The 144,179-nt window shown below is 38.4% G+C and overlaps 1 long non-coding RNA gene across 1 annotated transcript; it reads left to right on the top strand.

Moving 5' to 3' along the window:
- The first annotated feature begins 37,134 nt into the window (after window positions 1–37,134).
- Window positions 37,135–103,753, top strand: LOC129035447 (uncharacterized). Its single transcript, XR_008502194.1, has 3 exons — window positions 37,135–37,327; window positions 96,619–96,712; window positions 102,791–103,753. It is a non-coding gene; the product is annotated as an uncharacterized LOC129035447 (long non-coding RNA).
- Window positions 103,754–144,179: the final 40,426 nt, after the last annotated feature.

Genomic DNA, 144,179 nt, shown 5'->3' on the forward strand with positions numbered 1-144,179 from the left:
TCTTTGTTAAGCAAGCGTCCAGGGTCTGCAACAGTAAATGCTGTGGGGTCCTTGGTGATAAAAGCTACAGGAAGTACACAGTAGCCATGACAGCAGTTGAGATCCTCAGCAGAGAAAGCTGCTTGAGTCCTGTGCAGAGGAGGCCATTGGGAACTGTGGTGACTCCCATTGTGTGGGTGACACTAATAAACCCCCTTTCCTTCTTTGTTTCTACCTGTCTCCAGACATCTTAGCTATGCCAGTCTTCCTAGTAATCTGGGAGGGGTAAAAATAAAGCTGGCCTTTTTTTTTTTAGAGATAGGGTCTCACTCTGTCATGTCATATAGGCATGTGGGGCAATCATAGCTCACTGCAACTTTGACCTCCCGGATTCAAGTGATCTTCCCACCTCTGCTTCCCAAGTAGATACAATTACAAGTGTGTGCCACCATACTCAGCTAATTTTTAAATTTTTTGTAGGGGTCTCATTATGTTGGCCAGGCTGGTCTTGAACTTCTGGTCTCAAGTGATTCTCCCACCTTGGCCTCCCAAAGTGCTGAGATTACAAGTGTCAGGCACCACGCCTGGCCTAAAGCTGGTCACTTGAAGTGTTTCAAAAGGCTGAACAAACTGGTTGTTCACCCACTCTTCTTTTCTCTGAGAAGGGGACTTGTGAACCAGAGAATTCTTTCTCCACACTTAGCAATGCTGACCTGGGAGAGGGGGAGATGCAGGTAAAATAAAACTGTTGTAATTACGCATTTGTGTGGTTATTCTCAGGTTTCTTTTCTCCCACTGTATAGCTGTCACTTCTCAAGTGGACTCTTGAATTTTTTTCAGTTATTTTTGTTAGCATAGTGGTACAGTATTTGTTCTTTGTTGCGGGGTCCAAGGCTGGGATCTCCTAGTTTACTATCTCATTGACATTTCTAAAAGTTCTTTTTTTTTTTTTCAGTTGCAAGATTTAATAGAGTGAAAACAGAACTCCCATAAAATTGGACAGGACCCAAAGGGGGTTGCTGCTCCCTGCTCAAATGCCTAGGTTTATATCCCGATCATTGTCCCTCCCTCTGTGCTCTCAGGTGATATAGGATTTGACTATTTCTTTACCTCATGCTTTAGCATAATTTGTATTTTAGTGAGCCCTCTTTACTACCTGATTGGTTGGGTGTGAGCTGAGTTACAAGGTGGGTGTGGTCACCTTTCCCAGCTAGGCTTAGGAATTCTTAGTCAGCCTAGGAAATCCAGCTAGTCCTGTCTCTCAGTCCCCCCTCTCAACAGAAAAACCCAAGAGCTGTTGGGGAAGTTGGCCGATGACTGCTCTTAACAGCTTCCTGCTGAATTGGGGCATAGTAGGGGTCGTGCAGTTGAGATTTCCTCAAGAGGAGTGCCTTCAATGTCATTAACATTGGAGCATAGGCTAGCAGGCTGGTCCAGGCGTCTGCAGTAGATCTTAGTCATGGACTGCATCTGGGGGTCCATTTGAAGAAAGATTTGTAGTTTTACAGCTTCGATTCTGGAAGAGACAAACTTAACAAGGAGGTTAAAGATACAGGGATTGAAATGTATGGCCTGAAGTGCAGGGGCATGTGGGTGTGGGCGGTGAAAGTGGGGTTTCCTTTAGAAAAACTCCTATACGATGGTGCATCAATATTTCTGGGAAGCCACATTCTCCATAGAAGATCTTGGTAAGGGGAGCTACTGGTACTACAGCAGCATGGAGGAGGTGCAGTGAGAGTGAAAGGTTTGGTGAAGGGTTTTAAGTAATTTCCATTGGTTAGCTGCAGGCAAAAGTAGTTTTCCCTCTTCGGTGGCTAGCCATCCTGAGGGGAGGAAACTATGTCCTTGTGAGGTTCCCCATTCTATTTCTTCTGCTGAGTACTGGGGCTTGGTTTCCCAGAGGGGATTACTGCATACTAGGGGTCCTTCTATAAGTTTTTCTAATGGAGGGTCCCACCTTGTGGCTCTTTTGGCTTCAACATCCACTTGGCATTTTCCTTCTATTTTCCTTTCCTTTCCTTTCTGATGACCCTAGCAGTGTAAGACTGCCACCTCTTTAGGTTTCTGTACAACCAAGAATAATCTTCTAATGGCCTCCTGATGTTTGGTAGGTGTTCTCTTGGAAGTTAGGAATTCCCTTTCTCTCCATATTGCTGCATGGACATGGAGGACTAGGTAAGCATACTTAGAGTTTGTATATATGTTTACCCTTTTTTCTTTTCCTAATTCTAGTGTCCAAGTGAGGGCTATTAGTTCTGCCAACTGAGCGCTAGTTCCTGGAGTAAGGGGATTACTTTCAAGTATTCCATTATTACTGACCACTGCATACCCCACTTTTCAAAGTCCTTTTTCTACAAAGAAACTTCTATTAGTATACAAGTTGAGGTGGGGATCAGTCAAGGGAACCTCTAGAAGATCCCCTCGAGTGGTGTAGGTTTAAGCAATCACCTGTTGACAGTTATGTTCTGTCTTTATTGTTTGGAAGAAATGTGGCTGGGTTAAGAGTTGCACAAGTGCGCAGTTGCAGCACAGGCCCTTTAAGTAATAGAACCTGATATTTAAGCAAATGGTTGTCTGATAGCCACAAGTCTCCTTTAGCAGTGAGTATGCCATTTACATCAGGAGATGTCCACACAGTAAGATCTCTTCCCTGTATTATTTTAACTGCTTCAGATACTAAGAATGCTACTGCCGCCACTAACCATAAGCAATGAGGCCAACCCTTTGCCACTACATCAATTTCCTTATTTAGATATGCCATGGGTTGCGAGCTTGTTCCTTGAACCTCTGTAAGGACTCCTAGAGTTTTCCTGTTTTGTCTGTGACATATAAAGAAAAGTCTTGCCCCGTTGGCAAGCTTAATACTGGGGCTTGGGTTAGGGTCTTCTTTAGGGCCTGACTTCTGCTTCAGGTGTCCATATTACTAAATGGGTATTGGCTTTATGAGTTTCCTTAATTAGTGTATCTAATGGCCTGGTTATTTCACCGTACCTGGGAATCCATATTTGGCAGAAGCCTGTTATGCCAAAGAACCCTCTTAGTTGCTTTAGGGTTTTGGAATGAGGATAAGCCAGTATAGGCTGGATACATTTCTTACTGAGGGCTCTGGTGCCTTTGGATAATTTTAGCCCTAAGTATTTAACCTGCTGTGAGCAGAGCTGAGGCTTTGGTTTGGAAACCTTGTAGCCACAGGTGGGGAGGAAATTTAAGAGCGCTTGGGTGGCTTGATGGCACAAGGTTTCTGAACGGGTGGCTAAAAACAAATCATCCATGTACCAAAGGACAAGAGTGTCCAGATATGAGAACTGGCTCAAGTCTTGGGCTAATGCCTGGCCAAGTAGTTGGGGGCTATCCCTGAACCCTTGGGGTAAAACAGTCCAGGTGAGTTGAGATGTTGGGTTCGAAGGATCTTCAAAGGCAAACAAGAATTGAGAGTCAGGATGTACAGGAATGCAGAAAAAGGCATCCTTAAGGTCCAGGACTGTAAACCACTCTGCTTCCTCTGGTATTTGGGAAAGCAGAGTATAAAAGTTAGGTACAGCTGGGTATGGAGGGACAATGGACTCATAGACAATCTTGAGATCTTGCACTAACCTCCACTGTCCATTGGGTTTCTGTACTCCTAAAATTGGAGTATCGCAAGGGCTATTGCATGGTTTTACTAGCCCTTAGGCTTTTAGGTCCTTAACAATCTTTTGGAGTCCTTGTTGGGCCTTGGGTCTAAGGGGGTACTGCCTTTGGTAGGGAAAGGAGGCAGAATCCTTTAGTTTAACTTGAACAGGATGGGCATTCTTTGCTCATCCATATTGTCCTTCTGTTGTCCAGACTTCAGGATTAATTCCTTCCTCAAGCAGGGGACAACAAACAGGTGTTGCTTCTCCTATGTTCAGGTGTATAACGGCCCCTGCTTTTGCTAGAATGTCTCTCCCTAACAAGGGATTGGGGCTTTCAGGCATAATTAGAAAAGCATGTGAAAAGAGTAAAGTTCTGCAGTCACAACTTAGTGGCTGGGAGAAGTATCTAGTGACTGGCTGTCCTAGGATCCCTTGGATAGTGACAGATTGGGAGGACAGTTGTCTGGGACAGGAGAGTAAGACTGAGAAGGCTGAGCCAGTGTCCAGGAGACAGTTAACCTCCTGGCCCTCAATAGTCAAGCATACCTGGCTCTCTGTGAGGGTGGTGGCATGGGCTGGCACTTACCCTGGGCACACTCAGTCCTGCTGCTGGATCATCTGGTTAGTGGCTTCTGACTCAGAGGACCTTCATCCCCTGGGGAAGTGGGCCTCTAACTGATTCCCTTGACATAAGGGGCATGGACAAGACGGTGGCTTATTGCTATTTGAACAATCTTTTTAAAAGTGTCCTTGTAGACTGCACTGGAAGCAAGCCCTTAAGCATTCAATTTGCTCAGCCTTTCCATGTTCCAGAGCCTCCAAAGTCTGCTTGCCTGAGGGCCATGACTAAAGCGGTGGGCTTTTTTCTTATCTCGTTTTCCTGTTCCACCTGCTCCTCCTGATCTCTATTATAAAAAACCGAGGTTGCCAAGTTCAATAGGGTTTTTAAGTTTTGCTCCAGGCCTAAGGTGCACTTTTGAAGTTTTTTTAAATGTCTGCAGCTGACTGAGTGATAAATGTATCCTTTACAATTAGTTGGCCTTCAATAGAGTCAGGTGACAGAGAGGTATGCTTCCTTAATGCCTCCCTTAGTCTCTCCAGAAAGGCAGTAGAATTTTCTTCCTTTCCCTTTGTTATAGTGGACATCATCGAATAATTCACAGGCTTCTTCCTAGTTTTTCTTAGTCCTTCTAGCACGCAAGTTAACAAATGTCTGTGGCACCAATCTCCATGTTCTGATTCTGCGTTCCAATGAGGGTTTACACTGGGAACTGCCTGCGGGCCTGTGGGGAATTGTTCTCTTTCCTCTGTTGTCATCCTATCATTGACCTTACTGAGCTACCAGAGATCGCCAAACTCTCAGGCTGCAGTTATGGTGGCACTTCTCTCATTTGGGGTTAGTGTCTGATCTAGCAGTAACATTATATCTCTCCATGTCAGATTCAAGGATTGTCCTAACTCTTGTAAAACATCAATATAGCCATCAGGGTTGTTTGAGAATTTACCTAGGTATATTTTAATTTGCTATAAGTCTGACAGGGAAAAAGGTACATGCACTCTGCCTGGGCCGAATTCTCCAGAATACATCTTAGGGGCATTTTTGCTACAGGGGGAATGTTTACCATCTGAAAAAAAAAAAAACACAGGGATGCCAACACCCCTAGTCATTTTCCAATGAGCATTAGTCCTAGAGCATCCTCTATGGTCCTAATGCTTATTTCTTTCCAGGGTGCATAACCACCCATGGACCTCTGCTTATTGGATTACTTACACTCACCAATGTAGCAGTCCTGCACATGTTTTCCCACCTTTCTGGACCACAAAGAAAGGGGTCTAGGCTGCTGGATTCTAGTGGTCCTTTACCAGCTTGCCCAACAGTGCCTTTGCACTCAGGGGTGAGTTCTAGAGCTGCTGGGTTCCTGAGTATTTCATAACAACCCAGCTGCCCTATCAGTACGCATTCCCATAAACAACAGTTCTTATGCAAATTTGTTTCAGAGAGGGTGTAGTAAGGATTTTGAGTAAGGATTGAGATAGAGTTTTTTGATTCTGTAAGTACTTTAAGGCTTGGCTGAGTGCAAAGAGCTTGCATGTTTGAGCAGACCAATTATTAGGCAATTTTCCTAACTTTGCTTCCACAAGAGTCTCCCTATCAATTACTGAATACCCATTGTGGTTTTTTTTCTCAATCACTGGGAGGAGCCATGTATCTTCCTGTCCTGAAGGGAGTTCCTCCTAGGTCTGGTCATACCTTTGTATGGTAATTAAGATTTAAATCCCCTGTTAGGAAATCTGCTAGGTTAAGGGATTTTTCAGCGGTTAATGTAAAATCACCTTTTTCTAACAGAATAGCCCCATACTTTAAGATTTTTGAGTTAGTAAGCTACCTTTTTCCTTTTTTGACTTAGAATAATTTTGAACTGGTGAGGTGTGCTCACAATGAGGTTTCCTCTAAAAGTTACTTTCTACTTTCTTCCTTTAGCAAAGCAGTTGCCACTACAGATTGAATGCATCTGGGCCATCTGCAGGTTCCTGGGTTAAGGATTTTTGATAGGAAGGCTACTGGTTGTTGGTGGTCTCAGTGTTTTCAGGCTATGCCCTTGTTTACACTGACAAGGTAGTATTGGAGTGTTACAGGGTCATGGAGACAACCTTCAATTATCAATTATAGGTTTTAAATTTACCCTGGCTTTTAAAGGAATAGGGCACACTGTTTTTTCTTTACTACTTCTATCTCTCTTTTTCTCTCTCTCCTTCTCTTTTCTCTCTCTGTTTCTCTCTCTCTCTGTCTCTTCTCTCCTTGACTTACTGAATTCACTTTCATCCTGATCTATTGTGTTTTCATAGACCCATTTCCAGTTGTTAAAGTACTGGGTCATCAGTTCTAAGGCCCTGGGAAAGGAGCCAAGGCTTGGAGATTGTATTGCTGAGGGGTAATCTGGGTAGAAATCAGGGGAGGAGAGTATCTTACACAATGGGAGAGCAATCCTCTTAGCCATTTACAAACTTGGGGCCCTGGCAAAGGTGGTGGGGAACAGGTCCCACATAACTGCACATGTCGAGAGCTGCATGCCTAAATTGGGAGAGACACCAGGGACAAGACTCCCTGGGTTCATAGCCTAGATGCCTAGGGACTCAGCATACAGGTTCCTTAGATCCCTTTGGAGATACAACTTGCTCTAATACTTAGGAGAAGAAATGAAAGTCTGAATCATTAGTACCTGGGAGGCAGGGATCAGAGGAAGTAGATTCAGAGGTAAGGAGAATTTTGGGGCTACACTTTCAAAAATGTCATGGTTGGGACCCAGGAGGTTGGGAAAGGAGCATATGCATGGGCAACTGTTGAATAGAGACTTCTGGTTGTGCCATGATCTCAACCAGCTAATGGGGGTAGTTTGGGATGACACCTTTGTGCCTCTAGTCAGCCCTCAGCTTCCCCAAGAAAATTTAAAGTGGAAGCTGGTTCCAGGCAGACCAACGCTCCCAACCCAGAAGGGTTGGGGGTTGTTAGAAAGCCCTTACCCAGAAAACCTCACACCTGAGTCTTAAGTCTGGTGGCCACACTAATTGTTTTTAACCAGCTGACAGGTGCCATATTTTCCTCCAATTCTAAGGAAGGGTAGGACAGAATAGCAAGTGAAAGTGGTCCCATATTACCCACTGCTTTGGAGGTCCCTTTGTGGTCACCAAAATGTTACCGGGGCGGGGGGTGGTCCTTGTTCTTAGAGCTCCCAAGATGGTGGTGGGCCACTTCCAAGATGGCGGCTAGCCCCTTGTTCTCTGACCTGGAGTTCTTGGCCTGACGGATTCCAAGGAATGGAATTTTGGGCCATGCAGTGAGTGCTATAGCTCTATTAGAAGCTGTGGGTCACAGAAGAGATCCATGGAACCCAGTGACTAGTATTCAGCTTGATTAGGATGAACCAATTAGGATGAACCAGGGCACTTAGCCATGCAGGAACAATGGTGAACCTTTAGCCAGGATGGGAGCGGCAATGGGCTCCTCACTGGATCAGGAGCACAGCGGACACCCTGCCAGATCTGGAGGGTGGAAGTCAGCGGCGGGTCTGCGACAGTGGCAAACAGCAGTGTTGGTTGGTGAGCAAAAGCTCAGCTTGAGCTGTAACAAACACGGACCAGAAGAGTGTGCAGTTGCAAGATTTAATAGAGTGAAAACAGAGCTCCCATAAAATGGGAGGGCACCCAAAGTGGGTTGCCTGACATTTCTAAAAGTTCCTGTTTCAACACAATAGGTGACAAACTGCAGCTGCCTGTTTCTGTAAATTTGTTTTATTGGAACAGAGCCACACCCATTTGTTGATATTGTCAGTAGTGACTTTCATGCTACCCTGGCAATTTAGTAGTTGTGACTATATTGTCTGGAAAGCCAAAGATAGTTACTGTCTGGACCTTTAAGAAAAATTTTTCTGATCCCTATTGGAAGTACTCAGACTTTACCTACGTTTATTTACCTGGACTCTTCTAAAAATAAATAATCTCACACTGGAATTTTTCAGAGCTAATGTTACTTTAATAACTTTCCTTGTAATCATATTTTTAAATAGTTTAAAGTATTTTGAATAAGGAAACTAGGAATAAAATACACACAGTTTATTGATTTCCTCTTGCCACAAATTTGCTACTATATGCTTCCAAATAATAATTCTCTTTCACATAAGCTCATCTGCTCCCAATTTTAAACAAAATTTTTGAAGAGGGTATAGTGTACAAAAATGTGATACCTGGCAACATGGAATGAGATGAAATTTAGTCTGTGGGTTTCTATTAATATTCTATAAATCCTTCATATCCTTTGCCTCTTTGTCCCAGTATACAGTTTTTTTGTTTGTTTTGTTTATTTTTTTGAGGCAGATCTCAGTCTGTCACCCAAGCTGAAGTGCAATGGTGCCATCACAGCTCACTGCAACTTTGACTTCCCTGGGCTCAGGTGATCCTCCTGCCTCAGTCTCCTGAGTAGCTGGGAGTCACAGGCATGCACTATCATGTCCCACTAATTTTTGTAGTTTTTTTTTTGTTTCACCATGTTGCTCAGTCTTGTCTTGTACTTCTGGGCTCAAGCAATCCATCTGCCTCAGCCTCCAGAATTGATGGGATTACAGGCGTTAGCCATCATGTCCAACTCTATAGAGTCTTAAGATGTTAATTTTTCTCTGTATTTACCCCATTATATTTCAGTTTTGCCAATTTTCTGAATTTAACACTCCTGTCACTATTATTTGCAAATGGTGACAAAGGAAAATCCTGTTGTGGAAATGATTGAGAATTTTAATAAGCTCAAGTTTTGACTCCTTGATACTTGAGTAACAGACAATTCCTAGAGTAATGTGAAAGACAATGAACTCCATCAAGTCTTTTAGATTTCTTGGTAGTAGAAGTCAGTGGAAAATCAACATATTTGATACATATAAACAAAGGAAACTTAGGGTTGTTTTCTAGCAGAAACAATATTTAAACATTTAAAATCATGTTTTAAATTCCTCATGTCTACCTTTATTTTTTTAAGCCACAGAATGATATGATTGCTAAAAGGGCACTTTACAAAGCTGGAGAAATTTCTTGTCTAGTAATGTCAGTATTAATATAACAAGAACATCATGGAGAGGTTCAGAAATCTGTTTTAAGATGAAACCTCATATGGTAGGAGGAAAGAAACCACAATCTGGAGAATTTAATTGGAACAAGTATCTAGTTTTAATTACAGTTTTGCAAATGTGCAGATATAATAACTACATTATCTTGATGTATATTTTCATAAGGAATCCATAAAATAAATTCAAAGGCAAGCAGATTGCTATCACTAATAGCATCATTTCTCCTTAGAAACAATACAATTTCTGAATATTGTTTTGTGAAAAACAGATTAATGGCCCCATCTGAAGGCACTATACAACATTTAAGTATTTTCTACATTTCCTGTTTAAAATGTCTTTCCTTATGGCTTTTATCAAAGGGTTAGAAAAAGTAAACCCATAAAGATACTTGATTAGCTTGGTTAATTTCAGTATCTCTAGTCTTCTCTAGATGGCAGTCATGCTACAGGGATTTAAAAACTGTTCTTGTTGAAATCCACATTAAGAATGCTCCAGAATTTCTGTACCAGGGTTTTTTTTTGTTTGTCACAGTCCTCAAATAATGCTGATGACAGTGTTAAGCCTAGGAAAATGAGAGAACTGTGATAAAATAGAGTGGATATAGTGAATGATGCACATCTTAGGGCTTTACATTGGGACATGAAAACAAGGGGCATAAAGAGTACATAGAGAATGAAGGAAAATAAAATCCACAGACTAAAATTTGATCCTATTCTATGTTGCCAGCTATCACATATTTTGTACATTGTTTCCTCTTTGAAGACTTCAAACTTAAAAAATGAAGCCAGTTGTTGTTATGTGAATGAGAATGACTATTTGGAAGTGTATGAATTTGAATTGGGGGCAAGAGAAAATCCAATCATATTTTATGTATCTTCTGCATTCCATTCCTAGTCTTCTATATCCAGAGGACTTCCAGTCACTAAAAAACACAATTAAAACAGTGTCATTAATGTAACATCGGTTTTTGAGAAGCTCTAGTGCAATGTGAGGATTGAGTCCAGGTAAACTTGGATGAAATTTGTGCTCCTTAAGAGCAAAAGTTATTGTTTTTAAAAGCTGGAGGTATCATGCTACCTGACTTCAAACTATACTACAGGGCTCCAGTAACCAAAACAGCATGGTACTGGTACAAGAACAGACACATAGACCAAAGGAACAGGATAGAGGACCCAGAAATAAGACTGCACACATGCAACTATCTGATCTTTGACAAATATGGCAAAAAAAAAACAATAGGGAAAGGATTCCCTATTCAATAAATGATGCTGGGATAACTGGCTAGTGATATGCAGAAGATTGAGACTGAATCCCTTGTTTATGCCGTATACAAAAATTACCACAAGATGGATTAAAGACCTAAATGTAAAGCCCCAAATTATAAAAACCCTGGAAGATAACCTCAGCAATACCATTCAGGACATAGGCATGGGCAAAGATTTCATGACAAAGATGCCAAAAGCAATTGCAACAAAAACAAAAATTGACAAATGGGATTGAATAAACTTAAGAACTTCTGTAAAAAGCAACTATCAACAGAGTAAACAGACAACCTATAGAATAGGAGAATATTTTTGCAAACCATGCATCCAACAAAGGTCTAATATCCAGCATCTATAAGAAACTTAAACAAATTTACAAGAAAAAAAGAACCAAACAATTTTATACAAAAGTGAGCAAGGGACATGAACACTTTTCAAAAGAAGGTATGCATACGGCCAACAATCATATGAACAAAAGTTCAACATCACTGATTATTAGAGAAATGCAAATCAAAACCACAGTGAGATACCATCTAACACCAGTCAGAATGGCTACTATTAAAAAGTCAAAAAATAACAGATGCTGCTGAGGTTTTGGAGAAAAAGGAATGTTTATACACTCTTAATGAGAGTGTAAATTAGTTCAGCCATTGTAGTAGACAGTGTGGTGATTCTTCAAAGACCTAAACCCAGAAATACCATTTGACCCAACAATCCCATTACTGAGTATGTACCCAAAGAAATAGAAATCATTCTATTACAAAGACACATGCTGTATATGTTCATTGCAGTACTATTCAAAGTAGCAAAGACATGGAATCAACATAAATGTCCATCAATGATAGACTGGATAAAGAAAATGTAGTACATACAAACCATGGAATACTATGCAGCCATAAAAAAGAGTGAGATCATGTCCTTTGTGGGGACATGAAAGGAGCTGGAGGCCATTATCCTTAGTAAACTAACACAAGAAGAGAAAGCCAAATACCACATGTTTTCATTTGTAAGTGGGAGGTAAATGATGAGAAGACAAGACATGGACACACAGAGAACAATGCACACTGGGTTTTTTTCAGAGGGCTGAGGGTGTGAGGAGGGACAGAATCAGGAAAAACAATAACAGGTACTAGGCTGGCTTAATACCTAGGTGATGAAATAATCTGTACAAAAAACCCCATGACACAAGTTTATCTATGTAACAAACCTGCATTTGTACCCCGAATTTAAAAGTTAAAAAAGTTATTGTTTTATGATAATAATCTTTAACTTGCCCATTTTAAGTGACTTTTTGAATGTGAACCTTGAGGAAAATTTATCATGTAGCATACATTCAACATATAACAAGTATTTTTTGACTGCTTATTAGGCAGCAAACACTGTGCCTAGAAACAGCCCAATAGCCTGATGAATGTATGCTCTGCCAGAACAGGTAAACTCTAAGTCAAATAGGACTCTTTTTTTGTTGTTTTGTGGTTACAGCAATAAACGGAGAGGAACTGAGTAGATCTAATTCGATTTTTCCACCATGGTGTCTATCTAGGACTGGGATTTAATAAAATAATGATAATATCAACAAAACCACATTAAGTAATTTATTGTATATGTAAATGGGCTACATGATTCAAATATATTACCTATGCTTATTATATGAATTCAGAAATGTGAATATTAATATCATTATAGATAATGAAACTTATAGTAAAATGGCTTTCCCAGGAGCACAAAACAGAAAACCACTTTCAGTTGGAATTTTTATAACTATAAGGCTTATGTTCTTCTCACCACACCATGTTGCTTCCTATTCAGAGCTGCCTTATTGTGTTCATTAAAAAAAATCTGAGAACATCAGATTGACTCTTTCATGCAGAGGTGTTGGGATAATACGTATGTCCTTTCACAAGTTGATTTGTATTTAAGAACATTGGGAAGATCAGTGATTAACTTAATAGGCTTTCTTGCTGATGATGAACTGTTGCAGAATCGTAAGAGATGTGTTGCCATCAAAAATATTTTCCTCATCCCTTATATGAAGTATGCTAGTGACTCTTACCTCACTGGTTCTGATGTAACTTAAAATGTGACACAAAGGAAAAATAAAAAATTACCCATTGCTGAACAAGTAAATCCCAGTGCCAGGCCAGCCCCTGCAGTCCCAGGAACAAGTCTTGCACCTGTGAACTGTGACTCCAGGCCAGAGCTTGTGCAACAAGAACCCAAGTCCACCCTTGCAGACTCATGCTTCAAGATAGCCCAGTGTTAGGCCAGTCCCTACAGTCTTTAGCTTCAGGTTGGCCCACACAGCCCCAAGCACTAACTTGGCACCTGTGAACCCAGAACCCAGGTCCACATCCATGAACTGAGACTCTAAAGTTCACCCACATGGATCCAGGCACCAGCCCAGCCTGTCCAAGGACTCCAGCAGCAAGCTAGGCAGTGGACCTCAATGGCCAGCCCACCTGGAATGCTTGGATACACTGATTAGTAAATAGCTTTTCCTGCCAAATCTAGTGGATAAAGACTGAAAGAAGTGTCTACTTTTTCAAATGTATAGACACCAATGCAAGGCCTCAAAGATTATGAATAAGCAAGGAAACCATGACACCACCAAAAGAACAAAACAAAGAATCACAAACTGACTCTATAGAAATGGAGAGCTATGAAATGTGAGGTAAAGAACTCAAAACAGGTATTATTAAAAACTCAATGAGCTATAACAGAATGCAGATAGACAAGAAAATGAAGTCAAGGAAACAATATGTGAATAAAATGAGAAGTTTTGTAAAGTGAGAAACCATAAAAAACAACCAAATAGAAATTTGGAGCTAAAAAACACAAGGACTCAGTTGAAACATTTCATGGAGAGCTTCAACAGTGACTTGATCAAGTAGAAGAAACAATCAGCAAATCTCAGAGACAGCTCATTTGATATTATCCAGGGATATGGTTTGGCTGTGTCCCCACCCAAATCTCATATTCAATTGTAATCCCCAGTGTTGGGGAGGAACCTGGTGGGAGGTGATGGATTGCATCATGGGAGTGGATTTCCTCCTTGCTGTTTTCATAATAGTGAGTGAATTTGCACAATATCTGGTTGTGTAAAAGTGTATGGCACTTCCCTTTTCTCTCTCTTTCTTTGCTTTGTCCATGTGATCATATGCCTTGCTTCCTCTTTGCCCTCCGCCATGATTGTAAATTTTATGAGGGCTCCCCAGCCATGTGGAACTGTGAGTCAATTAAACCTTTCTTCTTCTTATGTTACCCAGTCTCATGTAGTTCTTTATAGCAGTGTGAAAATGGGCTAATACACCCAGGTGGAGAGAAAGAAAAAGGAATAAAGAAGAGTCAAGAAAAGCTATGGGACTTACTGAGACAACATCAAGTGAACTGATATGCACATCAGGAAATCCTGGATGGAGCAAAGAAAGAGAAGAGACAGAAAGCTTATTCAAAATAATGACAGAAAACTTACCCAAAGCTTATTCAAAGTAATAAAGACAGAAAACTTCCCCAAACTGTAGATGGAAATGAACATTGAGATCCTTGAGAACTTCAAGTGCACTAAGCATAAAGAGATCTTCACCAAGATACATTATAATCAAACTCTCAAAAATGAAAAAGATAACTTTGAAAGTAGCCAGAGAAAAATGACTCATTATATACAAGGGAACATGATACACTACATTAACAGAATAAAGAACAGCAGTCGCATAATTATCTCAATAGATGCAGAAAAAGCATCTGCCAAAATTCGAGACTATTTTATGATAAAAATTCTCAAAAAACTTAGTATAGAAGAAATGTAAATCAATACAATGAAGGCCATATATGAGAAATTCACAGCTGACACCATTCTTTTTTTCCCCCCTTTTTTACTTTAAGTTCTGGGATACATGTGCAGAATGTGCAGGTTTCTTGCATAGGTATACACGTGTCATGGTGGTTTGCTGCACCTATCAACCCATCATCTAGGTTTTAAGCCCCACATGCATTAAGTATTTGTCCTGATGCTCTCCTTCCCCTTTCCCACCACTGCCTGACAGGCCCTGGTGTGTCAATGTTCCACTCCCTGTGTCCATATCTTCTCATTGTTCAACTCTCACTTATGAGTGAGAACAGGTGGTGTTTGGTTTTCTGTTCCTGTGTTAGTTTGCTGGGAATGGTGGCATCCAGTTTCATCCATGTCTCTGCAAAGGACATGAACTCATTCTTTTTTATGGCTGCATAGTATTCCATGGTGTATGTGTGTCACATTTTCTTTATCCAGCCTGTCATTGATGGGCATTTGGGTTGGTTCCAAGTCTTTGCTATAGATAACATTCTTAATGGTGGAAAGTTGAAAGTTTTTCTTCTAAGATCAGGAGCAAGATCAAAATTCCTGTTGTCACCACTTATATTTAATGTAAGACTGAAAGTCTTAGCCAGAGCAATTAATAAGAAACTGAAATAAAAGGCATCCAAATAAAAAAGTTTTCTCTGTTTCCAGATGACACGATCTTAAACATAGTAAACCCTGAAGACTTCACCAAAAACTGTTAGAACTAATAAACAAATCTAGCACAGTTGTAGGATACAAAATCAACATACAAAAATCAGTTGTGTTTCTGGAAACTAACCACAAATTATCTGAAAAAGAAATTAAGAAACTATATTATTTGCAACAGCATAAAAAATACTTAGGAATAAGACTGGGTGCAGTGGCTCATGCCTGTACTCCCAGTACTTTGAGATGCTGAGGTTGGAGAATTGCTTGAGCCCAGGAGTTTGAGACCAGCCTGAGCAACGTGGCCAGACCGAATCACTACAAAAAATAAAAAAAAATTAGCCAAGTGTTGTGAAGTGCACCTGTGGTTTCAGTTACTTGGGAGGCTGAGGTGGGAGGATCACTTGAGCTCAGGAGGTTGAGGCTGAAGTGAGCTGTGTTTGTGCCACTGTACTCCAGCTGGGTGACAGAGTGAGACCCTGTCTCAAAACAAACAAGCAAATCAAAACTTAGAAATGAACTTTACTAAGGATGTTAAAGATCTGTACACTGAAAACCACCAAACAATGGTGGAAAAAATTGAAGAAGAAACCAGCAAATGGAAAAATCTCCTGAGTGTGTGGATTGAAAGAATTAATACCGTTAAATGTCCATACTATGCAAAGTTATCCATAGATTCATGCACACCTTATCAAAATTCCAATGACACTTTTTATAGAAATAGAAAAAAATCCTACATATATATGGAACCACAAAAGACCTCAAATAGTGAAAGCAATCTTGAGCAGAAAGAGCAAAGTTGGAGGCATCGCACTGCCTAATTTCAAAGTAGACTAGAAAGCTATAGCATACAAACAGTATGGCTCTGGCATAAAAACAGACACACAGATCAGTGGAACTGCAGAAAAATTTTAGGAATAAATCCACACATTTATGGTCAAGTGACTTGTGAAAAAGGTGCCAAGAACACACTGTGGGGGAAAGGAGAGTCTTTTCCATTAATGTTGTTGAGAAAACTGGATATTTGCATGTGGAAGAATGAAATTGCACCATTATATCACACTGTATAAAAAAATCAAGTTGAGGCCAGAAGTGATGGCTCATGCCTGTAATCCCAGCACTTTGGGAAGCCAACATGGGTGGATCACTGGATGTCAGGAGTTCGAGACCAGCTTGGCCAACATGGTGAAACCCAATCTTTACTAAAAATACAATAATTAGCTGGGCATTGTGGTGGGTGCCTGTAATCCCAGCTACTTGGGAGGCTGAGGCAGGAGAATTGCTTGAACACAGGAGGCGGAGCTTGCAGGAGCCAAGATCACACCATTGCACTCCAGCCTGGGTGACAATAATGAAACTCCATAAAAAAATCAACTCCAAAGAAAGTAAAGACTTAAATATAAGACCTGACATTGTGAAACTACTAGAAGAAAACAGGAAAAAATCTGGACATAGGTCTAGGCAATGATGTTTTGAGTATGACTTCCAAAGCACAGGCAACAAAAGTAAACAAGAGGGACGACATAAAACTAAACAGCTTCTTCCCAGCAAGGAAACAATCAACTCAGTGAAGAGTCAACCTATGGAATAGAAGAAAGCATTTGCAAATCACTTATTTAATAAAGAGTTTATATTTAAAATGTAAAAAGAACTCAACTCAATAGCCAGAAAACAATCTGAGTAAAAAAAAAGGGGCAAATGATATGGATACATATTTCTTAGAAGAAGAAATAGACTGTCCAAAAGGCATATGAAAAAAAGTTGAACATGAATAATCACTGGGAAAATACAAGTTAAAAACCATATATCTGGCATGGATTAATATCCAAAATATATAAGAAACTCATTCAGCTTTATCAAAGGAAAATAAATAACTCCAATTTAAAAATGACAAAAGGACCTGAATAGAACTTTCTGCAAAGAAGATACACAAATTGCCAACACATATATGAAAAGGTGTTTAATATCACTAATCATCAAGAAAATGCAAACCAAAACCACAATAAGATATCATCTCACACTCGTTAGAATGCCTAGTATGTAAATGATAAGGTATAACAAGTGTTGGCAAGGACATGGAGAAAAGAGAACCCTTATATACTGTTGGTAGGAATGTAAATTGGTGCAGTCATTATGGAAAATAGTATGAGGGTTCCTCAAAAATTAAAAACAGAAATACCACGTTATCCAGCAATCCTACTTCTGGGTGTACATACAAAAAAAATCAGTATGTTGAATGGATATCTACACTCCCATGTTCATTGCAGCATTTTTCACAATAGGCAAGATATGGAAACAATCAAAGTGTTCATTGATAGATGAAAGGAAAAAGAAAATGTGGTATACATATAAGGCAGGATCAGAAAAACAAATATTGCATGATCTCATTATGGAATCCAAAAAAGTTGAACTAAAAGAAGCAGAGTAGAGAGAGGATTGCCAGGTTGTGTATGGGGTGTGGGAGAATGGGGAGGTTTGGTGAAAGGATAGACAGTTTCAGTTAGACAGGATGAATAAGTTCTGGAAATCCATTGTGCAGCATGGTGACTACAGTTAATGGTATTGTATTGTATACTTGAAAATTGCTAAGGGAGTAGATCTTAAATGTTTTCATCACACACACACACACACACACACACAAAACTATGTGAGATGATAGATGCATTAATTAGCTTCACAGTGGTAGTCATTTCTCAATATATATGTATATCAAAATATCACATTGTACATTTTAATATATAGAATTTTTATTTGTCAGTTATATCTCAGTGAAACTGGGAAAACAAAGAAACAAAAATTTTCCTTCATACTTCTAGGTTTGTGAAATTTAGTGAATGAGTGTGCAGTTATGGAGACAATATTGAAGACATTAAGTGGTATTTCTGCAACTTCTCTTGCTATAAAACATCATAGGAGGAGGTTCCAAGATGACCAAATAGGAACAGCTCCAGTCTACAGCTCCTAGCATGAGTGATGCAGAAGATGTGTGATTTCTGCATTTCCAATTGAGGTACCAGGTTCATCTCACTGGGGCTTGTCAGACAGTGGGTGCAGCCCACAAAGTGTGAGCCAAAGCTGGGCGGGTCATTGCCTCATGTGGGAAGCACAAGGGATTGGGGAATTCCCTTTGCTAGCCAAGGGAAGCCATGACAGACAGTACCTAGAAAATCAGGACACTCCCACCCTAATACTGCACTTTTCCAGTGGTCTTAGCAAATGGTACACCAGGAGATTATATCCCACATCTGGCTCAGAGGGTCCCACACCCACGGAGCCTCACTCACTGCTAGCACAGCAGTCAGAGATAGAACTGCAAGGTGGCAGCAAGGCTGGGGGAGGAGCATCTGCAATTGCTGAGGCTTGAGTAGGTAAACAAAACAGCCAGGATGCTCAAACTGGGTGGAGCCCACCACAGCTCAAGGAGGCCTGCCTGCCTCTGTAGACTCCACCTCTAGGGGCAGGGCATAGCCAAACAAAAGGCAGCAGAAACTTCTGCAGATTTAAAGTCCCTGTCTGACAGCTTTGAAGAGAGTAGTGGTTCTCCCAGCATGAAGTTTGAGACTGGAGAACAGACAGACTGCCTCCTTAAGTGGGTCCCTGAACCCCAAGTAGCCTAACTGGGAGGCATCTCCCAGTAGGGGCTGACTGATGCCTCATACAGCCAGGTGCCTCTCTGAGATGAAGCTTCCAGAGGAAGGATCAGGCAGCAACATTTGCCATTCTGCAATATTTGCTGTTCTGCAAGCTCCACTGGTGATACCCAGGCAAACAGGATCTGGAGTGGCCCTCCAGCAAACTCCAACAGATTTGCAGTGGAAGGTCCTGACTGTTAGAAGAAAAACTAACAAACAGAAAGAACATCCACACCAAAACCCCATCTGTACGTCACTATCATCAAAGACCAAAGGTAGATAAAACCACAAAGATGGGGAGAAACCAGAGCAGAAAAGTTGAAAACTCTAAAAATCAGAGTGAGCTCCTCTTCTCCTCCAAAGGAATGCAGCTCCTCACCAGCAATGGAACAAACCTGGACAGAGAATGACTTTGATGAATTGACTGAAGAAGGCTTCATATGATCAGTAATAACAAACTTCTCCAAGCTAAACGAGGATGTTTGAACCTATCACAAAGAAGCTAAAAAGCTTGAAAAAAGATTAGATGAATGGCTAACTAGAATAAACAGTGTAAAGAAGACTTTAAATGACCTTAAATGGAGTGGAAAACCTTGGCATGAGAACTGCGTGACACATGCATAAGCTTCAGTAGCCGATTTGATCAAGTGGAAGAAAGGGTATCAGTGATTGAAGATCAAATGAATGAAATGAAGTGAGAAGAGAAGTTTAGAGAAAAAAGAGAGTAAAAAGAAATGAACAAAGCCTCCAAGAAATATGGGACTATGTGAAAAGACCAAATCTATGTCTGATTGGTGTACTTGAAAGTGATGGGGAGAATGGAACAAAGTTGGAAAACACTGTTCAGTATGTTATCCAGAACTTCCCCAATCTAGCAAGGCAGGCCAACATTCAAATTCAGGAAATACAGACAGTGCCACAAAGATACTCCTCGAGAAGAGCAACTCCAAACAGATAATTGTCAGATTCACCAAAGTTGAGATGAAGGAAAAAATGTTAAGGGCAGTCAAAGAGAAAGGTTGGGTTACCCACAAAGGGGAGCCCATCAGACTAACAGCGGATCTCTTGGCAGAAACTCTACAAGCCAGAAGAGAGTGGGGGCCAATATCAACATTCTTAAAGAAAATAATTTTCAACCCAGAATTTCATATCCAGCCAAACTAAGCTTCATAAGTGAAGGAGAAATAAAATCCTTTACAGACAAGCAAATGCTGAGAGATTTTGTCACCATCAGGCCTGCTTTACAAGAGCTCCTGAAGGAAGCACTAAACATGGAAAGGAACAACAAGTACCAGCCACTGCAAAAACATGCCAAATTTTAAAGATCATTGATACTAGGAAGAAACTGCATCAACTAACGAGCAAAATAACCAGCTAACATCATAATGACAGGATCAAATTCACACATAACAATATTAACCTTAAATGTAAATGGGCTAAATTCTCCAATTAAAAGACACAGACTGGCAAATTGGATAAAGAGTCAAGACCCATCAGTGTGCTGTATTCAGGAGACCCATCTCACATGCAGAGACACACATAGGCTCAAAATAAAGGGATGGATGAAGATCTACCGAGCAAATGGAAAACAAAACAAAACAAAAAAGCAGGGGTTGCAATCCTAGTCTCTGATAAAATGGACTTGAAACCAACAAAGATCAAAAGAGACAAAGAAGGCTATTACATAATGGTAAAGGGATCAATTCAACAAGAAGAGCTAACTATCCTAAATATATATGCACCCAATACAGGAGCACCCAGATTCATAAAGCAAGTCCTTAGGGACCTACAAAGGGATTTAGATTCCCACACAATAATAATGGGAGACTTCAACACCCCACTGTCAATATTGGACAGATCAACAAGACAGAAAGTTAACAAGGATATGCAGGACTTGAACTCAGCTCTGCACCAAGTGGACCTAATAGACATCTACAGAGCTCTCCACCCCAAATCAACAGAATATACATTCTTCTCAGCACCACATCACACTTATTCCAAAATTGACCACATAGTTGGAAGTAAAGCACTCCTCAGCAAATGTAAAAGAATAGAAATTATAACTGTCTCTCAGACCACAGTGCAATCAAACTAGAACTCAGGATTAAGAAACTCACTCAAAACCGCTCAACTACATGGAAAATGAACAACCTGCTCCTGAATGACTACTGGGTACATAACAAAATGAAGGCAGAAATAAAGATGTTCTTTGAAACCAATGAGAACAAAGACACAACATACCAGAATCTCTGGGACACATTTAAAGCAGTGTGTAGAGGGAAATTTATAGCACTAAATGCCCACAAGATAAAGCAGGAAAGATCTAAAATTGACACCCTAACATCACAACTGAAAGAACTAGAGAAGCAAGAGAAAACACTTTCATAAGCTAGCAGAAGGTGAGAAATAACTAAGATCAGAGCAGAACTGAAGGAGATAGAGACACAAAAAACCCTTCAAAAGAACAATGAATCCAGGAGCTTGTTTTTTGAAAAGATCAACAAAATTGATAGACCGCTAGCGAGACTAATAAGGAAGAAAAGACAGAAGAATCAAATAGACACATTAAAAACTGATAAAGGGGATATCACCACCAATCCCACAGAAACACAAACTACCATCAGAGAATACTATAAACACCTCTACACAAATACACTAGAAAATCTAGAAGAAATGGATAAATTCCTGGACACATACACCCTCCCAAGTCTAAACCAGGAAGAAGTTGAATCCCTGAATAGTCCAATAACAGGCTCTGAAATTGAGGCAATAATTAATAGCCTACCAACCAAAAAAAGTCTAGGACCAGATGGATTCACAGCCGAATTGTACCAGAGGTACAAGGAGGAGCTGGTACCATTCCTTCTGAAACTATTCCAATCAATAGAAAAAGAGGGAATCCTCCCTAACTCATTTCAGGTGGCCAACGTCATCCTGATAGCAAAGCCTGGCAGAGACACAACATAAAGAGAATTTTAGACCAATATCCCTGATGAACATTGATGTAAAAATCCTCAATAAAATACTGGCAAACTGAATCCAGCAGCACATCAAAAAGCTTATCCACCACTATCAAGTTGGCTTCATCCCTGGGATGCAAGGCTGGTTCAACATATGCAAATCAATAAACATAATCCATCATATAAACAGAACCAAAGACAAAAATCACATGATTATCTCAATAGATACAGAAAAGGCTTTTGACAAAATTCAACAGTGCTTCATGCTAAAAACTCTCAATAAACTAGGTATTTATGGGACATATCTCAAAATAATAAGAGCTATTTATGACCAACCTACAGCTAATATCATACTGAATGGGCAAAAACTGGAAGCATTCCCTTTGAAAACTGGCACAAAACAGTGATGCCCTCTCTCACTACTCCTATTCAACACAGTGTTCGAAGTTCTGGCCAGGGCAATCAGGCAGGAGAAAGAAATAAAGTGTATTCAATTAGGAAAAGAGGAAGTCAAATTGTCCCTGTTTGCAGATGACATTATTGTATATTTAGAAGACCCCATCATCTCAGCCCAAAATCTCTTTAAGCTGATAAGCAACTACAGCAAAGTCTCAGGATACAAAATCAATGTGCAAAAATCACAAGCATTCCTATACATCAATAACAGACAAACAGAGAGCCAAATCATGAGTGAACTCCTATTCACAATTGCTTCAAAGAGAATAAAATACCTAGGCATCCAACTTATAAGGGATGTGAAGGACCTCTTCAGGGAGAACTACAAACAACTGCTCAATGAAATAAAAGAGGACACAAACAAATGGAAGAACATTCCATGCTCATGGGTAGGAAGAATCAGTATTGTGAAAATGGCCATACTGCCCAAGGTAATTTATAGATTCAATGCCATCCCAATCAAACTACCAATGGCTTTCTTCACAGAATTGGAAAAAAACTACTTTAAAGTTCATATGGAACCAAAAAGAGCCCACATTGCCGAGACAATCCTAAGCCAAAAGAACAAAGCTGGAGGCATCATGCTACCTGACCTTAAACTATACTACAAGGCTACAGTAACCAAAACAGCATGATTCCGGTACCAAAACAGAGATATAGATCAATGGAACAGAACAGAGCCCTCAGAAATAATACCACACATCTACAACCATCTGATCTTTGACAAACAAACCTGACAAAAAGAAGAAATGGGGAAAGGATTCCCTATTTAACAAATGGTTCTGGGAAAACTAGCTAGCCATATGTAGAAAGCTGAAACTGGATCCCTTCCTACACCTTATACAAAAATTAATTCAAGATTGATTAAAGACTTAAATGTTAGACCTAAAACCATAAAAACCCTAGAAAAAAACCTAGGCATTACCATTCAGGACATAGGCATGGGCAAGGACTTCATGTCTAAAACACCAAAAGCAATGGCAACAAAAGCCAAAATTGACAAATGGGATCTAATTGAACTAAAGAGCTTCTGCACAGCAAAAGAAACTACCATCAGAGTGAACAGGCAACCTACAGAATGGGAGAAAATTTTTACAATCTACCCATTTGACAAAGGGCTAATATCCAGAATCTAGAAAGAACTTAAACTAATTTACAAGAAAAAAACAACCCCATCAAAAAGTGGGTGAGGGATATGAACAGACACTTCTCAAAAGAAGACATTTTTGCAGCCAACAGACACATGAAAAAATGCTCACCATCACTGGCCATCAGAGAAATGCAAATCAAAACCACAGTGAGATACCATCTTGTGCCAGTTAGAATGACAATCATTAAAAAGTCAGGAAACAACAGGTGGTGGAGAGAATGTGGAGAAATAGGGACAATTTTACACTGTTGGTGGGACTGTAAACTAGTGCAACCATTATGGAAGACAGTGTGGTGATTCCTCAAGGATCTAGTACTAGAAATACCATTTGATCTAGCCATTCCATTACTGGGTATATACCCAAAGGATTACAAATCATGCTGCTATAAAGACACATGCACACATGTGTTTATTGCGGCACTATTCACAATAGCAAAGACTTGGAACCACCCCAAATGTCCATCAATGATAGACTGGATTAAGAAAATGTGGCACATATACACCATGGACTACTATGCAGCCATAAAATAGGATGAGTTTATGTCCTTTGTAGGGACATGGATGAAGATGGCAACCATCATTCTGAGCAAACTATTGCAAGGACAGAAAACCAAACACCACATGTTCTCACTCATAGGTGGGAATTGAACAATGAGGACACTTGGACACAGGGTGGGGAATATCACACACTGGGGCCTGTCATGGGGTGGGGGGAAGGGGGAGGGATAGTATTAGGAGATATACTTAATGTAAATGATCAGTTAATGGGTGCAGCACACCAACATGGCACATGTATACATATGTAACAAACCTGCTCATTGTGCACATGTACCCTAGAACTTAAAGTATAATTTAAAAAATATTTAGAAACAAACAAACAAACAAAAATCATAGTATTCTACTCAGAAGCAGTTACTTAGTAGGTTTTGTGATTTTGTCCCCCAGAACTCAGTATGGATGATGTGGTAAGAATTGATATTTTCTGAGAGTGTTTATGTTAGTTTCTTAGGGCTACCATAACAAAGTGCCACAAACTGAGTGGCTTAAAACAACAGAAATTTTAGTATCTCACAAGTCTGGAATTAAGTGATTGGTAGATTCAATCTCCCTCTGGAACCTGTAGGGTAGACCTTCTTTCTTCTTTCTAGCTTCTGCTCTTTTGCTTCAATCTTTAGTGTATTTTGGTTTACAGATGATTAACTCCAATTTCTGCCTCCATCTTCACATGGTGTTCTCCCTTTATATCTTCATGTCTTTACATTGCTGTCTTCTTATAAAGATAATAGCCATAGTGGATTAGGGGCTTAACCCACTCCAGTATGGCCTCATCTTAATGAATTGCATCTGCAATGATCCTCTTGCCAAATAAGTTCACCTTCTTAGGTACTGGAGAGCTGGGACTTCAACATATCTTTTCGGTGCAAACTTTCATTCATAACTGTGAGTCATTAAGCAAAGATTCTAGTACCAACTCATCATTAGCTGTGTAACTAGCATTAACACCTGATATGGTTTGGCTCTATGTCCCCACCCACATCTCATCTTGTAGCTCTCGTAATTCCCATGTGTGGTGGGAGGGACCTGGTGGGAGATGATTGAATCATGGGGGTGGGTCTTTCCCATGCTGTTCTTGTCATAGTGAATGGGTCTCGTGAAATCTGATGGTTTTCAAAAGTGGGAATTTCCATATAAAAGCTCTCTTTGCTAGCTGCCATCCATGTAAGACGTGACTTGCTCCTTCTTGCCTTCTGCCATGATTGTGAGGCCTCTCCAGCCATGTGGAACTGTAAGTCCAATGAAATATCTTTTTTTTTTTTTTTTTGTAAATTGACCAGTCTCTGGTATGTCTTTATCAGCAGCATGAAAACAGACTAATACAGTAAATTGGTACCAGGAGTGAGGTGCTGCTGGAAAGATGCCTGAAAATGTGGAAGAGACTTTGGAACTGGGTAACAGGCAGAGGCTGAAACAGTTTGGAGGACTCAGAAGAAGACAGGAAAATGTGGGTAAGTTTGAAACTTCCTAGAGACTTGTTTAATGGCCTTGCTCAAAATGTTGATGGTGATATGGACAATAAAGTCCAGGCTGATGTGGTCTCAGATGGAAATGAGGAACTTATTGGGAACTGGAGCAAAGGTGACTCTTGTTATGTTTTAGTAAAGAGACTGGTGGCATTTTGCCCCTGCCCTAGATATTTGTGGAACTTTGAACTGGAGAGAGATGATTTAGGGTATCTGGCAGAAGAAATTTCTAAGCAGCAAAGCATTTAAGAGGTGACTTGGGTGCTGTTAAAGGCATTCAGTTTTATAAGGGAAGCAGAACATAAAAGTTTGAAAAATTTGCAGGCTGACAATGTGATAGAAAAGAAAATCCCATTATCTGAGCACAAATTCAAGCTGGCTGTGGAAATTTGCATAAGTAACAAATACCCAAGACAATGGAGAAAATGTCTACAGGGCATGTCAGAGGTCTTCATGGCAGCCCCTTCCATCATAGGCCTGGAGGACTAGGAGAAAAATTTGGTTTTGTGGGCCAGACTCAGGGTCCCTGTGCTGTGTGCAGCCTTGGGACTTGGTGCCCTGCATCCCAGCCACTACAGCCATGGCTGAAAGGGGCCAACATAGAGCTTATACTGTGGCTTCAGAGGGCGAAAGCCTCAAGTCTTGGCAGCTTCAACATGGTGTTGAGCCTGCAAGTGCACAGAAGTCAAGAATTGAAGTTTGGAAACCTTGGCTTAGATTTCAGAGAATGTATGGAAATGCCTGGATCTCCAGGCAGAAGTTTGCTGCAGGAGCAGGGCTCTCATAGAGAACCTTTGCTAGGGCAGTGCAGAAGGGAAATGTGGGGTCAGAGCCCCCACAGAGTCCCTACTGGGGCACTGACTAGTGGAGCTGTGAGAAGAGGGCCACTGTCCTCCAGAGACAGAATGGTAGATCCACTGATAGCTTGCAGTATGCACCCGGAGAAGCCACAGACATTCAACGCCAACCCACGAAGGCAGCTGGGAGGGAGGTTGTATCCTGCAAAGTCACAGGGGCAGAGCTGTCCAAGACCATGGGAACCCACCTGTTGCATCAGTGTGACCTGGATGTGAGACATGGAGTCAAAGGAGGTCATTTTGGGACGTTAAGGTTGAACTTCCCCGCTGGATTTTGGACTTGCATGGGGCCTGTAGCCCCTTTGTTTTGGCCAATTTCTCCCATTTGGAATGGCTGTATTTACCCAATGCCTGTTATCCCATGGTATTTATAGGAAGTAACTAACTTGCTTTTGATTTTACAGGCTCATAGGTGAAAGGGACTTGCCTTGTTTTGGATGAGACTTTGGACTGTGGACTTTTGAGTTAATGCTGAAATGAGTTGGGACTTTCAGGGACTGTTGGGAAGGCATGACTGGTTTTGAATTTTGAAGATATAAGATTTGGGAGTGGCCAGGGTGGAATGATATGGTTTGGTTCTGTGTCCCCATCCAAATCTCATCTTATAGCTGCCATAATTCCCACGTGTTGTGGGAGAGATGTGGTGGGGATGACTGAATCATGGGGGCAGGTCTTTTCTGTCCTGTTCTCATGATAGTGAAAGGGTCTCATGAGATCTGATGGTTTTTTAAAATGGGAATTTTCATACACAAGCTCTCTTTGCCTGCTGCCATCCATGTAAAACCTGACTTGCTCCTCTTTGCCTTCTGCCATGATTGTGAGGCATCCCCAGCCATGTGGAACTGTAAGTCCAATTAAATCTCTTTCTTTTGTAAATTGCCCAGTCTTGGATATATCTTTACCAGCAGCATGAAAATGGACTAATATACACCTCTCCTGACTTTAGTTTCCTCATCTATAAAATGTGGGGGTTGGAAAATTTACTTCTAAGGGCCTCTTCTAATAACTTGAGAATGATAACCATGACCTCTTGTCACATACCTGGGTCCCATGAACATTTCTGTTAGGACAGGGTGTGGCTCATGAGGACAGAAATGGTGAAACACCTTTGTTTCTCCCAAGCCCCAATCTCCTTCTTTAGTTAGTTGTTAGGTTTTGAGAATCCTCAGGATCTGCAATTTTATGATGCAACAAAGAAAAAGGCATAAGAATGGAAGACCTGACATATAAACAAGACACAATAGATGTAAAGAGAAAAACCAACAAAAATGACTAAAGCTCCAATAGGTTAACAGTGATTGACTTTACTCTGGCAGAAAAACTTCCTGGGCTGGCAAGAATTGAGACAAGCTGCAAGCACTGAGACAAACTGTCATTTTAAACTACCACCCTTTCCCCTAAGCCAGCATAATGTCATTCACAAAGAATTTCCCTAGACATACAGTTTCTGAGGTGAGAAGAGGGAATTGGAGGTTAACGTTTGGTCTCCATACCAGTCTTGGAATCTTGTGGGAAATCCCATTCTGGTCCTATCTCACAGGACCCTGGAAAGTGCCAGGAGAGATTAAAAACTTGGGGCGAATTGAGGATAGAGCAGAGTGCTGATCACAGCTGTTGGCACATGAATCTTAATAGCTACTCAGTATTTTGATCAGTGAAGATGCCACATAGAAGAGACTAGCTGGTGTCATAGCACTTCAGGTAGCACAGTTCATGGGAAAGTCCAAATCCCTGGCCATATTTTTCAGAAAGCTTTCCCACAAAGCACTTCCAGGTGCTTGTGTGGAGCCTTCTTTTGGCTTGGAAAGAACTAAATGGTCAGACTGAGCACAGTGGCTCACGCCTGTAACCCCAACACTTTGGGAGGCTGAAGTAAGCTGATAATTTGAGGTCAGGAGTTCAAGATCACCCTGGCCAACATGTTGAAACACCATCTCTACTGAAAATACAAAAAATTAGCTAGGGAACCTGCACACCTGTAATCTCAGTCACTTGGGAGACTGAGGCAGGAGAATCACTTGAATCCAGGAGACAGAAGTTTCAGTGAGCCAAGATTGTGCCTCTGCACTCCAGCTTGGGTGAAAGGTGAGACTCTGTCTCAAAAAGAAAAAAAAGGAACTAAAGGGTCAGGATTAAGTTTTGGTGCTCACTTAAGTTTTTCCAAACCAGAGAACAATGCAGGGTAGCAATACAGGTCTGAGGCAATGGGCAAGATTTCAGGGCTCACTATAAGTCTTTTCCAGACCAGAAAGCAATGGCAGGGCAGTGATTTAGTTCCAGAGTAGGGTTTAAGTTCAGGTGTTTACTACAAGTTATCCCCAGAATAGGAAGCACTAACAAGCCAGTGTTTAAGTTTTGATACTGAGGAGTAAAGGTCTAACACTACCAAGGAACATCTGCAAATAATGGAAGAGGTGGCCCAAATGTGTGAGCATCAATGTAAAGATATAAGTAATTGTAAAAACTCAGAGAAATATGATACCACCAAAAGAAGCCAACAAAGCTCCAGCAATAGAGCAAGAATAATTGAAGATCTAGAAAATATTTCAAAAAGAATTAATAACAATCCTCTTAAAGAAGTTCAGGGAATCACAAGAAATAGGAAATTAATACAATTTGGAAAATAACCCAGGAAAAAAAGGATATATATATATTTTTTTTGAGATGGAGTCTTGCTCTGTGCCCAGGCTGGAGTGCAGTGGTGCAATCTTGGCTCACTGAAAGCTCCACCTCCTGGGTTCACACCATTTTCCTGCCTCAGCCTCCTGAGTAGCTGGGACTACAGCGCCTGCCACCACACCCGGCTAATTTTTTGTATTTTTAGAGAGACGAGGTTTCACCATGTTAGCTAGTATGGTCTCAATCTCCTGACCTCGTAATCCACCCACATCGGCCCCCCAAGGTGCTGGGATTACAGACATGAGCCACTGTGCCTGGCTGCAAAGTGAGAAATTTTAAAAATCAAAACAAAACAATTAAAAAAATAGAAATCCTAGAAGTAAAGAGCACAATAACTGAACTGAAAAACTAATTGGAAAGCTTCAATGGGAGAATTGAGTAAACAGAGGGAAGACTTAGAAATCTTGAAGGCAGAACATATGAAATTACACAGAGGAGTAAAATAAAAAAGTAATAAAAAAGTGATGAAGGCCTATGAAAATTATGGGACACCAACAAGCAATCAAATCTTCATATAATATAATTTCCTGAAAGAGATGAGACAGGAAAAGGCTGTGAAAGCATGTTAAACTATTGTCTGAAACTTTCCTAAATCTGGAGAAAGATGACAGTCTTCAGGTACTGGAAGTTCAAAGGTCATCAATAAAATTCAACCCAAAGAGGAATTCCCCAATGGCTATTATAATCAAATTACAAAAAAATCAAGGACAAAGAAAAAAATACTTAAAGCAGCAAGAGAGAAAAATATTACACTCAATGGAGCCCCAATATATGTTTCAGTAATTTTTTCAGCAGGAGCCTTCCTGGGCAGGAGAGAGTGAGATGCTATATTCAAAGTGCTGAAAGAAAAAATCTGCCAAGCAAGGATACTGTGCACAGCAAAACAACTCTTCAAACATAAAGGAGAAATAAAAACTTTCCCAGACAAACAAATGCTGAGGGAATTCATCAGAATTTCAGATCAGATTTATCTTGTAAGAAATGCTAAAGAGAATCTTCAACTGGAAAGAACTAGATGCTAATGTGTAACCAGAAAAATGTCCGCAAGTAGAAAACTCACTGATTGAAGAAAACAGACAAATCAGTAAAATCAATAAAATACTGTTACTGGGGTAAGTAAACCACTTATATCTTCATTGTGAAGACTACAAGATGAAACTATTAAAAACAATAACTATGACAATTGATTAACAGACATGCAATATAAAAGTTTTAAATGAAAACATTAAAAAGTCAAAATGTGGGAGGAGAATGGTGTTACAGTGTTGTTTGTTTTTGTTACTTTTCTTTTTTTGGTGATCAAAGTTAAGTTGTTATCAATTTATAATCACCTGCTATAACTATAAAACTGTAAGATGGGCCAGGTGCGGTGGCTCATACCTGTAATCTCAGCACTTTGGGAGGCCAAGGCGGTTGGATCACCTGAGGTCAGGAATTTGAGACCAGCCTGACCAACATGGAGAAGCCCCATTTCTACTAAAAATGCAAAATTAGCTGGGCATGTTGGCGCCTCCCTGTAATCCCAGCTACTCAGGAGGCTGAGGCAGGAGAATTGCTTGAACCCGGGAAGTCAAGTTTGTGGTAAGCTGAGATCCTGCCATTGCACTCCAGCCTGGGCAATAAGAGCAAAACTCCATCTCAAAAACAAACAAACAAACAAACAAAAAAACCCCACAAAAAACTGTAAGATATTTTCTGTAACCACAAAGCAAAAATTTATAATTGACACACTAACAATAAATGGCATGGAATCAAAGCGTATTACTAATGGAAATCACTTAATCACAAAGGAAGATGGTGAGAGAGGAAAAAAGAAGAAAGAATCTACAAAACAACCAGAAAACAAGTAACACAATGGGAGTAATATTCTCTTATCTATCAGTAATAATCCTGAATGTAAATGAATTCAATTCCCCAATTAAAAAGCAGAGTGACTAAATGTATAAAAAAGGCAATGACACAAATATGTATACTGTCTAAAATAAACTCACTTCACCTATAAAGACTCTTACAGACTGAAAGGGAGGGATGGAAAAAGATATTCCACGCAAATGGAAACCAAAAAAGAGAAAGAGTAGCTATACTATATAAGATAAAGTATACTTTAAGTCAGAATGGTAAATAAAAGACAAAGAAGGTCATTATATCATGATAAAGGAGTCAAAACAGCAAGAGAATATAAAAATTGTGAATACATATGTACCCAACACTGGAGCACCCAAATATATAACAAATATTAAGACTGCGATACAATAATAGCAGGAGGCTTCAACAACTTATTTTTGCAATGGAAAGCCCATCCGGATAGAAAATTAAAAAAGGAACATCAGAGTTAAGCTGCACTCTAGCCCAAGTGGACCTAACAGATATTTACAGAATATTCCATTCAATTCTTAAGAGCACATGGAACATTCTCCAGAATAGTCTATATGTTATGTCATAAAACAAGTCTTAATAAGCTAACAAAAAGTAGAAATTGTATCAAGTATTTCTAACCACAATAGAATGAAACTAAAAATCAGTAACAGAAAGAATATTGGAAAGTATACAAATATACATAAATTAAACAACAGGCTTCTGAACAACGAATTGGCCAATGAAGAAATTGAAAATGAAGTTAAAAAATTTGTTAGGACAAATGAAAATGGAAACACAACATAGCAGAATCTATGAGATACAGCAAAAGCAATGCTAAGAGGGAAGTTTATAGCATTAAATGCCTATGTTAAAAAAGTTGAAAGACTTCGAATAAATAACCTAATGACTCACATCAAGGAACTAGAAGCACAAGAAATAGCCCAACCCAAAATTAGTGGAAAAAAAGAAATAATAAAGATAAGAGCAGAAATAAAGAAAATGGATATTTGAAAAAGTACAAAAGATCAACCAAACAAAAAATTGTTTTCTTGAAAAGATAAACAAAATCGACACTTTATGTAGACTAATGAAAAAAGAGAAAATCCAAATAAATAAAATCAGAGATAAAAAAGGAGTCATTACAACTGATATCGCAGGAATTCAGAGAATCCTTAGAGACTGTCATCAATACCAACAAATTGGAAAACCTAGAAGAAATAGACATATTCATGAACACATGAAACCTATCAAGAATGTACCATGAAGAAATAAAAGAGATGAATAACAAGTAACAAGATTGAGTCTGTAATAAGTCTCCAATTAAAAAAAAAGACCCAGTCATGATGGCTTAACTGCTGAATTCTACCACTTAAAGAAGAACAAGTACCAAGTCTTCTTAAATTATTCCAAAAAAATCGAAGAGAAGGTAATACTTATGCTATAGTATGGGTATTTGTGCCTTCAAACTCATGTTGAAATTTGATCCCCAATGTTAAAGATGGGGCCTAAGGGAAAGTACTTGGGTTTTGCAGTTAGATCCCTCATGAATTGCTTGGTGCTGTCCTTGGGGTAATGAGTGAATTCTTGGTTTATTAGTTCCCATGAGAGTTCCTCCAATAGTTGATCCTTAGAAGGGGCCTGGAACCTTCCTTCCTTTCTTGCTTTCTCTCTCTTGCCATTGATCTCTGCACATGCTTCCTATGCTTGCCTTCCACCATGTGTGGAAGCAGCCTGAAGCCCTCACCAGAAGTAGATGCTGGTACCACACTTTTTGTACAATCTACAGAACCATCAGCCAAATGAACTCCTTTTTCTGTATAAATTACCTAGCCTCAGGTATTCCTTTATAACAGCACAAAAATGAACTAAGACAACTTCCAAACTTGTTCTAAGAGGCCAGAATTACCCTAATACCCAAACCAGGACAGAACACAACAACAACAAAACTCTACAGACTAATATCCCTGAAGAACATATTATTGTTAAAATGTCCATAATACCCAAAGCTACCTACAGTTTCAATGCAATCCTTATCAAAACACCAATGACATTCTTTATGGAAATGGAAAAAAAAGTCTTAACATTTGTATTGAATCAGAGAAGACCCTGAATAGTCATAGCACTCCTGAGCAAGGAGAACAAAGCTGGAGGAATCACACTACCTCACTTCAAATATACTACAAAACTATAGTAATCAAAACTGCATGCTACTGGTATATAAAAACTGACATATGGACCAATGAAACAGAATAGAGAACCCAAAAATAAATTCACACATCTACAGTGAACTTATTTTTAACAAAGCTTACAAGAACCCACGCTAGGGAAAGGACAGTCTTTTCAATAAATTGTGACGAGAAAACTTGTTATCCACATGTGGAAGAATGAAACTAGATCCCTACCATTCACCATATACAGAAATCGAATAAAATGGATTAAAGACTAAAATATAAGACCCAAAACTATGAATTTACTAGAAAAAACCTGGGGAAATACTTCGGGATATTGGTCTGGGCAAAGATTTTTTTTCTTAAAAAACAAGACCTCGAAAGCACAGGCAACAAAAGGAAAAATCGACAAATGGGATTTCATCAATTTAAAAAGCTTCAGCATAGCAAAGTAAGCAATTAGCAGAATGTAGAAAACCTACAAAATGGGAGAAAATATTTGCAAACTATTCATCTGACAAAGGACTAATACCACAATATGTAATGAACACAAATGACTCAATAGGAAAAATAAGCAAATAATCCAATTAAAAAATAGGCAAATGATCTGAACAGACATTTCCCAAAAGAAGATATACAAATGACTAACAGGTGTGTGTGTGTGTGTGTGTGTGTGTGTATGTGTATTTGAGTCAGAGTTTCACTCTGTCGCCCAGGCTGGAGTGGTGCCATCCTGGATCACTGCAGTCTCGACCTCCCAGGCCCAAGTGATTCTCCCACCTCAACGTTCTAAGTAGCTGGGACCATGGGTGCATACCACCATGCTTGGCTAATTTTTAAATATTCTGTAGAGACTGGGACTCACTATGTTGCCTCGGCTGGTCTCAAACTCCTGGGCTCAAGTGATCTTCCCATTTTGGCTTCCCAAAGCGCTGGAATTACAAGAGTGAGCCAATGTGGCCAACCCCAAAAGGTGTATGAAAAAATACTCAACATCACTAATCATCAGTTAGATGCAAGTTAAAACCACAATGAGATATCATCTCACCCCAATGAAAATGGCTTGTGTCAAAAAGAAAGGCAATAACAGATGCTGGTGAGGATATAGAGAAAGGAGAACTCTTGTATACTGTTTGTCAGAATGTAAATTAGTATGGCCACTATGGAAAATGGTGCACTGGCTCCTTAGAAAACTAAAAACAGATCTACAAATATGATCCAGTGATCCCACTGTTGGGTATATATACCCAAAATAAAGGAAATCAGTATATCAAAGAGCTATCAATTGCAGCACTGTTTACGATAGTGAAAATATGGAATCAACATATGTGAACATCAGTGGATGAATGAATAAAGATAATGTGGTATATATGCACAATTAAATATTATTCAGCCATAAAAATAATAAAATGCTGTCATTTGTAGCAACATGAATGAAACTGGAGGACGTTAAGTGAAATAAGCCAAGTTCAGGAAGACAAATATTGAATGTTCTCATTCATATGTGAAGCTAAAAACATTGATTCCATGGAGGTAGAGAGTAGAATGAGGGTTACCAGAATGGTAAGGTGGGGAGGAGATGACGAGAGGTTGGTTAATGGGTACAAAAATACAATTATATAAAAGGAATAAGTTTTAGTGTCTGATAGCACTGCAGGTGACTACAGTTAATAATAAGTCATTGTAAATTTAAAAATAGTTAGAAGAAAAGATTTGAATGTTGCTAACACAAAAAATGATAAATGTTTGAGGTGATAGAAATCCCTGTTACCCTGATTTGAGTATTGTACACTGTATGAGTGTATCAAAATATTATGTGCATCCCATAAACATGTACAACTATTATGTATCAACAAAAGTCAGTAGAATTTTAGCATATCAATAGTGAGTATACTTTTATTTTTCCCAAGTAATTATGTATATTAAAGCATGATTCTACAAACAAATTTTAAAAGAATATTTAAAAAAGCAACCACCCATCATCTTTTTAAAATGGCTTTATTGAGATACATTTCACAAACCATAAAATTCACTCATTTAAAGTGTACAGTTCAATAGTTTTTAGTATATTCACAATAGATCACATTCATATTTATAGTAGATAACACAGTGGATTCACATTATTTAACCATCACTATAATCTAATTTTAGAAAATTTTATCAACTACAAAAGAAACTATGTAGCCACTAGCAGTAGTTTCTATTTCTTCTAATTCCTTTAGCCCTTGGCAATCATGAATCTACTTTCTAACTCTATATTTTTGCATATTCTAGACATTACATATAAATGAAATCATGTACATACATGAATTATTGAGGTTGAGAAGTCCCATGATTTGTCACCTGCAAACTGGAGATCCAAGAATGCTGGTGGTGTAATTTTGGTCTGAGTCTGAAGGCCTTAGAACTGATGGTATAACTCCAAGTCCAAAGGCATGAGAAGGCCAATGTCACAGCTCAACCTGGTAGGTAGTAAGGGAAATAATTTTTAATTTCCCTCATTTTGTTCTATTCAGGCTCTTAATAGACTGAAAAACGCCCACCCACATTGTGGAGTTAACTTTACTTTACTGAGTTAACCAGTTCAAATACTAATCTCATCTGAAAACACCTTTATAGACCAAAACAGAAAAATGTGTAATCTGGGCACCCAATAGCCCAGTCAAGTTCACACTCAAAATGAACAATTACATGAGTGATCACCACCTTTTGACTTGTACACACGGGGCATGATAATCAAAGAAGTAGTTTCTATATTTTCAGAATTTAGTGGTGAAAAGATGTCAAATTAAATTAAGAAATGAGATACAAAGAGACTCAAATGCTGGGCATTTGAAAAAGAGCTATTTCTTATTTAAAATTTTGTTGTAAATTTCTTTATAAAGAAGAGTAATAACAAGTTCAAAGAAGAAATTAAATGATAATGAGTGTTTTCCATGAGGATTGTTATAGGTTGGGTTAGAAATTCTGTGAGGAACAAAAAAGGAAAACAAGAAATTCCACACTGCTAATATAGGTGTGATGTTTCAGATAGTAAAAATCACCATTTTTGATACTAAGAAGAGAAATACCAAATGACTGCAAATGATCATAATATTTACTTTTATTTCTATAATTTAAAAAACAAAGATTGAGTAAGAAAGATAGAACATAGTTTTGATACCTGTGTCCCTCAGGTGGTATCACTAGGAACTAACAAGACAGATGATTTTTTCCAGAATTTTCTCTGTAGAGCTGGTAGTAGGATCTTTGTGTGAGGCACTGGTTCCAGGAAAGGTGAGATTAGCCGATATCTTTCATTATAACTATACCTTTATGTCAAAGCTGGCTAAATGAAACTATACACTAAAGTTAAAAGTTTAAAAATACTATGATTATAATTGAAGGACTATTTATAACCACCTTTAAAGAATAGTTTTGTGGCTGGGTACAGTGGCTCATGCCTGTCATCCTAGCACTTTGAGAGGCTAAGGCAAGAGGATTGCTTGAGCCCAGGAGTATGGACAATGTAATGAGACCCTGCCTCTATGAAAAAAAATGTAAATAAATAAAGAGTAATTTTGAATTGATATTAACTCTGGGGACTCACAACACTGCTTAATACAGATTAGAAAATATTATCAGGCAACGTTTTATAACAGTAAGTATTATTGCAGAGAAAACATTTTGGGAAAGGTGAACACCAGTGAGAAAGAAAAAGGTAGTTGGGTTATATGAGCACAAGTCTATAGATTTTGGAACAGAATTATGCTGTATTATTATCTAATTACATATGCAAATCATCACGGTCAAGTAAAAGAAGAAATTCAGCTATAGGGAGAGGAGGTGGCAATATGGGGTTTTAAACAAAATCTCTATCTCTACTCTTATCTATCTTATGCTAATGAGAGGCACAGGGTCGAGTTATCCTAGATCTTAACTTAATGAGAGTCCTGGAGGGGAAATGGGAGCCCAGTGGAAGGAGGTAGAGGTGAAATCTTGGATTTTCAGGGCCCTGCAGACACACAAACCAGAAGAGAGTGCATGATCCTTATTAAGGGGTCTGCAGAAATGAAGGAATTTCTTAAGAACCCCTACATGTACCAGGTGCCAGAAATAATAAGTTCCTTTTCTAAGCTTCCTTGGTTTTTCTTGCTCTGTACACAGCCCTTCCTGCTTAATCTGTAATGAGCACTTGTTTCTCCGCTTAATCTGTAACTAGCAAACCTCTTACTCTGTAAACAACCCTTCCTACCTAGTTGGTAAGGGACAGCCTCTGCCTTTTCCCCTAATTGGCCTTACTCAATTTCAAACACTAGCCAATTGGGTCAGCTTAGACTGTGTGGTCTGATTCCAGCCAATGGGGAAAGGACACAGAACAGGAACTGTGTTAGGGATAAAAACCCCTGCCCTACCTGGCTTGGTGTGCTCTTGTGATTGTGACTGACACAAGCAGCACCCTTCTGCAGAAGTAGATGTGCCTTGCTGAGAAATTTTCTGCCTAAGTTCTGGTTTTCTTTGCAGCACCCAGCATTTGTTTCTAACACAGGGAAAGAGTGAGCTGTAAAAACCTCTCAAATTCAAGAAAGCGTAAAGCAAATTGAACAATACTGGTGAGGTAAGAACTTGACTTTCCTAAGTTTTTCCCCTCTACCACCCTCCTCCTAAAATAATTACAGGATGTAGAAGCCAAGATGAGTAGGCTAAGGAAAAAATTGGTAGGAAAGAAAGAAGATGCCAGAAGATGTCAAAGGTTTTTGCTTCCAGCAGACTCTAACTAAATAAATGTTAAATTAATGTAAAAATAGATATGGGCTTTTGATTGTTATATGGAATGAGATCATTTAATTTTAACTGATTGGAGTTTAAAATTGTAATTACTTAAGATTGACCCCTAAGTTTTAAGACTTCCAAAGTCTTTATTCCAGGTAAGTGGGAAGATAGAACATTTTAGAGAATATCTTCACTTTAATCAGGTTGAACCTTATATAGCTAACATTTTCTTTTGTCTCAAAATTATGGGAAAGGAAAATGTCATATGAACTCAGAAAAGTAATAAGGATCTAAATTTGAACAAGTAAAAAAATCATGATTTTTCAATTCTCTCATGTATATAAATTACTTAGACCAATCTTTAGCAAAAATAAAATGAGAACTGTTTTATAAACAGTAAAGCATCTACAGATTATTCAAGAAAAAAACCTTATTTGTGAGTCCTTTGAGAACAAAAACATTTTATGACGGCTGTGAACTAATTAACGTCATTAGGTATTAAAAGGCAAGAACAACAAAAAACAGTGAGCAGAACATATAAAGAAGTTAGAGGACTGCAAAGAAATTAGGCATAGTGTAAAGTTTAAGAATGATAAAAACAAAATATCATTTGCATTGAACAAAAGGCGTTTGAAAATGATGAGTTGTGTTTTTTGTTTGTTTGCTTGTTTATATTTTTCTTTTGGTAACTTTTCTTCCCCCTCCCCAAAAGCTGTTAAGTGCTTCATTAGTAAACAACATGATGGACAGAAAATAGATAGGAACACATTATGAATAGTTTTGGCTTAGAATTATGTGTTAGTTTATAATCTAATAGCATGTCTAAAAGTTTTCAGTTGTATGTAAAATGCTTAAGAATTTTTAATAAAAAATCCCAGTGTGTTGTGCTATCTCTTGATCTAAAATAGCTAACACCTGAATTTTATGATTTCATGCAACAATTTTATTTCATTCATGATTTCGTGGGTCAGGAGTTCTGGAAGGGCCAGGCTGGGTGATTCATCTTTGCTCAAGTTGGCAGCAGTAGAAGCTGTGGGATACACTCAAGATGGCTTCTCCACCCCCGTATCTGGTGCCATGGTGCTCCCTGGCCTCTCTTTCTTTCCATACAGCATTTCCAGGGCCTCTCCAATGTGGCCTGGGCTTCTCACATACAATGGTTTCAGGATAGTAGCTCAGGGCTCTGGAAGATCGAGAAAGAGACACTAGTTCTCCAACAGGCTGAGTCTGGAACTGGAGTGGAATAATCTCTGATGCTCTCTATTGTCAAAGCGTAGTCCACCAGTTTAGATTCAAGAGAGAGAAATAGATTCCACCTCGGCATGGAAGGAGGGTCAGAAGTTTTTCAGCTTTCTTAACCCTCCACACATAGTTTATCAACCTTTGAGTTTATCAAGCCTTCTGAGACTCTGATGAAAAATATGGGAAAATGCACTTTCATCACATTTGTATGCAATTTTGGTGGAAACACTTACCCTGAAGACTTAATGTCTAAAATAAGTTGCTTGATGAATGGAATTATAGAAACAGTATATAATCCTTACCTTGATGTCAGATCCATGGTCTGTTCACTAAATCCCTATCTTCTTTGTCCTCTTCATTCTTCTTTAAACACTCTTGATTTTTGTCTCCTCTAACCTTAACCTTGTCTTCCTTTCCTCTTGAGGTCTGTCTTTGAAAGGATCTTGGTTGTAGTTCAGCAGTTATAATTTCACAAGGTTCATTTCTCTCAGGGTAGTAATAAACTTTTAAAGTATGACTAGGTCAATATTTCTCTAAATGAACTCCTTTGTCCATAATTTATACCCAGTAGCAAACACTCTGTTACTAGAAAGACAGAAAGGAAATAATACCTTGGGACAATATTTTAATAGCCAGATGTCATTGCCACTAACCAACGTATAGGGTGTATACAAGTATAACCTTGCCGACTGATTTCCAACTCTTACCAAAACTGTCTGCCTGGATTTTGTTTCTTATCAGCCACCGCAAATACAAAGGTTGTTTCTCAATTTTGTTCTGTAAACATATGATTGCTGCATCCTGCAGGAATTGAAATTAAGCATCCCAGCTTTGGGAATTTTTTTCAGAAGCAATAAAAGACTTCTTTGGCTTTGTCTTTTTATGAGGTTGCTTTGCATCCTGCTCACATGACTTGTAATGTAATCTCAAGACACAGCTGTTGTTTCAGAGAGTTCATTCATGTCAGCAGCAATTAAAAAGTCCTTTGTTTTCCAAACATGCTTCCCAGCTTGCCTTGAGGAGCTTTGAAAACAATGACTCCTACAGTTTGAGGAAAGGAATCTTTATTGTGTGTGGCAGAAAGGGTGCGCCATGCTCATTTTCAGTCTTGTTCCATGATTTACCACAGATACACCTGTGCATCTTCTTGACAGTGAAGTTTTAAATATAGAAAATTCTCAGTCATCACTTTGCCACCTTGAGATATGACCCCTTGTAGCAATGAGTTAGAGCATACTTATAAGATGGGATGAAAATCAAACTGCTCCTTTAATATCACTGTGTTTCCCTGCTTATATTTTCATTTTATATATCGAAATGGATGTATCCTGGAGACTTGAGCTTCAGTAGCTTGATCTTGCTTTGCTTTCAGGTGAGATGTGTACTATAGGACAGTATCTCAAGGGCTCCCTGTGCATACTTTGTGTTTCAGGTTATGGGCACCTGGAGAATGAAGAATTGAAAGAGAGACACGTGATATGATTTCAGAGCCTCAAAAAGGCAGGTTCTTTCTCTATTGGTCCTGTTTTCCTTTCTCAAAACTGAATGAGTACATTCCTTGCAGAAGATTAGAGAAAGTATACATGGCCTTGTTTTATCTAGCCTTTTCACCTGTAGAGTCAGGTCTCATGTGTGTTAAGATAAATGACTGCTATGAGCATTTACAAATATTAGTATCATGAATACATTTGCATACCTTTCAGATTGCTACACATAGACTATGTCTTATTTTAATGATTTGTGTGTGTTTGTGTGTGGTGGTGGTAGGAGTAGGGGTAACTAGACCAGTACTCAACACATCCTTTCTGTTTTTGGTCAGTTTGTAGACTTCTTTTTGCTTTGGAACAAGAGGATGGGATGAAGGTGGGAGCAGGGAACTAAGGAAACTGCTAACTTATAAGGAGCTGAAACACACAGCTGGGGTACATGTTTTCCCTTCACCTTTTAAATAATCAGAATGAGCATGTGACATCTCAAATGAAATATTCATTCACCTAATTGACAATGGGTTTTATATTTTAGCAAATATACAAAAAAGTATAGAATCTGTAGTCTAGGGAATACATAAAAATGTTATAGAACAGGACAAATATTTCCAACTCAAGTTCCATAAGTCTATAGATTCTTTAAAGTCTGCTGACATTAAATAAGGAGCAATCAGGTATATATTAAAGTAGATTTCAAAAACGTGACGCTTTTGAGTATTTTGCAAGCCTGTTGGTGAACACACATCTGGACTCTGAGCCATGCGATTAACGTGAGCTCAAGCTTTTCTCAGCTGGGAATCTGCCCTTAGCAATAGCATATCCTTCACTCACAATGTCTGAGAATCCTAGTAAAAGGCAGGCAAAGTAATATGTAACTAAAAAGTGTTTTTCTTATTCTGCCTTTATGAAAGTGTTGTAACCAAGCGAGTTATAGAAAAACACCACACTCTTGAGATGAATTCAGGATTCCTTTATTAGCTGGTGACCGAGAGACGGCTAGCGCTCAAAATTCTCTTGGCCCCAAAGAAGGGGCTAGATTTTTTTTATACTTTGGTTTAGAAAGGGGAGGGGGGGAGTCTAGTTAAAACAGTCTTACAGAGGTAAAGCAGGCAAAAAGTTAAAAGGATAAATGGTTACAGGAAAGCAAACAGTTCCAGGTGCAGGGGCTTTAGATTTATCACAAGGTGATAGACGTGGGGCTTTGGGCGTTATCAACCGGACACAAACATGGGGGCTCTGGGTGCTGTTAACCGGGCGAATTGCTGGGAACTGTGGATATAGCTTGCCACAGTAACTTATAAGTTTAATTGCATTCTTGGATGTGCTGGGAGTCAGCTTGCACAAGTTAAGTCCTTGAGGAAGGAGAGTGGGTAAGGAGCTGCAAGTGAACGAGCCAAGGTGGAGTTTGTCTGGCCCTTTTAGCTAAGGGAGAGTCAATTCAGGTTAAGACAAGGTAGGGTATCACAAAAGAAGAGATCCAAATAATACTAGTTCATAGAGTGAGAACTGATCTTAAATCAGCTAGTGGAAACTTTGTTTGTGTAAAAGGAGGAAGCAGCAACAGTAACAGCAGAGAGATAAGTGATTGCTTACACACTCCTCAGTCAGCCAGGATCTGAATCTAGGTCTTTTGACTAAGCCAGTCCTGAATATCAAATTAGAAAGCCTGAGAGAAGTGTACTAGGTACTTTGTTTTTACATCTTTATTGAGATAATTCACCCATTTAATATGTACAGAACTGGGCTGTTTTTTAGTGTTGCTGTTGTTTGGATTTGTATCCCCACCCAAATCTCATGTCAAATTGTAGTCCTCAGTGTTGGAGGAGGGGCCTGGAGGGAGGTGATTGGATCATGGGGGCTGATTCTCCCTTGCTGCTCTCCTGATAGTGAGTGAGTTCTCATGAGATCTGGTTGTTTAAAAGTGTGTAACACTTCCCCTTTTGGTCTCTTCCTCCTGCTCCAGTCATGTAGGATGTGTTTGCTTCCCCTTTGCCTTCCACCATGATGGTAAGTTTCTTGAGACCTCCTCAGCCATGCTTCCTGCACAGCCTATGGAACTGTGAGACAATTAAACCTATTTTCTTTATAAATTACCCAGTCTCAGGTACTTCATTATAGTAATGCGAGAACGAACTAGTACAAACCTATTCACAGAGTTTTGGAGTTATCACCACATTTTAGAACATGTCAAAACTCCCAAAAGAAAACCTTTCTCCTCTAGCAGTCACTTCCTATTCACACCTAAAGGCCTGCCTCCACACTCGTCCTAGGCAAGCACTGGTCTACTGTCTGTCCTGATGGATTTTCCTATTCTGGACATTTCATACAAATGGAATCATTCGATATGTGGTCTTTTGTGAGTAGCTTCCTTCACATGGCATAATGTTGTAATACTTCCATGTTAAAATGATAATCCATATTTCATTTTTTTATTGCCAAATAGTATTTTATTGTACAAATACTCCATATTTTGTTAATCTGTTAATGAGTTGAAAATCATATAGGCTGTTTTCATTTTTTGGCTATTATGAATAGTGCTATTATAAATATTGTGTGAAAGTTTTTGTGTGCACTGCACATATATTTTAATTTCTCATGGGTATATACTTGGAAGTGAAATTATTGGATCATATGGTAAACCTATGTTCAATATTTTGAAGAACTGCCAAACTATTTTTTCCTTGTTTGCTTTTAAAACAATGTCACAATATTATACTAACAACTCCCATGAATCAGGGCGATGTTCAGCTGATTTTCAAAGTATATAACCATCCATGTGGAAAAGTTGGTGTATATTAATACATAGTTAAAAATCATGAAGAGGCACAAGAAAGTCCTCATCATTAAAATAAGACTATGAAAAGTGATAATCATGCTTTCTACACTGTGAATAATTTGCATAGTCTACATTTAAACCAGCCAGTATATAACAGGCTTTTCGTTGGCAGTAATAAGGATTTGGCCAAGTTAATGCTAATATACTCTTTCACTTTGCATTTCTAGATATAGAAAATGGCAACAGGTTTTTGATAAAGATGTTAAGATATTGAAAAAATAAAACTAAAAATATCAGCAGGAGAGAAGAACAGCACCATTAAAGGAAGGGACTGGTCTTAGTACTAAAGTTCTCTGAATACCAACTGCATCAGGGGTTTGGCAGCAGTATCATGCACACACTGAAGAAAGCTTTTTTGCTGCCTTTTGAAGCTGCCTTTTGTAGGTCTTATGTATAAACAAACCAGAATGAGGCTATTCAATTTTTTATCTGTATTTCTCTTAAGACATTTTGCCGGCAATTTTTTTTAACCGTATACCCAGTAATATAGCTGGAATGTCTAACTTTAGGTCCAAGACCCATTTTTTTTCTGAGCTCCCCGACAATCCATGGGACATTACTTTGTATCCTGGAACCCCACCTTCACCTGTGGAACAGGAATAATTATCCACCTGTGCACCTAAGGAGATGGGGATATGAGACAAAAAATGAGCTATGTAGCACACAGTACTCTGTGAACTGTTTATTTGTTTATTTATTTTGAGACAGAGTCTTGCTCTGTTACCCAGGCTGGAGTGCAGTGGCGCAATCTTGGCTCACTGCAATCTCTGCCGTCCGGGTTCAGAGATTCTCCTGCCTCAGCCTCCTGAGTAGCTGGGATTACAGGTGCGTGCCACCACACCTGGCTAATTCTTGTATTTGTAGTAGAGACAGGGTTTCAGCATCTTGGCCAGGCTGGTCTTGAATTCCTGACCTTGTGATCCACCCACCTTGGCTTCCCGAAGTGCTAGGATTACAGGTGTGAGCCACCGCACCTGGCCCTGTACTCTGTAAATTATCAAGCCCTAAAAGGTAAGGCATTTCTATGGGCCAAGTATAACTGTGCTTATTATAAATGTTTGAAGGGATATTTTAAATGTTCAGAGCACTTATACTTACTTTTTTCACACCTACCTAAAATTAATGATCAGCACTATATAAAGCATTTAAAGGCACATTTTTAAACTAATAGGCACAAATAAAAATATAAAATTAGGAAGAATTGAAACATTTGCTTAGCTACCACATCTAACATGAAACACTCACTCCAAAAGGCTTTCTTGGAAGATATTGGAAGGAGCATGGAGCACATACATTACAGAGAAACTGAATGTATTTTGCGTAATTTCAGGTTGCAGATTGCTCAGTTCTTTCCTTATTTCCCAGAAACACTCGAAGCTCACCCCATTCTTAACTCCATCTCTTGAAGCTGATTTTATATTTTTGCAGGCAAAAATAAGAGGTAAAGGGATAGGTGAACTGTGGCTATTTAAAGTAAAACATATATAACACATTTCCTTTGCTCTCTTCTTGTGACACCAATACCATAACACGCCTTTTTTTTTTTATTATACTTTAAGTTTTAGGGTACATGTGTACAACATGCAGGTTTGTTACATATAAAGAGTTTTTCAAGTTCCATTTAAAGAAGAAGGAAGAACAAAATAAAGAGCTATTACTAAAATTCACATCAATTGGCAAGTTAAAAGCAATGCTTGGAATATGATCCCGAAGAGCCATTTCTTTTTTGCTTCTACTCACTTATCAATATAATTATAGTTTCATTAAATGCATTTGGGATTGAAAGTGTTTTTGAAGTAAACATTTACTTTAAAACAATGTATTAAAAGCTTAGAAAGATGGGAGTATATATATCTGTTCATATAAAAGTACATCTCTCTATATATACTTACATATTTTATTATATATAATTTATATGTAATTATATATACTTGTATAATAATTAGTATATATTTATATATGCAAACAGTATATACATACTATATATAAAGTATACATATATAAAGTTTATATATAAAAAAGTATATATATACTTTATGTATAAAAAGTATATATATACTTTATGTATAAAAAGTATATATATACTTTATGTATAAAAAGTATACTTTATAAAAAGTATATATTAAAAAGTATATATATATGTTTTCATGATGAAAGATTGCAAATATAAAATAAGACAATAGGAAATTTTAGTAAGAATATATCAACAGAAAATATAATTAGCAGCTTGTCGAGAACATTAAATTTTGCTACTGTCGAATTTTATGAGAGTAGTAGCTGCTCTGCCACTTACTACCTAAGCATCAATATCTTAAGACAACACAGAGCCTTAGTTTTTATTATTTTTTTCTACCTGAAAAAAAACCAGACAGGGAATTCAGCAGGTGCTATTTCTGGAGAAAAATGACTAGCCTTATGAACATCTTCAATTATTTGCCTCGCTTCATATAACTTCCTCTTTCCTCCCTCCAAGTTCTCATTATTCAAAAATCATTTACCACTAAATTATAGAAAAAATAGTTTCTCCTAAAGCAGAAGTGAAGTGGAGCTGGGTATGAGTCAATAAACAATTATGAGGCTCTCAAATCATCAAAAAGATGCCACCTATGACATATGGCCTATGCTGGTCTCGGCAACCCGTTTATGAAGAGACTAGAAGGGGTAATATTTTTTCTTCTGTGGAACTGATGGTCCCTGTCATCTCAACTTGAGGGAAGGTTTGTCTTTGAACCAAAACATATTCGTTTTTGGAGGATATACATATGAGCATCTTTTCCTAAGAAAATATGTCCGAAACGCTCATCATTATCTCGGCAAACAGAGCCTGAGATCAGTGGCTTGCAAGCCTCAGTAGCCTGGCTCATTGTTTTCTTCTAGGTATGGTAGGATCAGTGAGTGCATGGCTCAGAGGGAGGCTGCGGAGCCAGGCAAGCCTCAGTTCGGACTTGGCTGCTCAGGAACAGTGTGACCTTGGCAAATTATGGGGTTTCTTAAAGCCTGTTTCTTCATTTATAAGTTTAAGTATATGCATCATTTTTTAAAAAAAGGTTTAAAAGTATATATATAATACTTTGCACATGTTATGCACAGCAGAAGCTGCTGGGTTTCCTTACTCTTTCCTTGCCCATAGAATCCTGAGGATATTTGAGTCACAGAGTACCCAGGGCCAGGGGATTTGTCCTGACTGCTTTTGTACCATTGTGGCAATCTCATTTTCCATTGCCAAGACTGATTTTGAAATATGAAATTCAGTTATGGCCAATGATATGTAGCAGGGAGACCTCTGGGGCTTCTAGGAGAGGTTTTTCACCTTGAAAAGACAGAGGGGTTGGAGGAAAAGTTCTATTTGGTGTTGGACTTTGTTATGTGAGAACTTGAGGCCTGGTGCTGCAGTAGCCAACTGACTGAGACAAAACTGAGTATGAGAAGCTGAGCTTGAGTTTGAATGTGGGTCCCCAGGTCATTATGGAGCAACCATGAGACAGCCTCTTCCAGCCTTTTGTTAAACACAGTAAATATCCTGTGTTTAAAGCACTCTGGGTAGTATTTTCCATTATTTGTAACCAAAAGCATCCGTGTTAATCAGTATATTTTGAAAGGGCAAATTGGTATTTATTAAAATCTATATCCTTGAATTAATAGAAAATAATCCCCAACTGAATTCCAACTGCAATTCTATAATACTTTTTCTTTTTAGAATTTTGGAAATTTAAAAATCTTAAAAAACCATTTTTTTCTATTTCAAGGGAGATCTAATAAAATTTACTTGAATTCAATCAGTTATGTTCATTTTAAAAGCAAAGCAGAATGCCATAGACTTATACTTTGGAAGGGAATTTAATAATAATTATTTATATCTAAAATTTAAATTCCCTTCCTGCCTCTAATTAAAGAGCACCTAAAAACCATCTCAAGAGATAGAACTGGGGTTTTTAAATGAATTTTTAAAAACCAACCTATTAAATAGCAGCATTTTAGGTTAGGTTTATGTAGTACACAGATTCGTGTTAGAATCCATAATTATGGATCACATCCAGTTTGGGTGATACATGAAAAATAACTCTTCCTTCATGCCATAATTTACATAAAAGAAGGTATTTCTTGTTCCTTCTTTTAATTACATGGGTAATACTCGCTGCAGAGGAGAATCCTAATTTCTGTTATATTTTTATTCCTCTATTGGAGATCTTTCTCTTCCCTTTCTTCTGCTTATCTCTGACAGACTATAAAGCTAAAGGAAATTAAGAATGTATAAACATAGCAATCCCGGAAATTTGAAATCTTTTTGGATTTTATTAGACCCTGTGATACCAACCAGAAATTTGAAACTTCTTTTGTCTTGGAAGCTGCAGACAGGCTGTCATATTCTTTAAAAAAAATTAATGAGAAATGGTACATACAGATCAGGTAAGGACCTAGATCTAGATCTGATTTTTTAAAAAGTACCAGCAATTGGCCAGGCTCAGTGGCTCATGCCTGTAATCCCAGCACTTTGGGAGGCCGAGGCGGGCAGATCACGAGGTCAGGAGATTGAGACCATCCTGACTAACACGGTGAAATCCTCTCTCTACTAACAATACAAAAAATTAGCTGGGTGTGGTGGCACGCGCCTGTAGTCCCAGCTAATTGGGAGGCTGAGGCAGGAGAATTGCTTGAACCCGGGAGGCGGAGGTTGCAGTGAGCCCAGATAGAGCCACTGCACTCCAGACTCCGTCTCAAAAAAAAAAAAAAGTAACAGTAACCCAGTAACTATAACAGTAGGTTGTTTGAGCCAGTTCAATAGAGAGTACAGGTTGTTGTATATGAAAGTAAAATGTGTAAATGTCTTCTTTGATGTAAAAGGTTATACATTCATCATTTGTCATTAAAAAATAATTATTGCATCTCTACTATGTTCCAGGCCATTTTACATTCAAACTTATAAATACCCTGGAGGCCCTGGACCCTATTGCATAGTAAAAATGCCTCAGAAGCTCCTGTAATTCCCTTGGCCATACTACTGATATTCCAAATTATGTTACTATGTGAGCATAAGTGTGTGGCTAGAAAAAAGCAGTCAAGAATGATGGACTGGATGCAGGCAGGAGTGTGCCTCGTACTCACCTCAGGGTCGGTGAACTGGACTTGTGGTTTATGAACTTGTTGCAGGTGGTCGATGGGAACTGTCTGTGGTTTGGGTTGTCAGGGGGCATCAAACAATGTAACTGCCCCCTCATCAGCATGTCAAATTGTATTAATTCTCATCTCATGTAAATTCTCTGATGAACATTCTTATTTTCTGCAAGATTATTTGAGATAAAACTGAGAGTTAAAATATAAGTAATTTGAAATGGATTTCCATGATTACTAACAAGAAATCCTTGTGAACCAATTTCTTTGTCCATGGACCACCAAGGGGAGTGCAGAGAGAACTGCAGTTCCATGTGATCAATTTCCTGTGTAATTATGCATTTTACACTAATAAATTTTAAAACATGATTTTTGAGGACTCAGACTTCCACAAACTGCCTGAAAGTTCTGTGAGCCAAGAAAGTTTAAGAGTAATGTAGAAAGTAAATATAAGCATTTGTGCAACAGTGGTGAAAGGAATACAGAAATTAGATAATAGAAGCAAGACCACTAATAAAGTTTATCACTAATAAAGTTTAGGTCAGTCCTATCTTCCTCTAGCACATGAAATTGGGGCTGGAGCTGGCATCGCAACATCACTGAAGTCTCTGCATTGTTGGGAACCTTCACACCTCCTCATGAGGAAGGGAATAAGCACAGCAGTGTGTGATTCTGTGGACAATCATCTTGGAGCTGTTGGATTTAGCAGTGGCTAAAATGGCCACATATTTTGAAAAGGAAGCAAGTCCTAGAGTTTGTTAGGTTGAAACTGGCAAGCAATCACAACTTTTTTGTCTGACTACATTTTACTTTCATTGCTTAGTAAAAATATACCCCAAACATCGGTAATGTCTAAGTACTTCCAGTAAATGGTTTTATTTAAAAAGTGAGTAAGACATTTCCTCATATCACCATATCCTGTGATATGTTTTTCAGTTTGCAAATTGGAAAGCAGGCCCAGAGACTGGTGTGTCTTGGGTGGCCTTTCATGGCCCAAACTAGTTATAATCGCCTATTTCCAATTTTCTCCTCTCTTTCTTTCTCCATTGCAGGATTAATGCAGACTCAGGTATATGGACCCATTGCAGGATTAATGAAGACTCAGGTATATGGACATATTTTCAGAACCATGTTAATCATAGTGCAAGGAACTCGTAAATATATATAGACTGTTTTTTTAAAGTTATGTCACACATTTGCTTTTTATTATTTATTTACTTTGTGTAATTTCAGCTTGTATTTTAGATTCAGGGGGTACATGTGCAGGTTTGTTGCTTGGGTATATTGTATGAGGCTGAGGTTTGGTGTATGATTGATCCTGTCACCCAGGTAGTAAGCAGAGTATGCAACAGTTAGTTTTTCAACTAACTGTTTTCAACCTGCCCTCCCTCTCCCTCCCACCTCTAGTAGTCCCCAGTGTCTATTCTTACTTTTATGTCTATAAGTACTCAATGTTTAGCTCTTACTTATGAGCAAGAACATGTGATATTTGGTTTTCTGTTCCTGTATTAATTTGCTTAGGATAATGGCTTCCAGCTGCATCTATGTTGCTACAAAGGATATGATTCATTCTTTTATATGACTGCATAGTATTCCATATACCAGACTATTTTAAAATAAAGGCAGTTTTTTTCTTAATGAGAGAAATGCAAATAATGAAAATGTGTTCAAAAGTTATTTAAATCAAAACAAGCTAAGGGTCTTTATCCATTTTGTGCTGCTATAACTGAATATCCAAGACTGAGATATTTATAAAGAACAGAGACTTATTTCTTAGAGCTGGGAAGTCCAAGGTTGAGGGTGTGGCATCTGGTGAGGGCTTTCTTGCTGCATCATCCCATGGTGGAAGGTGGAAGGGCAACAGAGCATGCACAACAGAGAGGGCTGAACTCATCCTTTTATCGGGAACCTACTCCTTCAATAACAGCATGAATCCAGTCATAAGGGCTCTACCCTCATGAGTTAATTACCTCTAGAGCATCCAACTTCCCAACACTGTTACACTGGGGATTAAGTCTCCAACACATAAACTTTGGTGAACACACTTAAACCATAGCACTAAGTTAGTTATACTGAATGAGAACATGCTCGAAGTGTTACTATTTGCAGTTCAAATTCTATTAAAAACTGTTGAGGCATAACTTTTAGCAGGTTCAAAATGCCTTTCTTTTTATGTTTCAGGGTAAGAATGGAGAAGGAAACAGGCTTAATATGGCCAAAAACCTTGCATATTCTAATGTGGCCACTCAAACATTTTTTCTGTCTCTCTCTGGAGTTTAAAGGCAGGGTAAAAATATCTCTGATTTGGAACTCAGAATTGATTTCCATTTTTACAGATGTGAAGCTGAAAACCTTGGAATCTTCCTTGGACCTTCTTTTTCTCTTGCACCTCACATACGGTTTGTCAGCAAATGTTGTCACCTTTACCTTCAGAATGTATTCATCATACTCCATCACTTCTCACTACCTTCTCTGTGAGCATCCATGTCATGGCCACCATCTCTCTCCTGGATGACTCTACTGGTCTTCAAACTGGTCTTTCTGTTTCCCTCCTTGCTCCTGTTAGATTCTTTTTTTAACACCTTAGACAGAGGTCTGTTAAAATGTTAAGTCAGATCATGTTACCCCTCCACTCAAAACCCTGTGATCGTTTTCCATCTTACTCAGCGTTCCAGTCATGGCCCTTCCAGTGGCCAACCAGGCCTTACATTCTGTTCATGTTAGCTCTCTCGTCTCATTTCCTCACTTTCCCCGCTCACTCTACTTCAGCCACACTGACCCATTGCTTTCCCTTATCTTCAAACCCTGGAATAGTGGCTGTCACATAGTAGGTACTCAGAAAATTTTGGATAGATGAATGGTAACTCAAGTATCTTCTGTGCTTATACTGTGATCTGAAATTCAAAGAAAAATGGACTAAGTCCCCCTTGTAAGTTCCTGGGGGACCTTAAATATCTTTTTATTTTTCTTTCTTTATTATTATTATTATTTTTTTGAGATGGAATCTCACCCTGTCGCCAGGCTGGAATGCAGTGGTGTGATCTCGGCTCACTGCAACCTTCACCTCCTGGGTTCAAGTGATTCTCCTGCCTCAGCCTCCTGAGTAGCTGGGACTACAGGCGCCCGCCGCCACTCCCAGCTAATTTTTGTATTTTTGGAAGAGACGGGATTTCACCATGTTGGCCAGGATTGTCTCGATCTCTTGACCTTGTGATCCACCCGCCTTTGTCTCCCAAAGTGTTGGGATTACAGGCGTGAACCACTGTGCACGGCCTTCTTTTTAGTTTTCAAAAGCCCTAAATCCTGATTTCCTCTGAAGTTTTTGTTTGCATTCTGCATTCTCCCTTCTGTGTGTGCTGTCCTTTTTCTGCATCATGTTGCTCTGTTGCGCATGCTTGAATCCTTCACTCCCCACAGCTCTGTGTATAGCAGGCTTGGTTAAGATTTGGAATAATTAATGTTTAGGTCCTTGCTTTCTTAAAAGCCATTACTTTCTGCACTGAGAACTTTTGACGGATTCATCTACTCAAACTCCAGCCTCTTTCCATTTCCTTGGTTTTGCTTTTTCTCTTTCCCAAAGTACTGCATTCCTTCTTAGGACATCTGATTATCAGAGCATTCTTTCATTTCTGAGCCAGACCATCTCATATGGTTTCTACCCATTAGCGGATAAAATTCATTTTCCTAATTCTGTAATGCTCGTTTAGAACAAATAACATCCCTTTTTCGGTGCTTCTCAGTCTTCTGGGGCTCTATGAAAGTATTATAAGCCTGGATAATTTGACTAAACATAGTTTTCTTAAAACGAAAACCATTCCTCCATCTGGAAAGTTTTATTTATTTTGGAAAAAAATATGCTTTATAGTGATTAGGCCTCAGATATAAGTTCATTAGCTATATTACAGCCTGCATTTATTAATACGTATTGGCCTTTTCAAAAAACTTCCTTAATGGATTTCTTGATACAGTAAAAACTGAATGGTTTTAATTGTCTAATGTATATTTTATGACAGATAAAAATATTATTATATCTGAATTCATGCTCTATTGCTAAAACTTAAGAATGTTATAAATAAACTACTTGAAATGTCCCATTTTTTTGGGAAAAAAAACTTTTTATGAAGCTTAATGTGCAGTTAATTCAGAGCCTACAAAAGAATGGCCTCCTCTTAAAAGACTATTCATTATGTGGCATTTTGTAGAGAAATTTAACTAAGGCAATGTAGGCAGCTTCACTCCAGTTCTTGGCAATAAGCAACACTGATGATTAATGACCTACACTGGTAATTGGCTCTTAGTTACAGATGCCATGGACATTTAAGTAATGAGACTATAATGAATGGAAATATCTCAGTAGTTCAACTAGTGCTTACTCACTGAGGGATTGAGGTGACCTGACATGCTAGTACAAGCCTGGTTATATAAAACTGCATATGCTCTTTTTAGGTTTTCCTTGCATGGCAGTAATTTTTTTTTCACTTAAAAAGATCTTAGAGTTAGGAAAGCCTGCCAAAGAGAGAACATTATGAAACAAATGCTACCAAAAACATTTGAAACCAACCTGCTAGTCAACCTAAGAGAAGTAGTTTCTTATTTTCTAAGCAAGTGACATTTCCTAATGATCACCTGCTATGAATGGGTTGTATTGTTACGTTCTATCAGACTTTAGCTTTATAAAGGTCTGTGCCTACAGGCGAACCCATGGGAACTGGGTCCTGGATTCTGCAAAGAAAAACCAAATCAAGAATCACTGTCCATGACCATTTTAAAGACCTGGTATAGGAAGCAAGCCTTTCTTCTTGTTTAAATTTGCCAGCTTTGCACTTGGATTTGCCCTTTCAGATTTTGATGCCTCTGCACACTGAGATTTGTCAGTTAGTGATAAACTTTGCCAATAACTGACCATACCGTGTCTACCCACGTTTTTTTTTTGCTTCGAAAACTGGTTTTCTACAAGTCTTTACTTTTTTGGCTTCCAACTGGAGATTTTAGACTTGGTCAGTTTGGGGAGTGGCTGTAACTAAGAAAGCAATTCTCAGCATGAGAGTCAGTGAAAGGCTTGGAAAGATGAACATCTAGGTTGTTTCTGGAAGAACAGTCTGTATTTCAGCATGGCATGGGGCCTGTGGATGCATATGGTGCAGTAGACTCTAATGTTAAGCTCCACCTGATCGTAAGGGGCTCAAATGCCACTCATAACAGCTTGGCAATATCTTGTAGACTTGAAGTTTCCAAACAGGGTAAGGAGACATGACCATCTCTTCTTATGTTTTTGGAAGATAGCTGTCTTAGGGTGAAGGACTTATGGAGCAAGAGGAAAACTGGAACAAGAACTGAATATTTTGGTTAGCTCATCACCAAGACAATGAGGACTTAAATTAGGGAAGGGGCTGTAAGAGGCATAAGAAGAGCAACTTCTGTAGTAGGTAAGGCAGGACTTGGCATGTCACAGAGGTAAGAGAGAAAACAGGAAGAGCTGAAGCTAGCTCAGAATTTTCTAGCCTGTAGGGGCAGAAATGATGGCTTTGTTATTCGAGGTATGCAGCACATGAGGAAATAGGTTTTGTTGAGAATATGTTGAGGTTTGAATGTGTGGAGGTTGAAGGACTGATGAGACATTTTTCTGTTAATTAAGGTCCAGCTAGTCGGCAGAATTTAGGATTGAGGTCAGGGATGAAAGACATAGAATTGTCAGTCATCTACTTGGAAATGTTTTCTCAGCGTGAGCACAGTCATTCCTTGGAGGGCAGGTCTAGGTTTTGTTCACTCCTGTGTTTCCAACCTTTAGTGGCTGGCACAGACATTACACTGAATACTGAATGAAATAATGTGTCATTTACTCCCCACCCCATTTCTTCTTTCCATTTTTCTACCAATTACTCCAAAGAAAAGAAATGTTAACCTTAAATAGTTGTATTATTATGATTTTCTTTCTAATTTAGAAGATAAATTTGCAGACTGAGAGGAGATTGGATTTTCAACACAATGGCTAAGTATTCTTGATCTCTTATTTTCAATCTCCCTAATGCTAGCTTTTTTTTTAAATACTATGATTAACAACTTCTGCAAGACGTTCAGACTTTATTACAGGTCTTGAACAAAAGTTAATTTTACTGTTTCGTTGAATGCTATAGCAATATATTAAAATTAAAAAGAAATATCCAGTTTTGCAACATTAGGAATAAGGTTGGTTTCAACAAAACAGGTAGCCTTTCTAAAACAGAGAATGTGGTGAAAATAACAATGTTAAATTACAAATTAAATCAGTTGTTTGTCAGTGAGTAAAAACATGTTCTTGGAATTATGATTTTTTTTAATAAAGCGATTTGGGAGAAAAGTTTGGCTTTATCATGGTTTTCAGTCTAATCACATTGTAGCCCAAATTGACCAGTCTGAAAATTTTCAGTGGTGGTAATGAGACAGGTATAGCAAAGGTTTAGTAACTTGTGCTGTGTTTTGGCTACCTTATGTTATTTGTATATTATCTCTTTGTGTTTTAGAAATTGCCAATGTTCCTTTTTTCTGAAAAAGAATTTTTATGTCTAAAATGAGCTTTTAAGAGATTTGACTGAAAAATAACTTTGGAAATGATAACCGATTTTATATGACTCTGATTAATCATCAGCCACTTCTTGTAAGCTCCTTGAAGAAAGGAACTGGATCTTTGTGTGTGTGTTCATGTGTATGTATGTGTTAGGAAGTTTACATCCAACAGAGGAAATTTATGTAATTTATACATGCTGAATATGGATGAGGAAATGAGTGGTCATTGAATAGTGATCATCTATAAGATATTTTCAGAGACAAAAACTACATTAAACTGGTTTCAGGAAACATCATAATTCCTTAGTACAGCTTTTGAACCAATGACTTTCAGAGCTGTTCAGGACACCATTGTTAAACTGATGTGCTATCTTTTCAGTCTGTGAACAGCACGTGGCATATCCAAACTGGCAGACAAAAGGTACGAACACCTATTGATTGCTCTTTGTTGTGTCTGGTGGGTGAATCAAACATCGAGAAGACTCTCAGTGACTTCTCCTTTTGCATTTTCTTTTCTATTCCAAGTCAAATGTCACATAATATAGTAGGGAAGCCTGAAAACTGACAGTCTCTCTCTTTGAGTATAAATCCTGTTCAGTATTTTTCTTTCCGTAATATTAGCCAGGGCTGTCACATTCTCTTCTATCTATGACCACCTCAGAATACACCTCTGCATGAGTAGGGAAGGTGCCGTACTTGTGGGAGCCATATTCAGTGAAGCCCAGTTTGCATTCTAAACATTTCAGCGCACTGGGATGGCAGATGCCAGCAGAACGTTGTCCCTTGTCGGTCTCTGTCATTTCTCTTCATCCCCATGGCTGCCTCTGAGAAAAGTATAAAACCTCCTAGACTATGTCTAATTATGTAATCCCAGGTGGGCAAAAACTGCTCCCTCTCTTCAACTAATGATAAGTTTATGATCTAGGGAAGAAGAATTGATAGTCCTGGTTATTTTTATGCTAACTGGTGCCAAGACAGATGCTGTTTTGTTCTTGGAGGTATCTAGAGAGGTCTGTCCCTAAGGTGCATCATGGAAACAGATTTGGACTGTTTTCTGAGTACCAATACGGAAATTTTTTCTTTCTTCTCCAGGCCTTAGGGTATAGCAGCAAGATTATCTGTTGGATCTTTTTAAAAGGGAAGTATCCACTCCCTTCCCCCGCCCCGTTTTATTTAGAGACAGTGTGTTGCTCTCTTGCCTGGGCTGGAATGCAGTGGCCTGATCATGGTTCGCTCCTGGGCTCAAGCAATCCTCCTGCTTTGACCTCCCACAGCACTGGGATTACAGGCATGAGCCCCCATGCCCGGCTGGAAATATCCTCTTTTGAAGAGCATAAACCCTGTTTCCGCATACTTCAGATTAGTACTCCTCCTGTACCGTCTGTGACTGCTGTGTCTCTGGGCTGCTGTTGAGCTTGTGGCTGTGTCCCTGCCCCTGTCCACACCCCCTGCCTGGCTCAGGCCTCAGAATGCTACTCTGATCTCCAGCATGGACTCGATGTATTTCTCATGAAAACTAATTGAATTTCGATTCTGAATGCCTGAATTCTCCATTAGTCATTTGATTATAGCTCAGCCTCTCCCCATAGGCCCCTAAAGGAGAGGAAGTGCTGAGAGGACACTCTGGCTAAGGACTCCTCCTCATGAGAAGGCAGGGTTTTGGAGGAATACGTCTCGTGCCCTGGCAAGTGAACCTTGCATGAGCTGGGAGGGCCCCTCTTGCCTTCTCATTGAAGTCTCATCTACTGATGAGGACAGGGCCTCTAAACGTGATGCTACATGGTCATATCGCTCTGCAGATGAAAAAGGGCATGGAAAGATAAACTCATGAAAAGTCCTGTTAGGTATTGCCAGCCAGGGGCTCCTCCCCCGCAAAAAACAGCCCCGGCTTCTGTCCCTGCACTGGCCACACAGAGGCCATTCAAAGCTATATGGAGGGGCCAAAGAGGCCACAAGACTACTCACTCAGAGCTTCCTATTTGCTTTTTATTGTAAGGTTATCCATCACCTTTTATAATGCCCTAATTGTGTCTTTAAAGTCCCTCTGTTTTTGTTCACTTTGACTACTGGTGAGCCTTCTCTTCTTCCTTGGAGGTAGAGGAGGTGAGCAGCAGTGGGAGAAAAAAAGCACTGACTTCCTTCTGGAAGTCAGTCATTTCAGCCAATACCATGCATTTCAATGCTTTCCCATTGTGTTGCCAATAGCTTTTGACATAGGCCTCTCTTCTCCTGGGCATCTCCTTCTGCTGGAGTTTCATGACTTTGGTGGATAAGACCTCTAGCCTTTCCCTAGGCTCTTGGCTCAGGGTGGGTTCTGTGTCTCAGAACTCCCTGAGAACGGCTGGGGGCTCAGGGAGGGACATACCTGCCTTCTGCTCCTACATGGGGGTTGAGAGCCCTGGATCTCCAGGGTCCGGAAGTGGCCACCACTTTCTTTCCTTTCTCATAGCCTAGTTTCTGCGTGGCAATCCACAGCACATCTAGCTTGTACTTGCCTTTGAACCCTCACTCGCGCAGTTCCTGTTTTCTGGAGTCCTTTTCCTTATGACATTTCAAATTTGACTTATCCTTCAAGGCATTTGTCATCTTAACTCTTAAGCACTTAGGGTCTCTTCTGCAAATGTAGAGATTTATTCCATACTGTCTTATACTTGTGTTCAGTGAGACAATTCCATTTCTCTATTTTTTTTCTTGGCTCACACTTGCCATAATTATTCTGAGTTATTTGCAGACTTCTACCTAGAATCTAAGTGTCTTTTGGGGCCTAGCTACTTCCTAGGGATCTGATTAAACTTGATCAAACCTTGCTTCCCCAGCTAGTGACAGTCCAGAATTCTCTCTCCAGTTGCTGAATGTCTGGGATCACTTTCTCATCACTGAGATAAATGCTGCTTTGTTTGTTCTGTCTTTCACTCTGCTCTAGAGCAGGGATTGGCAAATTATGACCATTACCTGCAGGCCAAATCTGGCCTGTTGCCTATCTTTGAATGGCCTGTGAACTAAGAATGAATTTCACAGAAGCTTTACTGATAACATAGTCAATTAACTCATATTTTGTATGTGATATGTATTATTTACTGTAATCTTACAATAAGATAAGTTAGACAAAAGAAAATGTTATTAAGAAAATCATAAGGAAGAGAAAATATATTAACTATTCATTAAGTGGAAGTGGATAATTGCAAATGTCTTCATCTTTATTGTTTTTATATTGAGTATGGAGGAGAAGGGGCTGGTCTTGCTTTCTCAGGGATAGTAGAGGCAGAAGAAGTGGAGGACATGGAAGGGGAGGCAGGAGAGGCAGGCACACTCGGTGTAACTTTTTTCTGAAAAAAGTCCATGCATAAGTTGACTCATGCAGTTCAAAGCTGTACTGTTTATGGGTCAGCTACACATGACTTGCGGAGTGCTCACACTGGAGTTATTGCTCTTTGACTCTTCTGACTCTACACATCATTATTATTTTTTTTTTTTTTACCACTTTCTACCCAATCCTCTCCCTCCCTGCAACTTCTGGCAAATTTATTTTCTTATCTACTACAGCTCAGTTTCACCTAAAACAATGTCTCCTGGCACGTTTACCTCCAATGAGGAAATCTGGGGCCAGCTGTTAATATAATTGCACTTCCCATCTTTCTCTACATTTTTAATGCACCTTAAACAAAAGCATTGTCTCCTTGATAATCTCTCAGCTTCTTTACTCTAACTTTTATGATTTATTAAAATATTTGAGAAACAATATGCCTGATAATTAGAATCCACAATAAAATATATATATATATATCTCATGGTTTCCAAGAATCCTGGAGCATGGTGTGGGGTGGGAGGTGGGGGATGGCAGGGACCTAGAGAGGTCATTGAGGCAGTGAGGTAATGATTCACTTAAGTCCCACAACTGGTTAGTACTGTTAGTCATTCATACGAGACCAGGACTCAGGTTTCCTGACTCACATCAAACCATACTAGCTCCTCGAATGTCCTTTAAATTTTCTCCTAGTAAGGAATGATACAAGCAAACAAATCAACAAACTTATATAATTTCACATATTTAACTGGTGGAGCAAGATGATCCAAAGTAATAATCATGATATGATGTCAACTGTGGAAGGCTATCAGGAGGGAATTACCAATGAAGTGCCTGAGATGGTGATAGCATGCATGTGCACACAGACAGGTAGATGAAGTGCCCCTTCCAAGCTTCCTTCTTAAATATCACAGCACCAAAGACAATTATCTCCACTGAATTGCAAAAGCAATAATTATTGTATCTCCTAGAATACTCCACTTTTTCCTATTTTCTCTCCTCACCGCTAATTTAAGATAACTTGATGGCATTTAAGTAGGAGAAAAGAATTTGTATGTAAATGAGGAAACAGACAAAAACAGGTTATTAAAGTCCATTGGATTCTAGAAAGCTTCACATTTGATTAAAAAACTATGATTCTACAAAAGTGTTTAAGAATATCTGGAGTTTTTTTTTCCACTAAATTATTTTGAGAATAGTAATGTGATTTTTATTCTAGAGTAAAATGAATTCTGCAGCAACTTTGTAATAAAAGTGCAGCAAAGTGAAAATTATCTGAAAACTTTGCCTGCCTCAACTATAGCATTATCACCATATATATCGGGAAGCAGAGGCATTTCTGCCAGTTAATTCTCTCCTTTTAGATGTGACTTTTTGATAGGATGTGTATATATTATATATCTGTGTATATATATGTATAGGTACATACATACATAACAGTAAGTTTTTTATAATTATTAAAATGCACAATTATAAACAACTTCACATAAATAGAATATTTTAGAATTTAAAAATTATGTCAACAGATTACATGGTTAACATTATTTATGTTAATGTTAATTATTTGAAAGTAGTCACCACTAATCTTCAATAGGATGTGAGTCTTCTTACAGTTTTAAACACATTGTAGAATCAGACAGCAGAGACCATCAGTTCAATGTTAAAGAAACAGAAAGCATTGTTTGATGCCGTCAACTCAGGCAGGCTTTCAGAGGATCAATGACATCCTATTTTTTTTTCCTTAGGTAGGTAGAAGTGACTAGGTGCGTGATAAGAAACTGAGAAATAGCTTAAATTGATCAGACAGTTATAAGCCCTTGATACTATAGTTGCACATTTTGTTTTAGGTTCCTAAACATCTAAGAATGTAAAATAAATTTATCAATATTTATTTGGCAAAGGAGAGAGAGAGCGTGAGAATCTGTGTGTGAGATGACCATCACATAAATCTTCCAACATGGCATGGCAAATGGAGAGAAATGGGAATAAAACGTAACTTCTAGAACTACTTTCTATCAATCAGCTTTGACCTCTATTTCAGGACAGATTGTTTAGGTATTTTCTTATTGGTGGAAAAAAAAGACTTCTCGATTTGTTCACAGACGCTCTTAGACTGATTCCTCTAAGGGATATAAGAGGGATGCTTTCCTTGAAATCATTTTGCTTTATTCAATACATTGTACCAACTTAGTACACATTTTGGATTTCTCAACTTCTTAGACTTGTGTATGTGATAGTTTTCCATTGAGTTTTTGACTTCCTATGTTACAGATTTTGTGATTACAATGTTACCCTATTCTCTAGAGATTCATGGTTGTGAATCTCAAGAGTAGTTATTAGCTAAATACGATTTCTAACAAAATTAAAGAGTTATGGAAGATGCTGTTGATAATTTTGTAATAGCAGAAAAGTGGTAGCAAATTGAACAGAAGTTCTGTGTGTGTGTGTGTGCACGCGTGCACGCTGTGGACACTGTGACAGGCAACATAATAGCTTCCGAAAGATGTCCATGTGCTGATTTCTGGAATTTGTAAATCTGTTACCTTACATGCAAAGGGAACTTTGTAGACATGATTAAGAGCATCTTGATTATCCAGATGGGCCTAGTTTAATTACATGTTTCCTTCTAAGTGAAAGAGGGAAGCTGGAGGGTGAGAGAGGGAGATATGATGATGGAAATGGGGATCAGAGTGATGTGACTGCTGGCTGGTAGATATGAACCAAGAAATGTGGTCATCCTCTAGAAGCTGGAAGAGACAAGGAAACAGATTCTCCCCCACAGCCTCCAGAAGGTGTGCAGCCTGCCTATACCTTGATTTTAGCCTTGTGATACCTACTTTGGGCTTCTGACCCCTCCAGATCTGTAAGATAAATTTGTGTGGTTTTAAACCACTATGTTTATGGTAAATTTTTACAGCAGCAATAGGAACCTGATACAGATAGATACCGTCTGAAAGTCTGGTGAAACCTATGAGTCTCTTTGAAGGATAATATTTTAAAATGCAGAAAATAAAATAGAGATAACACGTATCTCTATGTATAAAATAAAATACAGAGATACTGAAAAGGAAATCAAGTAGATTAAAAACTTTTACCATAACATTAAACAAATTTGTGATACAGTAATATATGTACTTTGTGTTAATATCTTAAATGACAAGGTAAATCATTTAAAATATAGACAAGTTAAATGTGATCTTGTAAATATTTGTCAGTGTGAAGGCTAACCATTTGTTGACTCTGCCCGATTCATGTTTAACAAGTTGTACAGTCGTATAGAGGATTAAGAATTGAAATTTGAACAGTAGTGATTTGTAAAACTTTAACATTTGAGTTTTCATCTTTTTCCAAGTTTGGTCAAGAAACAATTGTGCGTGGGGAACACTGGAAAACAAAGTCATTGTCTGGGTCACCAATAAGAAAGTCCATGATTTCACTGTTAACTGAATAACTGAGAGGAAGAACTACCCAGTAGTTGGCCAGCTATCTTGCATAAGCATTGTTAGAAAAATTCCACGCAATCTCCAAAGGGGTTTAATAACTACCATGATTTCAAATTAGAGTATAAATATTATTTTGATATACCTGTGAAAACCATATTGTGGTATGAAAATATCTATGCCATTTGTGACAAAATGACAGATACAACTAGTACTTTTTTCCTATATTTATAATTTAATGAAATGCTAATTTTTCACTAGAGATTAAAAACAAAAGATGGGTTCTCTTTCAGTTCACTTTCATGGGCCCTGTAAATTCTATCCATAGGTCCCAGGTTGAGAACAGCTACAATGGAAGCAGGACAATGAGTGGTTTTGTAAAATGGAGCTATTCTTCTTCCTCTTTTTCATCCTAATTTTGAGGAGAAGGGTTGTCTTGCTTATGAACATAAATCACATTAAAATACACAAAACACACAGAGACATGATGGGTCTGTCTTGCCAGCCCCTGATGTTGGAGCTTTGATTGGTTGTGGCTAAGGGATCAATTTCCTTTCTCTCCATGTGTCTTCTTTTTCTTCCTTAATCAAAGTGTTTCTTCTCATAGGGAGGCAAGTAATTTTTTAAAATTATTTGATAATGAGAAAATTATATTCTATGTCATAAGGAAATAATTAAGTGGGAGGTCAAGAATGGAGGTTAAGCAGATATTTAGATCAGATCATCTGTGAGATTATTTGTAAATATGCTGTATGTACTGAATGTTTGTGTTCTAAGTTCATTGGTTGAAATCCTAACCCCCAATGTGATGGTATTAGGAGATGGGGCTGCTGGGAGGTGATTAGGTCATGAGGGCAAACCCTTATGATGAGATTAGTGCCGTCATCAAAGAGATCCCAAAGGACTCCCTTGCTCCTTCCATCCTGTGAGGACACAGTGAGAAGATGGTCATCTGTGATTCAGGAAGTGGTCCCACCCCAGGTACCAAATCTGCTGGCACCTTGATTTTGGACTTCTAAGCTTTCAGAACTGTGATAAATAAATGCCTATTGTTTAAGCTGCCCAGTCAATATCATTTTGTTATAAAACCGGAATGGACTTTATAATATATGTCATATGAAAATTAAGGGAAATGATATTATGATGTCTGTATTATCATTTTTTCAAGGAAAGTTATAGAATTGATTTGAGCATGAATATCCTGATAGTGCAAACCAATCATACATGTTACTTAAAGAAATCTTGTCCTGTGAGGGAGTAGATGATACGGTCCAATAGATCTACAACTTCAGTTGTACAACCCACCTTGGAGAGTAGCGTGGGTGTTCTTCAAACACTTAGGTATTCCCTGATATCAAGAGTGAAGTGCCCATTGTTTATAATTCACAGAAACAATGGACCTGTTTCCCTCAATGCTTTTAAAATTTAACATTACTCTTTTTATTGAAAAAACCTTTTTTTAATATAAAATACGGCTCTTATTTAACTTGCTGTCATGAAGACAAATTGAGCCAGTCGACTCAGTAGTAAAATAGCCCTCTGTTCAAATGTAGTCAGTAAAAAGTCCAGCTAAGTTGGCATTTTGCAAGGTTTGCATTAAAGCACAAGAAATGACAACTTGCTGAAGAGCAAACCAGGCAAAACAGACATCCAAGTTCAAGAGAAAGTTGAAATCTGGAAGGAATACCTGAGCTTTTTGAAAACGACAAGGAAAGCTGCACCTGGATTCTGCTGTGACCACCGCGGATTCGATTCTATTACTTAGCCATATGGGACAAAGGTAGATCTCATGAGGTTTTTAGAAAGAACCTAAGGTATATTACGACAAGTGAGAATACATAATAAATCAATAGCCAGATGCTGCTGGCTATAATGGAATTTGTTGATCCATAGCAGAGACTTTGGATTAATTTTCAGTGTAAAAAATGCATCAGAAACAGCTGACTGAAACTTGTGGAAAACTGAAGTGAAGAATTTCTTATCTGATTAAAGACCGAGAGGCAGAAGCAATCCTCACTAGAGTGTGAACACTGTATTCACAGTTACTGACTTTTTGCTAGTAATCTTAGATTTCGTATGTTTTGATATTTCTGTCCTCCCTCCCTGACCAACCGTACTCGTTTGTAGTTGTGTGTATGCACTCATGTATGTGGGCCATAGAATGTGTGCAAAGAAGAGGTAGATTTGTGCATACGAATTGTAAATTAACCAGAGCTACAGAGTAGACAGATCGGTAAATTTATCGGGCTTTTATAGTCACCTACTAGAGTCCTTGATGAAGGTTATGGAGCTAAACATGGAGTTAGAGACATATCTCAGGCAGAATCCTTATTTAAACATGTAAAACTACAAGTCCAAATATCCCTTGATATTTGAAAACACTATTAATGTCTATTATCATAGTGACCCCAATGGTTACAAGGACTTGGGAATTCACCAGTTATATAAAAGCATCCTGGCTATTGCACACTTCACACTGCAAACTACCCTATTAGGTGTGGGATTTAGACATGATGCCAGTAGATGGAGGCATCATGTAGGACCAGGGGTTGGGAGGTAAAGTATGTGTGATCAGGCACCAGAGAAAGGAGGAGAAAGAGGCTGGGATTTCTGTGGCATACTAATTTGGTGACATGGTTTGGATATTTATCCCCTCCAAATCTCCTGTTGACATTTCATTCTCAGTGTTGGAGGTGGGGCTTGGTGGGAAGTGTTTGGGTTATGGGGGTGGATCTCTCATAAATGGCCTGCTTCCCTGCAGTGATGAATGAGTTTTCACTCCGTTAGTTCACCCAAGAGCTGGTTGTTAGAAAAAGTCTGGCACCTTCTGTCTTCCTTGCTCCCTCCCTCACCTTTTGACATGCCAGCTCCTGTTGCCTTCTGCTATGAGCAAAAGCTTCCTGAGGCCCCACCAGAAGCAGATGCTGGCTCCATGCTTCTGGTAAGCCTACAGAACCATGAGCTTTAAATAAGCCTCTTTTCTTTGTAAATTACTCAGCCTCTGGTATTCCTTTGTAGTAAAGCAAACGATCTAATACACTTAGTTAAAGAGGAAAGCAGTGATTTTCATTTTGACACAGCACTTTGGCCAGGCAGTGTTAGCATGAGTACATCAGCTGGTTATGTCAAGATGTCTAGCTGGGTTGCTTTTGCTGTTTTCTAGACTTTCCAGTCTTTTTTTCTTTCCTTTTGAATGAGGAACTGAATCTTTAATTCTGTTTTTTTTTTCAGTCTTGTTGCTTAACCATTTAATACACAGCAGGTCATCTGGCACATGTATTATTCTAAGATTTTTGGATACCATGATGGATACATCAACATCCTCAAGGAGTCTGAAGTTGAAGCTGGAGATGTAAATAGATCATTCCTTCTTGCTTAATACTATAAGACTGGCTGGAGGCCTTCATTTTAAAGAAAGAAACTAACATTTGCTGAATTTTGACTGTGTCCAAGCACTATGCTAGGGGCCTTAACATTCATTATATACCACATAATCCTTGAAAAAATTCAGTGGTGTGGAAGAGTCCCACAGCATATCTACCAGTAGCCACCAGCTCTCAATAGATTTTTAGGTAACTTAAGGCTGAATTCACTGCTTTCTAAATGGATCTTGGTCAAGCTACTTAACTTTCCTGAAAATCAGTGTCCCCAAAAGATTAAATTGGTTGTAATTAATAATATCTACTTCCAGGATGAGAATCAAATGAAATAAAGTAGTTTAAAATACTAAAATACTGAACATACTATCATAATTCCATGAATGTTTCCTTTTCTACATTCTTTCCATTTTACATTAAAATTAAAGGAATTGCCATTCTTTCACACATGGCTTCTCAGCGATAGAGCTCCTATAACATATGTATCATTGGCAGCACTGGAAAGAATCCAGCGCAAATAAAAGCTGATGATCAATGGCCGGGTCTTGCCTTCAACCCTATCAGTGCTAGCTCCAGGGACATACAACTCCTGCTATATTGGGCATGAAATGATTTAACTGTTATGTTCTGGGCTGCTGTTAGCAGAGGGATGTTGAATGGTCTTACATGGGTAGTGTCATGGCTCTGTGGAAACAGAGTTCCTTTTCAGCTACTTTCTTTAAAAATTTTAATTTTCCTCATCCCTTCCATTTTTGACAGCAGAAAAATGCTGCAGCCATGTCAAAGCATTCTAGACCTAAAGGGAAAATAATCTCCCAGAATGTTCAGAGGAGGTTTCTGGTTGGCTCAGAACCAACCCCTTAGACCTTCAAGGAGGAAGAATCACTATCAGGCCACACAAAGTATTAGAATTTATTGCCTATCAGTATGGGTAGTAAAATTTATTTTGAAAAGGATATATAAACACTTTTAGAAAATAGTACATATCATGGTTAAAAAATTGTGCTATAGATTTAACTTGCTTAAGACTGTTGCTGCCCTTGCCAAATGCACTTTTATTTGTTACTTTAGATCTTTAAGATGACCTTGGTAGCTTAAATGATATGCTTTGTATTGTTTCAACACCTGTAAATGGCATCCTTTAATGCTCATGTTGTAAGCGGGAATATTATCTCTCTCATCCTTCTTTGTACCTCTTTTCTATCTCCTCTGTCTCATGGTGCTGTCATCAGTACCTCTGCTTTTCATTGTTAAGTTCAGCCTTGAATGTAAAAAGGGAGAGTGTGAGGCCATCTGGCAAAGAAGTCAGGAACAAAGGTTTAAAGAAAAGTGAGGTTAAACAGTGTAATTCCTCTGGTGTTTACTTCTCTGATTATCTACCTCAGGATTCTGAAATTTGGTTGTGGAAGAGGATTACCTGGAGTGTTTCTTCAGTAGGTAGTTTCCTGCATCCAAGCCCTAGAAATTCTCATTCTGTCTGTTTGAGGTGGGCATAGAATGCTTAGTATTGACTAAGCACTGCAGACGGTGGTGATGCAGGTGGCCCTCAGAGCATGCTGCAGGAAATATTTAATCTCCTTTCCCTTGGTGATGGAGAATAACACTCCTTTTGGCCCCAAATGGCAGAAGATGCCATTTCAAATGTGAGCTGCGTGCCTCCTAAGTCTAGTGAAATGGCCAGCTTATCCTGAGAGCTCTGGAGTTGGTGGAAAGAATTAGAATCCAATAGTTGGTATCTAGAAGATAAATTTGTAGTATTGGATACATTTACCCATCATGCACAAGTTTATATCTTGGATTAATAGGATGTACCAAGTCATCAGGCACCCTGGAGGAGATCTTTCAGTGAAAACCAGCCGCTTTTGGAAGGGTTTCAGTTAGTCTTTGTAGAGGTAACTGGAGCTACTTCCCAGGAAGACCCTGGGATAGATTTACTGATAGATTTACTGAACTCTGCAAAATACATCAAGGATATTTTCCCTTGACCAGAAGAGATAATGGAGCTGGCACATGGCGTTCCAATTATGTACTTCAAATACGTCAGAAGAGATGCCACTGGAACTGTCCCTTACTATTGATGCCATGGCTGAAAGCTTAGATGCCCATCGATCTTTATTTTTGTATAATTAAGGGACACATTATAGGGAACCTCACTTAAAAAAATTATTTCAGGTTTGGGGGTACATGTGAAGGTTTGTTACATGCTTAAACTTGTGTCACGGGGGTTTGTTGTGCAGATTATTACATCACCCAGATATTAAGCTCAGTACCTAATACTATCTTTTCTGTTCCTCTCCCTCCCCCAACCCTCACCCCTCAAGTAGACCTCAGTGTCTGTTGTTTCCTTCTTTGTGGAACCTAACTTCTTTTCCAGTTAGCCTCAGGGACAAGTTACAGGATCTAACAGATTTATTCCTGCAGCGCCACCTACATGAGAATGTATCAGTGAGGGTTCGATCAGGAAAACAGAGTCACTATGAATACTGTGAATGAAGGCGTCTTACCTGATTGTGAAGATGTTGGGTAAGTGAAGGCCCAGTAGAGGGCGGTGGAGGATCAGAGAAAGAGCACCAACGAGCCTTCCTGAAGCACGGAGATGGGGGATAAGTCAGCTTTCAGGGAAATCAGAGAAGCTAGGTATACATCTGAGGACTCCAAAGGCAGGAGGCCCTGGCTCTGATGCTTCTAAGGCAGATGAATTGAGAGCCAGTGGTGGGGCGAGCATGCATTGGAGTGTTCCTTCTGGGCCAGAGGTGAGCCCCAAAGGAGAGAGCTGTTCTGGGGCCATTCAAATTCTGTCCAAGAGGTCTCTGCAATAGAGCTGGAAGGACCACACATGAACAGCCTGTCTGAGAAAAATCTGTTGCTGCTGTCTAGATAAGCCTCCTTGGTTGTTCTCTGGCGAGACTGAAGCACCCACACAGGCCATCCAAGGAAAGGAGTCAGTTTTGGTCATCCCTCCCAGACAGGTGGCTAGAGACATCTGCAAATGCCAGGAAAAACCCGCTCCAGATTGTACTGGGGCTGACCTTGACTTTTCTTCCTTTATCTTCTCCACGCCTGGAGGGACCCATGTCAGAGCTAGAAAATCATCTGGGAGAAGAGGCAGTGAGGTAGGGAAACAGAAGAGAAGCTGAAATACACCCCATTACAACCTTCTGAGCTTGTCTAACCTAGGTATCTCGAGGTGCTTTCACGTTAGGTAAAATTCACGCTTTGAAAAACATTGGACTAAGTTGTATGTATTTATTACTATTATTACGATTGAAGGTAAATGGAGATTTTTGAGTATTGAATAGTGATTGAAGAAGTTATGGACTTTATCAGAGAATTCATACAGTGTCAGGGAAAGAACTGGCGCACAGAGTGAGTTTAAAGAGCAGTGGGATCAAGAATAAAGTTTCTGATTAAGTCACATGGTCATGAATGTTCAGCTTAGCAGTTACTTGCCATGGTAAAAATGTCAGACAACCCATAGTAGTTTCATCCAGCTTATTTTGACTCCAGTTTATTTATTTACTTGAAAGACAAACAGAAGAAAAGAGTTTCTGAATATTTGGAAGATTTTGCTGAAGTAAGTAAATGCAGTTGTATGTAGTTGAGGAGCATCAGATAAGACAAAACTGAGCCTTGTTGCAGAAGAAAATCTTGCTCAATGGCGCTGGACCTGCTGCCACGTCTTCACTGACTTATCCCTAGTTTTCAGAAGCTGCTGTTAACTTCCTTTGATGGTCTTTGATTGGTCAGTAGCTAAGCCTATAATATGAGCCTTTAGCTGCTTGGGAATTTCAGTCTTATTTTGCTATCTTCATCCTTTTACAACCTGTAAAATCTATGCAAATGAGTTGAAATTTTTGATTTCTACTCAAGAACGCAGAAGATGAAATGAAGAGGTAATGTCATATATCTAAATTATCTAAATTCCATCTCCTTTTGCCTGAATTTGTAAACTCCTATATGCTTGTGAACCCCTTAGTATAGAGTTGGAAATTATATGGCTTATTCATAACAGGATAAAAATCTTAGACATAAAATTATAAATAAAATAAACTGGAATATGACCTTAAAGTAATCCTAATCTCTATCCTTTTTCCCTTGGAAAAACCCTAATTCTTTTTTTCTAAACTTAACCCTAACCATAATCTTCTAAATAATATAGGAAAAATTTGATTATTAATTTTGTGACTATAAACATTTTTATTGAGCTTCATGTTTTTGAATATAAAGAAATTGTGAAAATGAAGCATTTTGTTGAACCAAAATTGCATTGTTAGTTCTTGGAAGCATGGGTTTCTATTCTTGCACTAAGTAAAATTTCTTAAAGTGTAAATCAAAAGCTAGTACCTAAAGAAAATTCTGGCTTTCCTGCTGGTTCACCCTTGCTTAATGTCCTGTGCAGGGATGGGATGGGTAACCTCAGGGCAAAAGTACTGGTTAAGCTTCTTATGTTATCTACAGCATGCAGGTCTGCCCTTGAGCCCAATGGAGAAATTTACTAGGATGCCATCTGAGAGTGTGAACCCAAATTGCCCTATTTCAGACCTTTTAAAATGCCCCTTTGAAAGAAGCGTGTATTAGAAAAAGCCACCTTGGGACAGTAATTGACATGTCATCTTCAGTATGCTTTCAGTGGTGTCCTTGAGTCGGATTCGATGGCTGAAAAGCAATGTACCTGGTTATTAGCTTTGCCCTTTGTAGCTACCCTCCCTGAGCTACAGCATAATGGTATGTTCTCAGTTTTTATGGAGGTCGCAACAAGAAAGAGGCATATGAAATTTGCTCCTTCATTTACTCTGACACCCTCTATTACATTACTTAATGTACTTTGTATAAATCCTCACATGAGCTATTCCTTTAGAATTTGGTTACAGCTAAAAAACTGGTCTCTCCTGAGGAATTCATTGCTAAGCTTCTTTCTTTCAGGTTATAAGAACTCAGTATTATTTACACACTTACATTTTATTTCTATGGTTCTGAAATACTATTGCAATTTATAAACCTTTTTAAGCCATAGTTTACATGTTGTTCCAAATTATTTTGGAGAAGGGGTAAAAATTAATTAAACAAACCAATAATATTCTGTGATTGTCGTAGTTTAGTAGCCTTAAAATATTACTTTTAGAAAAACTACCCTTAAAAGATGTTCTAACTGCCAAGTTATTTAAAAGTATAACATAAAAATATCCTTATTTTAACATGGGAAATAACATTATCTATTTTATGGCACTATTGTGGTGATCACCTCCTCACCTAAAAAGAATGGTTGAATATTCTTCAATGTATTTACCCTTCATGTTGTACATAACAATATGTCTCACTCAAAGGGTGTGTTTATTTTCCCTATTTATTCCACTTTTGTTGTTATCATATATAATTATATCAAAAGTCAAGCCTTCATTATACAATAAGTACATGTATACATGTATTCACAGTAAAAATAAAGTGATGGATTTACTGATTTTTAAAAACGTATCCCCAATTCATTCATTTTTTATACTCTTTTTGCCCATTTCAAAGAAGCAATAAAGAGTATCTAGTCTTTGTTGTTTTTCTGATATGATATTTTCTTCTTTTCATAATCAGCTGCACTTTTGTAACTTTTTTGAAAGCAATAATTGCTTTGGTCTGTCAGTTCTTTTATTGCTGTAATACTCTACTTTTCTCTTAAAAAATTTCAAAGAGCATAGAAATCAGTTCTGTAAATGAGTGAAACACATTTAAACACCTTAGATACCATAGTATCTAAGGCAACTGTTTTTTGGATAAGGTAATTTAAGTAACAATATGTTTGTGAAATATTAGAATGAAAACTTCCATAAATTTGTCTTTTATAAAAATAATAGTTGTTATTTTTCATATCTGTTGACGAAATACATACTTTCAGGGAAAATTTATTGAAAGGTTAATTTCATTATTAAAAAACTTGGAACCATTTGGGTTTAATATCTGCTTCCTGGAAGTACCTGGACTGGTATATTAGTGAATTTTTTTTTAACTTTGAATTTTTTTTATTATACTTTAAGTTTTAGGGTACATGTGCACAACGTGCAGGTTTGCTACATACGTATACATGTGCCATGTTGGTGTGCTGCACCCATTAACTCGTCATTTAACATTAGGTATATCTCCTAATGCTATTCCTCCCCACTCCCCCCAACCCACAACAGGCCCCAGTGTGTGATGTTTCCCTTCCTGTGACCATGTGTTGCCATTGTTCAATTCCCACCTTTGAGTGCGAACATGTGATGTTTGGTTTTTTGTTCTTGAGATAGTTTGCTGAGAATGATGGTTTCCAGCTTCATCCATGTCCTTACAAAGGACATAACTCATCCTTTTTTATGGCTGCATAGTATTCCATGGTGTATATGTGCCGCATTTTCTTAATCCAGTCTATCACTGATGGACATTTGGGTTGGTTCCAAGTCTTTGCTATTGTGAATAGTGCCACAATAAACATACGTGTGCATGTGTCTTTCTGGCAGCATGATTTATAATCCTTTGGGTACATACCCAGTAATGGGATGGCTGGGTCAAATGGTGTTTCTACTTCTAGATCCCTGAGGAATCGCCACACTGACTTCCACAATGGTTGAAGTAGTTTGCAGTCCCACCAGCAGTGTAAAAGTGTACCTATTTCTCCACATCCTCTCCAGCTCCTGTTGTTTCCTGACTTTTTAATGATCACCATTCTAACTGGTGTGAGATGGTATCTCATTGTGGTTTTGGTTTGCATTTCTCTGATGGCCAATGATGATGAGCATTTTTTCATGTGTCTTTTGGCTGCATAAATGTCTTCTTTTGAGAAGTGTCTGTTCACATCCTTTGCCCACTTTTTGATGGGGTTGTTTGTTTTTTTCTTGTAAATTTGTTTGAGTTCATTGTAGATTCCGGATATTAGCCCTTTGTCAGATGAGTAGGTTGTGAAAATTTTCTCCCATTCTGTAGGTTGCCTGTTCACTCAGCTGGTAGTTTCTTTTGCTGTGCAGAAGCTCTTGAGTTTAATTAGATCCCATTTGTCAATTTTGGCTTTTGTTGCCATGGCTTCTGGTGTTTTAGACATGAAGTCCTTGCCCGTGTCTATGTCCTGAATGGTATTGCCTAGGTTTTCTTCTAGGAATTTTATGGTTTTAGGTCTACACTTTAAGTCTTTAATCCATCCGGAATTAATTTTTGTATAAGGTGTAAGGAAGGGATCCAGTTTCAGCTTTCTCCATATGGCTAGCCAGTTTTCCCAGCACCATTTATTAAATAGGGAATCCTTTCCCCATTGCTCGTTTTGGTCAGGTTTGTCAAAGATCAGATAGTTGTAGATATGTGGCATTATTTCTGAGGGCTCTGTTCTGTTCCATTGGTCTATATCTCTGTTTTGGTACCAGTACCATGCTGTTTTGGTTACTGTAGCCTTGTAGTATAGTTGGAAGTCGGGTAGCGAGATCCCTCCAGCTTTGTTCCTTTGGCTTAGGATTGACTTGGCAATGCAGGCTCTTTTTTGGTTCCATATGAACTTTAGTTTTTTCCAATTCTAGGAAGAAAGTCATTGGTAGCTTGATGGAGATGGCATTGAATCTATAAATTACCTTGGGCAGTATGGCCATTTTCACGATATTGATTCTTCCTACCCATGAGCATGGAATGTTCTTCCATTTGTTTGTATCCTCTTTTATTTCATTGAGCAGCGGTTTGTAGTTCTCCTTGAAGAGGTCCTTCACATCCGTTGTAAGTTGGATTCCTAGGTATTTTATTCTCTTTGAAGCAATTGTGAATGGGAATTCACTCATGATTTGACTCTCTGTTTGTCTGTTATTGGTGTATAAGAATGCTTGTGATTTTTGCACATTGATTTTGTATCCTGAGACTTTGCTGAAGTTGCTTATCAGCTTAAGGAGATTTTGGGCTGAGACGATGGTGTTTTCTAGATATCCAATCATGTCATCTGCAAACAGGGACAATTTGACTTCCTCATTTCCTAATTGAATACCCTTTATTTCCTTCTCCTGCCTGATTGCCCTGGCCAGAACTTTCAACACTATGTTGAATAGGAGTGGTAAGAGAGGGCATCCCTGTCTTGTGCCAGTTTTCAAAGGGAATGCTTCCAGTTTTTGCCCATTCAGTATGATATTGGCTGTGGGTTTGTCATAGATAGCTCTTATTATTTTGAGATACGTCCCATCAATACCTAATTTATTGAGAGTTTTTAGCATGAAGGGCTGTTGAATTTTGTCAAAGGCCTTTTCTGCATCTATTGAGATAATCATGTGGTTTTTGTCTTTGGTTCTGTTTATATGCTGAATTACGTTTATTGATTTGTGTATGTTGAACCAGCCTTGCATCTCAGGGATGAAGCCCACTTGATCATGGTGGATAAGCTTTTTGATGTGCTGCTGGATTTGGTTTGCCAGTATTTTACTGAGGATTTTTGCATTGATGTTCATCAGGGATATTGGTCTAAAATTCTCTTTTTTTGTTGTGCCTCTGCCAGGCTTTGGTATCAGGATGATGCTGGCCTCATAAAATGAGTTAGGGAGGATTCCCTCTTTTTCTATTGATTAGAATAGTTTCAGAAGGAATGTTACCAGCTCCTCCTTGTACCTCTGGTAGAATTCAGCTGTGAATCCATCTGATCTGGACTTTTTTTGGTTGGTAAGCTATTAATTATTGCCTCAATTTCAGAGCCTGTTGTTTGTCTATTCAGAGATTCAACTTCTTCCTGGTTTAGTCTTGTGAGGGTGTATGTGTCAAGGAATTTATCCATTTCTTCTAGATTTTCTAGTTTATTTGCATAGAGGTGTTTGTAGTATTCTCTGATGGTAGTTTGTATTTCTGTGGGAATGGTGGTGATATCCCCTTTATCATTTTTTACTGCATCTATTTGATTCATCTCTCTTTTCTTCTTTATTAGTTTTGCTAGCAGTGCATCAATTTTGTGGATGTTTTCAAAAAACTAGCTCCTGGATTCATTGATCTTTTGAAGGGTTTTTTGTGTCTCTGTTTCCTTCAGTTCTGCTCTGATCTTAGTTATTTCTTGCCTTCTGCTAGGTTTTGAATGTGTTTGCTCTTGCTTTTCTAGTTCTTTTAATTGTGATGTTAGGGTGTCAATTTTAGATCTTTCCTGCTTTCTCTTGTGGGCATTTAGTGCTATAAATTTCCCTCTACTGCTGTAAATTTCCCTCTATACATTGCTTTGAATGTGTCCCAGAGATTCTGGTATGTTGTGTCTTTGTTCTCGTTGATTTCAAAGAACATCTTTATTTCTGCCTTCATTTCGTTATGTACCCAGTAGTCATTCAGGAGCAGGTTATTCAGTTTCCATGTAGTTGAGCAGTTTTGAGTGAGTGTCTTAATCCTGAGTTCTAGTTTGATTGCACTGTGGTCTGAGAGACAGTTTGTTATAATTTCTGTTCTTTTACATTTGCTGAGGAATGCTTTACTTCCAACTATGTGGTCAATTTTGGAATAGGTACGGTGTGGTGCTGAAAAGAATGTATATTCTGTTGATTTGGGGTGGAGAGTTCTGCAGATGTCTATTAGGTCCACTTGGTGCAGAGCTGAGTTCAATTCCTGCATATCCTTGTTAACTTTCTGTCTTGTTGATCTGTCTAATGTTGACAGTGGGGTGTTGAAATCTCCCATTATTATTGTGTGGGAGTCTAAGTCTCTTTGTAGGTCTCTAAGGACTTGCTTTATGAATCTGGGTGCTCCTGTATTGGGTGCATATATATTTAGGATAGTTAGCTCTTCTTGTTGAATTGATCCCTTTACCATTATGTAATGGCCTTCTTTTTCTTTTTTGATCTTTGTTGTTTTAAAGTCTGTTTTATCAGACACTAGGATTGCAACCCCTGCTTTTTTTTTGTTTTCCATTTGCTCAGTAGATCTTCCTCCATCCCTTTATTTTGAGCCTATGTGTGTCTCTGCACATGAGATGGGTTTCCTGAATACAGCACACTGATGGGTCTTGACTGTTTATCCAATTTGCCAGTCTGTGTCTTTTAATTGGAGCATTTAGCCCATTTACATCTAAGGTTAATATTGTTATGTGTGAATTTGATCCTGTCATTATGATGTTAGCTGGTTATTTTGCTCATTAGTTCATGTAGTTTCTTTCTAGCATTGATGGTCTTTACAATTTGGCATGTTTTTGCAGTGGCTGGTACCGGTTATTCCTTTCCATGTTTAGTGCTTCCTTCAGGAGCTCTTTTAGGGCAGGCCTGATGGTGACAAAATCTCTCAGCATTTGCTTGTCTGTAAAGTATTTTATTTCTCCTTCACTTATGAAGCTTAGTTTGGCTGGATATGAAATTCTGTGTTGAAAATTCTTTTCTTTAAGAATGTTGAATATTGGCCCCCACTCTCTTCTGGCTTGTAGAGTTTCTGCCGAGAGATCCGCTGTTAGTCTGATGGGCTTCCCTTTGTGGGTAACCCGACCTTTCTCTCTTGCTGCCCTTAACATTTTTTCCTTCATTTCAACTTTGGTGAATCTGACAATTATGTGTCTTGGAGTTGCTCTTCTCGAGGAGCATTCTCTGTATTTCCTGAATCTGAATGTTGGCCTGCCTTGCTAGATTGGGGAAGTTCTCCTGGATAATATCCTGCAGAATGTTTTCCAACTTGGTTCCATTCTCCCTGTCACTTTCGGGTACACCAATCAGACGTAGATTTGGTCTTTTCACATAGTCCCATATTTCTTGGAGGCTTTGTTCGTTTCTTTTTATTCTTTTTTCTCTAAACTTCTCTTCTCACTTCATTTCATTCATTTGATCTTCCATCACTGATAGCCTTTCTTCCAGTTGATCGAATCAGCTACTGAGGCTTGTGCATTTGTCACGTAGTTCTTGTGTCATGGTTTTCAGCTCCATCAGGTCCTTTAAGGACTTCTCTGCATTGGTTATTCTAGTTAGCCATTCATCTAATCTTTTTTCAAGGTTTTTAACTTCTTTGCCATGGGTTCGAACTTTCTCCTTTAGCTCGGAGTAGTTTCATCATCTGAAGCCTTCTTCTCTCAACTCATCAAAGTCATTCTCCGTCCAGCTTTTTTCCGTTGCTGGTGAGGAGCTGCATTCCTTTGGAGGAGGAGAGGCACTCTTAATTTTAGAATTTTCAGTTTTTCTGCTCTGTTTTTTCCCCATCTTTGTGGTTTTATCTACCTTTGGTCTTTGATGATGGTGACATACAGATAGGGCTTTGGTGTGGATGTCCTTTCTGTTTGTTAGTTTTCCTTCTATCAGTCAGGACCCTCAGCTGCAAGTCTGTTGGAGTTTGCTGGAGGTCCACTCCAGACCCTGTTTGCCTGGGTCTCAGCAGCGGAGGCTGCAGAACAGCAGATATTGGTGAACAGCAAATGTTGCTGCCTGATCGTTCCTCTGGAAGTTTTGTTTTAGGGGAGTACCTGGCTGTGTGAGGTGTCAGTCTGCCCCTACTTGGGAGTGCCTCCCAGTTAGGGTACTCGGGGGTCAGGGACCCACTTGAGGAGACAGTCTGTCTGTTCTCAGATCTGCAGCTGTGTGCTGGGAGAACCACTACTCTCTTCAAAGCTGTCAGACAGGGACATTTAAGTCTGCAGAGGTTTCTGCTGCCTTTTGTTTGGCTATGCCCTGCCCACAGAGGTGGAGTCTACAGAAGCAGGCAGGCCTCCTTGACCTGCGGTGGGATCCACCCAGTTCAAGCTTCCCGGCGGCTTTGTTTACCTATTCAAGCCTGGGTAATGGCGGGCGACCATCCCCCAGCCTCGCTGCTGCCTTGCAGTTTGATCTCAGACTGCTGTGCTAGCAATGAGCGAGGCTCTGTGGGCATAGGACCCTCCAAGTCAGGTGCAGGATATAATCTCCTGGTGTGCCATTTGCTAAGACCATTGGAAAAGCACAGTATTAGGGTGGGAGTGACCTGATTTTCCAGGTGCCATCTGTCACCCCTTCCCTTGGCTAGGAAAGGGAATTCCCTAACCCCTTGCATTTCCTGGGTGAGGCGATGCTTCACCCTGCTTCGGCTCACACTCAGTGCACTGCACCCACTGTCCTGCACCCAGTGTCCATCAGTCCCCAGTGTGATGAGCCAGGTACCTCAGTTGGAAATGCAGAAATCACCTGTCTTCTGTGTCGCTCACGCTGGGAGCTGTAGACTGGAGCTGTTCCTATTCGGCCATCTTATATTAGTGAATTTTTAAACTCATACTTCCATAAGTTAAAATTGCTTCAGTCTTCTGCTTTCTCATGAATTTTTTGGAGTTCCTAGAAGCTTAATGACTCCATGTATCGATGAGTCAAAACAAGTTATATTGATTATTATACCTACTGTGTGTAGGACCCAACCACCAGGCTCATGCAATATTCAGGCTATCACCACATACAATTATTGGTCATAGCAATCATGAAAACATTGAGAAAACAATGAATAGTTAGTTTCCTTCCTGCCTCTCTTTCAATCTTTCTTCCCTCCTTTCCTGCAAAATGAAAGCCTCTGAATGAGTTTGTTATTTTTGATACCTCACATATATACAGAGTAAATGGGAATCTTTCAGTCTCCGTATCCAGCTAGGTTACTGTTTACTTTTTCTATTTCTAGTTCTCCTAGGAAATGTGTGTCAAGATTCATACAAGTAACCCAGAAGGAAGCAATTTATTTCTGTGAATTATTATTTAGCTGTATGATCTTTTCTTACCCGTCTACCATGGCCAAGTTGAAATTTAAATTCTATATTCCTAAAATAATTAATAATCCAGAAAGGAGCTGTTTTTTTTTTTTCTATTTAAACACCAACTCTAGCAAACTAGAATAAAGTGTCCTGCAATTTAGGTACAGTTTGGAAATATTTGCAGTGCTGAGACTTGGTTACAAAGTTGGTAGCAGGGATGGTTAAAGATTGACCATCTTGCGTTCTGCTTTGGGCAAATCTTAGGAAAGGACCAAAGTGCTTAAATTCAGAGTACAAATTTATTCACTAAACTAATATTTATTTTGCTCTACTAAGTGCTAGGCATTTTATTTTTTTCTAATTCTGCTACTGAGGATAGATAAGTGAATAAATTCTTGTCCCATGGATGTAACAACAACAACAACAACAAAAACCTAGATTTGTTATTATTATTGAAGCCATCAGCTACAATATATATTTGATTATTTTAACACGCAGATATCAAATTGCCAAACAACCCTTTATCTAATGGCTTGGATGAACCCTAATTTTTAATAAGAAATAAAACAGATATTTATTTTTTGACTTTCAATTAGGTGGGTAGAAAAATAAATTTGTATAATTGTTTTTTACTTATTTAGGTTCTATGATAAATGGCTATTTTTTATATAGTTGATATGTATCTTTATATATAATGTATAATTTAAAAAGAAGTTTCATTATATTCATTTTATTCTACTCTATAGAGCTAAAAGTAAGCAAAGGGGATCTACTTAAAAATGTTATGTTAAATGTAGTGAACTCCATGTTTCTCTTCAAAGAATCAGTATGTCAGTATATTCGGCTCTCTTATTCTGTTCTCTATTTTAAAGTTTAACTTCCTGGTTCTCTTCACCCTCTTGCCTCTAGTTTCAGTAAACAATCCCCCCCTAGCCTCTATCACCTTCACCTCTGGTCACTTGCTCTGACCTCAGTCATCCTGAGTCACCTGTAACTACTGTTCCCACCAAACTACTCACCCTGCCACTCTGACTTGTACCCATGCTCTCTTTAAAATAGCCAGTCAGAATTAGCTTAGACTGTGTGGTCCAACCCTAGCCAATAGGGGAACGACACAGCGGTAGGGGCTACCTGCGTTAGGGATAAGGACCCCTTCCCCTCCCTTGTTCAGGTGCGCTTTCACCATTTCTCCATTCACGAGTCGTACGCTTCTATAGAAGTAAAAATTGCCTTGTTGAGAAAATTAAATTTATGTTTGAGTGCTATTTCTTTGTGGCACCAAAAACTTATTTATAACAGTTATTAGCTTTTTCAGTATTTTTTAGAGGTTGTGAGAATTGAGGAGGAGTCTTAGAGCATTCTAATATTTGTAAAACAAACAAAAAGAACCAAACCCACCTCCCCATCTCGCACACCCCTAACCTGTGAAATTACGTTTGTAAGCAAGGCACTTCATAGTAGATGGCTCTGTTTCCTAGAGAGAAAGTTTCCTATCCATCTAGAGCAGTTTTATTGTCCTTATTTCATGTTTCCATAAATCACACTACTCTTTGTTCCTTCTTTGTCACAATTTCCCCCAAAATGGTAAAAGTTAAGAAAGATGAAACTTCTTAGGCTGCTTGCCATGCTTTTGCATGATTAATTCACACATGAAGAAAACAAAATACCTTTAATTTTTAATTAAATAATTTACAAAAGAAGAAAAGTGTTTATTGAGTGAAAAATAATAATGATTGATTAAAGGAATGTGTAACCAGCTCTATGAGCTATTGAAATATCCTGACAAAAGAGAAAATGGGAAGAATTCTGTTTTGTCAGAATTCCATTTAAAGTAATAGATATTGGGAAGGGGAACCAGGAGATTTCCAGGCAATAGTAAGGCTTTTAGGTGAGTGAGGTCACTGGCTGAGAGAGCCCTCATTTAGAATGGGCAGAATTATTCAAGTTTCATGATGCCTAAGAGTAGATATGGGCAGCCAGAGAGCTGATCTGTGGTTTTTTGAGACAGAGTTCCCAGGGCCGTGTTATCTTTCTGTGGTCTTGTTAAACATTTTCATCTCAATTCCCCCAGGAATGTGTTTTCTTATGGGAAACATATTCTGACTTTAAAATGTAATTCATTTTTGATACCAGAATTCAATTCATTCAAATTTAGAGTCACCTTTGTTGGAAAAATCTTAACAAAATTTTATTTAAATTACCTTTATTACACAAAGTCACGTAAAGTGTATTTGGTTTCATGTATGAGTGTGTTTACGAAATGAGGTGTTGGACGTAAGTCAATTTCAGAGACTTGAATCGATACAGCCTTTAGTACACTTTTGTGTAGTTCGTTTTATTTTCTCACATATTTTCTCATACTTAAAAATTCTCATTAGTTTAAAGGAATGTTAGTACTATCCAGGCTACTAAAGCTTGGCTCATGAATCTCAGGAAGTGTTCAATACTTTATAGTCAGGAAAAATAGGTTTTGTTCTTGACCTTTACATTAAGCTTTTCTTTTCAGAGCTATATTACCTTGCAAAGTATACAGGGAACTGGAGCCAGCTTGTGACCTTTTGTTAACATGTAGTTTTGAGAAATGGGAAAAAGGCATTTTTATTATCAGGAATTTTATTACCTAAAAGAGTTAGGAGTCAGTTGAAAGACCTGCCTTTCTTAAAAAGACAGCTAGCCATATAACTTTGGGACAGATACTCTCTTTTGGAGAATGCTGCAATTCCTGCAATGCCATCCCAAGGCCATTATGTGAAGTGAGAAGCAAATAGATTGCAGAAGGTGAAGATGCTAAGAGAGGCGAGGAAATACTTGTCATGTTGCTGTCAGGAACATACATGAACTTTTTTTTATTAGTTAAAATCAGCTTAATTAAAATATAGGGGACTCTAGTGTTAATTAAAAATTCCCCTAGTGGATTAGAAGGGTAAGGGTGATTGGGTAGGGAGGTTAACTTGTTCATTTGTGTATTTTCTGTTTCTTTCCCTAGAATGTATATACAGGGCTTTGTTTGTTTGTTTTTTTCAGTGTTGTTTCCTTAGCACATTGCAGAAAGTAGGTAATCAATATCTGGATAAATAAATGAATGCTAAAACTAGCCAACTAATTTCATTTTAAATTAAGCCTATTCAGGAATCACTGTGTTTACTTATTACTCGTTAAGAGCTTGAAAGACTGAATGTTCCAGGAAGGTAGATTTTATAGACTCAGGGAGAGGGTTGGGACTCAGGAACAATTAAATGAGCAGACTGAACTGTTAGCATGCTTTCTACAGTCACGAGGAAGAAGCAAGAGCCTTGCAAGGAATGATGGGATAGCGCCTTTATTGTGGGACAAACTAATTGCTTAATGAATAGCCAATAACATTTCCTCTTACTCTGGTTTCTCTTTGGATCTTATAAACCCTTTGTCTTTTACCAAAAAAAAAAAAAAAAAAAAAATCAAAACCAAAACCAAAAAACAAAAACATTTCCTTATGTAAAGGGACATGACTTTTAAAAAATATGAATGTTTCCACTTTTCTTGTGGTTCTCCCTCCTGTCCTTCTGTCATTTCAACCAATTGTCAATCCTTGCCTCAGAAGAGTTTATGATTCTACAGAACAGCAAAGAAAAGCTTCTGGGTTTCAAAGGTATTGACTTTTATGTTGTAGAAATCTCAGGCCCAGAGGGAAAGTTGATGGTATAAGAGTAAGGTTCCTGTTTGCATCCTTTTCTCCCACTGCAGGGTTGGGGAAAGGAAGCCCTCTTCACACCAGAATTACCCAGAGACATGGAACTCTTAGCAGTGCATCATATGTTGGCCTTACAGAGGTCCTCCGTATTCCAATGTGGGGAAGGAAGTGGTGGTACATTTGCAGAAGGCACTAAATTAAGCAACTCTAATGAACCAGATAGAAGGGGCCACTGCAACAGGATTTAGTTTCCTCCTTGAACCAAGAAAGAGACCAGGAGAGAATAGGCATTCCTCTTTGTCAGCCAACATGGAAACAGGATGAACAAGACCAGGAGGAGGTTTTCCTCTGTTTCACAGGTATTCCATATTCACTGGAAACTCATATGCATCCTGGAAAGCAGTTATATTGACTTTCCACCACAAAGTCAAAGTTTGCAACAGAAACTAAGTTGTTATAAAAGAAAATAATTGCTTTAATATATGGACTGAAATTTGCACCCAATGCATTTAGATAAACCAATCATCTGTAAACTGAGTGACCCCACATCCTTCAACTTTCTTGAGTCCTCTTTCCTTTAGTATCTGATAGAATGGTTAAGCCTCTACCCTTTGCATTGTAGAAAATTTGATGATTCTTATTATCTCCCAGTATTGCTGGGAGTTTCCATTTTGTTGGCATTGTTTGCTGATCTCCTCTTCTAATGAATTCTCTGAGTTTCCTATCTGCAAACTGTTTGATATGGTTTTGATTTGTGCTCCCACCCAAATCTCATGTCGATTTGTAATCCCCAGTGTTGGAAGTGGAACCTGGTGGGAGGTAATTAGATTATGGGGGTGGTTTCTAATGGTTTAGCACCATTGCCCTAGTGCTATCTTGTGATGGAGTTCTCACAAGATCTGGTTGCCTGAAAGTGTGTAGCACCTCCTCTTTGCAAGTGCGTGCTCTCTCTCTCTGTCTATCTCTCTCCTGCTGGCCATCTGAAGATGTATTTTCTTCCTCTGCGCTTCCACCATAATTGTAAGTTTCCTGAGGCCTTCCCAGTCATGCTTCCTGTACAGCCTGCAGAACCATTAGCCAATTAAATGTCTCTTCTTTACAAATTACCTAGCCTCAAGTAGTTCTTTATAGCAATGCAAGAATGAGCTAATACAGAAAAGTGGAACCAGAGAAGTGAGGCATTGTTATAAAATACCTGAAATTGTGGAAGCAATTTTGAAACTGGGTAATTGACAGGGGTTGGAACAGTTTGGAAGGCTCAGAAGAAGAAAGGAAGATGTGGAAAAGTTTGGAACTTCATAGAGACTTGCTAAATGATTGTGACCAAAATGCTGATAGTGATATGGACAATGAAGTCTGGGCTGAGGTGGTCTCAGATGGAGATGAGGAACTTATTGGGAACTGGAGTAAAGGTCACTCTTGCCATGTTTTAGCAAAGAGACTGGCAGCATTGTCCTCCTGCTCTAAGATCTGTGGAACTTTGAACTTGAGAGAGATGATTTAGGGTATCTGGAAGAAGAGATTTCTAAGCAGCAAAGTGCTCAAGGAGTGTCCTGGCTGCTTCTAACAGCATATGATTATATTCGTGAGCAAAGAGATTATGTGAAACTGGAACTTATATTTAAAAGGGAAGCAGAGCATATAAATTTGGAAAATTTGCAGCCTGGCCATATTGTAGGAAAGAAAAACCCATTTTCTGGGGAGAAATTTAAGAAAGCTGCAGAAATTTGCATAAACAAAGAGGAGCTGAAGTTTAATAGCCAAGACAATGGGGAATATGCCTCCAAGACATTTTGGAGACCTTCATGGCAGCCCCTCTCATCACAAGCCTGGAAACCTATGACGGAAAAATGGTTTCATGTGCCAGGCCCAGGGCCCTGCTGCTGTGTGCAGCCTTGGGACATAGTATCCTGCTTCCCAGCTGCTCCCACTCCAGCCATGGCTAAAAGGGGTCAAGGTACAGCTCTGGCCATTGCTTCAGAGCGTGCAAGCCTTAAGCCTTAGTGGCTTCCACATGGTGTTAAGCCTGCACACGCACAGAGGGAAAGAGTTAAGGTTTGGGAGCATCTACCTAGATTTCAGAGGATATATGGAAATGCCTGGATGTCCAGTTAGTAGTCTGCTGCAGTGGGGAAGAACCCTCATGGAGAACCTCTACTAGGCCAGTGCAAAGGGAAAATGTGGGGTTGGACTCCCACACAGAGATTCTACCGGGGCACTGCCTAGTGGAGCTGTGAGAAGAGGACCGTTGTCCTCCAGACCCCAGAATGGTAGATCCACAGACAGCTTGCACTGTGAGCCTGGAAAAGCCACAGGCACTCAATGCCAGCCCATGAAAGCAGCCACAGGGGCTGTAACCTACAGAGTCACAGGGGTGGAGCTGTCCAAGGCCTTGAGGGCCCACTCGTTGGATCAGTGCTGCCTGGAAGTGAGACATGGAGACAAAGGAGATTATTTTGGAGCTTTGAGATTTAGTGGTTGCCCTGCTGGGTTTTGGACTTTCATGGGGCCTGTAACCCCTTCATTTTGGCCAATTTCCCCCTTTTGGAATGGAACTATTTACCTAGTGCCTGTACCCCCATCGTATCTTGGAAGTAATGAACTTGTTTTTGATTTTAGAGGCTCATAGGCGAAAGTGACTTGCCTTGTCTCAGATGAGACTTTGGACTTGGACTCCTGAGTTCATGCTGGAATGAGTTAAGACTTTGGGGAATTGTTGGGAAGGTGTGGATGTGTTTTGAAATATGAGAAGGACGTGAGATTTGGGACAATATGGGGGTAGAATGATATGGCTTGGATTTGTGTCCCCACCCATATCACATGTTGAATTGTAATCCCCAGTATTGAAAGTGAAACCTGGTGGGAGGTAATTGGATCATGGGGGTGGTTTCTGATGGTTTAGCACCTAGTGCTATCTTGTGATGGAATTCTCATGATATCTGGTGATTAGAAAGTCTGTTATCCCCTTTGCTATGCAATAAAGACCAATTTCTTACTTCCTTTATTTCTCTAGTGCATCACTAACCAAAACTGATGATAATAGCAGATTTTTAAAGAAGGTTTGAGGTAATGGAAAGGAATAAAAGCAAAAATTACTGCAAGTAACTATTGGAAATGGAACATTAGATATTAGAGTCCTAATCATTTCTTCTTTAGGCATCTTCTTGGACATCTTTTCTGTTCTATGAAAATCCCTCTGAGTCAGAAGTCCTAGTGAATTTCTCTGGAGTGGTATTTTGAAGTTCTCTGTGGTCTTCAAAGGTGTACATAAGCAGGAAACAAAATTGTCTTGAGGTATAATCTGAGGTTTAAATAATGAAGAGTTAGAAAGGTGGTCACTGTGCTTAAACAGTGTGGCAGGGTGGGCTGTTTGCTAATCAACAACCTTGTCATCTTCTTCAGCTCCTCTGTACTATGCCCTGTTCTATAGTTTGCTTCAATGCATTCTATCACTCTGTTTGCAGCTCATGCAGAAATACCAGTCATTCCCTGTAGTACTTTTCCTGTGTCAGTTCCTAGGTGTGCATCACACCACCAGCATTCTTCAAAATGCTACTTTCAATGGAATACTCTTCATTATACACAGAACTCTTACCCTGAAAGGGTCTACGTTGCTCTGCATGATCAGCTTGTTCCACCTAAGCTTTGGTACTACTGAAATTTATTAAGAGGATCCGCTTCAGAGTATTACATAGAAACAACATCCATTTCTAACAAGAACCTTAAAAAAGTCTATTGAACTTTCACAAAGGTGAGGGCAGAGGCATACCAGCCTCACTTCTCTGTCATTTAACTGCATTGAAATTCAAAGAGAGCAACTCCGCAAGCATCACGACCTGGTGCTGTTGAGTTGTCTAATCAATGTAACTGTTCAGCCTTGAATAAATTAACATGAAGCAATGTCAGCTCACTGAATCCCAGGAAACGGCATCTTATGGAAGAATGATTAACTTGCTGAAACTGTGAGAGTATGAGATGCCAAGATTTGTTTAGAAAGATTTTCAGCCCTATCAGAGATCACACTAAAAGCAAGCAGGGTGCATACTGACAGATTTCTCTTTGGAAAATGAGTTGGAAGTTGTAGGCAGATCCAACCAGTGCTCCTAAGTTAGGTCAGAGGGATATTAAAGGGAAAGACATGGAGGATGCCCCAGATGCATGGCTCAGAAAGGAAGATGAGCCTCCTGAGTTAGTGTTCCATGCTTTTACAGCCTTTCTCTGAGTGATCATGTGTGCCGTAAATGCTCATCACCTAAGTCTGTGTTTATTAGCTTTTTTAGTTTGCATATGCCACTTGACCTCTACAAGGGCTGGTACAAAATTATACTAACCTTTGTGTCTTGAGTGGCTGACACATTGCTTTGTGTATAGTGAATTTGCAATGTATATCTCATGAGGAATGGCATTTATAGCTTAGCCCCTGGACAGAGAACTGGAGCGTAGTGACTGACTCATATCAGCAGTTCAGGACAGCAGAATATGGATAAATAGAATAAAGAGAAGAGTAAAGACAAGTCAAATTAGAGTAATGATATTTATTGCTATCATTAGCTCAATTATGCTTATCCTTTTGCTCTCCTGCCACATTCCAAACACACTGGTCATCTTTAAAAATAAGCCCCTCTCTTCTGCCTGGGATCTTGGTACACACTCTTTCTTCTCCTTAGAACTCTCTCTTGCTTTGAACATGGCCAGTGTCTTCTCATCTAATATTATTTTTGTCAGAATGGTGTTTTCTGACCATGCAACCTATTTTTCTCATCTCCCTATTGACCCCAATCATGATCATGGCAGCACTTACAGTATCTAATTGATTCATTTATTTGTTTACTTCTTTTATTAGTCTGTATTTCCTATCAGAATACAAGCTCCATGAGGACAAAGACTTTTCTTTTTTACTTATTCTTTCCCCAGTGCCTAGTACGGTGTTTAGCCAAAAGTAGTCTCTCAACAGGTATTTGTTGGCACCTAACTGGTAAACATTCTCTAATCGTTATTACATGTTTTGAGACAAATAACGGAAAAATATTTTTAAAGCATAAGATTTGGGGTCATTGTTAGAAGTGTGATGTAAAAGGTAATCTCAGGTTCGATTTTCAGGGATAGGATATTCCATCTGAGTTGAAAATGCCATGTAAAAAACATTTCATCTTAATCAAATATATGGACAACATTTTGAACAAGGACTTTCTAATAGCTGTTATCATATAAATAGTTTGGTCTAAGTCTGTTATGCAAACTCAAGAAAATGGACAGTTGTTTGAGAATGATACTTTCATTAATAATATTACAACTTTTAGTCTAGAAATGTTGTGGATCAGTGGTGCATAAAATCTGTCTTAGTAAAGAGTCACCGTCAATATAATAATATTAAAGCCTCAAAACCATATATCTTGAGCATGAGGTTGGGACTAGACAGTACAGTAAACAAATCCAATGTACACCACTGTAGCCTTTCTCATTTTTGGGGACATGGTTGAGAGTGGAGGAAAGTCCTGGGCTCTAAACTCTAGTACTGTCCCTAACTTGCTGAGTGATTGTGTGCCAAGCACTGTATTTTGCTCTGATATATCTGTAAAATGGGCTGATAGGAATATCTACTTCACAATTTGCTGACTGGATTGAAGTGACATGATATAAAGCAATTAAAACAAGGATTGACACATAGCAAGAGTGTAATCTTAGTGCATTGTTTATTTTATTTTATTTTATTATTATTATACTTTAAGTTTTAGGGTACATGTGCACAGTGTGCAGGTTAGTTACATATGTATACATGTGCCATGCTGGTGTGCTGCACCCATTAACTCGTCATTTAGTGTTAGGTATATTTCCTAATGCTATCCCTCCCCCCTACCCCCACCCCACAATTGTCTCCAGAGTGTGATGTTCCCCTTCCTGTGTCCATGTGTTCTCATTGTTCAGTTCCCACCTGTGAGTGAGAATATGCGGTGTTTGGTTTTTTGTTCTTGCGATAGTTTGCTGAGAATGATGATTTCCAATTTCATCCATGTCCCTACAAAGGACATGAACTCATCATTTTTTATGGCTGCATAGTATTCTATGGTGTATATGTGCCACATTTTCTTAATCCAGTCTATCATTGTTGGACATTTGGGTTGGTTCCAAGTCTTTGCTATTGTGAATAGTGCTGCAATAAACATACGTGTGCATGTGCCTTTATAGCAGCATGATTTGTAGTCCTTTGGGTACATACCCAGTAGTGGGATGGCTGGGTCAAATGGTATTTCTAGTTCTAGATCCCTGAGGAATCGCCACACTGACTTCCACAATGGTTGAACTAGTTTACAGTCCCACCAACAGTGTAAAAGTGTTCCTATTTTTCCACATCCTCTCCAGCACCTGTTGTTTCCTGACTTTTTAATGATTGCCATTCTAACTGGTGTGAGATGGTATCTCATTGTGGTTTTGATTTGCATTTCTCTGATGGCCAGTGATGATGAGCATTTTTTCATGTGTCTTTTGGCTGCATAAATGTCTTCTTTTGAGAAGTGTCTGTTCATATCCTTTGCCCACTTTTTGATGGGGTTGTTTGTTTTTTTCTTGTAAATTTGTTTGAGTTCATTGTAGATTCTGGATATTAGCCCTTTGTCAGATGAGTAGATTGTGAAAATTTTCTCCCATTCTGTAGGTTGCCTGTTCACTCTGCTGGTAGTTTCTTTTGCTGTGCAGAAGCTCTTGAGTTTAATTAGATCCCATTTGTCAATTTTGGCTTTTGTTGCCATGGCTTTTGGTGTTTTAGACATGAAGTCCTTGCCCGTGTCTATGTCCTGAATGGTATTGCCTAGGTTTTCTTCTAGGATTTTTATGGTTTTAGGTCTACGCTTTAAGTCTTTAATCCATCTGGAATTAATTTTTGTATAAGGTGTAAGGAAGGGATCCAGTTTCAGCTTTCTCCATATGGCTAGCCAGTTTTCCCAGCACCATTTATTAAATAGGGAATCCTTTCCCCATTGCTTATTTTTCTCAGGTTTGTCAAGATATAGATCAGTGGAATAGAACAGAACCCTCAGAAATAGTGCATTGTTATTGATATATACGATTATTTTTATTGACATTTTGCCTCAACTAAGTCATTAGGAGATACAGCAGATCCTCTCTATAGAAGTAAGGAAGAGAACACAGAAACAGACCCATGTGGACTTATGTCTATTTCTCTGCATTATCAGTGAATCGAATTTTTCATTGACTTTTGCTGTGTGTGAAACCTGTACAATCCTTACTTCAATTTCACAATGATCCAACTGAATATTGAAAGTGACCCAAAACACTAGATCATTTATCAGCCTATTGTTATGCACTGCATAAACATGACCTCAGACAGTATAAATATTTGTCCTATCAATAATTCTCTCTCTCAAAACGACAACAAATGCTGTACTTCTTTAACAGATGGTCCAACGAAACTGGAGATAAATTTTTGGACAAGAGATACATAGGTTCGTAGTGTGCTAGAAACTATTTTATTAGAGACTAGAAATGTGGGGATGATGCTACTCAAAACAAAAAATTCTGTCAATGATGGGGGTGGAAAATGAGGTCAGAGTTTTTTGCCTGGTCAATAGTCTGATTATTGACTTCACATTCCTTGAGTGTATGATATTATGTTATATGCTGTGTGTGTGTTTGTCAGACATTTTGTCCTAAGTCTTTATTAATATTAACCTCTCTTCTAACGCTGAAGAACAATTAACTTATTTACATTAGACATTTAACTGAATAATGGATACAGGTAGTATAGTGTGATTGTTTTTGAAGTTGTGACCATGCAAATGATAATAGGGCTGTACCATATGTGACCTCGTTTATGATTGGCACCAAGATTTGTGCAGGTATCAGCTGCCATGTTCTTAGAAGAGACTGGATGTCCCACACTCCTAGGATAGGGTTCTTTAACTAACATGGTGATTCTATTTTTCTTGCCAAAGAATGATTTGGGAATAATAATAAAAATGATGATGGTAATGATGATAAAAATATTGGTGAACATTTCCTCTGTGATTCTTAGATGCCTGGCATGAGTCTAAGTGCTTTCCATGTTTTAATTCAGTTAATTCTATGATCAAGAAACCATTATTATACACATTTTACAGATGAGAAAACTGATTCCCAGGGAGAATAAGAAACCTCCACATATTCAGGAAGTGATAAAAGCGGGACCTAGGTAAGCTAGCTCATGTTCTTTGCTCTTAACCATTATATTACATTTTATTATAATTAGAAGACCAAATTCTAGCTAACAATATGAGGGAGGAAGTCTCTGGAGAGGTGAATTTTCCTTATTCTTAAGGATAAAGAACTTTCCTTTTCTGAGTGTGACTGTGGTTTTTGACCATGAAGGCAACTAAAAAAACAACTTAAGAGCTTTGTGAGCTGTTGAATTAACCAATTCTGTAACAACCTTAGCGCCTAACTTTTTGTTAAATGAGATAATAAATGTCCTTTCTGTTAATGCCACATTCTTGTTGGGTTGTCTGTTAATTGCAGCTGAAAGAATCATAACTGACATGGACTTTGGATTAAGTTATTTCAAACAACATGTCTCTGACCAAAGAACTCACTTTACATCAAAGAAGTAGGGCAAGAGGATAATGCTCATGGGATTAAAAGGTGATGGCAAGGCCTATTAAGGTGTCTGTAAAGGCCCATTAAGGCCTACAGGTTAGGAGAGAAACCCTTAAGACCTAGTGTTTGCTAGTGTGACAGGATGACTATAGTCAAAAATAACTTAACTGTACATTTAAAAATAACTAGAAGAGTGTAATTGGATTGTTCGGAACACAAAGGATCAATAGTTGAGGGGATGGATCCCCCATTTAACATGATGTGATTATTATGCATTGCATGCCTGTATCAAAATATCTCATATAACCCATAAATATGTACACCTACTATGTACCCACAAAAATTAAAAGTTAAAAAAAATTTTAAAAAGAAGCTGGACTGTTGCCCTAAAAGATACGTACTGACTTCCCCCCTAAACGCTCCCTATTCTGTCTTCTGACACCATTGATCAGTTTGCCTGCTTGGAACTGTATGTGAATGGCATCATATTACATACACTTTTCTGTGTCTGGTTTCCTTTGCTTAACATTATGCTTGGGGGACTCATTTGTGCTGGTTGTGGTACAGTGATAGTTTTGCTGAATAGTCTCCTATCAGATGAATATATCACAGCTTGTTTCTCTTTTTTCCTGTGGATGAAGTTTGGGTTGTTTTCAGGTTTGTTTATTATGAAACAGTCCTCCTGTGCACAATTCTGTATCTTTCTTTTGATGAGTGTGTGCACATGCACACACACACACACACACATATTTCTGTTCGGTATGTTTTAGATTAGAATTGCTGGGTAATGGAATATCCATATGTTCAGCTTAGCTAGCACTAGATACTTCTGACTAGATTTCCAAAAAGATTTTATAAATTTATATTGTCATCAGCAATGGATGAGAGTTCTGGTTGCTTGACATTCACAGTCACAACACTTGATATTATTAGTCTTTTTATTTTTAGCCAGTCTGCTGGATGTGTAGTGGTATGTTACCATTTTTAAAAAACATTTGCATTTCCTTCATGCTAATGTGACTGAGGGTTTTTTGTTTATGGGTCATTTGGATATGTGTTTTAGTGAAATGACTATTTAGGTCTTTGGCTCATTTTATTTATTTATTTTCTTTGTTTTTTAAACTTTTATATTGGGTTCAGGGGTACATATGCAGGTTTGTTACATAGGTAAACTTGTGTAATGGAGGTTTGTTGTACAGATTATTTAATCACCCAGGTACTAGCCCTAGTATCCAATAGTTATTTTTTTTTGGATCATCTCCCTCCTCCCACCCTCCACCTCAAGTAGGCCCCAGTATGTGTTGTTCCCCTCTATATGTCCATGTGTTCTCATCATTTAGCTCCCACTTATAAGTGAGGATATGCAGTATTTGTTTTTCTGTTCCTGTGTTAGTTTGCTAAAAATAATGGCCTCTGGCTTCATCCATGTTCCTGCAAAAGACATGATCTTATTCTTTTTTATGGCTGCATAGTATTCCATGGTGTATATGTACCACAGTTTTTAAATCTCATCTGCCATTGATGAGCATTTAGGTTGATTATATGTCTTTGCTATTGTGAATAGTGTTGCAGTGAACATATATGTGCATGTGTCTTTATGGTAGAACAATTTATATTCCTTTGGGTATATACTTAGTAATGGGATTACTGGGTTGAATGGTAGTTCTGTTTTTAGGTTTTTGAGGAGTTGCCACACTGATTTCCACAATGGTTGAACTAATTTACCGTCTCACCAACAGTGTATAAGTGTTCCGTTTTCTCTGCAACGTTGCCAGCATCTGTGATTTTTTGACTTTTTAATAATAGCCATTCTGACTGGTATGAGATCCTTTGTCTATTTTCTATTAGCATGTTTATCTTTTACTTTTTGATTGTTAGGAATTCATCGTATATTTTGCATATGAATCCCTTGTTGAACATATTTGTGGAACAAGAGGTTCATATGCAAAGTATATAATGTGGCTTACTATACTTCTTATACTTTTTACACTCTGTGGCTTAATAATGTCTTTTCATGAACAAAATTCTAAATTTTAAAGTAGTGTACTTTACTGGTCCTTTACTCTGTGATTAGTAATTTTGGGGTCTCATTTAAATAATATCTGCCTACTCCAGGAACATAAAAATATTCTTCTCTCTTCTAGAAATTTATTGTTTTAGTTCTCAAATTTCAACTTACAATTCACCTGGAATCATTTGTGTGTGTTTGTGTGTGTGTGTGTGTGTGTGTCATGAGGTAGAGATTAAGTTCATTTTTTCACATATCTGTATCTAGATATAACCTAGTATGATTTATTGAAAGAATCATCCTTTTCCAATTGCTCCGTAGCACCACTTTGGAAATATACTATTAAAAAATGTAAGTAAGGGAAGCTAAAGAAGAATATATTAGGCAATTTTTAGATTTCACATCTAATAAAGAAGCTGAAAATGCTAGCAATACATTTCCTTATGAATAGGATGTGGGTACATAACTTATGCTTTGGTAATCAATTTACTGCACAATGATTTGGATAAGGGTTTAGTAGCTGGAAGAAGTGGAGACTACAATAGGATCTATTCTGACAATGGGCGTCACTGGCAGCAACAAGAAATAGGGTTGCAAGGCTACTAATGTCCAAAGAACAGAGGTTGTATTTGGCAAACTCTTATCCTACAGAACAATGCAGGTATGAAGTTTGCAAAATTCTAGCTGAAGATCATTATTATGGCAAATATATCTTGGTTTTGAATCTTGGTTTCACCATTTATTATCTGTGTTATCTTAGACTTTTCTAAGTCTGATTTTTACTCATTTTAAAATTCGAGAATGATAATATTACATTTTCAGTAGTTTGGAAATAATCAATGATGAAGATCTAAAACATCAAGCTCATTGACATGTTATGCAAGCAAACCCAAAATTGATGCTCAATGAATGGTAGCCTGTTGGTCCAAATGCTAACAATGGGTTCAATTTCCTTATATTGATAAGAGAATTCTCACTGGATTTTTGCAGAGAAAAATCTGATTCCAATACAAAGAACCATGTGCCTTATTCTTGGTCATCAAAGTAACCAGTACATAACATTACTTACAAGAAGCATGACAATGATTTAAGAAAACTCAGCCCAAATTTATTATAACTATTGGATGTAGAGGAACCCTTCTAGATGATTAGTAATATTTTTCTTCATGTATTGGTCAGAATATTGACTGAGGACCCAACTTAGTTCATTTTAATTTTAAAAATGTAAAGCAGGTACTCTTGTTGATATAAAATGAATGTAAGGTCATTATAAAACATTTAAGCAAAGCAGACAGGTTCAAAGTAGAAAGTAGAAAGAAATCCCCAAACTCTGCAACTCAAGCTAATTGAAATTTTAACATTAGAAGACATTTCAGAAATCTTACTAAATATATATGCAGGCAGAAAAATGAATCTTTCTCTCTCCATTTGTCTCCTGAATGTATATATATGTATTTCATGCATGAGACAGAAATACTTAATAACATTGGAATCATGTTCTTTTAAAGTAAAATCTGTTCAATTGTACATTAAATAAAAAGAGTTAAAGTGAAATTTCTGGAATTAATAGATTTCAGATAAAGGATAAAGATATAAAGATTTCTTCACCAGAAGTATTAGTCTCTAACACTATTCTAAGTTAAAAAAAAGATTAGAAAATTCATGAAGTATGAATCTTTTTTCAATTATTCAACATAGTTAAATTGATAATATAGACTGATACATTATGAAAGTTAAAGTGATTAACAATGTGATCCTTTGTCCCGTCTCTCTTTCTTGAGCCTCCAGATTTTGATTTAGGTTATTTTTACTGTGTTAGAAATTTTTAGAACATTTAAATTATATTTTAGATCTGTCATGTTCCAAGCATTCTATTTAATTTCTATATTTTATATTAATGCTAATTCTTAATCTTTTTAAGGAAGCTTCTTCATTTTCAAATTGTGTACTTAGATTTTCTCTTGTTCATCAATTTTTCAATTGTTTGTTCAAGAAGACCCAGTGGTTTTACATGCTTGGGAATGTCTGCCCATTACTTTTCTTTTCTCTTTCTCTTTTCTTGAGACAGAGTCTAGCTCTGTTGCCCAGGTTGGAGTGCAGCAGCATGATATCAGTTCACTGCAACCTCCACCTCCCTGGTTCAAGCGATTGTCCTGCCTCGGCCTCCCAAGTAGCTGGGATTACAGGCATGTACCACCATGCCCAGTTAATTTTTGTATTTTTAGTGGAGACGGGGTTTCACCACATTGGCCAGCCTGGTCTCGAGCTCCTGACCTCAAGGGCTGTGCCCGTGTTGGCCTCCCAAAGTGCTGGGATTACAGGTGTGAGCCACTGCATCTGTACTTGCCCATTGCTTTTCTATTGGAGTAATTATTGGATCATTATTACAATATAAAGCCATGCTTTTCTCCTCCTGAGATTTTTGTGGATGTTTTCCATTACTTTCTGATTTTGAATGTTACTGTTCAAAAAGCCGAGTCTGAAACCAAATGTTTTTTTCTTTCTCTTTTAATGTTGATTTGCTTTTTCTGCCTGGATGCTTCAACAATTCTAACTTCATCTTTAAAATTTAGTAACTTAATGAGAATATATCTGGCTTGCTTATTCTGCAACAGCTTTCATATTAGAAGATATATTTTAAAATTTTTATTTAGTTTTATTCAAAATTTAGAGAAATACTTTTGTATTCTTTCTCCATATACCTTTTCTTTCCTATTTTTCAATGATTGATAGATGTCATTTATCTGCTATTTATATTCACCAATTTCTTTTCATTTGCTTTAAGCTTTTTGTCTTTTTCTCTCTGCATTTATACATGTTTTAAGACATTTTCCATGCTGTAATTTCAATTTTTAACTTGTTTTCTTCTGTTTCTAATTTATGTATTAGGTCTATAATAATAGAATTTTTTTGTTTCTCATTTTTTTCCCTTTAGCACTTCAGTTTCCCTAATTTGTTTTATCATCTTGTCTTTGAGTTCTTTCATTGAATTCATTTTCTTTTAAATTCTTTTATACTGTGAAGTACTTGTGGGAAATAAGTTCTGTTCTTTGGGTTACGTCTTCTTGATGATGGATTCTTCATATGTTATTCACTAGCTAATTTTTTTTTCAACTGTCGTCTGTTGCCATTGTTTCCATGGCATGCATTTTCATTCGGTTATTGGTTAACAGAGTGCTTTGTCTGGAAGTTTCTGTTATGACATAGTATGGGTAAATTCTCTTTGCTATAGTTCCTTTGTTTTGGAGAGTTGTTTGATTTGTTAATTTAGGTGCTACATTTCGACGGCTTGGTTGTCTGTTCTATCTGCTTTTCTGAAGCCTGAGGGTTCAAGGATTAAAGAATTATAACCCTTGTTCTGGACAATTTGGGTTTGGCTTTCTCACTGAAGTCCTACAAATGTCTCCTACTAGGGCCTATTTCCATTAATATTATCTATTTTCTCCATCTGAAGATGGTAAGTTCCAGTATCTGTTCTTGTCTTTCTGAGATCCTCCAGAGGTGTGATCCTCCAGGATCCTCCAGATCCTCCAGGACCTCTAGTATCGAACATCTTCCTGTGTCTTTCTACTCAGCTCTCAGTCACCCTCTCTCTAAGTTGAAGGACATTAGCAGCATTCTTAGAATTTCTTCAACCTACCTTTTTTCTTTACTAAGGTTTTCGGAGAATGAGAATCTGTTGGTGTCTTGCTGGATTCCATGGTATTTATTTATCATACATATCGTGAATATTCATAGCACTTGCTGTAACATTTTGGTGTATTTGATTATGTAGCACCACCCCAAACATGCCAAATGTAATGCAAAGTTTATATATATATTTTAAAATACGAGCAAATCTGAATTTCTGGCTTATGTTCTGTTTCCATTGCTTGACATTTACAGCACGAAGCTACTTCCCTTCCCTTGTTTGCTTGCTGCTGGTAAATTTGAGGCCATTTACTTTTTCTTTATAAAAAAAAATCTTAACCCGAAAGACTGAGCTATGACTTCATATTAAGCTTTATGTACAAGGCAAAAAAATGAATTCAAAATAGGGAATTACGTAAAACCAAATGTATTCATTCAATGAAAGTTCATTTTTAACTCTCTTGCCATTATTTACTGGGAACATAAATCTATTGTATTTTAACTGAAAAATGTAATTGTTCTCTAGATTCCAATTATCTTTCTTTTCTCAGCATTGTTATCAAACAAGTCTTAAAATGGGAATTTCAGTGCTTTTTGAATGAACTAATGTATTTTAAAATTTTCCTATATTTTACATAAACACCCTTTTGGAATGTGACTTTTGATAAAAATATTCCTCCTCAGTGAAATGAACCATCCCTGCAACTCTTACAGCAAATACATATAGTTATGCTAGTTTTATCTTTTCCCTGATGGGAAAGTACACAATTATCTATAAGATATTTCAGCCTGTAACTGTGTTTTATCCTTCTTTGAAGAACCCCCCCCACACACATGTGCGCGTGCATACCCAAAACAGTTTTAATATTACTATAATAATGTAGCAAAATGTTTGATGCTGGGTGCTATAAACTTTAATAAATGCAATGCAGTTTGAGAATCTTAACAAATTTCTAAGTGGGCTCTTAAAAAACAGACTCTCAATACTTAAATCAGTATTACTAAAATGATTGCTTAAATGAAGTGTTTTATATTTCTATTGAGGAAGAAATATAAAATACAGTATAATTATTATATGAGAAGTTTGAAAGAAAATATTCATTATCTCAATGTTTCTGGACCAAAAAAAAAAATCTTAGTAAAAGTAACATATTGTAAATCAAAAAAGTCTTCATTTTGTTTAACATATAAACATTTCAAGGAAATTAAACATATCTGGTAGTTTTTAAGAAAATTAAAACTAGAAAATTTGATCCAAGTTGCATGTTCTTTTCAGGAGCACGGACTATTCTCTCATGTTGAATGTGGCACTTTTTACATACAAGCAGGAGAGCAACTACACCAAGATTTTGGAAAACATGTTATGTAAGGTAAGATACTACTATTTCTAGTTTGGAAAACTGGAAATCATTTTCTATGAAGAAAAAGTAAGACTTCCAGTATTTAAAAAATTGACTAAATTTGGCCAGGCATGGTGGCTCACACCTGTAATCCCAGCACTGGGAGGCCGAGGCAGGTGCATCACTTGAGGCCAGGAGTTCGAAACCAGCCTGGGCAACATGGCAAAACCCCGTCTTACTAAAAATACAAAAAATTATCCAGATGTGGTAGTGTGTGCCTGTAGACCCAGCTACTTGGGAGGCTGAGGCACAAGAGTTGCTTGAACCCTGGGGGGTGGAGGTTGCAGTGAGCCAAGATCATGCCACTGCACTCCAGCCTGGGTGACAGGTGACCAAAAAAAAAAAAAAATTTGACTGCCTTTAATAACTATGGCAATTACTGAAATTTATTAAAATATTTACTATCATCAAACATGTACTACTGCTATTAATCATATATATCCTTTTGTTAAATACAGCCATTGTAATAATATCCCAGACAATAGCAAAATGCTAACTATTCTTTACTTGTTTACCTATTCACCTAAATAAGAGCAAATTTACTAGTCTTCTGTTTTACTTATGGGAGAAAAACCCATTATTTCCTTAAATCAATTAAATCAATAAAAGAACTAACAGTCTATAATCTTAGATCCCAGAATTTTTCCCTAGATACTTTTAGTTCTACTGGGAACTATTGTACAGTAATATTTGAATATTATTAAATTATATTACTTATAAAATTATCAGCTTCAAGGTGTAGATTTTTATTGATCTGATTTTTATTAGCTTGGGTAATAGTTTTCTGTCTTGTTTTTAATCTTTCTTAAGCCAAATTTTATCCCTAAATTAGAAATGTCCTAGAAAGGAGTCTCTCATGCTGAACAGCTTTCTATTTTTCAAGAGGACATCTGCCCTTTCTTTACTTTCTGCCTGCTTGTGCTAGTATCTGCTCGTTGTGGGAGAAACACACAGTTTACGCTGTGTTTAAAGTCATGCTCATGGCCAGGTGCAGTGGCTCATGCCTGTAATCCCAACATTTTGGGAGGCCAAGGCAAGAGGATCCCTTAAGCCCAGGAGTTTGAGACCAGCCTGGGCAACATAGTGAGATCCCATCTCTACAAAAAAAATTATAAAAAGAAAAAGGAAAAATAAATAAAGTCGTGATCACTAATCTCAAGTGGGCCCTTAGTGCTGTTGGCAATTATACTATTTTTCCCTAGTACTTTAATTCTTATGCTCTGTCCTAGATAACTGTTTCATGCCTTTTCTTTTCTTTTTCTTCTTTTCTTTCTTTTTTTCTTTTTCTTTTTTTCTTTTTTTGAGACAGAGCCTTGCTCTGTCACCCAGGCTGGAGAGCAGTGGCACGATCTCAGCTCACTGCAACCTCTACCACCCAGGTTTAAGCGATTCTCATGCCTCAGCCTCCCAAGTAGCTGGGATTACAGGCATGTATCACCATGCCCGGCTAATTTCTGTATTTTTTAGTAGAGACGGAATTTCACTATGTTGCCCAGGCTGGTCTGGAACTCCTGACCTCAAGTGATTTGCCCACTTGGCCTCCCAAAGTGCTGGGATTACAGGCGTGAGCCACCATGCCCGGCCTCATGTGTTTTCTATTTTCAAAATTCTAACATGTTCTTTCCCTTTCTCATTTTCAGTTTTTATTTTTAAAATCAGGAGAGAATTTCTACAACATCCTATGACCACAGATCCCTACCCATCTGCATTGGGGCACTTACAGATCACCTTCTCTTCTGAACTTTGTATGAAGTGACCATGTCCCTCCTATCCCTTTCCATGTGCACAAGATCATGTGATCTCTAGCTTATTCAAAGACATTGCCCTAGCAATCTGCCCTTGCCTTCTGTTTCATCAGTTTCTAAGCAACAGCTGGAAAGGCCAAAGCCTTACAGGACCATTCTGGCCAAGGCATAGCTACAGCATCTTTCTCATCTGTTTAGCAGACAGTTTCTATTAGATCATTCACACAAGTACATATAAGCAGACTTACATTTCTCACCTCACGCTTTATAAAACACAAACAACTCCCCAGGCACCCACTTCTCCTCTCCAGGTACAGCCCCATTGTTATCCTTTACTTTACAATTAAACTTCTTAAGAGAAATTTCTATACTAGCTGTTTCCTACTTCTTCATTTCTCTTGTGACTTCACTCCAGTCAATCCAAGATAACCATTGACCTTTCTGGTGTCAAATCTAACATTTATTTTTCAGGCCATATCTTATTTCATCTTTCCACAACATCTGATACAGTTGATTCCTCTATTTCACCTTCTTCACTTTGCTTGAAGGACACCACAGAAATAGAACATGGCCAGACCCAGAAGTGCCCCTGGGACCCTCTTCCAATTACTATCATTTTCCTTCTCTCCAAGTGAGCCACTGTCTAGCTTTTTATCATCATTACTTTCTTTTTCTTATAGCTTTTCCATTTCACCATGGAGTCCCAAAAATTATACTTGATTTTTGTCTGTTTTTTTTGAGCTTTCTATAAAGGATTATGCAAAAGGCATTATTTTGTGTCAGGCTTCTTTTATTCCACATCATGTTTATGAGCTATATCTTCACTGAGAAGAACTATAGGAGTAATTTTCTTCACTTTATACTAGTTCATCACAGGAAAGTATCACAATATATTTATTCTACAGTTGATAGACATGTGAATTTGTCTGGGATCCAGTTCCTGGACCATTTCAGACTCGTGTTCTAGCCTGGCTTCCTAGCTGAGGTGTCTTAGGAATGGTGGTACTGTTCCCAGCTGCTGCTACAGATGAGAAGCCTTCTGTGCTATGCTGCCTGGTAAGAAAGATGCTGTAGCTATGCCCCAGCCAGATTGGTCCTGTAAGGCTTTGGCCTTTCCAGTTGTTGCTTGGAGAAATTACTGACTCACCTTGGAAAAAGGAGGAGTTAACAGCTCATGGTGGATTTTGACCAATGGAAGATGGAGAAGAGGAAAAAGCTGAGGATAAATTATTTCCTTTTCCAATCACCAATAAACAGATACATGTGAAATGAGGTACTTGGATGGCCTCTTAGAAAACATCCTGGGAGATCAAGGCATCAGTTGCAATTGCTGTCAAATAAAGGCCAGTTCTGTTCCACTTCCCCTGTGTTTTCTCCTCTTCTTTCCATCCCTAATTTGGGATTCCTTTTTGACTTACTCCTGTGTGTCTGGAGTCACACTCCTCAATAAAATGGGAGCACATACACTTTTGACTAAGGCTCTGTTTTCTAGAAAGCCCAGAAAATCCCTCCCAGGACCAGCTACATAGTTGCTTGGGCCAAATGCAATAAAAATACAGGGCTTTTGCTCAACAATTATTAAGAATGTTAAGATTATGGCAGTAGAACATTAAGCCAAGTGGAGCCCTTCTAAGCTCTGGGTCCTATGTGACCTCACAGGTCATGTGTCCATGAAGCTGACCTTCATTGCTCCCATTCAGCTCCCCACAACCCCCAGTCCTCCAATTCTCCATACCCCTTCTTCAAGTCCTCCACTATTACCTGTTCATGTGTGCTGCTAGAAAATATCTATCTATCATTTATCTATCCATCTTTCTATCATCTCTATATATGGATAGGTGCTATTTTTTTTTTTTTTGCCAAACACTAGTTTTCAAAGATGAAGTGCTATTTTTAAAGGGACTCTATTATCCTGATGAAAAATGTTTACATATATTAGTGAGGAGGAATTTTTAATGATTAAGCAAGATTATGTCTGTTACACATACTACCATTTGATATATGACAGCTTAACTTTTTTTTTTTTTTTTTTTTTTTTTTTGAGACGGAGTCTTGCTCTGTCGCCCAGGCTGGAGTGCAGTGGCGCAATCTTGGCTCACTGCAAGCTCCACCTCCTGGGTTCATGCCATTCTCCTGCCTCAGCCTCCCGAGTAGCTGGGACTACAGGCACCTGCCACTACGCCTGGCTAATTTTTGTATGTTTAGTAGAGACGGGGTTTCACCACATTAGCCAGGATGGTCTAGATCTCCTGACCTCGTGATCTGCCCACCTCGGCCTCCCAAAGTGCTGGGATTACAGAGCAAGAACATTGCCATCTTGGACAAGCCCCTCATTCTAAAGTTTACCTTAATTTAAAAAAAAAAAAAAAACACCTAAATCCAAAGGGCATCAGCCTAATGGTTAAGGGCAGCACGAACGTAAACCACAAATAACATCTCCAACCAGAAACATTCCAAGCTCCTCCCTGACCAGAGACATGCTAGCCCTGAGATAACCCACCTCCAGCCAGGAAGATGCCAACCTCAAGATAACACTCCTCTGGCTAGAAAGATGTCGTCAGCCCCAAGATAACCTCCTCTCCTCCCAGAGACATTCCAACCCTGCCATAAAACTTCTCCCTCTCACAGAAACATTCCAAGCTTGTAATAAACCCCCTCACCCTAAAACCAATATATAGTCTTAGTCTGTAAGAGAAAGCGCTCCTGACTGAAATCAGCCAGAATCCCCTCTTATGTTTTATCTAAAATAAACCCATCTTTACTGTCAAGCCACGTTTCATGTTTCTTTCGTATTTCTTTAACTCTTACACAAACTTAATTATTTAATATAGTCATATATAGTTCATCCATATTACTGCTTTATTATTTTAAAATGATTTATTTGGGTGTTTATTAAGTCTTGATTAAGCACGTTTGCACACACATGTGTCACAATTCTTTGACAAGTTTAAGTCAGTTCTTGGCACAGGTAGGCATCCCATAAATGATATTATTCCTGCTTCCCTACCATAAGTCAGTAGCTTTTCCCATCTTTTGCTTTTCCTATCATTGCCCCCCTCCTAGGATTGTCAGATTTTGCATAAATAAAAATTTAAATTTTTAAAAATGTAAAAATTAATAATTTAAGTATTAGTGAAAATACAGAATGCCCAGTTAACTTTGAGTTTTCAGATAACATAATTTTTAGTATAGGAATGTTCCAAGCAATATTTGAGACATAGAGGTATATCCAAATACTTCCCAAAAGTTAAAAGAAAAAACCTATTCATTGTTGGTTGGGCACAGTGGCTCACACCTGTAATCCCAGCATTTTGGGAGGCCAAGGTGGGTGGATCACGAGGTCCAGGAGATCAAGACCATCCTGGCTAACACGGTGAAACCCCGTCTCTACTAAAAATATAAAAAATTAGCCAGGCATGGTGGCACGTGACTGTAATCCCAGCTACTTGGGAGGCTGGGGCAGGAGAATTGCTTGAACCCGGGAGGCAGAGGTTGCAGTGAGCCAAGATCGCGCCACTGCATTCCAGCCTGGGAGACAGAGCGAGACTCCGTCCCAAAAACAAACAAACAAACAAACAAACAAAAACCTATTCATTGTTTATTTGAAATTCAAATTTAACTGAGTTTCCTGTGTTTTCACTGGCAACTCTACCCCTTTCACCACTTTGGTTTATAAGGTCTGTGAATATAGGGTTATGCATGCTACACTGTATGTTTACAGTAAAAAGAGCAGTGGTAGGTTCTTAATGTGTACTTACAGATTGATGGAAAAGTCTTTGGGATGAAAAGCATCCCAAACAATCAGATATTTCTTTTTTTGGTATTTTTTTTTTTTTTTTTTTTTTTTTAGTAGAAATGGGGTTTCACCATGTTAGCCAGGCTGGTCTCAAACTCCTGACCTCAGGTGATCCACCCGCCTTGGCCTCCCAAAGTGCTGGGATTACAGGCATGAGCCATCTCGTCCGGCCTACAGTCAGATATTTTTATATAATTTCCCTTAGGACCTTCTAAGCCTAGATTATTTATTAATAATTTATGAGCCTATTTATCATGAGCACTGCCTGGAAGTTTATAAGGAAAGCTGTACTATAAGGGAACAAACATTTACCTTGGCAATTCTATAGTATGCCAGCCCAGGAAGACAGTCGCATATAAACCTTTGTGTGTCTGCCTTTGTTCCAGAAGATGAATTTATAATGGCCCTTCAGAGACAGAGATACTTTTTGCATTACTCTATAGTTTTCTGCTTTCATCTGGGCAAATAATGTAAACTTAATACAACTTTCTTTGTCTTTTCTCCCAGGTTAATTGTGACCTCTATGATGGGGATCTGATAAAGAAGAAAAGTACCTAACCGTGATGATTGGCATGTGATCACTTAGCCAATGAGATAAGAGGCTGTAGAAACTATGTGATAATGATGTCTCCTGAGTTCCAGGTCCATATTAGAAGTGAATATGAAGTAAACATTGAGCTTTCCTCAAATTTAATTAACAAGCGTTATTATAGATACAGCTCAAATTAGTTAGTTCAGGAAGCTTATTTTGTAGGAATTAAAACATTAATAAACACAATACATTTAGAAATAAAGAACCCGGCTGACCCTTTGATTCTTTGAAACAAGTGGCCTTCCATGCTCTGAAAGATTGTAGCCACGCTTTGAGACATTGGAATGGTGTCCATTGCATTTTATCAAGTAACTATAGGTCAGCCTGGGAAATCTGCAGTTTCCTCAACTCCTGTCACTGTCGCTGCTATGAGATTTTGTGTCATCACTGTGCTGTCTTCCCTCTCCACGTGAAGGTGAGCTGTCTGACTTCACTCTAACGTTTGTGATTTCACGCCCGACCTGATTGTTGCCAAGCAATTCCCTTGTTTAGAGAATTCTGTGCTTTGGTTAGAATTTTTAAAGGTTCTTTTCCTGTGGTCAGATTTCTATTTCCTACTGTGTCTTATGCCTTGTTCTCCTACAGAGAAGATTCTTTGAAGTTAGTGGAAGCTCAGCTTAAAGGAAGATCTACTGCTCTGTGTGGTGGATGACCATGGGGGAGCGAGAAGGCAGCCTCTGGCTTTTGCATTTTTTTTTGTGTGTGTGTGTGATGTACCTGGAAAAGTAACATGATTAGCATGAAAGAGTATGTCTGGCATGTTTAAAATAAATTGTAAACCAAACGTATTTTAAAGAATTTATACAAATTTCTCATTTAGTAAAATGAATGACTATTGAGTATTCATGTCAATAAAACAACCATTTGAATACAACAAAGCACGCGTTGCGCATATTTCTCCCACTGTTTATCTCCATCTATAACCTCCCTACTCATCATTTTGAGATTTTTTATATGGAATAAGTGTGGTTCTTGCAGGGAAATTATCTTTAGAATAAAGATAAAGTATTTAAGAATATGTACTTAAAACAGCAAACCCATTGGAAAATGATCCAGAAAAATAGTATTCAGAGATAAAAATCAGAGTGTGTTTGGGAGAAGAGCACTGATGAAGGTTGGTGTATGTGGCATGTAAATAATACATTGATTTAGATGGACTTTTACTATGGGGGAAAGCTCATCAAGCCTCATGTAATGAGTTAGTGTCTACCTTTTTCTTTGAAAATTTCATTTTCATTACAACGGGTTTTGGGCATTTGTACTTTGTTATCTCTTCAAGTTCATACAATTGGATGGAACTCATGACTTCTTTTGCTTGGCGATACTAAAAATTCTGTGCAGTGGAAGGAACTGTGACCTTTCTTAAATGGGCCCATCTTCTAGCTCAAAAAAATAATTCTTAGATGGTGCTTTAACACCTAGTTTTAGTGCAGACAGATTGTCAGGGTAATAAATTAAAGGCACCTCACTGCAGCTCTATTGGCCAATGTTCTACCACAGGCCCATATTAGTATTTTATTCCCTTTAATATTATTACATGATGCAGGCTTTATTTAAATGGATTTGACGGGTCTCTTGGTTGGCTTGACAACCAGAGAGAAAAATTAATGTTCTGCATTTAATCTCAGCTCAAGGCGCTAAATTATTTTGGAGGTCAAAATCGTCATGCATATCATGCTGAATTATTGAATGTAATAACTATTAGCTAGCTGTCTATTTATGGGTTTTAAAAATTGTTTACTTCATGCATCTTGAGCTAATTTTAAAGTAAATCCCTCTTTTAGTTTTTTCCCTCCTATATGCCACTATTATCCTAGCCCTTGCAATTGTGGTAATAGAACTAATGAAAAATGCCAGGTGCCCTTCTTGTAAGTGAAATCTAACTGACTAAATGTTAATAAATCGCTGAGAGCATTCCTCCTTTCGTTGGTTCCATCTTCATATGAAGTTCAAGTATGTTGAGAGAAATAGTCATTTTGTTGTAATGGAAGCTATTATCTTATTTTAAAAAATCACATAATGTTTTGCCAGAAAGAAATATCGATTACTAAAAGAATACAGTAAGCCATATTCTAATTATTTTAAGAATAATTGGAACAACTTTAAAAAAGAATTGATGCTGTTGGATTTCTTTTTAAGAAATGATTTAATGGGAAGTATGACAAATGAAATATAAAATGATGTATTTATTATTTATAGTGAAAATAACTTGCATATCCTTGTCCAAGGTATGATCTTAAGAGGTGAATCAATGTCAACAGTATTATGGAATATTTAGGTTGTATAAGGATACAATTCTGGATTCTTGGACATTTGTGTAATGACTTGTAAGTAACTGTGGCTTGAGAGTAGGCTCTTGTGTCTTTATATATAAGAAAGGTGGGAAAGGGAAGTTTGAAGACACCTGTTATCCTGTACAGTTTCTGCGTCCTCTGGATTTTATCTTAACTAGATCAAGCACTTCCTATGTATGAGGCTTTCTTACTTAAAGTAACATCAGTCATGGCCAATGGGCCATGATGAAAAAAGAGCTTCAAATAAGAAGCTGATTTTTATTCCTGGTAATGAATGGTGATGTGCCAAACAAACAAACAAACAAACAAACAAACAAAAACCTCCAGCACTTTCGACGGCAGGGTAACAGCTTCTCTGCACAAGCAGAGTGAGCGCTTGACAAGACTGGCTATTGGTGTACAAGCTGGACCTTATTGAAAGGGCTGAAGCAGCACTCTTTATGCCATCTTTCTTTCTGTCTTTCCTATCTTGCTTATAAATTACTCCATTCATCTAAGTGAAAGCTTTTGGATGGCTGTTAGTTTGGAAATGGTGGGTCTGTCTAGTGACTCAAGATAGCTTCTTGGTGGCATCTAGTCAAGCAGAGATAGATGCAGGTGGCATCTGACAAGCAAGGAGTAGGTGGTTGAGGACTGCTCGGCCTCTGTCCTCATCAGCCACCGAGGTAAATCAAATGACTAATAACCAGGTAATAGGCAGGCTGAAGGTGCTGAGGGGAGGAAAACAGTTTAACTTCCCCACCAGGTGCCTGATTTCCTGACAATAAACATCTAGGACCTATGCTGTGATAATGTCATTGGGAGGAAATATGTTTCCTTTTCTTTCTCTTCATCCAGTGACTCAATTAATGCAAGAACAAAGCAAAACAAAATAAAAACATTTTCAACTAGTACTTGCTATGCTGGGGAAATGGAATAGAGGGTTGAATAAGACTTTGTTCCCTCCCTTGATGAGTGCATAGGCTACTGACTTGCTTAGTCTGTTGACCTGGTACATGTGGCTCTCTCAGAGGAATCCTTGGAGAAAGCATCAAAGGCAACCAAACTAGGGAAACTAGGAAGGCTGTGTGGAGCAGAACAATGAGCCACTACAGAGATGGGACTTCATAACAGGATAGGAAAGATAGAGAAGATAGGAGGATGTGTATCTCATCTTGGGACAGAGAGAGGCTACATTCAAGGTGTGAGAGGTTTTGAGATGAGGATTAAAGAGGATGTCAGCGCTTGGTGAATTGGAAGTAGATAAGTCTTTTTATTTGTTTGTTTATCTTTTGGGGTTTATGAGTTTCTGAGACCTAAGTATTTTCATAGATGACATTTTTGAGCTGGATGTTTTGACTTCTTCAAGATCTGTATTTGTATCTATCAATATAGTTATATAGATATATGTATAAAGATTCTCCTTGCTCTCCATCTCTCTTATTTAAAGCTGGACACACTTTATGCTTAGACAGATTTTTAGGCTCATAAGAGCTGGAATGGGATAAAGAAACAAAGCAGCATTTTGATACAGGGCCCCACTCTGTCACCCAGGCTGAAGTGCAGTGGTGCGATCGTAGCTCATTGCAGCCTCAAACTTCTGGGCTCAAGTAATCCTCTTGCCACAGCCTACCAAGTAGCTAGGACTACAGTTGCGTCCCACCATGCCAGGCTAATTTTTAAATATTTTTGTAGAGACAGGGTCTTGCTATTTACTCAGCTAGTCTTGAACTCCTGGCCTCAAGCAATCCTCCTGCCTCAGCCTTCCAAGACAGCTTTCTTTAAATGTTTCATGCTACTATCCCTTAACATCTGTACTCTCCAGAGGAAGAATAATATTATTATATTTTAGTGTAAAATAAATAATTGGAGAAAAACACATTTAATTCTGTGACTAATGGCATTTGTAAGAAATCACTTTGTAGATTTTTAAAAAGTTCTTCCTTTAAAAATGTACTTTAAAAAGCAACACTCTCTCCCTCTGCAATTAGGAAACATGTCACAACAATTTTTGTGCCAAAGCTTTATAAAAATAAAAAAGCTTTATAAAAATAAAGAAATTGTCAGGCGCAGTGGCTCATGCCTGTAGTCCCAGCACTTTGGGAGGCCGAGGTGGGCGGATCATCTGAGGTCAGGAGTTCAAGACCAGCCTCAACATGGAGAAACCCCGTCTCTACTAAAAATACAAAAAATTGGCCGGGCTTAGTGATGCATGCCTGTAATCCCAGCTACTTGGGAGGCTGAGGCAGGAGAATTGCTTGAACCTGGGAGGCAGAGGTTTCGGTGAGCCGAGATAGTGCCATTGCACTCCAGCCTGGCAACAAGAGCGAAACTCCATCTCAAAAATAAATAAATAAAATAAATAAATAAATAAATAAATAACTTTGAAAAGCTGTTATTATTAAATGATGCCACCCATAATCCTGCTATCACCCTGAGATGTTTGTACTTCAGTAAATAAAAAAAGTAGAGATGCTAAGCATTTTCTCTTATTTCTAGAAAAGCTCATTAGTAAATATGGAGTGACAATCTTTGGCTAGAAAAATAGAACAACCCCTGTTGTAAAGGATTCTAAATTCTTTTAGTAGTTGCAAAATCATAATTGGCATATTAAATAATTGGGGTCCATGAACAGACTTCAGAGTTCTAGCAGGTATCTATGAAGAGAAGTAAAAGACTGAACCTCAAATAGGATAAAAGCTGTCACAATTAGTTTAGGCAGGTTTGATAACAGCTAAGGATGAGTGGGAGAAATATCATTTGTTCTTGAACATTTGCAGTGCATATGCTTTACTTATTGGATATCAAATAACTAGGTTAATCGGGTGTACTGACTTTGGTAGAGTACAATTTGGAAACAGGTTTATTTTTCTGCCTCTACTGCTTTTGTGGATGTCTCACTGTCATTTCTGGGTGACATCTTGTATGAAACCCATAGCTTTAAATACCTTTATAAATTTTAAAATGTCCAGTCTAGTCTAAATTAGAACTTTGCTTTCTTAAGCTCCTCTACCCATCTCTCTCACCTAAGCAAAGTAAGATCTAGTCCACTTCCATAAGCTCCTGTTTTTATATCCTCTCTCCTCTGCCCTTTGTCTCTGGCTTCTCCAAGCAGGGTTGAGGAGCAGGGATTGAGGAGGAAAAGATGAGAGAAAATGTGGCAAAGCCCATTTTACTTACCTGGTGCCTTGTCTGGTGTTTCTAGCTCTTTCTTAATTTTCAAGTGACTTTTCTTATGGCCAGGCTTCTCTTATGGCTGTAATAGTGGACCCCAGGGGGATGCAAAAGAAATTTCCACCCTTCTCAGCTTCCTCGCTGTATAAGGGAGGGCAAAGATTAGGCTGCTCTAACAAAGAGAACAAACACACAATAGCTTAAATCATGCATCCTTAATGGTAGTGAAAATTGGTTATTGGCGAAGGGGGAATGAAAAGCATCTTAGCTATTACAATGGTTTGTGGCCTTCTAACATCCAATAAGGTCTAATTTCTTTGGATTTAATCTCTCTTGTTAGAAACATAATCAAATTAAAATAAAAAATTAATAGGATTAACCTTAAGTTTATTTACTTTCTTTTTCATGGAGCAATAATAAAAAAAAAATGATGAACATTTGCTTAAATAGGGATTTATTACTCTCTCACTTGATAGTCCAGCTTTGCCTCAAAAGGTCATTTAGGGACCCGAGTTCCTTCCATCTCATTCTTCCACCAACCCCTAAGGTGTTAACCTGGTTTGCATGACCAAAAAGCTGTCATGGACATGTCTGTTTTTCAGAGCGAGAGAAGAGGAAAGAGGTGAATCCAGGACAAGCAACTTTATTTTAGCAAGTGAGGCAGAAGTTGCACCCAGTACTTCTGTTACTGTTGCAATGGTAATAACTTAGTCATGTGGTTTCTTTTCATGGGAGGAGGCTGGGAAATATAATCTGAAGCTTGATAGTCACATGTCCAGCAAGAAGGGAAAATAATTTTGTGGGGACAACTAGTCGTCTGCCATACTGACCAAGAAAATGCACTCTTTGACCTCTTCTGACTCCCTTTCACTGTTGCCTTTCAGTGATATATCCCACACGGCTCCTTTCTGCTGTGGTCCCTCATCCTGCAGGCAGCTCTCTTGGGCAATGTCCTTTGAAGACCATTCTAATTGATCATGCAAAGTGTCTATATGGCCAAAGGAAGCTCATATAACTTTGCTGCATTATATGGAAGAGGGTCACTTTGATCTCATAACTGCATTCTCTTCTCTTTGCTCTGTGCATATGAATAGCTCCAGCTAGCCTGCTATCTTCAGAATTTCCAAATAAGAAGATGGCAAGTATAAGGAGATATGTTAAGATCTTGTAGAAATGCTTTGGTTTTCTATTCTGTTAGCAGCAGAGGCAGGCCTTAGCATTTCTTTCAGGTAGGGAGAAAGATGCCTGGTGAGATGCAAGGCTCTTCTCTTGCAAACGTCTCCAGGCACTTAGAAGAGTTCTTTTTTTTTTAAAGCTTCCTCACTTGCCTTGGCAGCTGAAAAGCAACCCTATACTCTCTCCTATAAGAATATTAAGAGAAATGCCAGAATGTGTTAAATATTTTTTGCTTCAAGGCATTATTCTTTTTGATCAGTTTCAAACATTTCAAATGTTTCTTATAAAGAAGGGTAGGAGTGGGGTGGATCTATGTAACAAATGCTTTTTTTTTTTTTTTTTTTGGTCTTAGTTCAGGCTGCTATAGCAGAAGACCGAGTGGCTAATAAATAACAGAAATGTATTGTCCACAGTTCTGGAGGCTGGAAAGTCCAAGATAAGGGTGTCAGCATGGCCAGATTCTGGTAAGAGTCCTCTTCCAGTTTGCAAATGATCTGTTTTCTTTCTTGTATCCTCACATGGTGCAAAGAGGGCTAGAAAGTTCTCTGGGGTCCCTTAGGGCACCAATACCATTTATGAGGTCTTCATCTTCATGACCTAATTATCTCCCAAAGGCCCCACCTTTTAATACCATCACATTGAGAGTTAGGATTTGAACATATGAGTTTTGTGGGGACAGAAACATTCAGTCTGTTGCATTTTTGGAACCCTGAATCTCATTCCTTTGCTTCATTTTTTTCCCAAATTCCAGTCATGGCTGTGATGGACAGAATTAAGTATGTGGATATCATTCCACCTCAAGCATCTACTATAGATCTCTCCATTTCTCTGTCTTAGGACCTTCTGTAAATAGCAGGAGTCCCCTTGGCCCCTTGTAGGTCGAGTCCCAAAGTGCAGTGCAGTTAATATTCCGAGCAACCCTCAACCAGTGGACAAACCTGTAGACAAATGCCCCAGACTCCTCTCTTCTGGGTATGCCATCCTGTGGGGCATTCTGTGTTCCTCAGAGGTTCCTGCAGAAGGGAGCCCCTGTTGCCCATGGCAGCAGCCTCACTAAGGCCCCATGAGTTGGCTTTGCACCTTCCCTGTCTTAATTTTCCTGTTTCTTCACTCTTGTTTTCTGGGACAGACTGCTACATGAACTAGCTGAATACAAATACTTTCCTCAGACTCTCTTTTCTGGGGGAACCCAAACAAGGGAACTGTTCTGTTACATTTTGGTAAGTCTTACTGCTACAGGCTTGGTAGCTCTCTTTAGAATATAGAGATACTTATTTTTATGAGTTTTGGGTCCTCAGCTAAAACTCTGAGTGAACAGACTATCATATTTATCTTTTCTTTCCTATGATAGTATATTTTCTTAAATTCACTTAGCTTCATATTAGAAATTAGTGTTTAGTTAAACAAAAGGCTTGTTTTCCTTTTAAAAAAGACATTCTTGAATGAATTGTGTGCTAATGTCCTTAGATTTAGTTATCTGAGAAAAATATGGCCAATTGGCTGGAGTGCAAAATATCAAGTGGTCTTATTTGGTAGCCTAACTGTAGGCATGGTAAACTACTGCATAAATTAGCTTATGCAGGAATTGGCTTGTCACCTATGGGGCAACATCTATATCACAATATTTTTATGTTTTAAATTTGAAGGCATGCATTTTTCCTTTTGCAATTTTTGATGTTATGTCCTTTGTCTTGACCATATAAATTGTACTTAGAATATTGTATCTCCACAGTGAATATTTGAAGAGAAAACAAAGAGGTTATTAAATATGTTTGGGAATATCATAATTATAATAGGTAAGCAATATTCATGTTGTTACTATTGTGTCTTTTCCTTTGTAATTATTAGGAAAGCTAGTGGAAAAAATAAAATAGAAGTATTTGCCTTCTCTGTGCCTTTTTGGAATGAAAAATAATTGGCACTTGACATGAAATAGAATACAGAAACCATATCCTGAAGCACGCAGTCCTCCCTTCTTCCTCTCAGCTCTTTTGTAGAAGGTCAACTTGTATCCTACAATTTACTAAAAAGCTATTATTATTGTGTTGTAGCAGTATTTCTTCAAGAGTTGAAATGATAGCTGGCTTTAGTATAGAAAGCCTGATAAAACTGTTGTAAATCACTAGTGGTTTGGGAAAGAAGACTAGATTCTTATTACTTATGATTTCTACAGTTTCTCAGAGAATTGCTTAGGACTTTTGAGTCTCTTTCTGTTAGTATCTCCAGTGACTTAAGTTTGTTGGATTTGATGGAAATTGGTAAGAACACTTGAAGGTTATTCAGAAAGTTTGCTTCCAACCCTCTTGTAAGAAATAGGTTCACAGTTGACTAGGGAGTAAAGTAAACTTTCTTAGAACATTGTTAAAACAAGCTACTGCTTCCCTTGGCTCAATTCTTCCCTACTACACACAAGAAACAGCTTCTAATTTTCACAACTGCACAACCAAAGTTTCTTTTTCCGATGTTGTTTATGACCTAGTTTTAACATTTTGAAGTGTTCTTTCACGCCTTTTCTAGTGTGAAAAATGGTGTCCATCATCATTAATTTATGCTGCTATTATGCAGCCAAAATGTGCTTGGGAATCCTTTTGGGGCCTCCAAAGGAAATCTGAGGGATGGATTTTATGTTCAGCAAAACCATTCTTGAAAAATAAATGTAGGTAGATGTATATTTTTAAAAAGAAGGAGAAGACTTTTAAAAAAAAGTTTAAACAGCTTTATTGAGATATAATCATACGTCATACAATTCACTCATTTGAACTCACACAACTCAGTACACACAAAAAACCCCAAATAATCTCATTAAACAATGGATAAAGAACATACATAGACATTTTGCAAAAGAAAACATACATATGGTCAACAAGCATATGAAAAAATGCTAATCATCAGATAAATGCAAATTAAAACTACAATGAGATATCTTACACCAGTCAGAATGAATATTATTAAAAAGACAAAAAAAAAAAAAAAAAAGAATAGATGTTGGTGAGGATGCAGAGAAAATGGAATGCTTTCCTTTGCATCCTCCTACTGGTGGGATTGTAAATTAGAGCTACCTCTATGGAAAATAGTTTGGGTATTTATCAAAGAACTAAAAGTACAACTGCTATTTGATTCAGTAATCCCATGACTGGACATATACTCAAAGGAAAAGAAATCATTATATAAAAAAGATACCTGCACTTGTATGTTTATAGCAGCACTATTCACAATACTGAAGATATGAAATCAACCTCTGTCCATCAACAGATGAATGAGTAAAGAAATTATGATATATATGTATATATATCTCACAATATATATTTCACACTGTATATACACACACAACAGAATACTATTCAGCCATAAAAAGGATGAAATCATGTCTTTTGCAGCAACATGGATGGAACTGGAGGCCATCATCTTCAGTGAAACAGCTCAGAATCAGAAAGCCAAATATGTGTTCTCACATAAGTAAGAGCCAAATAATGATATAGACATAACTTGTGGAACAATAATCATAGGAGACCCAGAAGAGTTGGGGTAGTAGAGGCGGTTGAGGGATGAGAAATTACTTAATGGGTATGGTGTACACCATTTGGGTGATGGTAACACTAAAAGCCTAGACATTGCCACTGTGCAATATATCCATGTAACAAAACTGCACTTGTGCCCCCTAAATTTATACAATTCTTTTTTTAAAAAAAGAAAACGTACAACTCAATGCATTTTGAGTATTTTCACAGGTATGTACAACTATCACTACAGTCAGTTTAGATCATTTTTTATTACTACAAACAGTAGCCCTGTACTTTTTAGAGCAATCCTTCTATACTTTTACCCTCCTAGCCTCAAGTAACCACCAGTTGAATTTCATTCTCTATATTTTTACCTATTCTGAACATTTCATATAAGTATATATATATTATGTGATTATATATATTATATATATATAACATGTTATGTATATATATTCTGTTTTATATATATATATATATATAAAAAATATGTTTTTCTGTGACTAGCTTCGTTTCCTTAGCATAATATTTTCAAAGCTCATCTAGTTGTAGTATCTATCAGTACTTCATTCCCATTCTATGGATATATCACAGTCTATCCGTTCATCCATGAGAAACATTTGGGTAGTTTCCATCTTTTGGCTGTTGTGACTAAGGATCCTATGAAAATTCATGTTGAATTTTTTTGCCAGAACACCTGTTTTAATTATTTTGTGTATATATACCTGGGAGTGAAATTGCTGGATCTTATGCTAATTCCATGTTTAATTTATTGAGGAATCACAAAATTATCTTCCACATTGGCTGTACCATTTTACATTCTCACCAGCAATGTAAAGAAGGGGAAGATTTAAAAAATATCCCCAATTCAAAGAATTCCAGATCCAAACACTTCCTGGCTATGAAATATCTTCATGAATTAGGAGACTACCCTGGTGCTAGCTTTCATCTACTTTATAGTCAGCTATAAGTTAATTTGATTTTCTTTTGTATTCAAAGGGCTACCTAATCATTGATTTGAATGCTGTTTCAACCAATTAATATTTTAAAACAATGTAGTAAAATAAAAATATCAGAATTGTCTATATTAAATTGGCTTAGATTTAAACGCTGCCACATGGACTTTTTTCTCTGATGTCTGGTGGTCATTAGCATAGATATCTAGATACAGGAATTTGCATTTTAGAATAAAACTCTTACAGAGAAGAGGACTGCTTGTGTATAAACCAACATTTCTCAGCTTGATGTTTTCTAAGGAATCATTTTGTTACAGGGCATCTTACAGTCTGAGGTCAAAAATGTAAGAAACAATATGTTGGTCACTTTTTATTTTACTTCCTTGACAGCCTCCTCGTAAGTATCTACTGAAACTATCCCCTTTTCATCATAATGCCATCAGTACCTTAGTTCAGACCTTTATGGAGTTATGCCTAAAATATTGCAACCGTCTTCCAAATGACTAATGTATTTTTTAGGCCTGATCTCGCATTTTCTTGAGCCACCTTTGTGCTCCAACTATTGTAGCCTCTAGTTGTAAGCATCTGTTGTACCTCAGTTGTATTGCATACCTACCCTAGATCCTCTCTGCCACTGCTATTTAGGATTCTGTGAGAGCACATTCACCCATTCTGATGAATGTACAAACCTTGAAGTATGAGACCATTAACACTCTCTCTGTAACCATTGACCAATCCACATCGATGTTAACATAGATATTAACCTCGTCTTGACTTGAGTGGATTGTTCTAAAGCACATTTTACATAGTTCCTCAGAAGGTTCCTATTGTGTCTTTGCTCAATTTATTTGTTGGTCTTTGCAAAAACCAAACAGATGTGACATACGACAATGGCTGACTGTAAATGTAACATATTAGTAGCCCTAATCCCAAGTGTTGTGCTCATTGTAGAATCTTTACTGTAACAAATCATTATAGACTATAGTACTTGGCAGTGCATCTGATGAAGACATTTTTCTCAGTCCTTATAATTAAGAGAGTCAAAAGCATCTTGTGGCTGGGCATAGTGGCTCACGCCTGTAATCCCAGCACTTTGGGAGGCTGAGGTGGGTGGATCACCTGAGGTCAGGAGTTCGAGACCAGCCAAAACCCTGTCTCTACTAAAAATACAAAAATTAGCCAGATGTGGTGGCAGGTGCTTGTAATCCCAGCTACTCAAGACACTGAGGCAGGAGACTTGCTTGAATCCAGGAGGAGGAGGAGGCTGCAGTGAGCCGAGGTTGTGCCACTGTACTCCAGCTTGGGTGACAGAGTGAGACTTCATCTCAAAAAAAAAAAAAGTATCTTGTGTTTACATAGGAAAGACAGCAGTACATATTCACTGTATTGCCCCCAAATTCCACGCAATATAATCTTCAGGGATCTTGATCATTAAAAAATTCTCTGAAAGGCCATGGTATTTTACTATATTAATAATATACAAATTAGATTTGCTGAGCAACAAATAAAAAGTACTGTGGGTACATTAGTAACACCCATGCATTCTAGAGTCTGGGAGATAAACCTTGTAAGAATTTAGGATTCAGCCCAAGGGGTGACTTTTTTAGGTATGTAGATATCTTTGGTGTGCTTGGATATTCTCTCTAAAGTAAAGGAAAATTTGTTGCATCTTGCGTTTACTGTCACTAAGAGGAGGCATAATGTTTGATGGGTTTGTTTGAATTCTGAAGGTAGCATATGCTGTGCTTGGGAACAATATTCTTACTCTTTTATTGGATAATTCAGAGTGACACTAGCTTTGAGTGTGGCTCAGAGCAAGAGAGGCTCTGCAGCCCATCTAGGTTAGGTTAAAAGTTGCCCAGCAATCCCAGATGTGTAATCTAACAGAACAAATAGTGTTAGAAGTGATCATAATGGATAAGGATGTTGTGTGATGAGTCACAACATAGTCCCTTAAGGTCTGGAGCAAGGCCATACCTTCTACAGCAAAGAATGACTACTTGATATTTAAAAAGCTGCCCTTGACATCCTGCTGGGCCTTAGTAGATTGACTACTTGACCATGGAACATCAAATGAGTATGAAACTGAGTTGCTAATCATGTTGATAGTTCAAACCCACTGCATCATGAGATTCGGCATTTGAGGGACAGTTTGTTCAATGCAAATGTTACATTAAAGACTGAATACAAACAGGTGCTGAAGGCATAGGAAGTTGCATGACAAGTGGCCTGGACTCCATGTCACCTATTTCTGTTGTGTCAATTCCTGTCCTGCAACTGTCACCTGTGGACTCATGCAGGGTTCCCTATGATCAACCAGTGGTAGAAAAGTCTAGTTTACAGATTGCTTGGATCAATATGTTGGTGGTAGCTAAAAATCTACAAGGGCCAATCTGGCAACACACACAACTAACTTTGAAAGACAGTAGTAAAGTGAAATACTCCCAGGGAACTGAGCTGCAAGAAGTTCACTTGGTTGTGCGCAGGAAGAAATGGCTGGAGATAGGGATATCACAGATGCCAGAACATTAGCAAATGGTTTGATTGCTTTGTCAAAGGTCTTGAAATAACTAAACTGGAGGATAATATTTAAGAAAGTTTAGAGCAGAGGCTGGTGGATGGACCATGTGAATGGATACAAAGCACATAAATCTTAATTACTAAAATGATGGAATAATCTGTTAAGGGCTTAATTAAGATTCCAGGTCAAAGACAACCCCATATAGTGTTGGAAATGCAATCTTCCGTTTTGTTATGTTGCTGATATGTGGTTCTGTGTGAAGAACCTAAGGGGTAATGTGGCTTTTGGCCTTTCAATCATCACTTCCAGTGACACAATTTCAGAATTTGTCATATGTGCACCTACAATTTTAAACTCTGATGAATTGGAAATTCTGATTACTGTGCTGGTTTCACAGAACCTGAAGCTGCAAATAGTATTTTGTGATGGCAATAAAGGTTTCACTAAACCTGAATTTGTAACTGTCAGCTGAGATAAAGACAGAAGAAATTGATCCTGATTATCATGATGATCTGGAGTTGACTGCCACACAATGACAGCCAAAAGGATTTTCTTCAGCTACTAGAGGATTCACTGGTGGGTTTTTTGTTTTTGTGGCTTCATGCACAGTGATAATTGTATATGGGTAATTGCAGCTGCTCTACTCAAGAATAAAGTCATTGCGGGCTTCAGCTCCTTAAAGATAAATTGCTGGCAGAGACAGAGACACTCCGTTTGTTTGGGAGAAAGTAAGAGAGGAAAACAAGAGTTTCTCCCTGGTAATCCAGAGAATTCTTTTATATCTTATCCAAGACCACCAAGGTGGGGCCTCTATGAGTCTGCAAGAACCACGGCATTACTGGGGTTGGGGTGCATCCTAATGTAGATACAACTTAGATCACAACACCCAAGTCCAAATGCAGATACAACTTACATCACAAGACTCAAGTCCTTTGGAAAGTCTTCTCAAGAAGGACAGGTACAAACAAGCCCAAACTACTAAGACTAAAATAAATAACCTAACTTTTCAATGCCAAAACAGTAAAAAATATTTACAAACCTCAAGACCATCCAGGAAAACATAATTTCACCAAATGAACTAAATAAGACACCAGGGACCAGTCCTTGAGAAACAGATGTGTGACTCTTCAGACAGAGAATTCAAAATAGCTATTTTGGGTAAACTCAAAGCAATTCAAGATGACACAGAGTAGGAATTCAAAATTCTATCAGATAAATTTAACAAAGAGATTGAAATAATTAAAAAGAATCAAGTAGAAATTCTGGAGTTGAAAGATGCAATGGACATACTGAAGAATGCATCAGAGTCTCCTAATAGCAGAATGGATCAAGCAGAAGAAAGAATTAGCTTAAAGACAGATTGTTTGAAAATACACAATCAGAGGAGACAACAGAAGAAAGAATAAAAAACAATAAAACACACCTACAAGATCTAAAAAACAGAGGATATAGCTATTTTAAATATATATGCATCCAACATGGGAGCAGTCAGGCATATAAAGCAAATGTTATTAGAGATAAAGAGACCCCAATACAATAATAGCTGGAAACTTCAACACCCTACTTTCAGGATTAGCCAGATATTCCAGACAGCAAATCAGCAAAGAAACATTGGACTTAATCTGCACTATAGACCAAGTGGACCTAATAGATATTTATAGAACATTCTATCCAATGGCTGCAGAATACACATTCTTCTCCTAAAAACATGGATCATTTTCAAGGATAGGCAATATATTAGGTCACAAAACAAGTCTTAAAACATTAAAACAAATTGAAATTATATCAAGCACCTTCTCTGACCATAATGACATAAAACTATAAATCAATAACAAGAGGAATTTTGGAAACTATACAAACACATAGAACTTTAAAATATGCCCTGAATGACAAGTGGGTCAATAAGGAGATTAAGATAAAACAGAAAAATTTATTAAAACAAATGATAATGGAAACATGACATAACAAAACCTATGGGATACAGCGAAAGCAGTACTAAGACGTTTATAGCTATTAGCACCTATATAAAAAAATAAGAAAAACATCAAATAACATAATTTTGCCTCTTACAGAACTAGAAAAGCAAGAGCAAACCAAACCCAAAATTAATAGAAAAAATAATAAAGATCAGAGCAGAGATAAATGAAAATGAAACAAAGAATACAAAAGATCAATAAAAGTTGTTTTTTGAAAAGATAAAATTGACAAACCTTTAGCCAGACTAAAAAAAGAGAGGAGACCCAAATAAATAAAATTAGAGATGAAAAAAGGGAGACATTACACTAATACTACAGAAATTCAAAGTATGATTAGTGGCTACTATGAGCAACTATATGCAAATAAATTGGAAAATCTAGATGAAACAGCCAAATTTCTAGATACGTACAACCTACCATGAGTGAAGCACTAAGAAATTCAAATTCTGAGTAGATCAAAAGCAAAGTACTGAGATTAAAGTCATAATAAAATGTCTCCTGGCAAATACAAGCCTGGGACCTGATGTCTTCACTCCTGAATTCTACCAAACATTTAAAGAAGAACTAATAACAATCCTACTCAAACTATTGAAAGAAAATAGAAGAGGAGGGAATATTTCCAAATGCATTCTGTGAGGCCAGTTTTACCCTGGTACCAAAATCAGACAAAGACACATTGAGAAAAAGGAAAACTATAGGCCAATATCACTGATGAATATTGATACAAAAATCCCAACAAAATATGAGCAAATAAAATTCAACAACACATTGAAAAGATCATTCATTATGATCAAGTAGGATTTATCCCAGGGATGTAAGGATAGTTCAACATATGCAAATCAGTCAATGTGATACGTCATATCAACAAAACAAAGGACACAAACCATATGATTATTTCTATTGATGCTGATAAAGCATTTGATAAAATTCAACATCCCTGCATGATATAAACCCTCAAGAAACTGGGTATAGAAGGAACATAACTCAACATAATAAAAGCTATTTATGACAGACGCACAGCTATGTATCATTCTAAATGAGGAAAAACTGAAAGCCTTTCCTTTAAGATCTGGAACATGACAAGGATGCCCAGTTTCACCACTGTTATTCAACAGTATTGGAAGTTCTAGCTAGAGCATCAGACAAGAGAAAGAAATAAAGGCACATAAATTGGAAAGGAATAAGTGAAATTATCCTTATTTGCAGATGATATGGTCTTTTATTTGGCAAAGCCCACAGACTCCACCAAAAAACTATTGGAACTGATAAGTTCAATAAAGTTGCAGAATACAAAATTAACATATAAAATCAGTAGCATTTCTATATGCCAACAGCAAAGGATCTGAAAAAGAAATAAAAAAGTAATTCCATTTACAATAGGTACAAATAAAATAAAATACCTAGGAAATAATCCAAGAAGTGAAAGATCTCTATAATGAAAACAATGAAACATTCATGGAATAAATTGAAGAGGACACCAAAAAATGGAAATATACTCCATGTTTATGGATTAGAAACATTTTTAATTTTCTAAATGTTTTTTAAAATGTCCATACTACCCAAAATATTCTACAGATTCATTGCGATCCCTATCAAAATATCAATGACATTCTTCACAGAAATAGAAAAAACAATCCTAAATTTTATATGGAACCATAAAAGACCCAGAATAGCCAAAGTTATCTTAAGCAGAAAGAAGAAAACTAGAGGAATTATATTACCTGACTTCAAATTATACTACAGAGCTATAGTAACCAAAATGACATGGTGCTGGCATAAAAGCAGACACACAGACCCATGGAACCAAATAGATAACCCAGATATAAATCTATATGTCTAAAGTGAACTCATTTTGACAAAAGTGCTAAGAACATACATTGAGGAAAGGACAATTTCTTCAATAAATGATGCTGGGAAAACTGGATATTCATATGCAAAAGAATAGAACTAGACCCCTATCTCTTGTCATATAAAAAATCAAATCAAATGAGAAAGACCTAATTATAAGACCTCGAACTATGAAATTACTAAAAGAAAATGTTGGGACAATTCCCCAGGACACTGGTGTGGGCAAAGATTTCTTGAGTAATACCTGACAAGCACAGGCAACCAAAGATAAAATGGACAAATGGGATCACATCAAGTTAAAAACCTTCTGCACAGCAGAGGAAACAATCAACAAAGTGAAGATACAACCCACAGAATGGAAAGAATATTTCCAAACTACTCATCTGACAAGGGATTAATAACCAGAATGTATAAGGAGCTCAAACAACTCTATAGGAAAAAATTTAATAATCTCGTTTAAAAATGGGCAAAAGGTCTGAATAGACATTTCTCAAGAAAGACCTACAACTGGCAAACAGATATATGAAAAGGCACTCAACATCATTGGACATCAGAGAAATGTACATCAAAACTACAATGAGGTGTCATCTCACCCCAGTTAAAATAGCTTTTATTGAAAAGATAGGCAATAACAAATGCTGGTGAGGATATGGAAAAAGGGAAACTTTCCTTTCCTTCTTGGTAGGAATGTAAGTTAGTACAACCTCTATGGAGAACATTTTGGAGGTACCTCAAAAAGCCAAAACTAGAGCCAACATATGATCCAGCAGTCCCACTGCTAGGTATATACCCCCCAAAAAAGAAATCAGTATACCAAAGAGATATCTGCACTATCATGTTTATTGTAACACTATTCACAATTACCAATATTTAGAAGCAATCTGTGTCCATCAACAGATGAATGGATAAAGAAAATGTGGTACATATACATAACAGAGTACTATTCAGCTACAAAAAGAATGAGATCCTATCATTTGCAACAACTTGAGTGGAACTGGAGGTCATTATGTTAAGTGAAGTAAGCCAGGCACAGAAAGACAATTTGTGCATGTTCTCATTTATTTGTGGGAGCTAAAAATGAAAACAATTGAACTCATGGCTATAGAGAGTAAAATGATGGTTACCAGGGACTGGGAAGAGTAGTGGGAGGGGGACATGGAGATGGAGATGGTTAATGGGTACAAAAACAATTAGAAAGAATGAATAAGACCTAGTATTTGTTAGCACAACAGAGTGACTATAGCCAAATGTAATTTAATTATACATTTAAAAATAACTAAAAGAGTATAACTGGATTGTTAGTAACACAAAGGATAAATGCTTGAATTGATGGATACCTCATTTACCCTGATGTATTATGTATTGCATACCTGTATCAAACTATCTCATGTAACCCATAAATATATATGCCTACTATGTACCCACAAAAATTAAAAATTAAAAAGCATAATGTGCTGGCTGAGGGTGAGAAATGTAGAATGGGTGGCCAGTATGATTCCATCATGAAGCACCAGGAACTGAAAAACTAAGCCTTCTTATTCCTTTTAATATTATTTTTGGTATCTTCTTATCTTTTGTAGAGATTGTGAACATGTCAACTTAATGACTCTGTGATAGACAATATTTTTCTTTGATTCTAAGCATATTTTTCATTATGTGCATTAACTGTTTCAGAGAACTCCAATCAATTTCATTCAGTTCACTCATTCATGTATTCAGCAAACATATTGAGAAAAGAACTTACTAATGACTCTTCTTATCTCAGTGATGTCCTATATTTAGGAAGCCTTTTTCCTGTCTGGAGGAGGCTGGATTTAGTTAATCTTAGCTCCTTCAGGCTGAGGCTTAATAAGGATCATACACCAATACTGACAGGCAGATAGAAGACTGAGATAAGAAAATGCAGTCAAAAAAGTTTTCCCTGGGTACTTCTAAAGTATTAATGTATGCTCTCCATTATTTCATAAGTGCTGCTTTAGGGTACAAAATTTGCAACCAAGGTACCCAAGTTTAATTATTCATTTCTGCTCCTTATTAGTTATGCAAACTTGAGCAAGTTCCTTAGTTCCTCTAAATCTTATTCTTCTCATTTGTAAAATGAAGATGAAGGAATCCCTACTTCATAGAATTATTTGAGGATTAAATGAGATAATGTGATAAAATACCGATCCCAGTTTTTTTTGCATATTACAAGCACTAAGTAAATGATAGTCTCCTTGTCTTCATCATATTCTCATTCACTGTTAAAATGAATTACCAGTTGCTTTATAATATATAGGAAATATGGCTCTTGAGTTTTGTGGACACAGATCTTTAAAGGACTTGAGAACTATTGGTCCTATGTTGACATTTCAACCTGCCCTGGAAGAAGAGTTGGTAGCATGGAAGATATGTAGTACAAAAAGGAATGAGGAAAGTGGTGGGAAGCCGCATAAAGCTACTACTTAAAGTACGAATAATTGTGAAAATGTCTATCATACTAGAAATTGGAAAATATAGGGGAAGGGTAGTAGTATCCTATTCTTATGTGTATATGTGATGTGGAAAGGGCTGGACTCGTCTTTCTTCTACATTTTCCTTTTCAAATGTCACTATCATTGGAATGAGGGTGAATCTCTGGTTAAACAAAGATTGGAAATTTTGAGAGACGTGGGACAAGAACATTGTGGGGTGTTGTGGAGAATTTCGGCTACAGAATTTCCTCTTCTTTACTCTGCCATTTATTTCAAGGACTCTTTTTCATCTAGGGAGATAATCTCTAATGCCACAGAGCTACAAGCAAATATTAGGGCTCAGAGAACAGGAGGCAGGGTGCTGCATCCTTAGAACTTGCTCTAGGACCTAAGAGGTTCATCTCAGGAGATTAGTACAGTTGCACAGATTGGAAGAGGAGGCAGGGCAGAAATTCTGACTAGGAATCAAGGTTATTCACAGAGCAATAACATTTCCTGGGCTGTAGCCCTCCAGGAAGCATGACATTACCTGATGGTGCAGGACAGTAGTGAGGAAATCCAGTGCAAACAACTGAGTCAATAACAGACAAGTGAAAAGCCTTATTTTTCACTTTACCGAATGGCAAAATAAATGGGTTGTGACGTGAAGGGATAAATGACAAGTGGCATTTTTTTTTTCTTGTGGAGGGGGTTGTCTAGTCAGCCAAGTCTTCTTTCCACAGAAGTGGAATAAGTATGTGAGATAAGTTCCTATCCCAGGACACATCTGTGTGATAATATGATTTGTGTCCCTGTACTCTGGCTTTGGGACTACTGATAAATATGGGGAGAAGGGAGTTAGTGATCATTTTTTGCTTTTCCTCAGCTTACAGCTATTAACTGGGCCTGAGGATATCTTTAAGACAGTGAAATTAATGACAAGGAATCTTCAGCTTTTACCATCATTAATTGCATTTGATCAGCCTCTCTTACTGAAGTTTCAATTTTGTTGGCTGGTGAAATCAGAAATGGAAAAGTTGTAAAGGTAAGGGTGAGTGCAGTCATCTGAAAATGGTCAGGCTTTCTCAGAATACAGTACTATTAGTGGACAGAAGTACTGATGGGAGGAAGGATGCAATTTGTCTTTATGAGAGGGTTTTAAAAGATGAGTGACTAGTCATGATTGTCATGTCTGTGATTGCGAATATGATTTTAATGGTCTGGACACGAAATAAGTCTAAAAACGGTCACAGGCTTTGATAAGTTGAGAGATGAGTCTGATGGGTCTATTTCAGATTCAGTAGCTGAACAATGATAAACTTAAAAACTGTAAAAGCCTCTTTGCTGGAGACTGAAACAATGGCTTGTAATGGTATCTACAGATTCTTGAAAAGTATTCACTTTAATTCAAGGTTATCCCTGAACTCTTTGTCCAATACTTCTGGACTTGATATGAAACTGATTAAAATATTCATGGACTATGTCTCAAATAATTTTATACTTGACATTCCAAGATTTATCTTTTTTTGTTAACTGGCTCAAATCTACAATTTTAGATCTGGAAGAAACATTTTGGATCATTTAATTTAAACTACTTTTCTTAAAGATGTAGAAACATGGTATTCTGAGAAAGTGTAAAGTTATATGGTTATTAAAGTACCGATTGTTTATATAAACTTCAGACTTGTTTTTACAACCTTGAGACTTGCTTTTACACATTCGGTAACATAGTAATTCTTTGAAAACTATTAAGAAAAAATCTTTGTAAAGAAATGCTACTTGGTTTGAATCTCTGGTTTGAAATGCTCTTGGTTTGTATCAGCAAAAGTAACGGGGGAGGCAAACTACCCTGTATTAGCGCTCATGTGGATTCCTGCAGTAAACTGTTGACCAGACTTCATGCTTTCATTCTTGCCTCTCTATAATCTATTTTCTACAAAGTAGCCAGAATCTTCCTTAAAAAATGCAAATCAGATAATTTGGCTTCCTTGCATTTAGAATACAATCCACGTTCCTTACTGTGGTCTACAAGTCAACATACCATGTTGTCATGGGCTGAATTATGTCTCCCCCAAAATAATAAAGTCCTAATCCATAGTACCTCAGGATGTGCATGTAATTGAAGATGTAGTCTTTAAAAAGGTAATTACATTAAAATAAGGTCATTAGGGTGGATCTTCATCCAACACCACTGATATCTTCAAAAAAAGAAGAAATTAGGACACATACACATACACACACACACACACACACACACACACACACGCGGAGGGAACACCATGTAAAGATAATGAAAAGGTAGCCATCTACAAGTCAAGAAGAGAGACCTCAGAAAACATCAACCCTGCCAATACCTTGATCTTGGACTTCTAGCCTCTAGAATTGTGAGAAAATAAATTTATGTTGTTTAAATCACTCAGTGTGTGGTATTTTGCTATGGCAGCCCTAGCAAAGTAATACACAGGCCTATACCTCTCACTTCTCCTTATAATCCTCTTCTCCTTAACCCTTGCTCCTGATGTTTATTGTTTTTCATCCTCTGCATTCAACCCAGTAAATGTAAACAGAATAAACATAGTAAATGTGAACAAAGGGTCATGGCATTTATTATTCTCTATGCCTAGAATCATTTGCATCTTAATCTTTGATTGGCTGGCTCCTTCTTGTCCCTTAAAAAAAATGTCACTCAGGGACAAATGTTGTCTCCACTGAGAGGCCTTCCCTGACCTCCCCATTCAAAGTAATCTTTCAATCAGCCTTGGTCACCCTCATGTTATCTTGTTCTTTTTATTATAGTGCTCAGTATTAGAAATCGTGTTGTTCACTAGTTTATTTGAGTGTGGTCTGTTTCCTTCTCCTGCCCATCCCAAACTAGAGTGTCAGCTCCAAAAAAGCAAAAACTTGTCTCTAATTCTGTGGCATATGGTATTTTCCAAAGATGCATGCAATCCATCCCACAGGCTCTTCTAGATCCTTGCCACTATCCCATCCAGAGGGAATCGAAATCCTGCATTCTTGAATCTGGATGTGGTGACTGTCTTGTACCAATAGAATGGGACAAAGTTGTCCCTGCATGACTTCTAAGGCCAGGTCATAAAAGGTGATGCAGCTTTTACTTTTTTCCTGGAATATTTAGTCTAGAACTCTTTACCTACCATGTAACTGTCATTTCTGAGGCTTCCATGCTATGAGGAAATCCAAGTTAGTTCACATGGTGGGGCCACATGGGGAGGCTTAAGACTCTATGAAGAGAGAGGTGCCCAGCTGGTCCCCAGCTACTCCAGCCTTACCTCTACTCTGTTTCACCTCATTCGATGTCAGAACCATTCAGTCTAATATTTCCAAATTCCTGACCCATGGAAACCATAAAATATAATATAACAACTGTTGTTTTAAGTCACTAAGTTTTGAGTGTTTTTTAAACAGTTCAGAAATCTTTAATTTCATGATTTTATTTCTTACTGCCTATTGTGCTGTCAATTCACAGGGCTTAGGTTTCAGCAGCTCAGGCTCTTTTCCATTTGTTCTCACAAAGCATGCTTCCCTGGGTGGAGCAGGCTGGCACTCGCTTGAATCCAGAATGCTTTCTCTTTGGTGTCCTTCTTTTTCTGGTCATTTTCCTTTACACTTTTCAGGAAGCCATCTCAAGTTTTAGAGGGCTTAATATTCTTAATATGCACACCCACAGCTATTCTGTAGGCAAGAATCTTTTCCTTGTTTGCTTATAACATAGCCACAGCATGCTGGGTGACATTAGAGACTCTTCCAGGTTTGCCATGGTAACATTTGTGGGGCATTCTCTTTGGAACAGTGCCCATTCTCTTGATGTTTATGATATTACCTTTCTTGTAGATTACCATATAGGTGGCCAAAGGAACAATTCCATGTTTTCTAAAAAGCTTAGAGAACATAAAATGGGTGCTTCCTCTCTCTTTTTGTTTGTCATTTTGGCAGGTTACTAAAGAGATGGCATGCTGAAAGGTTGGCGTGCTTTGTTTTCAACAGTATATACTGGCATAGGTCACAGTAAAAGGCACAAAAAAATATGTATACTATTGATGTTATGCTCATCTGTTCCATAAGAAACCCCACTCCCTCAGTTTCCTCCCTTGAGTTCTTGGAGTCCCTTTATGAATTATATAGCATTGTACTCCTAAGCAAGCCTATCATTTGTCCTCTGGTGCCTGAAATTTTTGTTCTTATTCTGACTATAGGGATGGTTGGAGTCAAGGTAACTGACAGACCCCTCACAGAGGTGCTCATGCTTGTTCATGTTATCCTATCTCTTCCCTCCATCCTAGAGGGAAGATATCTGGAGTATAGTCCACCCACTAGTTTCCACGCTGCAACAGTGTCCCCCACCCATACTGGATTATAATCTTTTAAAAGAGGCTAAAGAGAAATTTGTCCATATGCTTTTAATATCTCACAGATATTCTGAATATTAGGTTCTGCTACTTTATTATGGTTCCCTCTTTCTAGGGAGTAGAAGTGAATCCAGGGAAATTGAACAGGAAAATAGTCTGAATGATAATGACAATTGCCGCTCCTTTATAATAACAACTCATTGTTCTCGGAACAAACTTGCTAAGTTTTATTTCCTTGTCTGTAGGTCCATAGCAATATTTGCCCAAGGGGTTGTTTGAGGATCAAATATGGTAATGTATATCAAGTTTCTAAGAAACAGCCTGTTATGTATTATGACTCAGTAGCTGTTAACTGCCCTTATTGTTGCTAAATGTTAAGCCCAGAGATAAATTTTAACTAAACCTCTTTGATACAAATCTATACCTGAATGCATTCTATACTTACTTTCTTAAAATGTGACTTAAGCGCAGATATCTGAGTACCTTTTTGTATTTCTCAATATTCAAGTGCTGTTGTTGCTATTTTTAGCCTCTTCATATTAATAATTTTAAAAACTCTTCCTTTGAAAATAATGACAGAAAATTGACAAAAGGCTACTCTGTATTCTTTTTTTTTTTTAACTTTTTTTTTAAAATTAATTATTTATTGATGATTCTTGGGTGTTTCTCGGAGAGGGGGATGTGGCAGGGTCATAGGATAATAGTGGAGAGAAGGTCAGGAGATAAACACATGAACAAAGGTCTCTGGTTTTCCTAGGCAGAGGTCCCTGCGGCCTTCTGCAGTGTTTGTGTCCCTGGGTACTTGAGATTAGGGAGTGGTGATGGCTCTTAAAGAGCATGCTGCCTTCAAGCATCTGTTTAACAAAGCACATCTTGCACGGCCCTTAATCCATTTAACCCTGAGTTGACACAGCACATGTTTCAGAGAGCAGGGGGCTGGGGGAAAGGCCATAGATCAACAGCATCCCAAGGTAGAAGAATTTCTCCTAGTCAGAACAAAATGGGGTCTCCTATGCCCACCTCTTTCTACACAGACACAGCAAAAATCTGATCTCTCCTTCCTTTCCCCACACTTCTCCCCCTTCTTTTCAACAAAACCGCCATCGTCCTCATGGCTCGCTCCCGATGGTCGCTGTCTCTTCGGAGCTGTTGGGTACACCTCCCACACAGGGCGGCTGGGCAGAGGCGCTCCTCACCTCCCAGACGGGGCGGCCGGGCAGAGGTGCTCCTCACCTCCCAGATGGGGCGGCTGGGCAGAGGCGCTCCTCACCTCCCAGACAGGGCGGCCGGGCAGAGGCGCTCCTCACTTCCTCCCAGACAGGGTGGTAGCCAGACAGAGGCGCTCCTCACATCCCAGATGATGGGCAGCCGGGTAGAGGCGCTCCTCACCTCCCAGACGGGGCGGCCGGGCAGAGGCGCTCCTCACTTCCCAGAGCGGGTGGCCGGGCAGAGGCGCTCCTCACTTCCCAGATGGGGCCGCTGGGCAGAGGCGCTCCTCACTTCCTCCCAGATGGGGTGGCAGCCAGGCAGAGGCGCTCCTCACCTCCCAGACGGGGCAGCCAGGCAGAGGTGCTCCTCATCTCCCAGACGGGGCAGCCAGGCAGAGGTGCTCCTCACTTCCTCCCAGATGGGGTGGCAGCCAGGCAGAGGCGCTCCTCACCTCCCAGATGGGGCGGCTGGGCAGAAGCCCTCCTCACCTCCCAGAGGGGGCGGCCGGGCAGAGGTCCTCCTCACTTCCCAGATGGGGCTGCCGGGCAGAGGCGCTCCTCACTTCCCAGAGGGGGCGGCCGGGCAGAGGTGCTCCTCGCCTCCCAGATGGGGCGGCCAGGCAGAGGCGCTCCTCACATCCCAGACGATGGGCGGCAGGGCAGAGACGCTCCTCACTTCCTATACGGGATGGTGGGGGGGCAGAGGCGCTCCTCACTTCCCAGATGGGGCGGCCGGGCAGAGGGGCTCCTCACATCCCAGACGATGGGCGGCCAGGCAGAGACGCTCCTCACTTCCTAGATGGGGTGGCGGCAGGGCAGAGGCTGTAATCTTAGCACTTTAGGAGGCCAAGGCAGGCGGCTGGGAGGTGGAGGTTGTAGCAAGCCGAGATCATGCCACTGCACCCCAGCCTGAGCAACATTGAGCATTGAGTGAGTGAGACTCCGTCTGCAATCCCAGCACCTCGGGAGGCCGAGGCAGGCAGATCACTTGAGGCCAGGAGCTGGAGACCAGCCTGGTCAACACGGCAAAACCCCATCTCCACCAAAAATACAAAAACCAGTCAGGCGTGGAGGCGCGCGCCTGCAGTCCCAGGCACTGGGCAGGCCGAGGCAGGAGAATCACAGGAGCCCGAAGCAGGGAGGTTGCAGCCAGCCGAGATCACGGCAGTAAAGTCCAGCTTTGGCAACAGAGGGAGACCGAAAAAAGGAGAGGGAGACCAAGAAAGGGGAGAGGGAGAGGGAGAGGGAGAGGGAGAGGGGGAGGGGGAGGGGTAGGGGGAGGGACTCTGTATTCTTAAGGGAAGTAATTATAATTATGGAGAGCAGAAGGTAAAATTATAATTTGTTGGCTATTTTATTATGCTGTACCAAAAATTTATCACAGTTTTAGTGAAAGCCATAAACTTTAGTAGACTTCTAAGATATAGCAATGAATGCACTGCTATTGAGGAAATAGAGTCATTATAATGCAAGAAAATGCCTGAGTTTCATTAGATCCTAAGGGAAATAGAGCTAGGTTAGACTTGTGGGAATCAATAGAACTTGTTTTTCATCTTACATGAACAAGTGATGCTGAAATGACTCAGATTTATATACATCATAAATAGCAGTACTGGACTTTGGCCACTTTTTTTTTCTCTTAGAGTTAAACTTCTCATGTAAGAATTTATGAGATAGAAAAAACTCAGTGAAGGGGAATCAACTGAGGCCAACTGCTGTGTGGGGAAAATCAAGAGTTCATATGTTTAGACTTGCTATCCTCACATATCTTGATAAATATTAGAGGAGTGATATTAGCAAGTGTTTACAATGACAATTCATTTTCTTAGTTTTGGCTCATTGACTGAGGCAAAGAAATTAATAGCTTTATTTTATTTTATAGCATGAGCAGCACTTTGTGTGTGATATGAAAGCTGCTTATGTGATTGATGTGTTCATTGCATCTTATGGCTTATGATAATAAATGCATATATCACACAACAAGAACTAAAACAGATATGTTCTATGATGCGCTCATCTCATTCTGTTTTCATTATGATTTTTTATCCACAAACACTGCACAAGATGTACATACTTGAGTACTTGTCTGCATTCTTATACATTTCAAACTGCAAATATTGCTGTTTTGAAAGTCTGCTGGGGTGGGCTTTCTACCTCACACTCCTTGAAATTGATCTGGTAGGAAGGGCATAATATTTCAGACCACCTCATTGCAATATAAGCATTAGAAGCTTACTAAAAGGCTTTTTATGTTGACGATAGCCTAGTTATACAGACTTGCTCAATAACAGTAATCGTCTTGGCATGTTTCAGAACTCTAGTGGCCACACATATTTTAGAAATGTAAATGGCATTCTCTACTAAGTTAGAAGCTCAAGTGGATTAGGAAATGGTATTGTTTGTATATATGGTATTTGTTTAGAACTTTCTAAAATTCTTCTACTTTCCTGAAATACCTGGTGATAAGCTTGAAACACATTTTTAAAAATTCAGCATCCAAAGGTAGGAGACCTATCTCTGTTTCCATAGGAGGGCAGTATAATATTGGAAAGAAAACATAAGAACTTGGAGGTAGTTTTTTGTGCCTTATAATTAAACCACTTCCTGCAAGGGGAGTGGATGGTATTTCAAATCATGCTAATAAATCTATGGTTAATAACATGTGAGTTAGAACAGCCATGCACCATAATCACTGCTGCAGATTCATTTGTTTCTTTTTACACAGTATATTGATTTTTCTCCTCAAGAATGTAACAAAGAAAGAACTTTATAAAATTCTCTTGTCTTTAAACTCTGCTTGTTAATATATTCCTGTTGCCACTCATCTACTAGTAATTTCCTGACAGGTAACTATTGCTGTTATAATTGGAAATAGTCTTGAAAAACTAGTTGCTGTGTTTCTGGAGAAACTTCTTATTACTGGTAATTGCCTGCATAATGAACTGCAAGAACTAGATGACTTCAGCCGAGATCAAAAGTGACCATTAACTCACTTATTTGCAAACTGAAGATTTCTGGGACTTGTATCTTATGGCAATTTCATTTCTTTTTCACTTTTTAAAAGACTCAGCTTTCTTCTGTCAAGTTCATGAGTATCAGCTCACACACATTTAATACTTACCTTGTCTTGTGAAACCTTTCCAGCAGATGAAAAAGCATCTTTATTAATTCAGAAATATGGGAGTAGAGGGAATTGTTTGTGCATCTCGATTAAAAAATAAATAAGCAGGAAATTAAATTGCATATAGGATATTTTAGACACTGACAGCTTCTCATTAAAATTGATTTCAGTATAATTTCATACACTGACATGAAGTCTATCGGTTTGTAGTTTTGGTTTTTTAGCTCAGACAACCCAACACTTTCTTCACTCTTGAAAAAGGACGTAGATTACAAGTTGGTATTTTTAATAACCAGTAATTTTTTCGTTTGCTCATCTCTCTTCACCTTTTTCTTTCCTTTGTGAAAGCAGGGATAGAATTTGAAAAGTGATGGGAATGAGACTCCTTGAGCATGTGGAGTTTGGTTTCTTGAGGCTCCTTAAGGAGGTTCGGGGGAGACTGAGAAACAATGCAATGTGGAAAATGGTTCAAAGACAAGAACGAGAGGTAATAGATTTTTTCCTTGAGGAAACTCTAGTCAGACTCTAAATTTTCTTCTCAACTAGACCATGACTTTTGGGCTTCTGTGTTTGTCTCTGCATTGCTCAATTTTAGCAAGAAGCTTTCCAAGTCAGTTTAGCCAGAGTCCTCCACTCATGATACTTTGTTGGGTTCCTCATTCTCCACAATCCCCTGGTAATGTCTGATCACTATAGCATGCCTTTAGCAAGAGACCTAGTCAGTTAGCTTAGCCTAAATGTCCCCTAATTCTTGATGTTTTTTCTTAGTGATTTTTTATTCAATGACCCTCACCTTGCTCCTTGTCTATGAATTTCCACTCTTCTCGTTGTATTTGGAGTTGAGCTCAATCTCTCTCTCCAACTGCAATGCCTCATTGCAGTGGTCTCTATACCTATATCTCTAGTCCCCAGTGGATAAGGTCTTCCTTTCTTTCTTTAACAAATAAATGAAATATCTTGTTCTATAACAGTTATGATTCTGTGACTCAGGATTAGATTCATTATGAGGCTCTTGAATCTTTTTGAAGAGAGGTCAAAAACCCCTCTTCTTGACCTCCTGCTTCTCACCTAAGTGAGAAGGCTTTGAGGACTTTGTCTTCACTCCCGACTGATTGTTGGGGATCCACTGGTGAGACAGACTCCAGAACCATTGCTCTGGACAAATATCTGCTGAAGCTGGTAAGGATAGATTTTGATTCTTGAGATTCTGATATACTCTCTAAAGCTGGGTTAGAGTCCCAGGCCTCTTCTTCTTTTTTCTTTTTCTTTTTTTTGAGATGGAGTTTTGCTCTTGTTGCCTAGGCAGGAGTGCAATGGCATGATCTTGGCTCACTGCAACCTCTGCCTCCAAGGTTCAAGCGATTCTCCTGCCTAAGATTCCCAAGTAGCTGGGATTACAGGCATGCATCACCACACCTGGCTAATTTTGTATTTTTAGTAGACAATGGTGTTTCACCATGTTGGTCAGGCTGGTCTTGAACTCCTGACCTAAGGTGATCTGCCTGCCCAAATCCCAAAGTGCTGAGATTACAGGCATTAGCCACCATGCCTGGGCTGGCTTCTTTTGAAAGGTATCTCTTGAATTGAAAGGTCTTCTTTCTTCCTCTGTTTTGAGTGGGAATTATTCCTTGACTCCCTGGGCTGGAAGTTTTTCTTTCTGCTTCTCTGTTTTGAGTGGTGATTACTCCCTGACTACTGGGCTGGAAATTTTCTCCTGGCTCTTTGTGAGGCCTTCTTGCTCTCTGTATTTAACCCTGGTTTTTCTGTGAGAACTTCTCAGCTGACCAAAACCCCTCTTCTTGACCTCCTGCTGTTACAATGCTATACCAGCTCTGTCACACGCTTGTTGTTGGCATGGTTTTGTTGAGGATGATTTGAAACTTCTCTCTTTAGGAAACATAAGGTCTCCCCAGACTAGCTCCTCTAAGACCTCTCTCTTTTCATTACCTTCGCTTCTCCTTCTTTTGGTCTTCCCACCAGCTCCTGCTATCTTCCCTCCAGCTCACTTGCATTCTTTGATATGTCTCCCTTCAGCTCCCTACCTCCTCCATCTCTCTGTCTATCCCTGCCAGACCTTTTCTTTCTCACTCTGGGGCATCCGTCACTTACACTTAAGGTCTCTTGCCCTTATCAGGGGCTTCCAAGGGACTCAGGATCCGCTAAATCCAATGTCCTGAGGCTGAAAGGACAAGGCTAATTGGAAATAGATGAAATATTTTATTTACTCAGGTGGGCTTTGGAGACACTCAGAAAACTGCTAGATGTCTCCTCAGTGTAGAAGGTGGTGTACAGCCTCCATAAGATACATATCAGGGGAAAAGAAAATCCTAAAAATCTTCTGATTCATGGTTGTTAACAAGAAATTGTAACAGGTTTTTTTTCCCCCCTTTAAGTAATCTGCCTGGGAAACTAAGATTTTGTGTCTTATCGGAGCATTTTTTTGTGCTTTATGTTAACATTTATTATGTCCTTGATTACTGAAAATAAGGTAAGTAGCGTTTTACAATGATCTGTAATCCTATTTAATCAAGTGTTCAAACTATCAGAAGTTTTTGGCAACCTTCAAACATTGAATTCTGAATGAAATCTTCTTGTTCTTGAGATGATTTTGAGATTTCCTAGAGGGCCCCTGAAAAATTTTAAAGGATTTGTTCTTTCACTTTGTAAAAAGAGAGAGGTTAAACTGATTAGGTTAATTTGACGTGTTAAATATGTAAGCAGAATGGGAGAAAGTTATTTGCAGACTATTTATCTGAGGGGGTTAATATCCAAAATGTATAAAAAAACTCCTACAACTTAATAGCAAAAAGACAAATGTATTAGGCTGTTCTTGCATTGCTATAAAGAAATACCTGAGACTAGATAATTTATAAAGAAAAGAGGTTTAACTGGCTCACGGTTCTGTAGGATGTACAGGAAGTATAGCAGCTTCTGCTTCTGAGGAGGCCTCAGGAAACTTCTGGTCATGGCAGAAGGTGAAGGGGGAACACACATCTCACATGGTGGGAGCAAGAGCAAAACAGAGAGTCAGGGGGAGTTGCCACACACTTGTAAATGACCAGATCTCACAAGAACTCTCTATCGTGAAGATAGCATTAAGCTATCTGCTCCCATGACCCAAACACTTCCCATCCTGACCTACTTCCAGCATTGGGGATTATAATTCAACATGAGATTCGGGTGGAGACAAATATCCAAACTGTATTGACAAATAACTGGACAAAGGAATTAAATAGACATTTCTCTAAAGAGGACATAAATGGCCAACAAAGAATGTGAAAAAATGCTCAATATCAATAATCATCAGGGAAATGCAAATTAAAATTACAATGCAATATTATCTCACACATATTAGGATGGCTACTATAAAAAGCAAAGCAAAACAAAACAAATGATAACAAGTGTTGCAGGGATGTAGAGAAAACAAGCGAAAAACAACCCCATTAAAAAATGGGCGAAAGACATGAACTTCTCCAAAGAAATCATACAAGCAGCCATCAAACATATATAAAAAAAGCTACACATCGCTAATCGTCAGAGGAATGCAAACCATGTCCACAAGGAGACACCATCTCACACCAGTCTGAATGACTATTATTAAAAATCAAAAAACAACAGATGCTGGCAAGGCCACAGAAAAAAAGGGAATGCTTTTGCACTATTGGTGGGAATGTAAATTAGTTCAGCCACTATGGAAAGCAGTTTGAAGATTTCTCAAAGAACTTAAAACTGCCATTCAACCCAACACTCCCATTACTGAGTAATATTGGATAGAGTTTAGACATTTGTCCCCACCCAAATCTCATGTTGAAATATCATCCACAATGTTGGAGGTGAGGCCTGGTGAGAGGTGTTTTGATCATAGGGGTAGATCCCTTATGAATGGCTTGGGCCATCCTCTTGTTGGTAAGTGACCTCTGTCTCTGATTCTCATGAGATCCATTTAAAAGTGTGTGACACCTCCCCCAGCCCCTTTCTCTCTTGCTCCTACTTTTGCCATATGAAGTATCTGCTCCTACTTCACCTTCTGCCTGAGTAAAATATTCCTGAGGCCTCCCCAGAAGCAGATGCTGGTGCCATGCTTCCTGTAGAGCCTGCAAAACTGTGAACCAATTAAACCACTTCTCCAATAAATTACTCAGTCTCAGATATTTCTTTATAGCAATGCAGGAATGGCCTATTACACTATTCAAAAGAAAATAAAATGTTTTACCTAAATGTTCATCTCAGCACTATTCACAATAGCAAAGACAAGGTATCAACTCAGGTGCCCATCAATGGTGTATTGGATAAAGAAAATATGGTACACATACACCATGGAATACTATGTAGGCATAAAGAAAAATGGAATCATGTCCATGTAGGAACATGGATGCAGCTGGAAGCTATTATCCTAAGTAAATTAACACAAGAACAGAAAAACAAATACCGCATATTTTCACTTAAAACTGGGAGCTAAACATTGAGTGCTCATGAACATAGAGATGTCAATAATAGACACTGGGGACTATTGTAGCTGGGAATGGGAGGGGGGCAAGGGTTGAAAAACTAACTATTGGGTATGACATTCAGTACCTGGGTGACAAGATCATTCATTCGTACTCCAAACCTCAGCATCACATAATGTACCCAGGTAACAAAGCCACACATAAACCCACTGACTCTAAAATAAAAGTTGAAAAAATGTGCAGTTTTAATTGTACATCAATTATACCTCAATGAAGTTGTTTATTTATTTATTTATTTAAATTTTATTATTATTATACTTTAAGTTTTAGGGTACATGTGCACAATGTGCAGGTTAGTTACGTATGTATACATGTGCCATGCTGGTGTGCTGCACCCATTAACTCGTAATTTAGCATTAGGTATATCTCCTAAAGCTATCCCTCCCCCCTCCCTCCACCCCACAACAGTCCCCAGAGTGTGATGTTCCCCTTCCTGTGTCCATGTGTTCTCATTGTTCAAATCCCACCTATGAGTGAGAATATACGGCGTCTGGTTTTTTGTTTTTGCGATAGTTTACTGAGAATGATGATTTCCAATTTCATCCATGTCCCTACAAAGGACATGAACTCATCATTTTTTATGGCTGCATAGAATTCCATGGTGTATATGTGCCACATTTTCTTAATCCAGTCTATCATTGTTGGACATTTGGGTTGGTTCCAAGTCTTTACTATTGTGAATAGTGCTGCAATAAACATACGTGTGCATGTGTCTTTACAGCAGCATGATTTATAGTCCTTTGGGTATATACCCAGTAATGGGATGGCTGGGTCAAATGGTATTTCTAGTTCTAGATCCCTGAGGAATCGCCACACTGACTTCCACAATGGTTGAACTAGTTTACAGTCCCACCAACAGTGTAAAAGCATTCCTATTTCTCCACATCCTCTCCAGCACCTGTTGTTTCCTGACTTTTTAATGATTGCCATTCTAACTGATGTGAGATGGTATCTCATTGTGGTTTTGATTTGCATTTCTCTGATGGCCAGTGATGGTGAGCATTTTTTCATGTGTTTTTTGGCTGCATAAATGTCTTCTTTTGAGAAGTGTCTGTTCAATGAAGTTGTTTTAAAAATTTTGTGGAAAGGCATGTCAAATAAGAGGAGATGTTGCTTTTCTGCAAATAAATAAAAGAAGAGATGCTTTTGCTTTTCCTAGATTATATTTCTATGGGTGAATATTACATATGTAGGCATTATATTAATTGTAATAAAATTGTATGAAGGTCATAGAAATTTGTCAGTATCTTGTTGTGTGGTTATAATTTTTGTTGTATGTCACAGAAATAACCAAATTTTCTTGTCATGTGAACTCTTATCAGATATTTAGAAACAGAAAGGTTTATGAAACCACGAACCACAAATCAAGCAGATAAGAATTAATTACGTGGAACTGAATGAACTGACAAAGAGTGATTGTGGTTTTGTTTGGAATATGGCTGGTAATTTAATGTTTTATTTTCTAGATTTAAGGAATCCTGTTCCTCCTTTCTCTTAAGCTATCCATAACTTACAGCAATTTGGTAAAGTATATCTTTGTGAACGGAGATGAAACATTTATTGTTTTTCCCTATCTGGTCTTTCCAAAATTTGTAAACTATTATTGAGTAGTCTTATCATCCTGGCAATATAATTATTTGCAGAAGTTCAGTCAGAATCTCTTCTCCTTGTAACAGAATAGAATTGGAAAAATTATTTGTTTTACTAAGGCTTTGGCTGGAATGTCATATCAGAAAATGATGTACATAGAATCTGGCTTTAAGAAACAACGATTGATTTTATGGGGCCAATGCTTACAAAGCCCTCTTGGAAAAACTGGCCTGGTACCTGGCTCATAGCATTCCCAGTTTTACATGTGTGTAAGGGGATTACTTTTTGGCAGACTCAGGAACCTCAGGATATTGTGGGAATCTCAAGAAAAGAGAAATTCACTAAAATCTATGGTTACCACAAGAAAAATCTGGTGGTGAGTTCTTGGCTTGGCTTCCTGGGCTCAAAGGGCTTTGAAAAAAATCTAATCTAAAATTCCTTATTAAAGGTCTACGTGGTCAATGGTTCTTGCTGCACTTATGTAAATAATCAGGCTTAATCTAATGAGACTAGATTTATTTTGTAAATGAGGTCCAAAGGAAGGTGATTGTAGAAATTTTGTTTCAGTGGAAAATTATCATGCACCCTTGTGGGTATTTAGATTATAATCCTGTTCATTTGAGTGATTTTCTGCCTCTTGGTAAACTTCATTTCACTTTCTCCCTTGTTATCCATGTATAATCTGGACTATATCCTGAATTATTCTAGTTTCTTCCAATATCTGGTTACAATTCTCCAGACTAATGTTTCCATTTTTTTCCCCACTCTCCTAACTTGGCATTGCTGATAAATAAAACTGCCCTTTTCCTGAAGTATTGCAAGCTGAGGCTAGATGAGTTGTCATAAACTACCAAAAAATCATAGCAGATCGTGTACTGACAACCTCCATGCCTGCTGCTGTGTAGGTCACTCAGGCAGTTCACCAAAACACCCAATGCCATCACCAAAGACATTCCAATTGCAAGCCAGGATATTTGTCATATGACCATTGCTGCCCTCCTTCTACCATCTGAAGAGACTTGGAGCCCAACATCTAGAAATCTTTTTGACTGGCTGGCTTTAGGACTCAAAAGCCGGCATTCCAACTAATAATCTTTGTTTTTATTTTGTTTCCACAGAAGTTTTCCTCATTAAACGCCTGAATGTTTGTACCATACAGCAAATATCCTCTACTGGGCCCCAACAGATGACTCAGCTGGCTGTTAATGAATGATTTGGTCAAAGGTGAGAAAATGGACTTATATTATTTAAAGGAAAGAAGAGTGTCTTTTTTTTCCTTGAACAAGTACAGGGACTGACAAAGATTCTTTCCTTGATGAAACTCTGAGCAGACTCTTTCAAACTCTTCTCAATTAAACCTTGAATTTTGGGCTTCTGTGTTCATCTTTGCATCCTTTGTCCAAGTTTAGCAAGAATCCTGCTAACTTAGTTTAGCCAGCCTTACCTGTCCATGATACTTGATCACCCTAGATACCTGATAGAGTTCCCCCTCCACCATCCCCCAGGTGATGTTTGATCACCCTGGCCTGTCTTCAGCAAGAAGCCTGTTAGGTTGGGTTAGCCTGAAAACCCCTTACCTATTGTTTCCTCTTAGTGATTTTTCATCCAATGATGCCCACCCTGCTTCTTGTCTATAAATTCCCACTTTTCCTTATTGTATGAGAAGATGAGCTCATTCTCTTTCTCTCAAGGCAGTGGTCCCTACTTGTATTGCAATAGTCTCCTCGAACAAAGTCAGTCTTGCACTTCTTTAGCAAGTGTCATTGAATAATTGTTTATTTAACAAGGAACATTAACATTTGATTCAACCAGGACTTTAGAAAATGTTAGTGTACTGACATTGTGAAATGCTGGAAAAGGAAATTAATATTAAAATATAAATTGTTTTTAGAAGGGACTTTGCCAACTTTTCATGTGGCTGATTATACAAATGTCACACTTGCTTCAGTTGAGTTCCCTGATGGATTTTGTTGTTGCCAAGCATGAGCTTGGAGATGAGTTTGGAAGTAGGGGCTGGTGATATTGAATTAAACTGCCTTATACAAAATGAACATAATAGTACTTCCAGAGGAAATCTTAGATAAGAAGGACAGCAAAACGTGGAGGAAACCAGTCCCTCGGAAGTAACTTAATGGATGAAGAACTTCATGCCTTAGTTACAACAATGTTACCATTAAGCAGTTGTATGTACCTGTGTACCTAACAGGTTGTATTTGGGATGATTTCCTGGTTGATTAAAAGCGGCATTTCTAAAGGTAGTGAAGTTGGGGGAAAAAGAAAAAGCAAGAACTCTCTTAAGAGAAGATATACAACAGTATCGGCCTGAAACAACTTGGATTTAGCCATACCCAGGGGGTTCCTTATCTGCAAAATTAAAATCTATGTACTTAGTTTTACTTTGAGGGCAAGATTATGAAAATGGATTATTATTACTGTAATGGAGAGTCATGTTTTATAATTCCCCAGTTGAACCATCACTAAATTATGTGGTAAGAAGGAGTGGGTGGGGAAGCACAGCTGGACAAACCGCTGTCAGGTCTGCCCACTTCTGCACATAGTTATAATTTGTTCCTGGATTGAAGAGGAAAACAATGTTCTTTTCATTCAGATGTACATTTATTCTACCATTGACCATGCTGTGATTTGGCCCATAAAGTTGGTCCCTCTTTTGTCAGTGTAGATTAGATTCGTATCTATTAAGAATTTTATTGTGCTTACAGAACAGAAAAAAAATCTCATAGAATTCACATTCTCAACTTCCCTTCAAGATATTTGTGCAGTTTACATTGAATAAATTTGTTTTATTTCCTTTGACTGAAAAGCTGTTGATCTTCTCAATTGGATATGTGAAGCACTTTACTATATGCTTTCTTTTCTATGAAACAAATAAATACTGATTCAGTTGTTGAAATCTACATATGTGGCTTCTTAAATATTCCCGTATGTTCTGTCTCTTCTATTGAATATATAATCATTTATTAGGCACCTACTACATGCTGGCCACCGTTCTGGTGTCAATGGCAAAACATAATCACTGTGTCCAAGAGACAATGTAGGAGATGGTAAGAGGTGGAGGGCATTTTCGGTTGAATGCTTGTCTTTTTTCTTGCTTTGTGTGGTGTGATATGTCTGCTGGCCAGGCAGAGGGTGTTTAGATATTGTTGGATTACCAAATGATTGTCCAAACATTTGCCCTCATTTTAGGAATTGATTCCTTTCTTACCTCTAATTGATTTTTCATCTATTCCCTTTGCCTATAAACCTCTTGAGATGATGAACTACAGAAAAGGCAGAAGGCCTTAATATGCTATTTAATCTAATATTATATAAAACTGGATCCAACTTTCCCATTACTGTTATTACAGTCTTCTTGCAACACAGGACTTTCCTTATTGAATTGTAATTATTTGTGTTTTTTTTTTGTTTTGTTTTATCTTGTTCCAGAGCATGATGGACTACTTATGAACCTAGACCTGTGGTTCCTAAACTATGGCATCACAGTGAATTTTATACGAGCATTTCAGAGTATTTCAAAAGGCCGAGGGAAGCACAATAATGTTTGTCACATATTGTGTAAACTATTAGCTCAAGGTAATTCACAATTTCAATGTTAGATTTCACTACATTCCTTTTGATAATGTCCTATCTTTGTGAAGCTGAGTTTTCTGAACTTGCTGTATAATTTGGAATCTGGATAAATAATTTCTCTATTTTATCTGATGCTTTTTCTATTTTTTAAAAGTGTTTTTCCTCTTTCACTGTATTTTCCATTTATTTGCAGATAGAAACAGATTAAATGTGAGTTTGAGGAAGCCCTGAAGCCAGTTTCAAGTATATGGTGACATCTCTCTGGTGGTCAGGTGGACCTGATTTTTTTCTATATAGCATTTCTTTTTTTTTTTTTTCTTTTATTATTATTATTATTGTTATCATTATTATACTTTAGGTTTTATGGTACATGTGTGCAATGTGCAGGTAAGTTACATATGTATACATGTGCCATGCTGGTGCGCTGCACCCACCAACTTGTCATCTAGCATTAGGTGTATCTCCCAATGCTATCCCTCCCCCCTCCCCCAACCCCACAACAGTCCCCAAAGTGTGATGTTCCCCTTCCTGTGTCCATGTGTTCTCATTGTTCAATTCCCACCTATGAGTGAGAATATGCGGTGTTTGGTTTTTTGTTCTTGCGATAGTTTACTGAGAATGATGATTTCCAGTTTCATCCATGTCCCTACAAAGGACGTGAACTCATCATTTTTTATGGCTGCATAGTATTCCATGGTGTATATGTGCCACATTTTCTTAATCCAGTCTATCATTGTTGGACATTTGGGTTGGTTCCAAGTCTTTGCTATTGTGAATAATGCGGCAATAAACATACGTGTGCATGTGTCTTTATAGCAGCATGATTTATAGTCCTTTGGGTATATACCCAGTAATGGGATGGCTGGGTCAAATGGAATTTCTAGTTCTAGATCCCTGAGGAATCGCCACACTGACTTCCACAAGGGTTGAACTAGTTTACAGTCCCACCAACAGTGTAAAAGTGTTCCTATTTCTCCACATCCTCTCCAGCACCTGTTGTTTCCTGACTTTTTAATGATTGCCATTCTAACTGGTGTGAGATGGTATCTCATTGTGGTTTTGATTTGCATTTCTCTGATGGCCAGTGATGGTGAGCATTTTTTCATGTGTTTTTTGGCTGCATAAATGTCTTCTTTTGAGAAGTGTCTGTTCATGTCCTTTGCCCACTTTTTGATGGGGTTGTTTGTTTTTTTCTTGTAAATTTGTTGGAGTTCATTGTAGATTCTGGATATTAGCCCTTTGTCAGATGAGTAGGTTGCGAAAATGTTCTCCCATTTTGTAGGTTGCCTGTTCACTCTGATGGTAGTTTCCTTTGCTGTGCAGAAGCTCTTTAGTTTAATTAGATCCCATTTGTCAATTTTGGCTTTTGTTGCCATTGCTTTTGGTGTTTTAGACATGAAGTCCTTGCCCATGCCTATGTCCTGAATGGTAATGCCTAGGTTTTCTTCTAGGGTTTTTATGGTTTTAGGTCTAACATTTAAGTCTTTAATCCATCTTGAATTGATTTTTGTATAAGGTGTAAGGAAGGGATCCAGTTTCAGCTTTCTACATATGGCTAGCCAGTTTTCCCAGCACCATTTATTAAATAGGGAATCCTTTCCCCATTTCTTGTTTTTCTCAGGTTTGTCAAAGATCAGATACTTGTAGATATGTGGCATTATTTCTGACGGCTCTGTTCTGTTCCATTGATCTATATCTCTGTTTTGGTACCAGTACCATGCTGTTTTGGTTACTGTAGCCTTGTAGTATAGTTTGAAGTCAGGTAGTGTGATGCCTCCAGCTTTGTTCTTTTGGCTTAGGATTGACTTGGCAATGCGGGCTCTTTTTTGGTTCCATATGAACTTTAAAGTAGTTTTTTCCAATTCTGTGAAGAAAGTCATTGGTAGCTTGATGGGGATGGCATTGAATCTGTAAATTACCTTGGGAAGGATGGCCATTTTCATGATATTGATTCTTCCTACCCATGAGCATGGAATGTTCTTCCATTTGTTTGTATCCTCTTTTATTTCCTTGAGCAGTGGTTTGTAGTTCTCCTTGAAGAGGTCTTTCACATCCCTTGTAAGTTGGATTCCTAGGTATTTTATTCTCTTTGAAGCAATTGTGAATGGGAGTTCACTCATGATTTGGCTCTCTGTTTGTCTGTTATTGATGTATAAGAATGCTTGTGATTTTTGCACATTGATTTTGTATCCTGAGACTTTGCTGAAGTTGCTTATCAGCTTAAGGAGATTTTGGGCTGAGACAATGGGGTTTTCTAGATATACTATCATGTCATCTGCAAACAAGGACAATTTGACTTCCTCTTTTCCTAATTGAATACCCTTGATTTCCTTCTCCTGCCTAATTGCCCTGGCCAGAACTTCCAACACTATGTTGAATAGAAGTGGTGAGAGAGGGCATCCCTGTCTTGTGCCAGTTTTCAAAGGGAATGCTTCCAGTTTTTGCCCATTCAGTACGATATTGGCTGTGGGTTTGTCATAAATAGCTCTTATTATTTTGAGATACGTCCCATCAATTCCTAATTTATTGAGAGTTTTTAGCATGAAGGGTTGTTGAATTTTGTCAAAGGCCTTTTCTGCATCTATTGAGATAATCATGTGGTTTTTGTCTTTGGTTCTGTTTATATGCTGGATTACATTTATTGATTTGCGTATATTGAACCAGCCTTGCATCCCAGGGATGAAGCCCACTTGATCATGGTGGATAAGCTTTTTGATATGCTGCTGGATTCTGTTTGCCAGTATCTTATTGAGGATTTTTGCATCAATGTTCATCAAGGATATTGGTCTAAAATTCTCTTTTTTTGTTGTGTCTCTGCCAGGCTTTGGTATCAGGATGATGCTGGCCTCATAAAATGAGTTAGGGAGGAGTCCCTCTTTTTCTATTGATTGGAATAGTTTCAGAAGGAATGGTACCAGCTCCTCCTTGTACCTCTGGTAGAATTCGGCTGTGAACCCATCTGGTCCTGGACTTTTTTTGGTTGGTAAGCTATTGATTATTGCCACAATTTCAGCTCCTGTTATTGGTCTATTTAGAGATTCAACTTCTTTCTGGTTTAGTCTTGGG

Source organism: Pongo pygmaeus, chromosome 3 (assembly GCF_028885625.2).
Source record: "Pongo pygmaeus isolate AG05252 chromosome 3, NHGRI_mPonPyg2-v2.0_pri, whole genome shotgun sequence".
NCBI lineage: Eukaryota > Metazoa > Chordata > Mammalia > Primates > Hominidae > Pongo > Pongo pygmaeus.